This window comes from Phocoena sinus, chromosome 8 (genome assembly GCF_008692025.1).
Source record: "Phocoena sinus isolate mPhoSin1 chromosome 8, mPhoSin1.pri, whole genome shotgun sequence".
Lineage (NCBI taxonomy): Eukaryota > Metazoa > Chordata > Mammalia > Artiodactyla > Phocoenidae > Phocoena > Phocoena sinus.
Genome location: NC_045770.1, coordinates 110299336 through 110408561, shown reverse-complemented (window position 1 = coordinate 110408561; position 109226 = coordinate 110299336). Strand labels below are relative to the sequence as shown.

Genomic DNA, 109226 nt, shown 5'->3' with positions numbered 1-109226 from the left:
CAGAACAAAAAAAAATTGTAATCAAATTTGCTGCAATAAAAAATAAAAATTAAATTAAAAATATGAACAAGAAATAATGAGACATAAACTGAAAGGAATTTTTCCCGGCACATTCCATTCTAATATTCAACCTAGAACAGGACTTCCATTAAGGCTCTGTTGCCCTGGTAACCAGATTTGGTAAAGGAGAGATGCTGCCGCCTTGTGGCTGTTTCACACAACAGCAGCTTTAAACCAAGAGGTAATGGTCACTTAATATTCAGGATATGTGCAGTACTGTAAAGGACACCGGGCCTCAAAAAATGTCCGGGGGTCGTAATCGGCCAGAAAATTCAAAAGACGTCAACATTTCAAGAAGACAATGTCAAGAGGCATACTTTACGCACATTTTGTCTTTTCTCTTTTTTCTCTTGAAAATAAAAGGGAATTGAAAATGCGTAACATCAGCAATGAATAAAGCCATGCAAATCCAATGACAGAAATGCTCACCTCACAGCCGTTAGAATGTTCTTCAGCAAAAAGTCTACAAAGAATAAATGCTGAAGGGGTTTCAGGGAACTGTGTACCCTCCAGCTGCTGGGGGGATGTAAACTGGTAACAGCCAGTAGTGAGAACATAATGGAGGTGCGTTTAAGGGTAAAAATTGAGCTACCACGTGATCTGGTAGGTCATTTGATGCGCCTATCACCTGAGCAGAGCAGAATGGAAAAGACACAGGCTGGCAATCCTGCACTGCAGGAACATTTAACATAGCCAAGACTTGGAAGAAACCAAAATGTCCATGAACAGAAAAATGCACAAAGAGGAAGTGGTCCATGTACACAATGGAATATTAGCCATGGAAAACAATGAAACAGTGCAATTTGCACCACCATATAAAGACCTAGAGATAATCACCCAACTTGAAGTAAGAAAGAAAGTGAAAGACAGATATCCTATGACATCACTTCTAGGTATTACCTAAAAGCTGATACTCATGAACTTATTTCCACGAGAAGAAAAAGCATGGATTAAGAAAAAAAATTATGTTTAACCAAATGGAAAAGTGTAAGGAATGTGTGAATTAGGATATGGGTGTTAACAGACATGTACTAATACATATGAAATATATAATCACAAAATACCTATGGAATACCAAGAGAGGTCTAGGCAACACTCTGTAATAACGTATACGGTAAAGAATGCAAAGATAAATGACAGATACATTGATATAATGAACCAGATTCTGTACACCTAGGAGAAACAAAATATTTTTATCAAGTTTGCTCTGATAATTAATAAAAATTAAATTTATAAAACAAACCAGAAGTAAGGAGATATAAGCTCTTGGGGATGTGCTCTGACACATTCCACTCTAACTTGCAGCCTACTAACACGATTTCCAGGAAGGCTCTGCTGCCCAAAAACCCAGAGTTGGAAATGTAGAAATTCTGCTGCCTTGTGGCCGTTTTCCGCAAGACCGGCGTTAAGCCCACAGCTAATGGTCTCTTAACATTCACAAGGACTCAGGGTTGCAAAGGACACCTGCCCTAAACAACTGTGCTGAGGTAGGGAATGGACAATAAAATTCAAAACTGGCAAATTTTTCAAGACGATAGTATGAAGAGGTAAGTTTGACTCACTCTCTTGTTTAAAAAAAGGAAAATGGGTGAAAACTCAACCTCAGGAATTATTAGACTCATGCAAATCTAATGTACAAAAAGGTTTCAACTCACACCAATCGGCTGACCATCAGCAAAAGGTCTACAAACAATAAATTCTGAAAGGGATTTAGAGAACTGTGTCCCCTCTAGCTGCTGGTGTGATGTAAAGTGGTAACAGCCAATAATAAGAACAGAAAGGAGCTACGATTAAAAGTAAAAATTGAGGTACCATTCAATCCAGCAGTCACACCACTGGGCCTCTCACCTGAGAAGACCAGAATCGAGAAGACCCGGGCTGCAAAAGCTGCACTGCAGCCTTATTCACAATAGCCAAGACGGTGAAGCTACCAAAATGTCCATCAACAGATGTATGGATGAAGAAGAAGTGGTCCACGTTCACAATAGAATATTAGCCATGGAAAACAATGAAACACTGCTGTTTGAGGCGCCATAGATGAGCTTGGAGATAATCACAGAATATGAGGTGAGTCAGAAAGCAAAAGACCTATATCCTATGATATCACTTATAGGCGTTATCTAATAACTAACACAAATGAACATATTTCCACAGAGAAAGACAGACTTAGAAATTAAGTATGCTTATCTAAAAGGAAAGGTGGGCAGAATGGATAAATTAAGATTAGCGTTACCATACGTATACAAATACATATTATAAACATATATCAAAAAGACGGACCATATAGCAAGGGAGGTCTACGGAACACTGTAATATTTTACATGGAAAGAGGATCTGAACATGAATAGACATATATATTGTACAAATGAACTAGATTGTGTACATCTGGACAAACAATATCTAATCATTACCCCGATTAAATAAATTTTAAAAACCAAGAGGAAGTAATGAGACATAAACTTATGGGCATTCCTCCTGGCACATTCCATTCTAACTTAAAACCTAGGACCACGACTTCCAGAAAGGCTCTGCTGCCCTAGTACCCAGATTTGGGAAAGGACAAATGCTGCCTCCTGTGGCCGTTTCCCACAACAGCAGCTTTAAACCCAGTGCTAATGGTCACTAAATATTCACCAAACTTGCAGTTCTGTAATGACATCTGCCCTCCAAAAAAATCCTGGGGTCGAATATCCACCAAAAATTCAAAAGAGGGCAACCTTCCAAGAAGACAGCTTCAAGAGATATATTGTACTCACACTTTATTTTTAACAGAAAGGAAAAAGGCGTGGAAAATGATGAATTTTAGGAATTTTTAAAGTCATGCAAACCCAAAGTACAAAAACCTATCAGGTCACAGCAGTCAGATTGACCATTAGCAAAAGTGCTGCAAACTATAAATGCTGAAGGGATTGTGGAGAAGTTCGTACCCTCGGTTCTAAGGGAGACATGGTAAGAGCCACTAATGAAAACACAATGGAGGTGCTTTGAAAAGGTAAACATTGAGCTACTAGTCAATCAGTCACACCCACTGCTGGGCCTATCACCTGAGAAAATGAGAATCAAAAAGTCACAGGCTGGCAATCTTGCACTCCAGCAATATTTAATATAGCCAACACTTGGAAGCAATGAAAATGTCCATCAACAGAGGAATGCACCAAGAAGTGGTCCATATACACAATGGAATATTACTCCGATAAAAATATAAATTAAATTACAAAAACAAACAAAAGTAAGGAGACATCAGCTTTTGGGGGTTTATCCGGACACATTCCACTCTAATTTATAACCGAGGAAGACCACTGGCCGGAAGCTCTGTTTCCCTAGTACCAGCATGGGGAACAAAGAAAGGCTGCTGCAATCTGGCCGTTACCTGCAAAAGCAGCTTTAAAGCCTGTGCTAATGGTCACTTCATGTGAACAAGTACTGCAGGGCTGTAAATGAAACCTGCCCTCAAAATGTTTTGAGGGAGGTAATGGCCAATAAATTTCAAAATGTAACACATACTTTAAGAAAACATTTTGAAGAGCTAAGTTGTAATCACAGTTTGAAAAATAAAAAGGACATGCCTTAAAGCTCAATTTCAAAGGATTATGAGTCATATGCAAATTCAACCACAAAGAGGTATCAGCTCACACCAGTCAGAATATCTATCAGCAAGAAAACAAACAATAAATGCTGAAGCCATAAAAAGAAACGAAATTCAGCTATTTGTAATGAGGTGGATAGACCTACAGTCTGTCATACAGAGTGAAGTAAGTCAGGAAGAGAGACACAAATACCGTATGCTAACACATATACATGGAACTTAAGGGGGAAAATGTCATGAAGAACCTAGGGGTAAAACAGGAATAAAGACACAGACTTACTAGAGAATGGACTTGAGGATATGGGGAGAGGGAAGGGTAAGCTGTGACAAAGGGAGAGAGAGGCATGGACATATATACACTACCAAACGTAAGGTAGATAGCTAGTGGGAAGCAGCAGCATAGCACAGGGAGATCAGCTCGGTGCTTTGTGACTTCCTGGAGGCGTGAGATAGGGAGGGTGGGAGGGAGGGAGACGCAAGAGGGATGTGATATGGGAACATATGTATATGTATAACTTATTCATTTTGTTGTAAAGCACAAGCTAGCACACCATTATAAAACAATTATACTCCAATAAAGATGTTAAAAATAAATAAATAAATGCTGATGGTGTTGTGGAGAAATGCACACCCTCAACTTTAAGTGGGATGTAACCTGGAAAGAGCCAATAATGAGCACAGAATCGTGGTGCATTTAAACGGTAAACCCTGAGATACCATATGATACAGGAGGCCCACTCCTGGGCCTATAACATAAGAAGACAGAATTGGAAAGACACAGGCAGGCAAGTGTGCAGTGCAGCAGTATTACAATAGCCAAGACATGGAAGCAACCAAAAAGTCCATCAAGAGGTGAGTAGACAAAGAAGAACTGGTACATGTACAGATGGAATATTAGCTAGAGAAAAAAATGAAACAATGCCATTTGCAGCACCGTAGATGATTCTAGAGGTAATCAGGCAAATTGTACTAAGTCAGACAGCAAAAGACACATATCCTATAATATCACTTATAGGTGTTAGCTAAAAATTGATACCAATGAAGATATTTCCGCAGAGAAAGGCAATCACAGATTCATTAAACAAAGTTATGGTTCACCAAATGGAAAGGTGTGAGGACTGGATACATTAGGATATTGGGGTTAACATAGATATAGAAACACATGTGAAATATATAATCACCAAAGACCTACGGAATACCAAGAGAAGACTACTCAACATTGTGTCATAACCTACATGAGAAAACGATCTGAAGAAGTATAGATACATGTATATGTGTAAAAGAACCACATCTTACACACCTAGAACAAACAAAACATTTTAATCAAATTTGCTCTGATAAAAAATAAAAATTAAAACAAGAACAAGAAAAAAAAGAGAGAAAAAAAGGAAAAAAAAAGAACAAAAAGTAATGAGACATACACTTAAGGGGCATTTTGCTGGCACATCGCATTCTAATTTACAACCAGAACACGACTTCCATCAAAGCTCTGTCATCACTAATAAAGCAGCTTTATAAGCAATGTTGAAGGTAGTTTAAAAGAATTCTCACTAATTATTGACAGTAACAAGAAAACAAACAAAAGTAAAAATCTCACGGCAAAAAGTATACATAGAGTAAGGGTAGTAGATCAAACACTTATTAAACTTCTGTAAAGAATAAAAGACAACAGTAGTATTTTTTTTAAAGAGAGGGCCCAAATAAATCAGAACTGAAAGAGATGATGTTACAAGAGCCACCACAGAAATACAAAGTATCCTAAGATACACACAGGGTAACTCAAGGCTCAGACTGGAGAGAGCCCACTCTCCATTCCCCTGTACATGACTTACAGGAGCCTCAGGAACTGAGGAGGGGGTCCTTGAGGAGAGGCACAAGATAGAAGATGTTAGGCATTAACATGACTGCATTCATTTTAAACGTGCCTGAACTACATTCACAGGAGATGGTTTTGTCCTGTATGTACATCAGCACCTCTAGTCGGAACTGCAGATCTTTGGCTTCACCACCTCTATAACAGCATTAGCTTCACCTGCTGTGGACCGTCTCCTATAGGATTTCTAGAACCACAAAACATCGAAGCTTCACAGGACCCAGAGTCTGTGCGACTCCACTCCGAGTCTCAGAGTCTCAACTGCACTCAGAGACTCAGAGTCTCAACAGAGACTCCACTCTTGGAGGACACACACAAAGTAGTGTGCACATCAGGACCCAGGGGAAGGAGCAGTCACCCCGTAGGTGAATGATCATACCTAGCTGCTAGTTTTAGAGGGTCTCCTGCAGAGGCGGGGTGTGGCTGCGGCTCACCATGGGGACAACGACACTGGCAGCAGAAGTTCTGGGAAATACTCCTTGGCGTGAACTCTCCCAGAGTCCACCATTAGCCCCACCAAGAGCAAGGTAGGCTCCAGTGCTGGGTCGCCTCAGTCCAAACAACAAACAGGGAGGGAAACCAGCCCCATGCATCAGCAGACAAGCGGATTAAACTTTTTATTAAACTTTTATTTAATCCACAGACAAGCAGATTAAAGCTCTGCCCACCAGAGCAACACCCAGCTCTACCCACCACCAGTCCCTCGCATAAGGAAGCTTGCACAAGCCTCTCAGATAGACTCAATCACTGGAGAGCAGACAGCAGAAGCAAGAAGAACTACAATTCTGCAGCCTGTGGAGGGAAAACCACATTCACAGAAAGATAGAGAAAATGAAAAGGCAGAGGACTTTATACCAGATCAAGGAACAAGATAAATCCTCAGAAAAACAATGAAATGAGGTGGGGATAGGTAACCTTCCAGTAAAAGAATTCAGAATAATGATAGTGAAGATGATCCAAGACCTTAGAAAAATAATGGAGGCAAAGATCGAGAAGATGCAAGAAATGCTTAACAAAGACCTAGAAGAATTAAGGAACAAACACCTAGAAGAATTAAAGAACAAACAAACAGAGATGAACAATACAATAACTGAAATGAAAAATACACTAGAAGGAATCAGTAGCAGAATAACTGTGGCAGAAGAACGGATAAGTGACCTGGAAGACAGAAAGGTGGAAATCACTGCCATGGAACAGAATAAAGAAAAAGAATGAAAATAAATGAAGACACCCTAAGAGACTTCTGGGACAACATTAAATGCAACAATATTCGCATTATAGGGGTCCCAGATGGAGAACAGAGAGAGAAAGGACTTGAGAAAATATTTGAAGAGATTATAGTTGAAAACTTCCCTAGCATGGGAAAAGAAATAGCCACCGAAGTCCACGAAGTGCAGAGAGTCCCAGGCAGGATAAACCAAAGGAGAAAAATGCCGAGACACACAGTAATCAAATTGAAAAAATTAAAGACAAAGAAAAATTATTGAAAGCAACAAGGGAAAAATGACAAATAACATACAATGGAACTCCCATAAGGTTAACAGCTGATTTCTCAGCAGAAAATCTACAAGCCAGAAGGGAGCGGCATGATAAATTTAACGTGATGAAAGGGAAGAACCTGCAACCAAGAGTACTCCAACCAGCAAGGATCTCATTCAGATTTGATGGAGAAATCAAAAGCTTTACAGACAAGCAAAAGCTAAGAGAATTCAGCACCACGAAACCAGCTCTACAACAAATGCTAAAGGAACTTCTCTAAGTGGGACACACAAGAGAAGAAAAGGACCCACCAAGACAAACCCATAACAATTAAGAAAATAATAATAGGAACATACATATTGATAATTACCTTAAACGTGAATGGATTAAATGCTCCGACCAAATGACACAGGCTCACTGAATGGATACAAAAACAAGACCCATATATATGCTGTCTACAAGAGACCCATTTCAGACCTAGGGACACATACAGACTGAAAGTGAGGGGATGGAAAAATATATTCCATGCAAATGAAAATCAAAAGAAAGCTGGAGTAGCAATACTCATAGCAGATAAAATAGATTTTAAAATAAAGAATGTTACAAGAGACAAGGAAGGACACTACATAATGATCAAGGGATCAATCAAAGAAGATATAACAATTATAAATATATATGTACCCAACATAGGAACACCTCAATATATAAGGCAACTGCTAACAGCTATAAAAGAGGAAATTAACAGTAACACAATAATAGCAAGGGACTTTAACACCTCACTTACACCAATGGAGATCATCCAGACAGAAAATTAATAAGGAAACACAAGCTTTAAATGACACAATAGACCAGATAGATTTAATGGATATTTATAGGACATTCCATCCAAAAACAGCAGACTACACGTTCTTCTCAATGGCACACGGAACATTATCCGGGATAGATCACATCTTGGGTCACAAATAAAGCCTCAGTAAATTTAAGAAAACTGAAATCATATCAAGCAGCTGTTCCGACCACAATGCTATGAGATTAGAAATCAATTACAGGGAAAATAACGTAAAAAACACAAACACATGGAGGCTAAACAATACGTTTCTAAATAACCAAGAGATCACTAAAGGAATAAAAGAGGAAATCAAAAACTACCTAGAGACAAATGACAACAGAAACACGATGATCCAAACCCTATGGAATGCAACAAAACCAGTTCTAAGAGGGAAGTTTATAGCAATACAAGCCTACCTCAAGAAACCAGAAAAATCTCAAATAAACAATCTAACCTTACACCTAAAGGAACTAGAGAAAGAAGAACAAAACCCAAAGTTAATAGAAGGAAAGAAATCATAAAGATCAGAGCAGAAATAAATGAAATAAAAACAATAGCAAAGATCAATAAAACTAAAAGCTGCTTCTTTGAGAAGATAAACAAAAATGATAAACCTTTAGCCAGACTCAAGTAAAAGAGGGAGAGGACTCAAATCAATAAAATTAGAAATGAAAAAGGAAAAGTTGTAACAGACACCACAGAAATACAAAGCATCCTAAGAGACCTCTACAAGCAAACCTATGCCAATAAAATGGGCAACCTGGAAGAAATGGACAAATTCTCAGAAAGGTATAACCTTCCAAGACTGAACCGGGAAGAAATAGAAAATATGAACCAACCAATAACAAGTAACGAAATTGAAACTGTGATTAAAAATCTTCCAACAAACAAAAGTCCAGAACCAGATGGCATCAGAGGTGAATTCTATCAAACATTTAGACAAGAGCTAACACCCAATCTTCTCAAACTCTTCAGAAATTATCAGGGGAAGGAATACTCCCAAACTCATTATATGAGGCCACCATCACCCTGATACCAAAACCAGACAAAGATACTACAGAAAAAGAAAATTAGAGACCAATATCACTGATTAATATAGATGCAAAAATCCTCAACAAAATACTAGGAAACAGAATTGAACAACACATTAAAAGGATCATGCAGCATGATCAGGTGGGGTTTATCCCAGGGATGCAAGAATTCTTCAATATACACAAATCAATCAATGTGATACACCATATTAACAAATTGTAGAATAAAAATATGATCATCCCAATAGATGCAGGAGAAGCTTTTGACAAAATTCAATACCCATTTATGATTAAAAGTCTCCAAAAAGTGGGCATAGAGGGAATCTACCTCAACATAATAAAGGCACTATATGACAAACCCACAGCAAACATCATTCTCAATAGTGAAAAACTAAAAGCATTTCCTCTAAGATCAGGAACAAGACAAGGATGTCCACTCTCACCACTATTACCCAACATAGTTTTGGAAGTCCTAGACACAGTAATCAGAGAAGAAAAAGAAATAAAAGGAATACAAATTGGAAAAGAAGAAGTAAAATTCTCACTGTTTGCAAATGACATGAAACTACACATAGTGAATCCTAAAGATGCCACCAGAAAACTACTAGAGCTAATCAATGAATTTGGTAAAGTTGCAGGATACAAAATTAATGCACAGAAATCTCTTGCATTCCTATACACTAACAATGAAAGATCAGAAAGAGAAATTAAGGAAACAATCCCATTCACCATTGCAACAAAAAGAATAAAATATGTAGGAATGAACCTACATAAGGAGGTAAAAGACCTGTACTCAGAAAACTATAAGACACTGCTGAAAGAAATCAAAGATGTTATAAACAGATGGAGGTATAAAACATGTTCTTGGATTAGAAGAATCAATATTGTGAAAATGACTATAGTACCCAAAGCAAGCTACAGATTCAATGCAATCCCTATCAAATTACCAGTGGCTTTTTCTACAGAACTAGAAGAAAAAAATCTTAAAATTTGTATGGAGACACAAAAGACCCCGGATAGCCAAAGCAGTCTTGAGGGAAATTAAAAGAGCTGGAGGAATCAGACTTCCTGACTTCAGACTATACTACAAAGCTACAGTAATCAAGACTATATGGTACTGGCACAAAAACAGAAATATAGATCAATTGAACAAGATAGAAAGCCCAGAGATAAACCTACGTACCTATGGCTAACTCATCTATGACAAAGGAGGCAAAGATATACAATGGAGAAAAGACAGTCTCTTCAGTAAGTGGTGCTGGGAAAACTGGACAACTACACGTAAAAGAATGAAATTAGAACACTCCATAACACCATACACAAAAATAAACTCAAAATGGATTAGAGATCTAAATGTTAGACCAGACACTATAAAACTCTTAGAGGAAAACACAGGCAGAACACTCTATGACATAAATTACAGCAAGATCCTTTTTGACCCACCTCCTAGAGAAGTGGAAATAAAAACAAAAATAAAGAAATGGGACCTAATGAAACTTCAAAGCTTTTGCACAGCAAAGGAAAACATAAACAAGACAAAAAGACAACCCTCAGAATGGGAGAAAATGTTTGCAAATGAAGCAAATGACAAAGGATTAATCTCCAAAATTTACAAGCAGCTCGTGTAGCTCAATATCACAAAAACAAACAACCCAATCCAAAAATGGGCAGAAGACCTAAATAGACATTTCTCCAAAGAAGATATACAGATTGCCAACAAACGCATGAAAGGATGCTCAACATCACTAATCATTAGAGAAATGCAAATCAAAACTACATTGAGGTATCACCTCCCAGCAGTCAGAATGGCCATCATCCAAAAATCTACAAACAATAAATGCTGGAAAGGCATTTACTGGAGAAAAGGGAACGCTCTTGCACTGCTGCTGGGAATGTAAATTGGTATAGCCACTAGGGATAACAGTATAGAGGTTCCTTAAAAAACTAAAAATAGAAGTACCATACGACCCAGCAATCCAACTACTGGGCATTTGCCCTGAGAAAACCATAATTCAAAAAGAGTTATATACAACAATATTCATTGCAGCTCTACTTACAATAGCCAGGACATGGAAGCAACCTAAGTGTCCATCGACAGATGAATGGATAAAGAAGATCTGGCACATATATACAATGGAATATTACTCAGCCATAAAAAGAAAAAAAACTGAGTTATTTGTAGTGAGGTGGATGGACTTAGAGTCTGTCCTACGCAGTGAAGTAAGTCAGAAAGAGAAAAATAAATACCGTATGCTAACAGAGATATGTGGAATCTAAAGAAAAAAAAGTTTATGAAGAACCTAGGGGCAGGACAGGATTAAGGACACAGACGTAGAGAAAGGACTTGAGGACACGGGGAGGGGGAAGGGTAAGCTGGGACGAAGTGAGAGAGTGCCATGGACATATATACATTACCAAATGTAACATCGATAGCTACTGGGAAGCAGACACATAGCACAGGGAGATCAGCTCGGTGCTTTGTGACCACCTAAAGGGATGAGATATGGAGGGTGGGAGGGAGATGCAAGAGGGAGGGGATATGATGATATATGTGTAATTGATTCACTTTGTTATACAGCAGAAACTAACACTCCATTGTAAAGCAATTATACTCCAATAAAGGTGTAAAAGGCAAAAAAAAAAAAAAAAGAAAGAAAGCCCAGAGATAAACCTACACACCTATGGTCAACTAATCTGTGACAAAGTAGGCAAGACTATACAATGGAGAAAAGACAGTGTCTTCAATCAGTGGTGCTGGGGAAAATGGACAGCTACATGTAAAAGAATGAAATTAGAACACCCCCTAACACCATACAGAAAAATAAATTCAAAATGAACTAGAGACCTTAATTTAAGACCAGACAGTATAAAACTCTTAGAGGAAAACATAGGAAGAATACTCTAACTTAAATCACAGCAAGATCTTTTTTGATCCACCTCTTAGAGTAATGCCATAAAAAAGAAAACTAAACAAATGGGACCTAATGAAACGTAAAAGCTTTTGCAAAGCAATGGAAACTACAAACAAGACGAAAAGACAACTCTCAGAATGGGAGAAAATATTTGCAAACGAATCAATGGACAAAGGATTAATCTCCAATATATATAAACAGCTCATGCAGCTCAATATTAAAAAAACAAACAACCCAATACAAAAATGGGCAGAAGATCTAAATAGACATTTCTTCCAAGAAGACATAGAGATGGCCAAGATGCACATGAAAAGCTGCTCAACATCATTAATTATTAGAGAAATGCAAATCAAAACTGCTATGAGGTATCACCTCGCACCTGTTAGAATGGGCGTCATCAGAAAATCTACAAACAACAAATCCTGGAGAGGATGTGGAGAAAAGGAACCCTCTTGCACTACTGGTGGGAATGTAAATTGATACAGTCACTATGGAGAACAGTATGGAGGTTCCTTAAAAAACTGAAAATAGAATTACCATATGATCCAGCACTCCCACTACTGGGCATATACTCAGAGAAAACCATAAATCAAAAAGACACATGCACCCCAGTGTTCACTGCAGCACTATTTACAATAGCCAGGTAATGGAAGCAACCTAAATGCCCACAGACAGACGAATGGATAAAGATGTGGTACATATATAAAATAGACTATTACTCAGCCATAAAAAGGAATGAAATTGGGTCATTTGTAGAGACGTCGATGGATCTAGAGACTGTCATACAGAGTGAAGTAAGTCAGAAAGAGAAAAACAAATATTGTATATTAATGCATATATGTGGAACCTAGAAAAACGGTACAGATGAACCGGTTTGCAGAGCAGAAATAGAGACACAGATGTAGAGAACAAATGTATGGACACCAAGAGGGGAAAGCCGTGGGGGGAGTGGCTGTGGGAGGAGTTGGGATATTGGGATTGACGTGTATACATTTATATGTATAAAATAGATAACCAGTAAGAACTTGCTGTATAAAAAATAAATAAAATAAAATGAAAAATAAAATTTTTTAGAAAATGGAAAAAAGTTATTCCCTTCACATACATGTATTTATATGAATGAATTATTTCCAGGCTTATATCTATAAATACAAAAAAAAGGAATAAAATCTACCTTGAACCAAAAAAGAAAAAAAAAAACAGAACCCACCAGTTATACAGAGGAAAACCCTATCAGGGCACTTGCTCCAGCGGTAAACAAACCTGAAGTTGGTCAGAGGTGGGGAATCATCTCGCATGCAGCCAGCAGACCACCCGCAAGGAGCGTCCTCATTGCAAAGCTGGGGGACCATGCCGAGGCGTCTGTGAGTAATCGTGAGCTGAGCCCCAGGCCAGCTGCTGCTGAACTGTTCCCACGCTTCCCAGGTAAAACACCTGAACATGTACAAGGACGTGAAAGCCTAGAGGAAGGGCCGTGGAGCCGCGACAGCACACTGGCCGACTTGGTGCCTGCAGGCCAGCCAGGATTGTCCTGGCCCCGGGCGCTCTTCTGGAAGCTTACCATTTCCCTGCCTGAGGTACCCCTCCTGTCCCGGCCCCCACTGCTTTTTTCCTTCCTCACCTCTGCCCGGGGAGAAATCCCAGCGGCAGGTATGGGTGACACATCCTCTTCTTTAGCAGGTAGCAGCTTGGCAACTCCTGCAGAAAGTCCAGCAGAGCCCCACTCACACCGGGCCACCCACAGAGCCGTGGCCCCTCACTCCCACCCACCAGCCCAGCCCCGACACTGCTGACGGGGCAGAGAATATGGCGTCAGGCACAGCTGCAGGGGCTCTTGCTGCCTGGAGCGGTGTTTATAATGACCTCAACCCAGGCACACCTGGGGAGGGCTGGCCCGCACGATCAGGCTGCCCAGGTCAGCCAATCCTCGCCCCTCAGGGGCTCATAGCTGCAGAAAATGGGCCTTGCTGCACCGGCCAGGTCCAAGGAACAGGTGTGGGCTCCTGAGTCAGGATAGACAAGGGGCTGCAGCTCTGGCTAATCTTCTAATCCTTTTATCCGGCCCATGAGTGGGAGACAACTTCAAGAAGGCCCTCTCCTAATGAGAGGAACCCAGGAGTCAGGGAGAGGAGGGGTGGTGGGTGGAGACAGAGGCCTGGTGCCTCGGCTGCAGTGGAAGCCTCTGGAAGACCAGGCGAAAGGAAGCCACACAGAGTGAAGCCCAGGGTCACAGACGTGTCCCGGAGCTGCTGTTTGTTAGTTCAGGTCCTGTTCTGAGGTGCTCTGTGTCAGCTCTGACCGACAGGTGGGCTGGGGGTGTTCTGCCACGTGCACGGTTCCTGTGTGTCCAGCCCTGCCAGGGTACCTGCCAAGGGGAGCTCCGTATCCTGGGAGGGGCCGGACCACGAGAGCCCCGTGTGCTGGGAGGGGGGCGTGTGTATGCAGCCGGCACAGAGTTGCTTAGAAACTTCTCTGTGGGCAGTGCTGGGATGAAATGAGAACCGGGAGATGCCACAGGCCCCCTGACCCCCGTCCATCCAGAGTGATGAGGTCAGTAGGCAAGTGCTGGCCACTGTGCTGCGTGAGGGTGGCCCCACAGGTACCTCTTGCATCGTCCACCTGACACCACGGAGGCCTCCCCAGGACAGAGCAGACAGCCTGCCTCGGGCAGGTGGGAGCTCCTGGTGACCCTGCAGGGGACATGAGAGGGACGGAGCAGGCAGGAGGGGGTGGGAGCCCAGGCAGAGCCATGGGGCTCGGGGCCGAGGGGGCCTTTCTGGGTCTGAGCTGGGAGTGGACGTGCAGGTGGTGCGTGTGATCCAGGAAAGCTGCCCTGGTGACGTGAGGCTGATCCTGCTTCAGTGACAAGCTTCCGGGTGATCCCAGGACAGGATAGTGAGACGGATCCTGTTAGAAGAAGGTAAGTGAGTCCCCCCAGGAGGAGGCTCTGCGAGCTGGCCCGGGGAGGGGGTGAAGGGAACAGGCGTGGAAGCTGCGGGGAGTGGGCAGTCCCCCTGGGCGGGCGGCGGGTGCAGACCCCACTCCGTGGTCCCCCATCTGTGCTTCCAGCTGGATTACTTGGCTTCTCGGAGCCTCAGCTTCCCGGTCTGCTCATGGGGTGATGGTAGCATGGACTGGCTAGTAATTCGCTCAGAACAGGGTAGCAAGGGGTCTAGTGGGAATTCCACGGAACACCGTCAGTATGGGAATCGCAGGCCCTGTTTCCCGCAGGTCTGTCTTCAGGATCGGGAGAGCAAAGCCGAGCAGACTAGCAGCAGAGCCTGGGGACGGGCTCCGTTTGGTGGGTCCCCCTGTTTCCTGAGTCTCGGAAGGAGCAGCTCCAGTGGGCAGTGGCGGCTTCATCCCACACCTGGGAGCATCCAGACCTCAAGGCCCAGCAGCCCCCGAGCCCTGTGTCTGGGTCCCCGGGAGGCAGGCGGGACAGGCCGGCATCCTCCTCGGCCCCCTTCCTGCTCAGAACATTCGGGTCCAGGCCGTCATTAGGGAGAAGCAGGGATGGGGGTGTCCCATGTGGGAACAGGACATGGAGCGGCTTGTGCACGTGGACGTCCACACCGGGAATGTGGGTCGGAGGGACGCGGGCACCGGGAGAGGCAGGCGGTGGGCCTGAGGAAGCAGGGCGGGGCCAGGGGTCCTGGGAGGGGGTGCGAGCTTCGCCTGTGCCGGGCCTCACACTCCACGGGGCTTCCCTCCCCTGTTCACTGGGCAGGAGGGGCTGAGCAGCGTTGGTGGAGGGACCCCTCGCATCCTCAGGCCCTGGCAGCATCAGCCCTCTGGGTTCTGAGTCGGGGAGCCTGAGGGGCACAGGCCCAGCTGTGCCCGCAGGGAGGCCTGGAGGGGTCGGGCGGGAAGCACGGGTGTGGTCTCGCCTGTGCGGAAGCTCCCGAGCCAGTGTCCAGTGGGAGCCCTCACCTCGCACGTGGGTTTCAAGTCCACGGCTCAGATCACCTTCTGGCCGCTTGGTTAGTTTTCTGGACACAAAGTCCTAATATCTCCTATGTCCCCTGCCCGTGAAAAGGCACGTCTCACCTGGCACCAGGTGCTGCCTCTGGTGCCCCCTGACTGGACGCCCAGCAGCCAGTGTCACCGCGTCACGACTGTCAGGAGTGTCAGGCGTGGGGGGACAAGAGCACACGGTCCAGGCCCACGAGGGGCCGTGCCATCCACGGAGCCGGTGCTGTGGCTGTAGGTGTTCCCTCCCCACCCCACGGGCAGAGACCACCGTCCCCTTACAGACTGTTACCAAGTGAAGTCACGTGGACCCTGCTCGGGCCCCAGCCTGCGAGGCGCTCTGCCCCAGCGGGCAAGGTTTCCTTTTCCCACGTGGGTTCCAGTAGGCAAATAACAGAACCAAAGCCGAGACCAACACAGCACAGGCTCTACTCAGTGGCCAAAGAACGGAGAAGCGGGAACTGAGTTCACAGATCACCTTCTCGCCCTCCTGAAGAGAGTGGTTTGATTTTAAAGAGTAAAGGCAAAGGGAGGAGGAGGGAGGCTAGTGGTGGGATGAAGAGGCCTTCCGGGGAAGGGGCGGGGCTTCTTCCAAGGGGCTGGGGTACCACCTCCTTTTACCCGTTTCTGGTCCTTCATGTCCAGCCATGGCCGCCGGTGGGTGTGTCACTTAATATGCTGATGTAGTAAATTCAACATGTGATGAGACTCGGGGTCGGTTGGAGGTCACACTCGTTGCCATCCTGGTCCCAGCTGGTTCCATCTGTTTGTTTGTTTGCAGCGTCCTTTCTTACCTCTGGACCCCTTCACTTAAATACTTAGGGGAACTCCTGCTGAAGGTGGGGGTGCAGGACAGCCCTGTGAAAGGTGGGTGCACGGGGCTTGAGCAGAGCCTGGAGCAGCTCTGACAACAACAGGAGGCTGAGACGGGCGGGCAGTCTGACGCCCGCACTGGGGCCTGTGGTCGGCATGCGGAGGGGGTCAGCCGGGGGCACGTGTCAGGGAAGGTTCTCGGTGTTTACACAGAAGACGTGAACTTGGGCCCAGATGCACAGCTGCCTGCAGACGCTGCTACAGAAACCCTTGATTCTTTCCTGAGAAAACTGGTGGGCGGTCATTCAGGCAACAGGGCAAACAGCTTGCTCTGGAGGCTCTTGTGGGGAAGTGGGGACTTAGCAACAAGGGCTCAGCCTGCATAACCCCAGAAGCCCTCCCAGGACAGCCCCAGGACCGCTTCTGGAATGGCAAGCAGAAGTGGGTCTTCCACCTACTAGACGTGGAGGAGAGGGCTGGGGTCTGCAGGGCCGCCCTCACCTTCAGGTATTGGCTGGGAGGCTCACAGGACCCAGCACATGCTTGTGACTTGTGTCCTCACAGCTGAGATGGGTCACAGCACGCAGTAGGGATGCCCGGGAGGGAGGGGCCCTGCTCCAGTCACCTCATGACCCTTCATGCCCCCTCCTTCCCTCGAGGGTCTCTAGGGTGTCTCTTCCCCCAGCGACGAAAGGCAGAACCATGACAGTTACCAGCCCCGTCCCCCCAGGGAAGCTCATTAGAGACTTGGCACCTGGCTGGGGACTGGTCACGTGGTGTTGTCTGCCCTCACCCTCCAAAATGCCAGAGCCCAGAAGGGCAGCCGGGGTTCAGCATGAACCACATGGTTTGTGCAATCAGCACAGGCGCAGGGAGCTGCCCCTAACGGGAGGAGGGAGGGTTTAGACCAGGACAGGGAGCTGCTCACCAGCTGCATTAGCTTCCCGGGGCAGCTGTTGACAAACGACCACAAACGGAGGCTCAGAGCAACAGAAACCTGTCCTCTCTCAGTCCCGGAGACCAGACGTCTGAGGTCAAGGTGTCCCAGGCCCGCGCTCCCTCCGGAGGCTCCAGGAGAGGGTCCTTCCCGCCTCTTCCAGCTTCTGGGGGCTCCAGGCGTCCCTGGGCTTGTGGCCTCATCCCTCCCGTCTCTGCCTCCGTCTTCACATGGTGTCTCCTGTGTGTCTGTGTCTCTCTGCTTGTCTCTTAGAAGGACACTGTCACTGATTTAGGGCCACCCTGATCCAGGATGACCTCATCTTCAGATCCGTAACTAATTATACCTGCAAAGACCCTACTTCCAAATAAGGTTCCATTCTCAGATTCTGGGGGACATGACGTGGACATAACTTCTGGGGGCCCCCCATTCAACCCACTATAGCACCCAGTTCCCAGATGCCAGCCGACCTTCCTCAGGACAGCATCCGGCTGGTGATGTTCTGTGTTTCCTCACGGAGTTGTCTCTTGTTTCTTGTGGTAACAGTGAGGTTGGGTGGGGGGTGCTTCTGGCTGACCTCCCGGTCATCCAGGGACCACGCTGACGTGTCCTTCCCAGGAGGGTGCGAGCACGGCCAGGGCTCCCTGGGAATACTCCACACAGACCGCTCGGTGGTCAGACACCTGCATGGGCTGGACCGGTCCCCAGCACCTTCTACCACATCCACAGCCTGGTGGACTCTGTGCGGGCCTATGACCAGAAGGTGTGGGCCGGCAGGATCGGTGGGAGCCCTCCTGCCTGCCACGTGGCCTCCAGCCCACCACAGGCCCTCCAGTCCTGCCATGGACATCCCCATCGCATTAACCCCCAAGAGGCCTTCTGGGAGGGGTGAGAACTTGGCCATGAAGAAGACAGGGCAGGCCCTAACTGCAGCAGATGGAGGCAAGTACTGGGGGTGCTTGGCTATTTGTCCCCCAAAGACCCAGGATGTGGGCTCTGACTTGATGGGTCCACCTCCACCTGGGCTCACCTGGGGGGTCGCTGCAGGATGAGCGTGTCCTTGGGTGATTTTCCAACTCTCCCCACATCAGCCTCACTCCCTGGGCCCCCCTGGTCCCATTAATAGTCTTTAAATAGTGTCTCTCACCCATCAGGCCTGCGTGGGAGATTTTAATATTGTGTGGGAGTCCAGCGACCAGCGCCCATGTGTCCTGTGTGTCTTGGGAGGGGAGGGAGCCTCGCTCTCACATTCCTGCTCCAGTGCACCTGGGTTCGGGGGCAGCAGACCCAGGCTCTGTTCTGGCAGAAGCTCCCTTTCTGTGAACAGGTCTTCCCCCACTCCCTTTATCCTCACTGGAGGCTCAGGAGGCTACAGCATCAGGGCACCTCCAGCACCAGGACCCCACCCTAGGGAATCTCTCAAGAGCAGGGACCAGGCCTGCAGGTGGAGGGGAGGAGGGAGCCGGCCGCTTCAGGATCCCCGGGGCTAGGAAGCCTCCTACGCAGGAGGGCCTTGGACTCAGCTTAACTACCACCTAGGGTCTCCTACCCCTCCCCTGGTAGGGGGGCCCTTCAGATTCCAGGGCCCCAAGATCCTCCCCACCGACTTCTGACCCCAACTGCAAAGTCGGGGACCCAGAGACCCCCTCCCTAGCTTCTTTTTTCTTGGAGGCTCCCAGAATTCCCTGAAGCTGTTATACTCAGGGTTTATTATGGTGAAGGATGCAAGTTGAAATCAGCGAGGACAGGGGGATGAGCAGGGTCCAGCCTCCTCGGCTGTGACAGCCCAGGGGGGCCCACCTGAGTCCTGAAGTGCAGGGTTTATTGGGGTCTGTCACGTCAATGTGGGGACCGCCATGTGCCTGACCTTGGCCTCCAGCCCCCCGGGGGGGAATCGGGAAGCCCCACCGTGTATCACGCCGTCAGCACAGACCAGCCTGGAGCGAGGCCCACAGAGCACGGACACTCCCGTCAGACTCAAGGTGACCTCTGGAGCCAGGAGCAGAGGCCCGGCCTCTCTGTGGGCAGGTGAACCCACACCGCATGGGCCCTGGTGCAGTGCCCGTTCCGCGTGGTCAGCTGGGTGCACGCGGGTCAGCCAGTGTCTGTGTGTCTCAGCCTGTAACCACAGACCACACTGTCCTGCTCTGCTCACAAGAGCGAGGCCAATGGAGGGACAACAGGGGTGGGAACAATGCCAGGTCATGGTCAGGCTGGGTGAGAAAGGGTCCAAGGAGCGAGAACCCGGCTGCCCTTGCCTGGTGAGCCGAGAGCTGACGTCCACCCTGTGGGCAGCCCCTCTCCCCACGTCCCGAGGTAAGGCTGCCTTTCCTGCACCCTGGGGCAGTGTCATGCCTGTGTATAGAGCAGGACGCACAGCAGTGCACGCAGCAGGCCTGATGCCTGCCCTTGCCATGTACTTGGGGGCTTGGTGAGGGTGGAACACCCTGACAGGACATGGGCCGGCCCCGGGGAGGATGTAGGGGTGAAGCACTTGGGAGCCTCTGGAGGGGATCCTCACCTGTCTGCACAGGTGGACTGAGGACACAGACCAAGGGTGGGCAGGCGGGGAGCCCAGGAAGGGTCCTGGGTCATCCCTGAGGCTGGAGGAGGGGTGTGGAGCCGGGGGTGACGGCGGGGGGCCGAGGGGCTGATCGCCGGACAGTGTGGAGAGGGACCATCCGAGGCAGCGGGGAAGGTGAAGACTGTGCCGGATGGAAGGACAGAGAGACCAGCAGGCGGCGCTGTAGGGCGGGATCAGGGCTGCTCCCTGCAGGGCGGCGCCTAGCCCCGCGCCGCTGGAAGCCACCTGGTGTCCAAGCCAGACCCCCGCCAGGAAGAGAAAGGAAACCCTGTCTACACTGCTGAAAACACCAGTGCGGGACGTTTGCCCTCCTCTTCACCTGGCGGGGAAACAGGCAAATTGAAGTGGAGGTGGGCAATGTGGGTGCTTGGAGCCTGGAGAGGAGGGTTCCTGAGGGGGTGAGGCCACAGGGTGCAGGAGAGGGACAGGGGGTGGGCAGGGGGACGGGCAGTGAGTGTCCGGCACTGGAGCACGTGCATCCTCGCTTGGGCCGGCCCCCCTCCCCCAAAGGCTGGGTCTATTAACACAGCGACCCTGGAAGGGGGTTTTCTGTGTGGCTGGTTCACTGAAGCTGGGTGTTTGTGGGCACATGGGACAGTCTGAAGCCCCTGTGAAGACATTGTTCTCTCCGGGGAAATGAGGTGGGCACTCAGTCCCCGGTCTGTGGATGGTCTAGTCCTCTGGGTGTCTTGTCTTTTCTTGGGGGTCACTGGAGCTTTATCCTCACTCCACGGGGTACAGGAGGAGAGGGATGCACACACCCCGGGCTCACTGTGCCTGGGCTCCTGGGGAGGACCTCTCTGGCCCACATGTTGACAGGCCTCAGTCACCCCTGCTCGACACCCCCCCTCCAGAGACTCGGTAAGAGGACCTGCCCTGTGAAACAGGGCGCCTGGGTCGGGGGGCTTGTGGGTCCCTTCTCAGATGGCCACACTCAGGTCTCGGGGTGGGGTGGGATGGCCTGTGGCCACTCGCCGGGGTCACCACGCCACTGCGGCTCCTTTCTGCGGCCTGAGGTGCCCCGTGGATGGCTGGGTGAGGGGGGAAGGTCGCCATGACAGGGGTGTATGGATCAGGAGTCCTGGGCCCTGGGTCCCTCCCCGAGGAGGAGTGGGGGTCATGCCCAGAGAGGGGGGGCGGCCAGTGATGGTCCTGGGTGTCAGCAAGCACAGCGCCACACCCCGCAGGCCGGGTGTGGGATTCCTGCAGCCCCCGCACAAAACACCAGACAGGGGGTGGGGTTGGGACAGGGGACACTTCCTCTCAGGCCTGGAGCCTGAGGTCAAGGTGCTGGGGGCCCACTCCTCCACGGGTTCTGGGGTCAGTGAGTCCCAGGCCACTCCCAGCCCCGTCTCCATCTCTGCCGTCACATCGCCTTCTCCTCTGTGTGTCTGGGTCCAAATTCCCCCCATGAGGACCCCCCGCACACAGGTCAACCTGGGCAGCTCTGTGGTGGCCCATCTGCACACAAAGTCCCAATCTGAGGTCCCAGGGAGTCCATCTTCCCGGGGGAAGATGTGAGCGGCAGGGGGGCCTCCAAGGCCGGAATCCAGGAGCCTCACGGAGGAAGAGGTGTCCTGACTCAGGGAGGACAGACGGACAGGCAGAGGCGGGAGGGAGGCCAAGTGGGCGGTCACCCCTGTCCTCTGGGGGATGAGGAGTCTCTAGAGGGCCAGGCTGGAGCTGGCGTGCAGGACGCAGAGGTCAGAGGCAGGCGGCCTGGTCTGGGATGTGTGGGGTCACATAGGGCAACCATAACCCAGTCCCAGCCCTAATGCTAACCCTTCAAACCACCAACACCAAGCCAAATCTAATCAAGTCACACAAATACATCATAAAAAGAAAAGTACAGCAGTATACCTCATAAATATGAACGCTAGAATCCTCCACAAAATTAGAGCAACACGAAACCAACAGAACGTTAAATGGATGATGCCATAAGCAAGTATCTCTACACCAGAAATGTCAGGGTGTTCAACATATTAAAACTAAGCAATGGGGCTTCCCTGGTGGCGCAGTGGTTGGGAGTCCACCTGCCGATGCAGGGGACACGGGTTCGTGCCCCGGTCCGGGAGGATCCCACATGCCACAGAGCGGCTGGGCCCGTGAGCCATGGCCGCTGAGCCTGCGCGTCCGGAGCCTGTGCTCCGCAACAGGAGAGGCCACAACAGTGAGAGGCCTGCATACTGCAAACAAAAAAAAAAAACCTAAGCAATGTATTGAACAACTATAAAGATGTGAAGTAAAAACACATGATCGTATCAATTACTGCAGAAAAAGCTATAATCAAAATCCAGTGCTATTTCATGATACAAACACTCAAGAAAGTAGGAATAAAAGGAATTTTGTTCAATATGAAAAAGAGTAGCATACAAAGCCACAGCAAACACCATGCTCAATGTTAAAAACTGAAAGATTTACTCCTGAAATCAGGAACACCACCAGGAAGCTGGCCACCACCGCTGATAATAGTGTACTGGAAGTTCTACCCAGAGTTTTGAGGGAAGAAACAAAAGGCATCCATATGTGAATGGAAAAATTAAAACTGTGTCTATTCACAGAGCATAGGTCACATCATCTTATATATAAAACTACCTATAATCAGCAAAGAAATTATTTGCGCTAATCAACTAATTAAGCAAAGTTACAGAACAAAATATCAATTCATGAAAATCTGTCTTACATGTATACGCTAGCAAAAAATAATCTGAAAAAGAATTTATGAAAACAATTCCATTTTTAATAATGTCAACATCAATATTTAGGAGTATATTTAATCAAGGTACAAGACTTGTTTTATGTATGTAAATTTGTACGTTTGAAATTACTGGAAAGTAAATTACTTTTCAAAATATCATGTAGGTCAATAGCACGCCAGAAAAGCAAAGAATACATCAAGCTTCCATATAGAAGCCAAGCTTTACCCAGATCCAGTTCACCCAAAGTCCGCGTGTCATTTAAAGGCACTGGGGGAAGGTTATATTAGGAGCCACTGTCCTCCGTGTTGTGGACGACCTGGATAGGTAGAAACCGTGGGATTTTGGAATTCCAATTTTCCACTTCATTCCACAAAAAAACTATTAGAACTAATAAATGAATTCAGTAAAGTTGCAAAATCAATACACAGAAATCAGTTGCATTTCTAAACACTAATAATGAACCATCAGAAAGAGAAAGAAGGCAACCCTATTTACAACTGCATCGAAAAGAACAAAATACCTGGGAATAAAGTTAACCAAGGATGTGAAAGACCTGCACACTGAAAACTTTAAGACATTGATGGAGAAATTGAAAAACACACCAATAAATGGAAAGACATCCTGTTCTCAGGGAACGGAACAATTAATATTGTTAAAATACCCATTCTACCCAAAGCAATGGACACAGTGAATGCAATCCCTCCCAAAATTCCATGGTATTTTCCCCAAAAATAGAGCAAATCCTCCTAATATCTGTGTGGAACCACAAAGGACCCCAAATAGCCAAAGCAACCCTGAGAAAAGAGAACAGGCTGGAGGCATCTCCCTCCCTGACTTCACACTACATCACGAAGCTACAGTCACCAAAACAGCGCGGAACTGGCTCAAAACAGGCGCAGGGACCAGAGGAACAGGACGGAGAGCCCAGAAATAAACCCACAGGTATGTGGTCAGTTAACTCACAAGAAAGGAGCCAAGAACAGACGCCAGGGAAAGGACAGTCCCCTCAATAAACGGTGCTGGGAAAACCGGACGCCACACGCCAAAGAACAACTCTGCGCTCTGTCTACACCACACACACAAACTGGCCAAAACCCACAATTTTCCACATCAGCTCCTCCCCTCCTGGGTCCTCTGAAGATGGAGCCCCTCCGCGGTCAGCCACGCACAGGAACCTTCTCCCCACCTTCCCTCACCTCTTCTCCTGCTGCACTGCTTCCTGGCAGGTCCTGAGGAGACCCGACTCCTGTCAGTGTCGATGCGACCCCGCACTATCCCAGAGCTGAAGCCCTGGACAGCCCTGATGAGACCCAGATCCCATCAGCCGTGTACAAACTCAACTCTGAGTGTGGAACACGGGTCAGCAACGAGGGCTACACGCCCCCCATGAGCCATCAGGGAAGTGCAGACCACGCACGCTCACAGTTCAGCGAGACCCCACTCCCAGTGGGCAGATGGGCTACACACACTAGCCTTTGGAAATTCAAACTGAAATGCAGTCAAATATCCTGCCGTTGAAAGGGTGGAGTTACAATTTACAGCCACTGTTCTCCAGATCCCAAGGAGTACTGAGACCATGCAGGGTTGCAATGAAATGCTATTTTCTTTTATTCATGGGAGCATAGCTGAGGATTTCCCAGTTTTGCAAAATATACCTTAGGGGACTACAAGACAGAACAGAGCTCTGATCACCCATACTTAATTATTCACTGTCAGTTTGTGAAATATCAAGCAAACAGCAAACCAATGCAGAACAGTCTCTCACGGTCGCAGTTCCCTAGGCCCAGAAAAGGAGATTCCCAATCAACGGCCCATAGGTCAGAGACGAAACCAAAGGACCCAGCTTGAATCCAAAGGGGAGAAACCCAACCAATGCCCTATCAGAGATGGGGCCAAATGACCAAGCCTTAGTCCCAACCAATGCTCTGCAGTAAGCCAAGCCAAAGCAATAGGGAAGAATACCCTGGTGTCATCACATGTGAGCTCCATTACCAGAGATGTCTCAACCACCCAATGCAAGTACTGATACACACATACATACAAACAACAAATACAATCACACAGACAAGAGATCAGATGAGGCGTAGTCCAAAAATTCCATTCCCACTCCCAGATGGAGGCCTCCAGACAGATTGGCCCAGCTCCTAAAAGACAAACGGGCCCAGAATGGTTCACAACAAGCCCAGGGTGGCTCACTGCTCGCAATGGAATGAACCCAGATGGAACGGGTAGAATTCCCAGGCTGTGCAGGGTGGAGTGAATCAGCCCCACATGACACGGAGTGCGGACTGGAGAGCTCAGGACATTCCTCATCTCCAGACAGCCTTGGGCCGGGATGGTCAGTGTCTGTCAGGGAGAGTCCCTTCGAGTTCCCTGGAGCAAAATGAGCTCTGGCAGCTGCTGGGGACTCAGGGAAGGGGATGCCCCGGCTGGGGTCCACCCACCATGGATACAGACTCCTGGCTGGCTCGACAGAATTGTTGTCAAACCCAAGTTCACGAGCCCAACACACAGTGAGGACAAACAAACTGAAACGTCAGAGTTCGGAGCAGAGAAAGGTTAATTGCGAAAGCCAAGCAAGAGAACAGGTGGCTCGTGCTCAAAACACTGGAACTCCCTGATGGTTTGGGGGGAAGAGTTTTTAAAGGCAAAATTTGGGGTGAGGGCTGCAGTGTGTGATTTTCTTCTGATTGGCTGGTGGTGAGGTAACAGGGTGGTGCTCCAGGATTCTTGTGCTCAGCCAGAATTTACCATCCTCCGCTGGTTGGAGGCCTTAGTTCCTGCAGAAGAACTCAGAGACATATTGTTATGTACATCTCTCGAGGAGGAACCAGGACCCTGCCTTATGCTGCTCTATTATTAGCTGACTGCTCCTCCTTTATTTCTGTATTCCCTCCCCTCCCTAATTAGTAACTGTTTGAATCTGTCCTTTGGAACTCTGGGAATGTCCAGGAGGCTGAAGCCTTTTTCCTACAAACAAGAAACAGGGGACACGGAAAGGCTTTTGTAGCCAGGAGGGCCCTCCTGCTTGGTGGATACAGTTATTGATAAAGATATATGTAATTTGAATACAATGATGATGATGTAAAAAAAAGACTTTTTTTTTAGCTTTATTACGAACAAAAACGTTAGCTCTAAACCATATAAGGTCTAGACCATTTTCCGATATGATAGTTACCCAGGGGAGGAGTCCTGCTGAGAAAATTTGACTACCGAATGAACTCTCAGTGTTTCTATAAGAAAAGCAGCCGTGTTCAGTCCTGCCTCATTAACAAGGTGAATCAGACAGTCTGACATACTGACTTGTCTGATATCTTCAGTATTTAATAACCTTAGTATTTCTGTCCCAGAACGGAATGTCACATATTTTCATGAGGGCACCTAAGGTCATAGAGCACAAATAAATGTTCAAGAACTAGAAGAACAGAGCCTTTGCAGGTTGCGGTGATGAGTTCCATAATTTAACAAATGTGATCTTGGTATTTGCACGTCTCTGAAAATTAGAACCAAACACGTTATGAATTGATAGAACCTGGTGGGTTTGTTTTTTTTTTAAGAACATTTTGACTGTAATTTTCCATCAGAACAAGATCCATGACTAGAACGTTAATGAAGGCAGAATCTATTTGTCCCTCCCCGTTAGCCAAATGCAACCTGAAGACAGAAGGCTGGGAGCCTCCTGGGGCTCAGGGTGAGATAAAGCCGAGGGGAGCGTGGTCTAAGGACCACGGCGAAGCCTGCAGCACTAGTGCTAGGGGGTGGCTTCTGTTGTGCTGTGTTCTGCTTCCAGATGGGTGACGTTACAGCAGGAGTAGATGCTGGTGATGTTACCGAGTCCAAGCTCGCTCTGCTCGCCGCACAAGCCAGTAAATCGGAGACGAGGCAAGGAGGCAAGGAGCGCGACACCATTTGGAAAGCCGGCAGACGGAGAAGATGGCGGACTCGGTGCCCCCGACCATCTTATGAGGGATCTGGGTGCCACTTTCTTTTATAGGATCAGAGAGGGAGAGGCGGTGAGGAAGTTAAGTCAAAAGGACTATCAGTCTTGCGAAACGGGTGAGGGGATGTGTTACTTTCTTCTTTCTTGCGGCCATTCACAGGTAGGCAGGGTCAGATTGTCTCCCTGCGAGCTGAACGGAGGCACTTTAACATTCAGGCAGAGGGTTCCCTGGGGCAGGCCATTATGTATGATTATAGTAACAAAAGCAACGAAAAGCAAAAGTTAACGTCAAAGAAACAGATCCAACATGGAGTCAGAATTGGCTCTTCCCTGTTACACTGAGAATGATGCAGTAGAGATAAAAACATGACACTGCAGAAAGAGATGACAAAGCCTTCATGTGGGGAGAAGTAATAGAGGAGGGTTGCCATTGGTATGCGTGAAGACAGGTCCTCTCTTGCAACAGGAAGAAACACAAACCTGGAAACAAGGCAGGTTGATAGATTTGGTGATAAGACTATGTGTAGTTTTTTTCTGACCTATTCAGTTTCTGAGGCCCAGAGGGTAAGACAGGAGGGGCAGTGTGACAATAGCCATCTCAAAGTATGAGAGGACACCCATCCTGGGAATCTAGAAGTCGTGGGCAGCACTAAGGCCCCACCCAAGGCGAGGTCTTGACAGGAGGTCAGCACACCCTGCTGAGTGGGCGAGTGGAGAGGAAGAGGTGGAGTTATCCAGTGGGGGGGGGGGGGGGGGGGGGGGTGGGACAGGAAGGGGGTTGGACCGTGAGCGAGGGAATGTTCTTAACCATGGTGCGGTAGACCCAGGCCAGGTGGACTGGATGTGTGTAGGCCTGTGACGGCTGGCCAGAGCGGTTCCTGAGTAACTGCTACGCACCAGAGGCAGCGAGCTGAGGGAAAGGACGTGGCCAGAGGCAGGGGCACCTGAAAAAGAAATTGAGCAGGGAGTGCAGTTATTGGTATTGCAAAGACCAGGGGATAACCTTGACAGTGACTGACTGAAGCAGGTGGAGGGCAACACCACAGGAGGGGAGGAGGCCAGGTGAACGAAGGTCAAGGTGTGGGATGGGCTAGGTATGCGCATAGCAAAGTCACCAAGAAAGTACCTGGAGGAGTGAGCAGAGCAAGACAGAACTGAGAGGCTCAAATCCTCAGCAACCGCGACAGATTGTTGGGGATTCCGTAACTGACGGCGCCTGTGAAGGGCTGCGGGAGCAACGTTCAATAGCATGTGATTCCGGGGGCCTGGCGTTTGGGGAAAAAGAAAAACCGCAATCCAAACGTAGTAAAGGGGGGCACCCAGCCCACCTCCAGTCGGGGCAGCTGTTTTGTTGCGGGAGGGGGCGGCAGATCACTCTCAGAGACTGAGACCGTCTTTGCCAGTAGTTTATTCAACACAGGTTCACGGCGGGAGTTACAATAACTGCTCAAGCCAGTAGCATACAGGATAATGTCTCTTTACAATAAGCCGATAAAGAAATAACATAATCCAAACAAGCGACAGGTAAATTACACTGTTGTCCCACACAACAGTGACAGGAAGGTGACAGGAATAAAGTCCACATCTAGTCGAGGTGTACCTCTTCTGTGAGATTCTAGAGAGAGTCGGCTTAACCAGCCAGGAGCCGGCATCCAGTGCCCTGTTGCTAGGGAGTGACCCTGACACAGCTCACTTCATTCTTAAATCAAAACAACTTTTCTTCCCAAAAAAACTGATTTTGGTCTTGGTCATAAAACTACTGGTGGATTAAAACAACTTCACTCAAGTCATAAAAAAGTGCATTTGAAATCATATCAAACCAACACACAGCACTCCGGAGACTGGGAGAAAAGTGCAGAGGAAGGGGAATAAATGCTGGGCGGACGGTCTCCACTGGGGCCGGAGGGATTCAGAAGGGCAGATATCCAGGCCCTGCCCCCGGAACCCTGCTTCCATGGGTCTGGACTATGTCACAGCCCAGGGACAGCGCCTTTAAACATCTCTCCAGGTGGCCCAGCAAGCAGCCAGAGGACCACTAAGTTAAAGAAGATGATGTGGGTCCATCAAAGCATAATCAGAGCAAGGCCTGTCCCACTGACCAGAACCCCCTGGGCCTTTGGGGACGGGGAGGGGCTCAAATTTGCCGAAAGCAGTGTCTCACTCATGAAGCCACATTATTTTGTTACAGATGACCTCATTACACGTTATTTCTCCTATATTCTTGGAATTGTGAGCAGAAGTAGGTTATATCACCCATGGATTTCATTTCATGTTAGCAAAGGGGACTACAGACTATTTGTTATAAACAGACACTCAAGTGGATGAGAAGCTCTGAGTGCTCAGAGGATACAGGACAAGGGTCTGTGGTCTGTGACACACTCAGGGACAGCTAGGGGCAAGTGAGGGGCAGGGTGACAAGCAGAGGCAGGGTAACCAATCTAGACAAGGTTGGTCTGGAGGTGTCAGTACTGAATGAGGAGCCCGCGGGGGCCAGGTAGGGCCTGAAACCCTGGATCCTCACAGGGACCCTGTGGAGAGTGGGCCTGTCCTGCAGGATGCCATTGGCCACCAGGTGGCAGCATGGGACAGGAGAAGAGGGCCCACGGCATAAGGGCCAGACTGCAGCACTGCTCTAGGGGCCGTCTAGTTATGGGCCCAGGTGTTGCAGCCCCCTTTCTCCATCATAGCACTGGACTGTCTCCCCCAGATCCTAGACTTCCCCAGGCCGGATGACCACAGAAGGAAGCTGAGTCAGACTGCAGCCCCTCCTCACTTCCGGCAAGTGACTGTAATCCCACCAGGTCCCAGAGATGGCCCAGCTCCTCACCCCTCAGTCACTCTCAGGCCCACCCTCCATCCCCTGGAGGCTGCTGCCCACTTCGGGCCTCCCGTGGCCCTGGGCCCATCTCCTACCGCCCAGATCTGCAGACCCCAGGAAGTCCCCCACCCCTGCCCTAGTGGAGACCTCCAGGCTGTCTCAGGGATCAGAGCCCAGCGCTGGCCCACAAAGCATGCTGAGTGGAGGGGGGGTTCCTACCCCAAAAGAAAGGCCTGGGCCTAGCCCAAGAGCCTGCCACTCTCAGCCACAAGCCAAGCGAGGCTAGAGGCTCTCAGCATCCCCAGCCACACCACCCTTCCTTGCTGACCAGGCTCCCGTCGCCCCCTTACCTCTGTCCACTCACCCCAAACGTTTGCCAAGCACCCCTCACACAGCACCCCAGGCCCCTTGCTGCTCGGCAACCACTGCTGGGCAGGGGGAGAGGACACACCCTCGGCTGCCCCACCACTGCTCGCACTGGCTGGGTCTGATGGGCAGGTCGGACCCGCCCCCAGGACAGGTGCCTGTGAGGCGTAAAGCAGGCCCAGGCAGTCCTGAGGAGCCTGCACGTCCTCCATGAAGGGGGGTGGCGCCCTCCTGCTAGTGGCGCTCTCCTTGCTCGGCACCCGTGCTGAGTCTGTGCGCTGACAGGTGCTTCCAGCACATTCGGGGGGCTGGTGTCGGGGAAAATGGGCGGGAACGTGGGAAGCTAGAAATCCAGGCACTGGGCCCCGCAGTGATTGGTGCCCACCTTCCCAGGCACCCCAACCCACCTCCATCACAGAACACAGATGTGGACAATGACCCTGTTGCCCTTGGCGACCCCAGTCCCCAGGCAACCCTACCCCAACCCCAGCCCAGCTCAGCCTCTCTCCCAGCCCCTGTGTCACCACCAAGCCCAATGTCACCAACCCAGCCCAGCCCAGGCTGACCCTGACCCTGATCCAAGCTCCAGGTCAGCCAACCTCACACGGAGGGGAAATTCCCACTGAGTCAGAGGCTTGGCTTTCCTTCCTCAGTGACGCTAGGGAACCCAGGGCGGAAAGAGGCCGCTGCGGTTAGGGTGACGGGAGGGGTCTGCGGGCAGGTGGAGCTGAGGGATGTTTTGGAGGAAGATCTGGGGCAGGTGAGGGGGACGTTGATGGGGAAGGTCTGGAGACCGCTGAGGTTGGAGGTGGGAGGTCTGGGTGTGGAGCTGGAAGGAGTCCTGACCTGGCCTCATCTCATCCCAACACAGGACTGGCCACGGGGAAGGACAACGAGTTTTCCATCGACTTCCTGCAAACGCCGCTGGTGGGATCTGCAGAGGAGCTCCGTGAGGCGCCCCTGGGCAAGAACGACGTCAGTACAGATGCCAAGGCAGCGGTAACCAAGCTCAAGTCCTGCACACATGGCCTGCAGCCCAGGCACAAGGCGGCTGGTCAAGCTGCTGGTACCGTGGCCAGGGAGGCACCCCACTCCCTCAAGGCCTGCAGCCCTAGCAGGACCCACAGTCCTACTCCTCAGGCCCTCCACCAAATGCCATAGCACCTCGTCACCCGCCCAGTGCAGCAACCCCGTACCCCAGCACCCCACAGACACCCTGACCTGCCTCAGCCAGCAGGGGTGGACATCCCAGACCTCATTGCCTGCAGAGCAGCCCTCAGCCTCCCCTACATGCACATGCATGCATACGCACACGCTCACACCTGACACACACACAAATGCAAACACACATGTGCACACCCCGCTTCCCCAGCTGCTGGAAGGGGGCCTGCTGCCATGTCCAGAGCCCACCATCCCCCCAGAGGCTGGCCCGGGCCTGTTTGCCTGATGGAGCCGTGGCTCTCTAGTTACTCATCACCGGGCACGGGAACCCCAGGCCTCTTGGCCCACACGTGCCTGCCTTCCGGGTGCGAGTGCTGGGCAGTCAGGACGATGCCTAGTGGACCCCAGACGTGGCTCCAAGCAGCCGTAGGGCCAGCCGCACAGGCAACCATGACGACGACACCCCTTCCACTTCCCCGTGCATCAATTTATCCTCAAGCCATCCAATCGACAAAGCCTCCTGCAGCTCAGCCTCCGGCTCCTGTCTCTCCCCGCCCTCAGGCACACAACTACAGGCTCACACATAGGATCATGTGAGCGGAGCACACACGTATAAGTAACCCCACACAGAGGGCAGACCCACCAACAGAAATCCAGGCAGACGCCCTTGTAGGCAGGTGGGCAAAGCAAGACAGACAGATAGGCGAGACATGTAGATGCAGGGAGGGATCAGGACACAAGAAGGCCTGCGGAGGCAGAGGTCGGGGGCAGGGGCTCAGAGCGGGGAAGGGCAAAGAGCCCCAGAGGAAGTGGCCAGGGCTGGGGGAAGAGGCTGGGTGCTGGCGCTCTGCATCTGAAGGTTATCGTTTTGAGACAATAAATGTGCACAATATACACATGACACGGGTCCAGGGGATTGAGAAGTCACCCAAGGAAACAGACGGAGCCCCAGCCGGAGCCCCAAGAAGGACATGCTAACGAGGACACTCAGGGTCCGACGGGCGGGCACAGCCAGCATGATGCAGGAGGGAGAGCAGGGTCAGGGAAAGGGCCCTCGGCAGAGCAGCAGCTTCCGATGCCAACTCCTGCCCCCACCCCAAACCAGGGCAGCCCTACTGCACCCTGGATCCCAGCATCCCCAACAGCCAGAGCCTTCTTGTGCCTCAGTTTCCCCAGCTCAGTCCTTCCCCGGGGGCAGGACTGAGGAGGTTCAGCTCTGCCCCTGAGGACCTTACTCCTCGGCCACTCGGACTCTGGATCCCATGGCCTCACTGTCCTAGTCCAGGACCTAGTTGTCCCCTTCCTGCCCTCTGCGCCTCTGGCCTGCACCCTGCAACAGGGAGCAAAGACCCGGTCCCGAGCCAGGCATGGGCGGGGGGGCGGGTTCCACGGGCTGAGGTCATTGTCTCCATCACACGGACAGTGATCTAGAACCCACCACCCCACAGAGCCACATTCTAGAGCTCAGGGGCCGGGCCCCTTCCCCAATTCTCGAAGCCCCCAGGGGGAGAGGAGAGAGAGGGAGAGGCCTTCCTCGCCATGCTCCTTTTCTGGGACTCCCTGGCACCGAGGCCGGTGCGACGGGATTGCCTCTGAGAAGGCTCGGTCCATAGGTTGCTCTGAGCATTGCTCCTGGACTAAGGAGGTGAGGGCCCCTCCAGAGCAGACCCCTGCTCAGCCCACGGCACAGTCTCATCCCAGAAGTTCCCCACGTTTGCCCACTGCTCCTTGCCCAGTCACGTCCAGGGTCCTCTGAGCGGGAAGCACCTGCGCAGACCCCCTCAGAGCCACTGTGGGGTGGCCCGTGAGCGCTGAAAGAGACATGGGCTTATCCACGAGGCTCCGAGGCTCCTCCCCTTGCGGGGGGACGGGTTGGTGCGGCAGAATCTCCCACTGCTCTGAAGTCTGGGCCTCAACTCGAGACCCCACTGAGGAGGCTGTGGCCTGCAGTTCTGCCCCTCAGTGGGGGCAGAGGCAGTGATGGGGGTGGAGTGCCCAGGCCTCCTAGCACCTTGTCACCCTTCCATCCGTGGACAGAGCCAGGCATGGCGGAGGAGGTATGGGTGGGCACCTGGAGGCCCCATCGCCCCCGGGGACCCATCATGGCCCTCTACAGCAGCCCCGGACCCAAGTACCTGATTCCACCCACCACAGGTAAGCGCTTGGGAGCCTGGGAGGGGGCAGGAGCCAGGTCTGCGGGGAGCCCAGGGATGGCCAGGGCTCATCCCTGACTCCCAGCCCATCAACCCCTCTGGGGTCAATGGGGGGTCTGGGGGAGAAGGGCAGGGTCTGGCTCCAAGCTGCTCAGAGCCCCTGCCCCACAGGCTTTGTGAAGCACACGCCCGACAAGCGGCGTGCACCGGCCTACAGCTTCCACGGGGCCCCCACGCTCCTGGCAGAGAACTGCTCCCCGGGGCCCCGCTACAGCGTGAACCCCAAGATACTGAGGACTGGCAAGGACATCGGCCCCGCCTACTCCATCCTGGGGCGCTACTGCACTAAGACCACGCTGACCCCCGGCCCTGGTGACGGACTCTGGCCCAGCCCCAGCCCCGCTCCGCCCAACCCTGCTGGTGGCCACTGCAGGCCTGGCAGGGCCAGGGTGTGAGGGGTACAGCCATCCTCACCCTCCTGACCCACCTTTCTCCTCATGAAAGGATATCATCAGGCCTGGAGGTGGAGCTGTGACCCCACTGCAGCCTCTGAGACCCTAGTGCCCTACTCTGACCTGGGCCTTCCTTGGCCAAAGTCACCGCACCAGGCCCAAGTCAGACTCGCCCTCCTTCTCAAAGCAGCCCCTGCAGCCAGCATTTCCATCGTGGACACCCATGCACAATCCCGGTCGCCACTCACTGGGGCCCAGAGGCCCCAGGCCTGCGAGTCGCAGGTCTTCCTAGAACCGCCCGAGCAGGCCCGGGCACCTGTTTGCATCTGCTGGATGGTCCTCCCCGTCCCAGCACCCACACCATTCCTCCCCCCACCCGCAGGCCACTACTTTCCAGAGAAATCTACCAAGCATGTGTTCGACTCGGCGCCCAGCCACTCCATTTCTGCCCGAACCAAGACCTTCCGAGTGGACAGCACCCCAGGTCCGCCACAGCCCCGATGGCCCGTGGCTGACCGGGTCGAGGATCCCGGGCAGGGCGGGTGAGGGGGGCTGGCCTGATGGGGGTGGAGGCTCTGGGCACAGGATTCCGTCCAGCCTGAGACTCGGCACTTGCACCCCCGACAGGCCCCGCTGCCTACATGCTGCCCGTGGTGATGGGGCCCCACACTGTCGGCAAGGCCTCCCAGCCCGCCTTCTCCATCAAGGGCCGCAGCAAGCTGGGCAGCTTCAGCGACGACCTGTACAAGGCAAGGGTCACCCGGCTCGGGCAGAGCACTGCTTACCCCCTAGAGAGACGGCCCATCGGGCCCCTTCCCCCAGAACCCAGGACCCACCAGCCTGACCCCCATCCTCCCGAAGCCTCTCAGCTCCTTCATCCTCTTGGAGCCTGCCACACGTCTGTCCCCACCCCCACTGGTTTACATCCCAGAGGTGAGGAGGGGCAGACAGTGGAGGAGGAGGAAGAGGCCGAGGCTCAGCATGGAGACCGATGGTGCTGAGAAGAGACGAACACCTCAACACCCAGTGTGTGGGTGCTGCCTGAGTGGGGTGCTGCCTGAGGGGCGAGGAGCAGTGTGAGGCACGGTGGCATGCAGGAAGCAGCTGACAAGAGGAGAAAAATAAGCTGGGACATATTTGGGGGAGGAGGGTTCTGGCTGCAGAAACAGCCAGTGCAAAGGCCCTGAGGTGCCTGTGTACCCGGGAGCTTGGGGAGCCTGGGGAGACTGGCAAGGTGGCCTCACAGCACCGCTGACCTCACCAGCCCAAGGCCCTTGAGTCCGCAACTAGGAAGAGTCCTCTCTCACACACACTCATGGAAGGGACAAGTCTGGGGCTGGCACAGACTGGGGTGTCATTGCCACGGCAAGGCTGAAGGGAAGGTGACATCCCACACAGAGAAGGGCCCCGCAGCACTGGGGTACTGTCACATGGTGTGGCCATCGTTTGGAGACAGAAGAGTCCCCTGACACACACAGTGACTTGGGGCCTGAAACCCAGTGTCTGATGCCAGCCCCTGCCCTCTGGGGTTGCACGCCCTGGCAGGCCGAGCCTGTGTGAGCCTCTTTCACCTCCCAGACCCCAGGTCCCGCAGCCTACCGCCAGACCGATGTCCAGGTGACCAAGTTCAAGGCTCCACAGTACACCATGGCTGCCCGAGTGGAGCCCCCGGGGGACAAGACCCTCAAGCCAGGACCAGGAGCCCACAGCCCTGAGAAGGTCTGGCAAGAGCACGGCCCGGAGGGGTGGGGTGGGGACGGGCCTGTAAGCCTGCAAGGGTCACGGGGGCCAGGCACCATCAGAACACTGTGCGTTCCAGCACCAGCCTTCCCCAGTCAGCAGGCTCTGTGTCCCCAGTGTCCCCAAACACTGGTGACGGTGAGCGCTGCCGAGTGTCACCACACACCAGGCTCTGAGAGGGCTTCCTGCTGGTCACCTTGGCCGGGGGGTTAGCGGGTACAGCAGCCCCGGCCCCAGTGAGGGCAGAGCCTGCGGGGCGGGGGCGGGGGTGCCGGCCCCTCACAGCCTCTCCTCTCCCAGGTGACAGTGACCAAGCCCTGCGCCCCGATCGTCACCTTTGGCATCAAGCATTCTGACTACATGACACCCCTGGTCGTGGACGTGGAATAGCCCTGGCCCCGCCCCACCCGTCACGCTAAGCCTCTGCACATCATGTCCCCCCAACAACAGACTCCCTGAGCTGAGGGCTTTGGGCGGCTCCTCTACCAGCTGGGCTGCAGCCGGCCTGGCCCTGCAGGGCAGAGCACGCTTGCTCGGACAGTTGTGACCAGCTCTTTTTTCTATGCTTTCCCATTTGCTAATGTGTTTCCTGCTGTGCCCAGATACACAATAAATCACGGATTCCGTTAGCGATGGTTTGCCTTGAGGGAGGATTAACGTTTTCCAGAAAGGGGCCCCCACAGGCGATCATGCCAGCCCATGTCAGGTCCCACCCTAGCTTCCAGGGCCTGGGCTCTGAGCAGAGAGGAGGGCTCAGGAGCATCAGACGCTGCTATGCCTGCCCTTCTGATTCTGCCTTGAGCGCTGCCCTCCGCGCCTTGCTGTATCCTCCAAAGACGGTCACACCTGCATTCGTCCCTTCCCATGTGGTCCTCTCCCTGTGTGACTGCCTCTCCCCTGCTGAGATGGCGTCTGTGTCCCTCCCCTGGAATCTAGAGCCTGTGACCGTCCTGAATAAAGTGATGCTATGTGACTTCTGAAGCCAGGCCATGCAACATACAAAGAAAACAACTTCTGCCTGGCCGTCCCTCTTCTCTTTGCTCACCGTCACACCAGCCACCATGTTGTAAGGAAGCTCAACACATGGCAGCACAGTGAACCCAGCTGGGCCCCCAGCTCACACCAGCAATGACCTATGGACGTGTGTGAGCCTTCAGCAAGTGGCAGTGCCAGTCTCTTGTCTCCAAACGGAGACCTTAACATCGCAGAGACAACTGTCTCCACTCTGTCTCAAACTCCAGCAGTAACCGTGAGACATAAACTATTACTGCAACTTTAAGTGACTACATTTGAAGGTGATCTGTTAAACATCAAAGATAATACGGGAAGCATAAGATCTTTGCAGGGAAGGGGGTGTCTGAGCTGTGATGAAGAGGGGCATTTCCAGAGGATGCCCTGGAGTCCAAGGCCAGCCTTGAGGAATGAAGTCTAACCTTCACCCTAGCCCTGGGCAGGCAGCCCTGTCACCCCCGTGGGACCGCGGGCTGCAGCTGCACTAAGCATAGCACAGCTGCTGACCCTCCCTCAGCTGTGACAGTGTCAGGCTACTTGTCCTAAACACCTCACCTGCATCCCTTTAATCCTGAAGAGGTAATGCTATCATCTTCCCCACCTGAGTCACAGAAACTCGCGCAAAGGAAGGTCCAGCGGCAGGAAGCGGTGAGCTCACGTCCGCCCGCCTGAGGGGATGAGTGAGGAGGGGAGAAGGGACCCAGGAGAAGGAAAGCAGCAGAGTCCAGACCATTGGTGCCCACGGCCAGTTTACGGAGCAGAGTCAGTGCCAGACAAAGCTATCTGAAGCCCCCAAGGAAATGAAAACACCAAAGGCTATGGGTTTACTTCATCACGAAGCTCTTTATTCCAAATTTTTATTGCTAAATGTGTTGTCCATGAATTATGGGATAGAACCTGGCAGTTCATCCTCACCTGGCACAGAGGGAGGCTCCAAGTCCTTCTGTTTTATGGTCTCAGGGATCAACCTCGGCAAACCCCACTTACCCACAGGATTAGGTGCTCAGTGTACAGGGCTGAGCAGGGAAGGCCCCACAGGAAACCCTGCCGACACAGCGGCAGCAGGGGTGCCGTGCTTCCTTCAGGAATTCACCTAACACGATGAGAGTAGGAAGCAAGAAAGTAAACCAGAAAGAAACTAGAGCCCAGACCCCCAAATAGCTGGAAGGGCTGCAAAGAGCCGTGGAGGTGGAGAAGTGGGGAGGCACAGACGGAGACCTGAGGAGAGAACACAGCAGCCGGGGTGCCACCCTGAAGGCAAACTCTAAATTCCTGGCTGCCTTGGCAAGACAAGGGGGCACACCACATAAAAGCATCTGCGGGGGGAAGGCTGCCACGGCTGAGCCACGTTCTCAGGAAGCAAGGTTAGCAGGCCCAGACAAGGTGGGGGCCGCGGACCTCAGGTCTGGGCGCATCTGCAGGGCCTGCGGCAACCAGAGGGAGACACTGCACAGGCAGCAGCTGTTGAGCCTGGTGACCGGAGGACAAAGGCCCGCGACAAGGTTCAGTGTGAGACGAGAAGCAGGCGAAGCCAAAGCCGCAGCGCACAGGGCGCTGGGGGTCAAGGCAGGGCCAGAGACCTGCGAAGGAACGTCCAGGAGGACAGGGAAACAGCCAAGCCCCAGAGACACGGAGACAAGCAAGGCAGTCTCACCGGGGGAGACACAAGCACACACTGGACGAGACGGCGCACTCAGGTCGCAGGTACAGTGGAAGGGAGGGCACCAAGGCAAGCGTGCAAGGTGAAGCCAGCCTGCTGGGCGGAGGACGAGGGCAGGCGCAGCAGCGGCACCAGAGGCGCGGTGCCCGGGGCCAGAGACCAGCAACATGGGGCAGCAGATGCGGCTGGCGCGCGTGACCGCGCGTGGCACGAGCGTGTGGGGAGGCGGACGGTGAGCCAGTAGCCCTCAGGAGTAAGGGGGGCTGACTAGGAACCAGAAGGTTCGAACAAGGGTAGGGAAGGACACAGCCGGTGACTCGTTTCTTACAAGTGTTTCTTGTGAAGACAAGGATACTGAGGTCTCAGTGGGGTAAGAAGCCACTGGTCTGGCTCGGCCTGTGGTTCAGTTCGAGGTTCGATGTGAGCAGGGGACTGACCGAGTGGGCGCTGAGGGCCCAGGGAGAGGTGGGCAAACACCACAGTGGAAGGGCCAGGCTTGGTGGGAACTGCTCGCTGACCCTCAGAAACTGACCTACAGGTCCTATGAAGAGCCCTTACTTGGAAGCCTCCATCTATACCCACGAAAGTCCCTCCTCACACCCTGCCTGACTCTGAAATGCCAGATGGACTTGTTTCCAGAGATCTGGTCTCCTGGAAGTAGATCTCTGGTGCTCTGGGTAGATCTTGAATCGTGAGAAAGTATCACTTTCTGCACCTGGATACATGGCCGGGAGATCACCAGAATGTGAGCCCATGCTTTCAGCGAAGGCTGCAGTTCCCAACTCCATCCACAACCCCTGCCCTTCCTGAGGGTCGGGCTTCAGTTGTGGGACTGGAAGGCAGGAAGAGGCCTCTCGGCAGGACCCTTGACTCCACTGGTCCACGGATGCCCAGCGGCTCTGGGCAGGAGCAACTGCCATCTCTGGTTGAGAACACTCGGCTGAAGGTGACAGCGATGATCTGAGGTTCACCGCCACACCCCCTTCCCACGTCAGCTCCAAGCATCTCAAATACCAGACGTGGCCTTATCCAGACAAGAACAGCGTAGAAGAGCCTTGAGATGTTCAGAAACTCGAGGGCCAGGGGAAGAGCTGCTGTTCACAGGTGACCGTGTCCAGGATTCCCAGCTGCTCTGCTTGGACCTTACTCTGCTGGGGCTTCTAGCACCCAAGGTGGCAGAGAAAGTGGGCCTTGGCTACCCCATGAAGATGGGCCCCTTGCACACATGGGACCAGCTAACACAAGCTCACTGGGTCAGAGGCTCCCAGCCACACAGGAACAAGATTCCTAAGCCACAATCGTCGTTTCAAAGGAGTATTTTGTCGTTAAGTTCTCTGGCCCGGGACGCCAGGCAGAGGCGGACCATGCTTGCCCGAGGCACCCGCAGAAGCCAGCTCCCACTGGCTCACGTCCTTGGCCTCGACAGGAGGTAGGAGAGGATGAAGAAGACCACGATCAGGCCCACGGCCATACCACACAGAAGCTTCCGGTTGTCTCGCCCAGACCGTGCCATTGTGGAAAAGCGCTTCACGCTCCCTGTGAGGAGGCCCGTCACACTCGTGAAATCTGTGTCCTGAGGAAGGAATCCCATCATCGTCACACAGGGGCAGCGACCCCACAACACACACACACGTGGGGGCTGCACAGCAGGCGGTGGGGAGCAGAGGTGACCGTGACACTCGCAAAACACGGGCCTTACCATGCCGCCCAGGCTCTGGTTCTGCTCTTCCACGTCCCTATCAATGTCCAGGGCCAGCTGGTCAGAACACAGAAGAGGCAGGGTCAGGCCAGGACAAACACAGCGGACAGCACCTGACCCCCAGCAAGACCAGCAGAGGTCAGGAGATCCAAATGCCACCTGGGCCGCACACAAGTGAGTGTGCCACAGATGGGACAAGGATGATGGAACTACCTGAAACCCTTCCAGGTCTTCACCCTCCCTCCGATACCCCCTCCAGGATGCTAGGTGGAGGCAAAAGGAGAGGACTACCACTGACCGATTTGAGCCTGGTGACCTTGGAGGCCAGGCTGTCAGCCATCCGCTTGTTCTCCCGGTCTAGAATCTCCTCCACAGCGCCGGAGCTCTGAGCTGCAAGCAAAGACAGAGGTTGAGGGCATGCATCCACCCACGAGCATCCCCTGGACGCCTGCACCTCAGCCCTTTGTGGCCTCAGGGCTCTCACTCCAATCCCATCTGGCCCAGTCGGGTGTTCGGAGGTACTGGGCCCTCCTGAGTCTACTGAATAGGTCCCGCCCTAACCCAGGATCCAACACGTGGACTCCACACACAAGACAGGCTGTATAAACAAGTGTGCGTGAGCACATGTTCTGTGTACTCATCCAGGCTGGGATGCGTAGGCACCTCCAAAGGGCTCAGTCCAACCAGCACTTCCTGACATTCTGTGACAGAACCTGTACCATCCCTCCATGGATATCACCAGCGACGTACACAGAACCTGTTCTCAGAGAAAACCAGTGAACTCTGGTAAAGCCTTAGGAAAGCCTTAGTAACAAAGGTTGAGACTGATCCCAAGAGCAGGGCCTAGGTCTGCTCACTTCTGCACCCCACACAGGGCCTTGTATGACACCCAGAGCATGGTGTTTGCTGAGACCTGGCCCACGACAGGGGCTGGGCTTGGTGATTTAAAATTACCATCCTATCGGGTGGATGACAACTGCCTCCCCCAAAGTTCAGAGTGCATATTTGCCTTGGCCCAGATACATCAATGAGACTTATCTAATAGGAGCACAGCCCTAAGAACCACGAATGTGTACAGACCCCAAAATTAGAGGCGTTAGCATCCTACCAACCCCTTGTATCCATTAATTCCTTAAAGGTCACAACAGCCCAGCGAAACGAGCATCAGCATTCCACTTGGCAAATGAGAAGAGGGGCTCCCGGGGGGCAAGTGGGGCACCCTGAGCCCGAGTCCGTACGCGGCCTGCTTGGGCCCTCTCATCACGCGCAGCCCCCACTCCGAGGGGACTAGCCTCCGGGACCCGTCGACCAGGCGGCCCGGCCGAGGTCCCGGACAGAACCATCTCGCAGGGGTGGGGACTGCGGGCCTCCGGACCCCGCAGCTTCACGGAGCAGCTGGGTAGGAGCGCCCACAGGGCCCCAGGGACTCCTCCACCGCGCTGCTGCCTGCAGCCCGGCCTCCCTGCCCCGTCGCCGCCCGCCCCCAGGGTCTCCCGGACGAGGCCACTCAGCGGGACGGGGGGGCAGGCAAAGGCGGCTCCTGCGGGCAGCGGCGTCGGTTCCAGCGGGCCCCGCCGCCATCCGCCTCGGCTCTCCCGCACTCACCCCGAGCCCAGTCCGCCATCCCGTACAGCTCCGACCCGGGGATCCGTCTCCGGCTCGGCTACAACCTCCTCTGACGTGGCACACTCGCGGGAAGTGGCTTCCGGTCCCGCCCCTTCCGCCTCAGGCCCTCCGACTTCCGGCCGAGGTCCAGGCCGCGGGGGTGCGGCAGTGGGAAAGGAAGGATCTGACGTTTCTTCCACAGCTTGGCTTGGGGATGGGGCGAGCCCTTTGCTTTTGGGACCCCTGGGTGGTTAGTGTCAATTAGGGTGCCGACAAACACTCCCGCAACCATTCCCGCCTAAGGCAGCTTCAGGTCCTAACTGTGAAGAGCTCACGGGCCCTTTCCCAGGCGAGAGAGGCTCCTCGCCGCGACCCCGCCCGGGTCCTGAGGCCCGACCCGGCCCGCCCGGCTGCGGTGCGACTAAGAAGCGGACTCGGTGCGAAGGCCGGCTCCAGTTACTGCCGACGGAACGAAGTGGAGATCAGTGCCTAGAAAGTGCCTGGAACCAGCGAGCAGTGCAGAAGTCGCAGGGGTGAAGCACTCCGAAAAAAACAAGAAACCAAGAAGAGGAGTGGGAGCGTAAGGGGAGTGGGGACGGTAGGAGCCAGTGCTTCTTGACTTTGCACCTGGGCACTGACAAGGGGCCTGACACAAAGTAGATACTCAACAAAGCCTTCTTGCCCAGTGGATGGACTATAAGTTACCACCCAACGTAATGGAGCATTTGCTGTGTGTCATTTAGTCCGCCTGACAATCCACTGAAATGGGAACTTTTATCATCTCTGCTTTTCAAGTTGTAAACTGAGTCCAGGCCAGACCAACAGGTGTGCCTGCTTAAACAGCAAGGAAGTCACCGCACATGACCAGGCTTTGCCTTCATCCTGACCTCCCCTCCCCACTCTCCCCTTTCAGCCACAACAATGACGTTTCTATCTCCCACCACGGCCATTCCCACCTTTGCACTGGCCACTCCTTCTACCTTCCATGACCTTCTTTCAGATCCTTTCCTGGTTCACTTCTTACCAACCGGTCTCAGCAAAAATGGCACTTCTTCAGGTCTCCCTGCAGTCCATCAAGCCCCTTTTCTATTCGATCACAACACTATGCCTAAAGTCGTCTCGTTTGCCCGTTTTTCTTGGTCTTCACCTCTGGCACATAAGCTGCACGAAGGCAAGGACCTTTGGGTCCTGTTCACCCGCATCCCGGCTCCTCGCATGCAGTAGGCACTCAAACGCCTGGTTAGAAACCAAGTGGTCCCGGGGTTGCAAAATCCTTTCCACCTCGGCTTTCTCCTGGACATCTCATTCGTTCTGTGCATCAAGAGGAGTGTTGGTGTTCGTGTGATGGAAGGGTGGGGGGCTGAGGTCCTCTCCTACAGGGAATTCCGGCCCAAGAAGCGAGGCTCGCCGCTCGGTTCAGGGGCGATTCGGGCCCAGAGGTCGGACAATCACCGAGTCGGATCTTGAAGCCCAAGTTCACTTGGCGGCAAAGCCTTTGGGTCCTAGAGGGGGGGCTGTTCCAGGGCTCGCCACTTTAAGGCGCGCGCAGCCCAGACTACGCCGCGCACACCCTGTCCCGGCCTTCTCCGCGCGCCCCCCAGGCCCCGCCCCGCGGCGCCGCGCACACCTCGTCCCGGCCTCCCCCGCGCGCCTCCCAGGCCCCGCCCCTCGGCGTCGCGCACGCCTCCTCCCGGTCTCCCCCGCGCGCCTCCCAGGCCCCGCCCCGCGGTGCCGCGCAAGCCCGGTCGTGGCCACCCCAGTGCGCCGAGCCTGGGCGGGGCGGGCAGACGGAGGCCGGGAACCGTGAAGCGAGGTGCTTCCCGCTTTCCCGGCGCCGGGTCCCGGGCCCGCCATGGAGCCCCGGGCGGTTGCGGATGCCGTGGAGACGGGGGAGGAGGACGTAGTTATGGAGGCTCTTCGCGCATACAACCGGGAGGTGAGCGGGAGTTGTGGACGCGGGACGTTTAGGGAGGAGGTGGGGCCGGGTGGGGTCCGCACGCGTGGCCGGCGGCGGGGGCGTGAGTGGTGAGCGTGGCGAGGGGCTGAGGGTGGAAGGGAGCGCGGCAGGGAGGAGCGCCACGTCTCTGAGGAGTTGCTGTGGGGGCTGGTGTGTGGGGCTGGGGCGCCATCTGTTCCGAGCGGTGCCTGCGGCCTCAGGTCCCTATCCACGGAGCCCGGGTTCTGCCGCGGTGGGCCTGCGCCTTCTGAGCCTCTGGGTCTCTTTGCAGAACTGCCAGAGTTTCACGTTTGATGCTGCCCAACAGGAGGACAGGAAGGTGGGTGCTCAACGAAGGGTAGAGGGGCAGGGACGGGTGGCCCAGGTAGGGGAGCCTGGTGGAACCGCTCTTCTCCCTGCCCACAGAGACTGGCGGAGCTGCTGGTCTCGGTCCTGGAGCAGGGCCTGCCACCTTCCCGCCGCATCATCTGGCTGCAGAGCATCCGCATCTTGTCTAGGGACCGCAGCTGCCTGGACTCATTCACCAGCCGCCGGAGCCTGCAGGCACTTGCCTGCTATGCTGGCATCTCCGCCTCCCAGGGCTCGGTCCCCGAACCCCTGGACATGGATGTTGTGCTTGAGTCCCTTAAGTGCCTGTGCAACCTTGTGTTAAGCAGCCCCGTGGCACAGGTGCTGGCGGCAGAGGCGGGTCTAGTGGTGAGGCTCGCAGAGCGAGTGGGGCTGTACCGCCAGAGCAGCTTCCCGCACGACGTCCAGTTCTTTGACTTGCGCCTCCTCTTCTTGCTAACGGCACTTCGCGCCGATGTGCGCCAGCAGCTGTTTCAGGAGCTGCAGGGAGTGCACCTGCTGACTGAAGCGCTGGAGCTGACGCTGGGAATGACCCCTGGAGAGAGGCCCCCTGAGCTCCTGCCTCCCCAGGAGACTGAGCGAGCCATGGAGATCCTCAAAGTGCTCTTCAACATCACCTTCGACTCCATCAAGAGGGAAGTGGACGAGGTGAGGGCTGATCTTAGCCTGTGGGTGGGGTATAACAACTTGGACGTTTCTTGGACGTGCTGCTTTGCCAGGTACCTTCAAATTTCTCCACGTCAGGCCAGGAGGAACTCTGAGCCTGTCAAGAGAAGGCAGGGAGATGCCCATCCGGGACAGGGCCCTCAAGGAAGTTTTCTCAGGGCGGTGGAGAGCATAACTGGCTCTTGCAGCTCGGCAGGAGGGCTGTTTGGTGGGGGGAGGCTGTGAGAGACTCATCACCACGCCTCTGTGAGCACGGGCCTAAAGTGCAGAGCAGGTCCAAAGGGATCCGTCAACGTTCTTAGTCAGGAGGGTGCTCTTCAGGTCGCGTGGGAGAGGACAGCATCCAGGTGTACAATAGAGGTGTGTAATTAGCGCGCGTGGGCTTGCGGTGGGCCAGACGGTAGAATCTCAGCTGGCAGCGATGGGGGCGAGTGGGGCTCTCTCTCACAAGAATATTTTTCTCTTTGGTCAGGAAGATACTGCCCTTTACCGGCACCTGGGGATCCTTCTGCGGCACTGTGTGATGGTTGCTGCTGCTGGAGACCGCACAGAGGAGTTCCACGGGTGAGGGTGGTGCCTGTCGTGGGGGGGCGTTGTGCTCGCAGGTCTCCCTAGGTCTAGAGTCTTCTTTCACTTGGGTGAGACGGACGTCAGTGTATTTCCGGGGAGCTCCAGCATTTACAGTACACAGCTAGGACAAGAGCTGTGAGTCCGGGGACAGGAACGTGCCAGTGGACTTTGGGTAGTGTCACGGACAGTACGGTATCTGTAAGGCAGCGTGCTTATTCACGTCCATTGTTGCTGACCTACGCACAGGCAGGTTCTGATTTTTGACTGCGTTGCTTCGACCCAGATGTGCAGTAGGTCAGCCGTTCGCAGGGAGTGTTCCCCTCAGCTCTGGTACCTCGTGCTGTTGCTCAGGCCCCCAACGCTGGTTCATATCATGGCCCCAGCAGGTGGTGGCAAGCGTTGTACCTGGGCTCGGGGATTGGATTTACCAAATGCCCCTTTCATCTGTCCCCAGCCACACAGTGAACCTCCTGGGGAACTTGCCCCTCAAATGTCTGGACGTTCTTCTCACCCTGGAACCCCACGAAGGCTCTTTGGAGTTCCTGGGAGTGAACATGGATGTGATTCGTGTTCTCCTCAGCTTCCTGGAGAAGCGTCTGCACCAGGTGGGCAGGGGGAGCTGCTGTGGCTCTGGTCCAGGCTTTCCCGAGCAGCTGTGGTCGCTGCGTTTTTGTAGTCCACGCTGGGAGGTGGAGATCAGCCCCCCAGCGTGATTCAGGTGACGCTCCAGCTCCTCCACGGTCCGGCCACGCAGGAGGCTGGATCCTCCTCCCTGAGAAGTATACGGAAACAAGTTTTCAGAGTCTAGCAAAGGACTCATTTTCTTAGATCTCCTTGTGGGTCTTTGAGTGGCCCTGAGAAGCCCGCCCACCCGTAGTCCCTGCTTGTGACCCTAAACTCCAAGTGTCACTGAGCACAAGCAGCCCTTGGTGACGAGCATCGGCCGTGCCTTGGCGTCCCTAAGGGGACCCGCAGGGCCTTCAAGCCAGAGGCTCCCTGATTCCTGTGGCTGCACCCCAGGGCATTGGCCAGCCAGTGCTCTAACCAGCCACGCTGGCGTTCGCAGACGTATCACGCAAGCCAAAGAGATTCTGTAGGGCCCCGGGGAATCCATGTTGCCTGCGTGCCCTGGGAGCTGGTTTGTGTTCTGGCGGTGTGCTAACAGCTTGGGACACTCTGTTTTCCCCACCATTCTGGTGTAGAGGGAGGGAAGTGAGACTCAAAGCAGTTGAGTGATTTGCCTCAAGTTGCAGGGCACGCGAATGGCCCTGAGTTAGGGTCCACGCCTGTCCTTTTCGAAGCTCACACAGACACCCACTGCCCTCTCTGAGCCCCTCAGCTGGGGCCCCTGTGGCGGGGCCTCGTCCCGAACACCTCCTGCCCGGACCATCTGGTGTATGTGCCTAGCTCCCCTGGCCTCGAGTCAGATGGGCGCAGTCCAGTGACAGAGGCTCCTCTGCAGACGCACAGGCTGAAGGAGAGTGTGGCTCCCGTGCTGAGCGTGCTGACGGAGTGTGCCCGCATGCACCGCCCCGCCAGGAAGTTCCTGAAGGCCCAGGTACGGGGCAGAGGGGCCGCGGTCAGGCCCTGGTCAGAGATCCTGGTCGTTCCAGGCCTGGGCTCAGGGACAACTACATCCCCAGGTGCTGCCCCCGCTGCGGGACGTGAGGACCCGGCCCGAGGTGGGGGAGCTGTTGCGGAACAAGCTGGTTCGCCTCATGACGCACCTGGACACGGACGTGAAGAGGGTGGCAGCCGAGTTCCTGTTTGTCCTGTGCTCTGAGAGCGGTGAGTCGGGGGGCCGGCCCCTCGCCTGCCCCTCCCCAGCCACGTTTGCACACTGACCTCTGCCCTGCCCTTCAGTGCCCCGATTCATCAAGTACACAGGCTACGGGAATGCTGCCGGCCTCCTGGCTGCTAGGGGCCTCATGGCAGGGGGCCGGCCTGAGGGCCAGTACTCGGAGGATGAGGACACGGACACAGACGAGTACAAGGAAGCCAAGGCCAGGTGTGTGCCCCCCACATCCTCGGGCTGCCCTCACTCGGCCCCCATTCCTATTCCCACACCCATTTGGGCCCGTAGGGTGGGCAGGACAGGGTGACCAGCAGGTAAAACCTTACAGAATCAGGCTGCTGTTCCCAAGTGACACGTATCCTGACATCAGGGTGTTTTGTTGAGAACACCGGCTGAAGGGGGCCGAGCAGTGCCGGGGACCAGGTGGTCCCGACAGCAGGAGCTGGTTACCTGCTGCTCCAGGAGGGAGGGCTCTTCTGCAGTCGCCTCGCCTTCCCCGCACCCAGGAAAATGAGTTTCTTGCCATTGCGAGTCCAAGCAGGAAGATAAGGAACTCCACGCACCCCACACAGCCTTCTTTTGTCCTGCAAAGTCACTGATGCGCTCCCCATGCTCCCTCTCTTGTGAAACAGCATAAACCCAGTGACTGGAAGGGTGGAGGAAAAGCCTCCCAACCCCACGGAGGGCATGACGGAGGAGCAGAAAGAGCATGAGGCCATGAAGCTGGTGAACATGTTTGACAAGCTCTCCAGGTACGTGCCCTGGCAGGAGGGGCCCAGCGCTGGGACAAAGGAGAAGGACCCACGTCCTGTCTTGCGAGCCGCAGGATGTGGGATCACAGTGGGGCTTAGGTTCTGGCAGGGCTGCGTTTCTAATGTTTGAAATCACCTGTCTCGGAGGAAATTCTCTAGCCAGGGGTTAGGGCTGAGATCAGTATTAGGTCTGTCTTTACAGTTGATGAAAACTGAGGCCCAGAGAAATTAAGACACTGCCTAAGGTCTCAGAGCTTAGGTAGCAGTTAGGATTTAGGCCTGACTGAAACAGTTCCCACCCAGGCTTCCCCAGTAAACAGGAGCAGCTTTGTGGAACAGAAGGTCACAGCCAGGGGTGAGCAGGACCCCTGCCCATCCCTACCACGCCTTTTCCCCACAGGCACAGAGTCATCCAGCCCATGGGGATGAGTCCCCGGGGTCAGCTCACATCCCTGCAGGATGCCATGTGCGAGACCATGGAGGGACAGCTCTCCTCGGACCCTGACTCGGACCCTGACTGAGAACAGCTGTTCTTCTACTGCCCTTCAGAACTGGTGCTGCTTCCAGAGGAGTCCTGGGGGCCAGGAGCTGGGGAAGCCACATCCCTCCCTCCAACTCGGAGACCCTTTTCTCTTTACTCCCACACTTCTATTCGTGATTTGCCTTTGGTCCATTTTCTTCTCTTTAGGGCTGCGAGGGTCTTGTCCTACGAACTCTGGGAACTCAGCCTTGCTTTCTGCAAGTGAAGTGGTTTCTTTTATGTGTGCCTGAGGGCAGGGCTTAACTGAAGGCAGAAATGTACATGGGTTTGGGGAGGGGGGGGCTGAGTGTGGGCTGAGTGAGACACAGCACATCCACAGCTGGCATGCAGGCCCAGAGCTGGTGTTGGGCAAGCACCACATTTCACAGGGGAAAGAACCTGCTGGAACTTTATATGCTAATGCCAGAAACACACAGGGTATGATCTGCTGTTTTTGTCCCCACTGAGTGCACGGCTGGTAGCCTTTTGCATTCTCGGTCCTGGCTCAGTGCCCATGTTCTCTGGTTGTGACAGTTGGGTCTCGATCCTTCCCACTGGTTTCAACCATAAATACATGAAGGAAAATGTCTCTCCTGAAACCATAAGTCTAGATTTCTGTCATGCACCACAGAGCTTCACAGACACATTATTCTGGAATAAAGAGTTCCAGGCAGGGATGTTTGTGTGTGAATATATGTGCAAGATACCAAGTAAAGGCACGTTAAGCAGAAATGGCATCATGTTTTTCTTACAGTTCAGCACTTTCCCCAGGTGCGTATGCGTGTCTTGTTCTTTTTTTTTTTTTTTTTTTTTTCTTTTGCGGTACGCAGGCCCCTCACTGTTGCGGCCTCTCCCGTTGCGGAGCACAGGCTCCGGACGCGCAGGCTCAGCGGCCGTGGCTCACGGGCCCAGCCTCTCCGTGGCATGTGGGACCTTCCCGGACCGGGGCACGAACCCGTGTCCCCTGCATCGGCAGGCGGACTCTCAACCACTTTGCCACCAGGGAAGCCCGCGTGTCTTGTCCTTGAAGAGTGAGGCCACCAGGTCTCCTGAGGAGTCTGTCGGTGAGATCTGCTCCAGCCCAGGGGCCCAGTGGGGAAGACAAGATGCCAGGAAGGAGAGAGCACTGGGGGCAGGGTTGGGGCAACCCCAGAAGAGGCCTGTACAGAAGCAGGGAGACCACAGTATGTTCTGCCCAAACAGCAGTGTGGCCTGAGCACAGGTCAGGGAGCCAGGCGAGGTTTCCAAATGAGTACTGCCTTCTGTCTTAGAGGTTAATTCTAGCAGCATTACTGGAAGAAGGCCTGATGGAGGAGAGTAGAGACAGGGAGACAGGAAGCTGCTGGAATGGTCTGGAACAGATGAGTTTCTGGAGGTTGATGTGAAAGGCATCGGGGTCGAGTGAACAGGATGGGATGACCTTCATGAGGGGTGCTGGGTGCTCTGAAGGTACCATGGACTTGAGCTGGAAGAGGGCACTATGCCCATCTCCGAGATGAATCAGGGACAAATGTTCTCAGTCCTCAGGTTGTTTCAGTAGAGGAGAGACACCCACACACCCCCAAGCTCCCCTTTCCACGTTCATCTTCCCTTTTAGGAGACAAAAATGAAGGGATGCCCAGTTTCTCTATTACAGTTTACTTCATGCCAGAAATGAAGGACAATCTCTAAAAATAAACCTACTAAAGAGGCCACAGCGCTAGAAAACCCTAGTGCATTACCTGGGACCCAGGCCCACACTTGGGGTGTGACTGGGGCCACTCGACCCAAGTGGACAGATGCTAAACCTGCCCTTCAGATGGAGTCCAGTCTGGGGTTCCAGGTTGTCTGAGTCCAAGAGGTTGACCATCAGAAGAACGCTTGTGGCATTAAGAGCTTCAGCAAAAAGTCGGGCCAGGCAGCTCCTGCACATCTGTGGCTGGGGTGGCCCCGAGTGCACAGACTCATGACCTGGGAAGACACTCCAGGAGCAGCCTCAGGTCGCATGTTCTGGTTCAGCCAAAATTTGTAAGCGTGCCCGAGCTGTTCTTCAGGCAGAGGGCTCGTCAGAAGTGGGCAGTGACTCCCGTGTAGCCATTTCTGGCGTGAGGAGCAGCCCTCACTCTCCTAATTTGTCCCAACCATCAAGCTGGAGCACAAAGGAGAGAGGAAACTGGTTATCTGAAAACATACCTGGGCACATCTCAGGGCCTGGAATTGAATTATTTCCTAAAACGGAAGCTTTTCTGTCTGCAAATGCTGCTGTTCAACCAAGTTAAGACGATGCCAGCAGGGCTGGGCAAAACTGGGTGGCTAAGTGGAGGGCTTCGCTTAAGTAACCAGTCAAGATGTACTCAAGTAGGTTCACTGTTTGGAAAAGTAATCCATCTTAGACTTCAGCTCATCCCTTAGTGTTTATTCTTGGACAGCAACTCTTTTAAAATAAGTAAACCCCTAAAATCGTAACTTTACACAAATTTCTGTGGAACTAGAAAATAGCACAGGTCAAATCCTATAGGACTATAATTCTAAACGTCTATAGAGGCTACTTGACTTTGTCTTGCTGTTATATGGAAGTAGGAAGTCAGCCACCCAAGGCTCCTGTGTAAGCTGCCAGGCGGATCTGACCAAGATCTCTACTCCCCTGTGAGCAAGGCATCTGCTACGGTTCCTCTCGAGGTGTAAAGTGTAAGCATCCGTATTAGCCGGACTCTGCTTCCATTAAGCGACCCAGCAATGTGACTTTAACATTTGACGGTCTTTATTTCCTCCATATAATGAGATGAGAAATGGCACCATCCTACATCTTATCCCTAAGAGCCAAACTCTGGATTGAAAGGCAATGATGTCTAATGTCATGAAAACAATATAACTGCAAAGTCTTATATCTTTAAAAAGCCTCATATTCTTCTTGCTTTGGTTCAAATTGGTAAGAAATCAGGCTGTAGCCAGAGGCTGGGGGCTTTTGCCAGTGGAGGTGAGAGGAAAGGGCTGACTCATGGCCCTGAGTCCTGAAGCAGCCACAGCCAAAGGGTGAGAGGTTTCCCAAGATAGCAAGAACATAACTTACAGCATTCTAGTGAAGTTCACTTTCAGCAGTGTTATACCTGGCTGTAATAAATAATCCTCTTTGAGACAACTGGACTTAAAATGCTTAATGCTGCCCCCTGTAGAAAATAACCCCTCACGTCAAGGCTACACATGCTAACTGATTCTCATGGGAAACTGCATCTTCTGTAACTTCACTTGTTTATGGGACGTTTGACATCTAGAGAGATCAAGGCTCTCTCACTTTCTACGCTCAGCAGATGACACGTCAACTCCTCTCACTCTGATTATCTCCTAGAAGCATCATCCCACACAGGTTCAGGGAACTTCAGAATCAATCTTATCCCGGCATGCTCCTTTAGCTTGGGGTACAAAGACAGCTGAAGTGTGACGACCGCAGAACGACAGCCCTGTCTGCCTGGACCCTCATCTCCACTCTGCCACTCAGCAGGAACGAAGCATCAGTTTCTTCATCTCTAAACAGAGGTATTAAGAATCACAGCACCCGACTCATAAGCACATAGATGGCGCCAAACAGTGCCTGGTACAGGGTTAACAGCAACATTACCTATTACTGTTACTGTTTTAGCCAAAGAGGGCGCCATTCCAGGTTGACCAGACCCCAGAGTAGAAGAGATGGCCCCTCCCGTGACTCTCAGCAGTCCCTACCTTTCCAGTTTCCCGCTGGATGAGGTCCCGCATCTCCTCCGTCCAGCCCAGAAGCTCCACCAGCCTTTTCACACCGTGAACCACGTCCCCCAGCTGGACCACATCCCTGCCCCGAGGATGCCTAGCCAAGGACCCCACCAAGTCCCGGTTGACGAGCAATCGGGGCACCGAGCTCCTCACGGCCTCAGACAAGCTGGCGAAAGGTTCCACCTGAAAAATTGCCCAAATGTGAGGAGCACACTGCCCGCCCTCCCAAGCCCTCGGGACCTTTCTGCCACAGCCCCTGCAGCCTCGGAGGGACAGCACAGACTGACAGCGAGACCTTGGATATGGAGAAAACCCAGCATCCGTTTCATTTCTTCAGTAGCACTCCCACCGCTGGGTCTCGATGCCCTTGTTCCCCGACCCCAGCCTCCCTCTCATCCACGCCCCCTTTCTCTTCCGACATCTCCTGGGTCCTGTGGGTCTCCCTGCTGAAGTTCACGCACACCACCTTACCTGCCCTCCTCATCCACACTCACCAGTGACATGGCAGCTCATATATCTGGTCTCACTCCCTGAGAGCAAGGGCCCGGCCCCTCACAGAGGGGCCACCACTGAGGGGTTCCTGACACACACACTGCAACAGGGCCTGGCACACAGCAGGCAGATTCACTGAAGAAACACACAGCTCTGGGCCTCTGACTGGCTGGGGCCCCAGGCACAGGTCTTTCTGGCCCCTCTGCCCCTTGGTGCCTGCATCCAATCAGGCCCATTTCAGGGTCTCATCACGTCCTTTAGAAGTCTCCTGAGCTTCAAATCCGGATGCATCTCCCAGGCACCTCAAACACACGTGTGCAGGACACTCAGCATCCCTGATCCAGATTCCCCCTCCCCAGAAAAGGCCCTGACCCCCACGAAGAGACAGACACCTCTCTCTTCGGTCCTCAAAGTGACGCCAGGCTCCGAGTCCAGCCGTTCCCTCTCTGCCGTCTCTCATAGCCCCGCAGTCTGACTGTGCCCAGCCTCCCGGACATCTGCTCACTTCAGTCCCTGTCCCCAAGTCTCTCTGATCCCGAGGATGACCAGCTACATCCCTGGTTTAACTGCCTCTACACAAGGTCGGTCTCTGTGATACGACCTGGGAGACCTGCTCCCGCCTCACGTCTCCCACACCCCTTCCCCTTGCGCACTGTGCCCACCTGCACTCTGGATACCTCCAACGCTGAGCGTCCTCCCTGCTCCTCATTCTAGGCCTGGAACACCTCTGCCTCCTCGCATGTTGAATCCACTCATCTTCCAGAGGTGTGGCCCCAGAGCATCTGTCCCACCATCCCACCTCCTCTGCCTCGCTCCGCCAGCCTCCTCCCCACATGTCTGTGCACCGCAAGGCCTGCTGACAAACCTCCAGAGAGGTCCCAAGGATGAGCAGCAGGTCTGCCGTGGGGAAGTCAGCCAGATGCAGCAGGAACCTGTGGGGCAGCATCTCCCCAAAGAATACGATGTCGGGCTTCACAACGCCAGTGCAGACCGGGCAGCGTGGGACCGTGTCCACCATCACGTCGGCCTGGGGTGACACAGAGAGAAAGGGGGCCCAAGGAAGCTGTCACAACACACTTTAAACGGAAAAGGCAAAAACAGCTTCTTATTCAGAAACCGTCAAACGTTCCACAGCTGAGACAGCAGCACAGTGAAGCCCCCTGTATATAATGGACCCAGCTTCAGCAATTATTGACACTCTGCCAGTTTCATATAGCACCCCAGAATTGGGGGAGCTTGCAGTATTTGAAAGCAGATCCTGGACACCATACGACATCCAGCGCATTGAACGCTACGCTCTGCACCTGGGGTGCTTATCAGAGGTACGCGGGTGCTGAGGAAACACAGCTGACCTTGGAACGATACAGGGGTCAGGGACACCAACCCTCCGCACAAATGAAAATCTATACAGAACTTAGAGTTAGTTAACCCTCTGTACAGATGGTTCCTCTGTATCTGTGGTTCAACCAACCATGGATCAAGTAGTCCTGGAGTACACATTTATTGAAAAGAATCCACATATGAGTGGACCCACACAGTTCAAACCCGTGTTCAAAGGTCAACTGTACTGATTATATAGTCCTCAGAAGTACTCTGTAGGCATTTGGCCAACAACAGGCATTACTCAATTTGTCCCTGATTTTAGCTGAAGTGATCCTGACATCATCACCTTAGCCCTGAAGACATTCAGGTTGGCTTTTAGCTGAAGTGATCCTGACGTCATCACCTCAGCCCTGAAGACATTCAGGTTGGCTTTTAGCTGAAGTGATCCTGACGTCATCACCTCAGCCCTGAAGGCGTTCAGGTTGGCTTTTAGCTGAAGTGATCCTGACGTCATCACCTCAGCCCTGAAGACATTCAGGTTGGCTTTTAGCTGAAGTGATCCTGACGTCATCACCTCAGCCCTGAAGACGCTCAGGTTGGCTTTTAGCTGAAGTGATCCTGACGTCATCACCTCAGCCCTGAAGACGCTCAGGTTGGCTTCAACTCACTGACTGGAGTTATGAGTCACAACATTTTCCACAGACTTCTCCTTGCAGGCCAAGGTGAAGCAGATGTAAGCTATTATTATATCCTGCTACACCTGGATTCATGCTTGGGCTAGACATTAGAGGGGGAAACTAAGGAAAAAGACACCCGGCTTCTAAGATAAACCTTTACAGCTAATGGGATTTGTTTTTGCAGGCGGAACCCAGTAAGGAGCAGCAGAAACAACAGACAAAAGAGATGGGCTGGTCAACGACTTCAGATATTCGCAGATACAGATTAGAAACTATATTATGGGTAAATTTTTAAAAAGACAGGCTTGAAATATCTATTGGAGATAGAAAGCTATACAAAATAATGTTGTGGATTTAAAAAAGAACCAGATAGAACTTCCAGTAATAAAAAGTAGAGTATCGAAAATTAAAGCTCAGTGGAAGGGCTTTATCCTCTATGACAGAATAGAATATCGATAAACTGGAAAGTAGATCAGGAGAAGAACTCAGAATGCAGCACAAAGAGGAGCAGGATGGGTGTAGAAAAGAGCCGCCAAGGGCTGCGGACAGTGTGAACCAGTCTCAGAGGTGTTTCACCCAAGGTCCACACAGAGAGGACAGGACATGGTGGGGCAGTCACTGTCTGAAGGGATCATGACTGAAGATTTTTCAGCAAAAATGAAAGATATCAAACCTCAGATTCAGAAAGCTCTACAATTTTTAAGCATAATAAACAAAAGGAAATCCATACGGAGACAAACCATAGTAAAGTGCAAAACTCCAAAGAGAAAAGTTTTTTAAAATATGCAGAGAATAGATAGCAACAGACTGATTCTAAAGTTGATATGGAAAGCAAAAGACTCAGAATAGCCAACACAATCTGGAAGAAGATGATCGATGAAAGAAAAATATGGTAAGTCAGGCTTCATTAAAATTAAAGACTTCTCCTCTGTGAAAGACAATGTCAAGAGGATGAGACGACAAGTCACAGACGGGGAGAAAATATGCAAAAGACACATCTGATAAAGAACAATAAGAAAATGGGCAACCCAGTTAAAAACTGAGCCCAAGACCTCACCAAAGAAGATATACAGATGGTAAGTGAGCACATGAAACAAGTTCAACATCATATGTCACTAGGAAATTGCAAATTAAACAATGATATTCCACTACACACCTATTAAGAACAGCCAGAATCAGAACACTGACACCACCAAGTGCCTATGAGGATGTGGAGCAACAGGAACTTACATTCACTGCTGCTGGGAATGCAAAATGGGGCAGCCCCTTGGGAAGACACAAACTAAACACAGTCTTACCATAGCATTCAGCAATCACGCTCCTTGGTGTTTACCCAGAGGAACTTATGTCCACATAAAAACCTACACATGGATGTTTATAGCAACTTTATTCATAATTGCCAAAGCAATCAAGATGTCCTTTAGTAGGTGAATGGATAAACAAACTGTGTTACATCCAGCAAATGGAATATTAGCCTAAAAAAAAAAAAAAGTGCTTATCAGGCCATGAAAAGACATGGAGGAACCTTAAATACATAATGCTAAGTGAAAGAAGCCAGTGAGAAAAGGCTGCATATTGTATGATTCCAACTCTATGACATTCTGGAAAGGGCAAAACTATGGAGACAACAAAAAGATCCGTGATTGCCAACCTAAATGTCCATCAACAGAGGAATGGATAAAGAAGATGTAGTACATATACACAATGGAATATTACTCAGCCATAAAAAGTAACAAAATAATGCCATTTGCAGCAACATGGATGGACCTAGAGATTACCATACTAAGTGAAGGAAGTCAGACAGAGAAAGACATATATATGATATCACTCATACGTGGAATCTAATTTTTTTAAAATGATACAAATGAACTTATTTACAAAACAGAAACAGACTCACGATTTCAAAAACAAACTTATGGTTACCAAAGGGGAAACGTGGTAGGGAGGGATAAAATAGGAGCCTGGGATTAACATACACACACTACTATATACCAACAAGGACCTACTGTATAGCACAGGGAACTCTACTCAATATTCTGTAATAACCTAATGGAAAAGAATCTGAAAAAGAATGAGTATATGTATATGTATAACTGAATCACTTTGCTGTACATCTGAAACTAACACAACACTGTAAATCAACTACACTCCAATAGAATTTTTTTAAAAATCAGTGGTTGCTAGGGGTTGGGGGCAGGAAGGGAATAGGGTTGACTGATTAGTGGATACAGGGTTTTCCTTTGGGGTGATGAAAATATTTCGGAATTAGATAGAGGTGGCGGTCGCACAACACAGTGAATGTACTAAATACCAATAACTGTACACTTTAAAATGGTTAATTTTATGTTATGTGAATTTCACCTCAATAAAAAATAAAAGACAGGATCCTGTGCCACGTTGATATTTCAGAATTTCATCTTTATTTAAGATTTTCCACTCTATCTTACTCTACTTTAAAAAACCCATTCTAGGGGCTTCCCTGGTGGCGCAGTGGTTAGGAGTCCGCCTGCCAGTGCAGGGGACACGGGTTCAAGCCCTGGTCCGGGAAGATCCCACATGCCATGGAGCGGCTACGCCCGTGCGCCACAACTACTGAGCCTGTGCTCTGGAGCCCGCGAGCCACAACTGCTGAGCCCGCCTGCCACAACTACTGAAGCTCACGTGCCTAGAGCCCGTCACAATGAGAAGCCCACACACCGCAGCGAGGAGTGGCCCCCGCTCGCCGCAACTAGAGAAGGACCGCGTGCAGCAACGAAGACCCAACGCAGCCAAAAATAAATTTAAAAATAAATAAATTTATAAAAAAAAAAAACCCATTCTAGGGACTTCCCCAGTGGTCCAGTGGTTAAGAATCCACCTTCCGCAAGGACATACAACGGAGAAAAGACAGTCTCTTCAATAAGTGGTGCTGGGAAAACTGGACAGCTACATGTAAAAGAATGAAATTAGAACACTCCCTAACACCATACACAAAAATAAACTCAAGGGGCTTCCATGGTGGCGCAGTGGTTGAGAATCTGCCTGCCAATGCAGGGGACATGGGTTCGAGCCCTGGTCTGGGAGGATCCCATATGCCACGGAGCAACTAGGCCCGTGAGCCACAACTACTGAGACTGCGTGTCTGGAGCCTGTGCTCCGCAACAAGAGAGGCCGCTGTAGTGAGAGGCCCGCGCACCGTGATGAAGAGTGGCCCCCGCTTGCCACAACTAGAGAAAGTCTTCGCACAGAAACGAAGACCCAACACAGCAAAAATAAATAATTAATAAACTCCTACCCCCAACATCTAAAAAAAAAAAAAAACTATTAAAAAAAAAACTGTACATAAATAAATAAATAAATAAATAAATAAACTCAAAATGGATTAAAGACCTAAATGTAAGACCAGACACTATAATACTCTTAGAGGAAAACATAGGAAGAACACTCTTTGACATAAATCACAGCAAGATCTTTTTTGACCCACCTCCTAGAGTAATGGAAACAAAAACAAAAATAAACAAATGGGACCTAATGAAACTTAAAAGCTTTTGCACAGCAAAGGAAACCATAAACAAGATGAAAAGACAACCCTCAGAATTGAAGAGAATATTTGCAAACGAATCAACAGACAAAGGATTAATCTCCAAAATATACAAAGAGCTCATGCAACTCAATATCAAAAAAACAAACAACCCAATCCAAAAATGGGCGGAAGACCTAACCTAAATATACATTTCTCCAAAGAAGACATACAGATGGCCAAGAGGCACGTGAAAAGATGCTCAACATCACTAATTATGAGAGAAATGCAAATCAAAACTACAAGGAGGTATCACCTCACACTAGTCAGAATGGCCATCATCAAAAAATCTACAAACAGGGCTTCCCTGGTGGCGCAGTGGTTGAGAGTCCGCCTGCCGATGCAGGGGACACGGGTTCGTGGCCCGGTCCGGGAAGATCCCACATGCCGCGGAGCGGCTGGGCCCGTGAGCCACGGCCGCTGAGCCTGCGCGTCCGGAGCCTGTGCTCCGCAACGGGAGAGGCCACAACAGTGAGAGGCCCGCGTACCACAAAAAAAAAAAAAAAAAACACAAAAAAAACCCATTCTAGGATAAAGAAGATGTGGTGTATATAGATATATACAATGGAATATTACTCAGGCATTTAAAAGACTGAAATAATGCCATTTGCAGCCACATGGATGAACCTAGAGATTATCATACTAAGCAAAGTAAGTCAGAAAGAGAAAGACAAATATCACAGGATGTCACTTTTACGTGGAATCTAAAACACCACACAAATGAACATATCTACGCAACAGAAACAGACTCACAGAGAAAGAGGACAGACTTGTGGTTGCCAAGGGGTAGGGAGGTGTGGGAGGGATGGATTGGGAGTGTGGGATTAGCAAACGCAAAGTATTATATATAGGATGGATAAACTACAAGGGCCTACAGTACAGCACAGGGAACTATATTGATGAAGGAAAGTCGTAACTGTGGGGAGCAGCCAGAAGTGTGCGTGTGTTTGTATACACATATCTTCCCTTTTTCAAGGCCTGGAACATTATACACCAAACTGTTAAAAGTGGGCTACAGAAACTGGATGAAGGCAGATTCATTTCTCCCTATATATTTCTCTATTGCCTTATTTTTTTTTTAATCTGAAAAGATCCTATGGCCCAATAAGTTTATATTTACAGGTACTGGGAGTTGGGACTTGCACATTTTTAAAAATTGAAGTACAGATGGTTTACAATATTGTGTTAGTTTCAGGTGTACAGCAAAGGGGTTCGGTTATACATGTATATATATATGTATGTATACATATTCTTTTTTCATTCTTTTCCCTTATAGGTTATTAAAGCTATTGAATGTATAGTTCCCTATGCTATACCGTAAATCCTTGCTGTTTGTATTGCCTTAATTTTTTACAAGTACATATTAAAAACATTTTCCTAGTATTACTGTTCTGTTGTCCTTCCGACATAATGCTTATGCAACACCGCTTCTCCAGCTTACTCCCAGTGAGAAAGGCAGAAGGGAGAGAACTGTCGGTGTGACAACTCACCCAAAAGTCCTCCCCTGGGAAGGGTCTTCGGCAGACGGTGCAGGTGGCAGAGGCAAAGGATCCATGAGCTTCAACGAGCTTTGAGGCAGGGATGCCAGACGCTGAAATTCAAACCAAAGCTAAGTGCTGCTGCCCCCAGCTTGGGCGGAAGCCCCTTAGTGTAACCTCTGGGCTGAGCAGGCCCTTCAGGAGTCACCGCCCTTGGTGGAAGCCCGACGGCCCCGCCTCTGTCACCTACAAACGACACCCCGCTGATCAGAATAACCTCAGGGGTGAGGCTCCAACATGGAGCCGAATCACAGTTAAAACAAAGCCTGTGAAAACACAGTAGAAAAAACATTTAAGTCCAGATAAAAGTACACCCAATACTAAGAAAAACATTTTCTATGCTACAGACACCTAGTAAAAGTGAGAAAATATTATAAATACATTTCCAAAAACCTGTAGAAAAACAGACAAAAGGTAACTTATCATGAAGTTTTTGTTATCACCATGAGCTCTGGAAGACTGTAGGTACACAGACTTGGTCCTAGCTGCAGTGGTTTCCCACTGTCCTCACTGTACACACGCCGAAGCTCACAGCCACACACTCCCGCCTTCCCACAAGGCCTGCCCTGCTGCAACTCCAGGAGAGAGACTGTCCCCATGGGGTATTCACTGCTGCCTATGTGGTTCCAAGCTGTAGAGCCCTTCTAGCAAAGAAACATTTTCCTGGAGTCGAGATAACTCCATTTTTCAAATCACAACACACCCACAGCCTGGCTGAGCTGCCGCTGGCTTGCTGACAGTTGCCTGTCAGCACCTGTCAGCGTCACTGCACGTAAGAAGAGGCCCCGCCAACTGCTTCTCTAGGGTGCACGGCCAGGGGTCCGTATGACAGTATGACCCATGAATCACTGGTTGTGGCCGCCACCTAGACAGTCAGGAAATCACCACACACTGAGTTTGATGAACTTAAGGAATTATGAGTGATTTTTCTGTGTGACAATGATATCATGGTTGTGTTTTAAAAGTCTTTATCTTCTAAAGATATCCATTGCTGGATTTATGTATTAAATTTATGATGAGAGGGATCTGCTTCAAAACAGCTGGGGGTGAGAGAGAGGTGGGGGTAGGACACAGATTAAACAGGACGAGCCATGATGAGGTGATGAGGACATGAGGATTCATTACATTCTTCTCTTCATTTTTGTGTGCTCGGAAAATCCCATAATGAAAACTTTAAAAAAGAAATCATCAGGGGACTTCACTTGTGGTCCAGTGGTTAAGAATCCGCCTTCCAATGCAGAGGACATGGGTTTGATCCCTGGTCGGGGACCGAATATCCCACATGCCACGGGGCAACTAAGCCCACGTGCCAAGACTAGAGAGCCTGTGTACTGCAACTACTGAGGCCACGTGCTCTGGAGCCCGTGCACCACAACTAGAGAGAAGCCCACACACCGCAACAAAGATCCTGTGTGCCGCAACTAAGACCTGATGCAGCCAAATAAATAAATAATATTTTAAAATATATACATATAAAAAGAAAAGAAAAGAAATCAACGGATCAGAAGCTCCCAATGTCAACTTTAGTTCTATCCCAAACTCACAGCCCGGAAATGGGTCCACCAATGAGGTCCCAACAGTGATACTTAAACACACAGAGGACATTTTGGCGGGCGGGGGGGGGGACAAAGGCAAAACTTTTTGGCTCAAAATCAGTCACAAGGATGGGGAATAAGCACTGGGCCTCAGCCCTACCCAGAAACAGGCACCTAAGCCTTCCCTGCAGGAGTGAGATGTGAGACAGGACGGAGGTCTCACCTCTCTCAAGCCCATCGATGTTCTGTGTGTAGAGCCGCAGAAGCAGCCCCTTGTCATGGAGCAGTCGCAGGAAGTAGTGAGTGGCATTAGGCCTATAGTTCCCAGGGTACAGCTCCTTGGCAAAAGTGAAAAACGGCGTGGGATCGCGAAAGAAAAATGAGAGCTCAAAAATGGCCTCGGGGTAGGGGATCTTGTACTGCTGGAGGTTGCTGTAGTATCCGGTCCCTGGAGATCTGCAGAGAGAAGCAAGAGGCTCTGAGCCCTTCAGGAGAGAGCCCCAGGCAGCCAGGGAGGAGCACGGGGACCGCACAGGCACCTGAAGTCTGGGACGCCGCTGGGTGTGCTGATGCCGGCCCCCACCATGACCACCACCCTCTGGCAGGCTCTGGTTTTAATCAGCTCAGCAATGTCCTGCAGGAGAAACTTCTGACCGTGGCCTCCACTTCCAGAGACACTTGAGGCACCGGCAGAAAAAGATATGGGCCTTCCTCCACCTGCAATACTGACAGGAAAAGGAGAGCAGTCACGTAACCGATGATAATCCAGTTCATGCTAGCAAGAATGAGCCATGTCTCCCCTCCCCAACCCCACCACTGAGAATGACCACACACTTCCCTCCTGCCCCCCAAACGACCACCTTTCTCACCATGGATAAAATACAAGCTCAGAAATCAAGACATATTTCCGGTTAATGGCAACTGTGCAAATAAGGAAAGTATCATTTCACAGTTCCTGTTATCAAAGGCTAGTGCTGAAGGCTCAAGCCGGAGCCAAGGGCATCCCTTTGTGGGGTCTCTGGGGATACTCTCTGCAGAGCCATACACCCTAACATACATACCTGGGACGTGACAAATACTCAGTGACATTGAAAGAAAGTTAAACATCTCAGACTTTACACCAAATATTACCAGGATGATAAGTGGGTTCAAGAGACCATTCCAAAAACAAACATTCATATCCTAACAGTGAGCGATTCAAACCGCTGCAGAGACTTCAACGTCCGCAACTACTCAGGAGGCTGCTCATGTTGCATGGCAGCCAAACAAGTCGCGGAACCCAGGCAATGCAGTGGGCAGACTGGACCTCGGGGTCTCCCCGCAAAACTCCAGAGACCAGGAGCTGAGACGCTCTCAACAAGTTTAACTGTCAGGGGTATGAGGTGCTCTTCCACACACAAAAAGAGCAAGACACACAATAAACAAGTCACAGGCTTCGGAGAGGCATCGGGACTCGATAAGTGACTCCAAACCCAGGAAAGCACCAGGAAGGAGACGAGGGCAACACAGACAGCACAGAGCCTGGAGCGACACCTGAAAAACGTCCCACTGAAGCAAGTCTGCAGCCACTGGGGGCGCGCAGGCTAGAGACGAGTGCGGGCCTGAAGGCCTTCTGGGTTTACTGATCCGCTCTCGGGGCCCTCATCTGGCAGCTGCCGGAGCTGCAGAACTTCATCACCGCCTGGCATCACTGGCAGCTCGCCCAGAGTTCAAGACAGCCAGCCCCACCACACAGGGCACCTTCCTCACACCCCAAGGGCTGGCAGCTACCACACCCATCCTCCAGGAGAAGGGCCTGGTGACCCGCCTCCAGGACATCGCCCTCCACCCTGACAGGAAAAGAGATCAAACCAACTGAAACGACAGCCCTCCCCAAATGATCGATAAATCTAAAGTGAATACAGACATAAAAACAGGAAACAGAGTATTTATTTTACTCATTTGTGATACAAGCAAGAAATACGCACCCTAAAAGCACATCTTTAGATACAAGTCAGGACAACCCAGAGCTTATCTTCCAGGAGTGCGACCCTAACTCACTCCCTTGTTTGCTCTGTCTTTGGTTTTTCTCTTGTTCCTGAAAAATCTGCACAGACCCACCTGCTTACACACGGCTGGTGAGGTCTGCCCAGACGCCCTCTGTCCGCCAGAGCACCCTAACATCTTAGCACGACACACCGCGCCCCAGTGATGGCTTCAACCCCGCTACTCCCTCTCACAGACCCCTCCTTTCCTGGTTCTTGTATACACCCTACACCCAGCTCCTTTGCCTGAAAAGACTTTTTTCCACCTCAGCATGTCCAAAGTCTCCCAGAGTCAAGGCCACCTCCTTCGTGAAGCCACTGCTGAACCCAGTGAGAAGTCACTTCGCCTCCTCTGAGAGGTGACAGTACTGGCTCCCCCTCCCCCCTTAGGGTGCCCATCACCCCTTCCCTTCCTGCACTCTCACACCCCACTCTGGGTAAATGACAGTGCAGCTCAGGGGCTTGCTGGCCACTCAGTCCATCTGTGATGCCTCTCCTGACACACAAAGCATCATCCTGGTTTTCCAAAGAACAGACCTCAGAAAGGCGTGTAATGAGAAAGAGGAACGTGGCAAGGGAAGGCAGGGCCGAGGGCACCAAAAGGAGAGGCAGAGCCCTAGCTCACTGCCTGTCTCACCAAGCCGCTCAAGCAGCCTGAGCCTCGGCTGCCGAAGCTAAAAGCAAGGGAGCCAGAGACGATTCCTACAGTCTTTTGAAAAAATCCACAGCTGTAAAGCTCCCAGCAGAAAGTACAGGAAATAGATGCAGCAGGGATAACGACGCTTCCCCACTCCTCCCCAGGCTCTCGCAGAGAGGCCCCTAGACTCTGAAGAAAGTTCTGCTGCATCAAAGACTTGCATAAAATCACCTGTCAAGGCAGCTCTTCTGAGTGCAAAAGTCAACGAAATCTCCTAAGAGGGTTTTCCAATGAAAACCAGTCAGATGGTTAGGAAGGAAAGAGAAGGTTCTGGTTCCAACCACAGCTATTAAATGCCCCCCTGCACACAGCATCAACAACATCTATTCACCTAAGGTCCGCACCCAAACATTTACTGAGCTCCTCCTAAATGCAAAGTATTATGAGAAATGCAAAAGGAGTGAGAGGGAAGTTGTGATACTGTGATTTATAATAAATATATATTTTGGTCTCTGTCCCTGAACCCTCTGAATTTCCTAAGAGCAACGGGAGCGTCTTTCGTTACAATATTTGGTCTTTTGGCCTCAGTTCCTAAAATCACTTCAGAGCCGTGAAGGTGAAATGCGTGTCTTGTTATTCATAACAAGCCTCTTACAACTACACTGAGTTTATGTTAATGAGGTGACTATTGGAAATCCCCTAAGGATGGGGATATAGTTGCCAGGGGGACCGACCACAATTAGAGGGTTGGAGCCTCCATGGAAACCCAAAAGGAGGGGGGTTCAGAGAGCTGCCAGGTTGGTGAACCAGAAAGCTTCCACGTGTCAGGCCCTAAACTCTGCAGGGACAGAAGCTCCTGTATTGGGAACCCTTCCAAATCTCGCCTTATATACATCTCTCTCCATCTGGCTGTTCATTCATATCCTTTAATATCCCTTATAATAAACCCGCGATCTAGTAAGTAAACTGGTTTCCTGAATTCTGTGAGCCGCTCTAGCAAGTGAATCCAACCAGAGGAGGGGTTCGTGGGAACCTCCGATTTGCAGTCAGTTCATCAGAAGCACAGGAGAACCTGGACTGGCAGCTGAAGTGGTGTCAGTCTTGTGGGACTGAGCCCTTAACCTGTGGAAGCTGGTGCTATCTCCAGGCTGACAGAGTCAGAATTCAGTTAAATTTGACACCCGGTCGGTGTCTGTGGAAAAGTGGAGAGTTGCTTGCTGGTGTTGAAAAAATACCCATGTTGTAGAAGTCATTACCATTGTTGAGTGCCTACTTGCGTGCAAGGTATTACTCAGGGTACTTGATGTGTAGTTCTCATCTACATAAGTAAAACGTCTGTCGCTGAAAAACACCCAGCAGAATTTTACCGAATGTCTAGAACATACTGAATGACTTAAAGTATATGCTACATGGAATGAGAGTTACTGGGAGTAGGGGTGCTCTGAGGGGCAAGCATGGGTGCTGCCTGGGAAAGGGCAACAAAGGGCAATTTCTTAAAAGAGCCCTAAAAAGGCACAACTTCCAACTTGCAGACAGCCTGTGCAAACGGACTGCTCCTCGCAGGCACCCTCCAGCCTTCTGCTTGCTGGTGGGGGCAGCGGGGTGGGGAGAGCGGGAGCAGGGTTTACTGAATGATGGCGGTCTCCTGATCGGCACCTGGTGGCCCGGGGCACTATTTTAGCCATGCCCCACCCACACAACTGCCTGCAGATTCTGAAACTGGAATAAGCTCCATGGAGGCAACAGTTTGTCTGACCCCTGCTCCATCCTAGCATCTAGAACAGTCTGGTAGATAATGAGTCCAATTAAAAGTTTCTTGGATGAAAGAAAGACTTCTCCTTGGTATTTCTTTATGAAACTCTTCGATATTTTTGGTAGTTGTGTAAGAAGGCATTAAATGAACGTACCATTATTTACGTAAACACTTGACCATTAGTGGGCATTTAAGTTAGTTTCCTAACTACTCTGATTAGCAACTATGGGCCTTAAGATTTTTCCACTTGTAGGTTCAGTTCCTAGACAAGAACTCAAAATGTGCAATTATTGTGTATGAACCTGTGAAGGGGTATAAACATACGCTGGTGGGAGTATTAACTGCACCACCTTTATGTGGGGCCAATAAAATGCAGACGCATAAGTTCCACTACCAGAAACTTATCCAAAAAGTGAGGTACAAACAAGGTTATTCAACACAGCATTATCTGTAATAACTAAAGATTAGAACCCATTTCAACAAGAGACTCGTTGAAGTATGAAACATCCATATAATGGAATTCTACAGATTAGTATAAAAGGCTCAGAAAACATTTATGTTTAGAATGGAAGTAACTCGAAGACATGTTAAGTAAAAAAGGACAGGTACAGAATAGATTCTAACTAAAATGGGGGCGGGATGTCAAGAATAAACAAGTAATGTTGCTTATACACGCCCAAAATACCCCGGGAAGAAACGAGAAACCAATGCCATGGGTGTCTCCGGAACACCCTTCAGGGCTGCGTGAGCAGGGACTTGCCATTTTCAGGTCCTCCGATCGTCCCGCCGACCACGCAGGGGGAAGCCTGACTCCCCCGCTCGCCTGAGCGGGTCAGTCTCCGCCCTGGGTCCCGCCCGCCACCCCCGCCGCCGCAGTCACCCGGAACAAACCGAGGCCGGCGGGTCCAGGGCCGCGCACCTCCCAGGCCCCAAAGCCTGAGGGCGGGAACAACTGAACAAACCCACAGCGCCATGTTCCTCCAGAGCCCGCAGCGTCAGGTGCCCAGGGGTCACGTGCGCGCTCCGCCCCCGAGCGCGCCCCACCCCCGAAAGTCCCTCCCCTGAAAGTCCGTATCACACCCTCGCGCTCTCTTTCCCCGTCCCCCAGCGCGCCCCGCCCCTCTCGGTGCACCCTCGCCCCGCTCCCGCAAGCCCTTACCACAGCCTCGCGCTCTCTTTCCCGGCCCCGGCAGCCCAGGTGGAGGTGGACGGAAGGTGGGGCCGGTTTCCTAGTCTGATGATCTCCCTCCTCTGGTACCCGAGACCAAACCAGGAACCTGCATTTCTCTACCCTCGCTCCCACCTTTTTTCAATTGAGATGGCGATGATAACTAACACTTTGGGAGTGCTTTCAATGGACAGGCATGATATTTATACTTAGTCCTCGCAAGCCACTACTAGGAAGGTAGTATTGTTATCATCCCACTTGAATCGGGAACACTGGGTCACAAAGGCCGAGGCCACACAGCCAGTCAATGGCTGGTTCGACCCAGGCGCCCGTACTCTTCAATGCCAGAGTAGCACGGCCAGCTGCCAGGGGATTCCGGAACAAACCTTGAGGAGAACTCTGCCCGAAGGAAATAGGCACGGTTACCATGACAACCAGGAGCGCCCCACGTCGCGTATGGCGTTCCCGGCCTGCCCCGCGCGACGCGGCGCCGGAAGTGAGTGAGCACTTCTGGCAGCCCTACCCCGCGGCCTGGCCATCCCCGCGGTACCGCTGTCCCGGCGTCTTCTCCCGTCATGAAGGACGTACCCGGCTTCTTACAGCAGAGCCAGAGCTCCGGGCCCGGCCAGGCCGCCGTGTGGCACCGTCTGGAGGAGCTCTACACGAAGAAGTGAGCGCCGAGCCAAGGGGACCCGGGCGTTCTGGGATGGGAGAGCGACACGGAGTGGGTACGGGGGAGGTCTGGGACCTTGATGGACTGAGGGCGCTCAGACCCGTGTGGAGAGAGTGGGCACAGGCTAGACCGAGGAGGTGCGCTGAGGAACGCGGAAGGCAGGGCCGACGAGGGAGAGGGGTGACATCCCACAAGGACCGAGCAGGAGAGCCATAGGCTGGGTTTTGGGATCTAGGGTTCACTGCCTTCCAGACGGAGGGGCTGTGACTGAGGCTTCGAAACTCCCCTTCCTTCTGGTCTTACGAAAACGGTTCAGGGCTATGATTTTACCTCTTGATTCCAGTCAAACAAGCAAAACACCCTTTCGGGGTCGGGCTGCCATACATTTTGTATAACAGATACCGGTGTCTTGTGCTTAGCTTTGTCATAGTGGCACTGTAGCTACAGTTATCCTTCTCGGCAGTCTGGAGCAGATAAACCAGAGGCCAGTGCAGTTTATTTTTTTTTTCCCCTGTTGATTCTGCCTCAGGTTACACGGTGGGGTGCAACCACTTCTCCCCTCTCCCATGGCCCATACTTTTTATTGCATTTCATGTTGGTCTTTGTGCCCCTAGAGAGGTCTCAGTTTTGCTTAGAAACAGGGTGAATTTCAGAACAATTAAATTGTCAGTTGATGAGCAATAACCTCTTTTTAAATGAATCGAATGAGTTGCTGGCATTGGTTTAGTGATGTTCCATAGAAAAATACACCTCTTGTAATACCTCCCTGTTAACAACCCTAGCTTTTAGCATAGTGCCTTTCACATGGATATGCAGTATGTGTTGGTTTTTTTGTTTTTGTTTTTGTTTTTGTTTTGCGGTACGCGGGCCTCTCACTGTTGTGGCCCCTCCCGCTGCGGAGCACAGGCTCTGGACGCGCAGGCTCAGCGGCCATGGCTCACGGGCCCAGCCTCTCCGCGGCATGTGGGATCTTCCCAGACCGGGGCACGAACCCGTGTCCCCTGCATTGTCAGGCGGACTCCCAACCACTGCGCCACCAGGGAAGCCCTCAGTATGTGTTTTGATGATGTTCAGCAGCCTTCTGCTATTAGCAATTTTTCAGAGAAAATTCTTAGTTTTTGGCAAATAATTGCATGTGTAGCACTTTGTATTTTTCAGAGCATTTTATTTGCACTCTTAGAAATTAGCCTTTGGTTTCAAGTGTGCTATGTCATTGTTCTAGAGGCTTTCTGTATTAGCTCATTCAGTCCTTCATCCTGTTTAAAGATGAGGAAGCTGAAGCTCAGTTTAAGCTCCTTCCCTGAGATACTCAGCTAATAGGTAGAAGAGCCAGGAGTTCAAATTAGGTATGTATGATTCCAGAGTTCTTGTTTCCAGTCAAGCCTCTCAATAACGCTTTGAGGTAGTCTGGAAAGGTGTTCTCCATTCATAGCTGAGGAAACTGAGTCTTAGAGAGGTTAAGTGATCTCAGGGTGACATAACCACTGAGTAGCAGAGCCAGGGAAAGAACTCAGCTTTAAAACACATCTGCTTTAGCATTCTTGTATTACACCATAGAGACTGGTTAGTATTTGTTATTTGATAGGACCATCAAGGGTGAATATGTCTGTGACTGACGCTAGGTTATAGGTCTTAAGAGCCTTGTGTTTTTCAGGTTGTGGCATCAGCTGACACTTCAGGTGCTTGACTTTGTGCAGGACCCATGCTTTGCCCAAGGAGATGGTCTCATTAAGGTAAATGATTTGCCATGCTAGGTCAGAGTATATAACTGTGTTCAAGTACTTTTTAAAATAATAGGTGGGCTTTACGGTAATAATATATATAACAATAAGCCTGTTTCAGCCACCACTTCTTGCCAGGTGCCGTTTGTTCTGAGCGCTTTACACATGTGCTCATTCACTTGTAACCGCATTGGGAGATAACTACTACTGCTGTCCTATTTCTGTCCTTTTTTTTTTTTTATGTAGAGGCAGACACCAAGAGATTAAGTGACTTGCCATAGATCACAGCTAATAAGTGACAGAAGAGGATTCAAACACAGACATTCTGGCTTCTTCTAAAATCCCAACCTAAAATGCTCTCTCTTAGCATGCCCCTGTATCTTATTGTTTATAGATTTTTTTTTTTTAATTATTTGGCTGTGCTGGGTTTTAGTTGGGGCATGAGGGATCTTCGTTGCCACGTGCGAGATCTAGTTGCAGCATGCAGGCTCTTAGTTGTGGCATTCGGGATCTAGTTCCCTGACCAGTGTTCAAACCCGGGCCCCCTGCACTGGGAACGCGGAGTCTCAGCCACTGGACCACCGGGGAAGGTGGACAACTGTTATAACTGCCGTCACTCCTCTTCCCTCTCCCCCACTGGCGCTGCTTGTTTGCCCAAACACTTTGTCCTGGGCAGTGTGGAAGACGTGCTTCACTGGGGGACGGCAGGCTTGGAGGGGGAATGCCGCTTAGTATCATGCTGCCTCTGTAATAGAGCACTTCTAGAATTTTGTCAACAGAAAAATACACTCTCTGCCCCAGCCTTTCCCAGATCCCCTGACAAACCCACCCCCACCCCAGATTTGTTCACTGGTAGCCTACTCTTTGAAGTCTTTCCTGACATCTCTCCTTGTTGTCTTTCTCTTGGATTCTGGATGAATCAGAGGAACTGATTCATGCATTGGAACTGCAAGCTAGTTCATAATGGTAGTTTGAATTATTTGCCCTGAATACATTACTTTATATATGCTCACAGTGAAGCTTACCACTTTGTTATTCCACCGTCTGGGCTTCTAAGATTTTCTTGTGGTTTATATCTACCAGTTTGACATTTTACTACTCAAAGGAACTTGTAATCGTCTGTAAGTCTGGAGATTTTGCTGGGCATGCTGTCTTCTGGAGTATGTGGGAAAATGATAAATTAGAGCTGCCTTAATATTTGTTCCCTAAGGTTCTGTATCATTGTTATGGATAATTCATAATTGTTCGTCTCTCTTCTTTGGCTTCTTGTCTTTAAATCACTTTCTACTCATAGCAGAATATTTGCAACCTCTCTCATTGGCTGCTCCAGCTATGTGCTTTTTTCTTTGCTTTTTAACTCACAGTGTTGTCACTTATTTGTTTGCAAGTCTCTCTTCTCTACTAGGCCAGAAGCTCCTTAAAAGCTCAGCTTTTGTCTTATACATTCTCTGTCTGTAGTGCCTAGCAAAGGGTCTGAGTAAGTGCTCAAATGTTTGCTGAATGGCCAAGCTATTTGATAATGAGACGTAATTAGCCTGCCACCTTCTGACCTCTGTCAGGTTAGTGAACCTTTCAGACTGATAGTCTGTTTACTCAGCATACTTTGGAGGACGAATAGAGAAGTTGGTCTTCGGGAGATTCTCACAGGGCAGGGTTCTAATTCCCAAAGCCAGAAAAAAAAAAAAAAAACATAGCTTTCTTCAGTAATTGATTGGTGATCATTTATGTGAATTTAATAAGCCCCAATATGGGTCTTCTGTCATTCAGCAAACATCTACGCAATGCCTGCTGCGTGGTGGGCATCACGGTAGTGTCTGAAGTTTTGCTTCTGCCGAGTGAAAGACGTCCTGTAATTACTCTCCATGTTTTGGTTCTACAGCTTTATGAAAACTTCATCAGTGAATTTGAACACAGGTAAAACTCTTTTGTCAGTTTTTGTTTTTGAAAATGGATGCATTGATATTTGTTGACACTCAAAGATGTGGTTTTTATTTCAGGGTGAATCCTTTGTCCCTGGTAGAAATCATTCTTCATGTAGTTAGACAGATGACTGGTGAGTCTCACTTTGTTTCATAAAGGAATAGATCCTAATGGTAATTTAAATGATCTTGAAGTATAGGTTATTTGAACTTTTGCATTTCAGTAGAAAATGTAAAATTCTAAGTTTTGTATTTTATGGTCTAAACCTAAAGATTATCCCACCTAAAAATGTCCTGGTTGGTCGAAACTAATCTGTAAAGATACTCTGTCGGTGGTTCTTCTGACTTTGTTCTCTCTTTTCTAGATCCTAATGTGGCTCTTACTTTTCTGGAAAAGACTCGTGAGAAGGTAAATGTGAAGTTTGAGCCAGATCTTTTAAAATATGTTTGACTTCTAGTTTGTGTCTGTGCTTACTGTTCACAACTCTAGAGACCAGTGTGTCTCTAGTCCTGCAGGTTACATCAGTGTACAGATACCTTCCTTGTTAGTCTGCTGCCCACAGTTCTGAGGCTCCCTTGTTTCTGATTCTTTAGGTGAAAAGTAGCGATGAGGCAGTGATCCTGTGTAAAACCGCAATTGGAGCTCTAAAATTAAATATCGGGGACCTACAAGTTACAAAGGTGAGATTGCCGCAGTACAGATTTATCGTTGTTTAAAGTTGTAGTGGGCAAAAATCCTATTTTTCTTCTTTATTTATTTTTAAATAATTTTAAATTACAAGAAAGTTGCAAAAATAGCAAAAGAACTCTCCTTTACCCTTACCTCAGACTCCCATTGTTGACATTTCACCACTTTGCCTTGTCGTTCTGTGTGTATGTGGTTTGTTTTTTTTTCTTTTCAAAAACACTTAAGAGGGGCTTCCCTGGTGGCGCAGTGGTTGAGAGTCCGCCTGCCAATGCAGGGGACGCGGGTTCGTGCCCCGGTCCGGGAAGATCCCACATGCCGCGGAGCGGCTGGGCCCGTGAGCCATGGCCGCTGGGCCTGCGCGTCCGGAGCCTGTGCTCCGCGGCGGGAGAGGCCGCAGCATTGAGAGGCCCGCGTAACGCAAAAAAAAAAAAAAAAAAAAAAAAAAAAAAAACACTTAAGAATAAGTTGTTGACACGATGCCTGTTGCCCTTAAACAGAGTCCTCCCCTGTGTGACCACAGCCCGCCCATCCAGCAGGAGCCCACACAGCCTCCCGTGGTCCACAGCACGTGGGTTCTCGCCATTCACCATTGACCCAGCTCTTTCTGCTTCCTAATTATCATTGTTGAAGATTCATGTCTGTGTTTATGCCTTTCTTACTTTCATTTTAGTGTAATTTGGGGGATAGGTGTGAATATGGATAGCAGACCAACTTCTGTGGTCAGTGCATCATACAGGCACTCCCGACGCTCCATACCTTCAACACTTGGTATTTTCAGGCTGCTCAGTTCTTACTGATCTGTTGAGATGAGATGGTATCTCACTGAAAGTTTACTTTACATTTCTTGATTACTGATTACCACTCTGCTCATGTCTCCACTTCTGTAAATTGCCCGTTTTATCTTTTCTTTTGCCCATTTTTCTGTGTTGCTTATCTTCTCTTGATTTTTAAGAGTTTTTTACTTAGCCTTGGTCATATTCCCCTATGGGTTGCATGTGCCTTAAATATCTTTTCATAGTCTATAGCTTGTCTTTGTTCTTTTTTCTGTGTTTTGGATGAACTGAAGTTTTCCATTTTAACGTAGTCAAATTAGTCATTTGTGGCTTTTGCTTTCCATCTTGTCATATGTTACTTGAAAAATGTTTCAAGTTACAAAGAAAGGCAATTTCACTTCCTGTGTGTAGGAAACAATTGAAGATGTTGAAGAAATGCTCAATAACCTCCCTGGGGTGACATCCGTTCACAGTCGTTTCTACGACCTCTCCAGTAAATACTACCAAACAATCGGAAACCACGCATCCTACTACAAAGATGCGCTGCGGTTTCTGGGCTGTGTTGACATCAAGGATCTGCCAGGTAACTTGGCCAGAAAGTCCATGTCACGCTAGGAGCTCACTCACACGACATAGCAGCTGTGACATGCCTGAGGCAGCCAATCTCAGGAATTATTCAGATGTGTTCATTCCTTTTAGAAGAAAGTCCATGTGGCAGGAAGAGTTGTTTAAGCTTCGTTTCTGCATTGTATTTGTCTTCAGCGTTTAATTCAGGTGAAAATGAGGCTCGCCTCGTAGCCCTTTTGCTGCCCCTCCTCCAGGTCTCTGTGTTCTCTGAGTCAGAGGCCTCTGTGAGAAGGACAGTGATGCGGGCGCCTTAACCCCTCGCAGGATGGAGGGCACGGTGAGATCCCTGAACCTGGGACTCTTGTCGTAAAAACTGAAATGCTGGACCCAGGAGAATAAATTATGGAATTTTCAAGGGTTTGAGGGTGGAAAGAACAGTGGCCAGTGACTTTTGGGAAAAGTGCAAAAGGAATATGTGTTTAGAAAAGAAATGTAGCCTATTTCAGCATGTTTTAGATGTTTTCCACGATATACTGTTGAAGTAAGGGACCAGCCACTCCTAGAATTGTTAGCACAGTTTCAATTGCTGCATCTCAAGAAAGATGTATTGGAAAAAGCAGCTAATGCGTCAAGAGAATAAGGGAACAGAGTTCTAGTCAAAAGAAGCTAAATGTGGTGGCTTGAAGGTAAATAAGAAGTGGTGCTGCTTCCCACGCAGGCGAGGGGATGAGGGGCACACCCGCCAGGCAGCAGACAGGCTGAAAACGTATAGTTCGGTGAAGATAAGCAACGAGTGCCTTTCCCACAAAAGCCATTTATGTGGTTCCAGGTATGATCTAAGTCAATCCAGTACTTTAAAAGAGATGGCTAATCGTAGGGCTTTGTAATATAACCATTACACAGAACAGTTTCTTTACATTTTATGAGACTTCTAAAGCCAAACGGGACTGGCTCCCGTGCCTGGCGTGTGACTGGAGCTGTGTTGTTCCCGTAGTGTCTGAGCAGCAGGAGAGAGCTTTCACGCTGGGACTAGCGGGGCTTCTCGGCGAGGGAGTCTTCAACTTTGGGGAGCTGGTAAGTGGGCCTGGGGTGCAGATTCCTTAACACAGGGGACACTGTGACTTCTTGTCAGCTGACCGTCTCCGTCCTCACAGCTCATGCACCCCGTGCTAGAGTCACTGAGGAACACTGACCGGCAGTGGCTGATTGACACCCTCTATGCCTTTAACAGCGGCAATGTAGAGCGATTCCAGACTCTGAAGACCGCCTGGGGCCAGCAGGTCAGTCACAGGCGGGGCTGGCGGAGTTCATCCGTGTGTCCGCTGTCTGTTGAGTGCCTTCCCTCTACACGCCACTGTGCTCTCATTGAGCAGGGGGTTCGGTCGCTGATTGGTTGCTGTGGTACCTCAGTTACTGTGGCAGTGCTCAGGGCCACAAGCAGAGAGAGCTTCCCCTGTGTTGGGTGGAGGGGGTGTGACTGAAAGCTCCCCCAAAGAAGGACTGCTCTGTGTGTGACCTTAGGAATGAGTAGGAATTAGCTAGTGACGAGTATGGAAGAGCATATGCTCAGCAGAGGGAGAGGAAGCTTTCCGCATGTTGGCAAAGTGAGATAGGGCGCGTGGGACTAGAGCGCGTGAGTGACAAGAGAGTGGGGAGATCATGGGGTGGGGAGGGGACAGGAGCAGAGGTGCGGGGAGTTGGGGGAGAGGGGTCTGCATGGGGGAGGGGCCGGGGAGAGGGAAGGAGCCTGTGTTGAGTGGGAGTCAGTGAGGAGAGCACTTAACAAGGATTTGAAGTTTAACAGTAAGGTTATTCTTTTTAAATGAAATTATTAGAAGCAAATAATTACTAAAATGTTAATGGTGATAGGAATTATGGTTGTGTTATAGTCTTTGTACTTTTCTGGAACTTTCCATCTTCTCAAAGTTCAAGGTGAACTTGTAGGACTCACACATAAGGGCACAGAGTAGATAACAATGGGCTGTGAAGAAAGCAGATGCAGCCAGCCTAACGAGGCCTGTGTGTTGGCGTCTCAGGAAGGTGTGCCACTCAGAAAGAAAGACGGCTGGCACGGAGATGTCAGGAAGAGTGAGAACTTGAGAGGTGCTTGCCAGCAGTATCTGTCCAGGCAGCAAGAGCTCGTTCAGGGGGAGGGGCCCTTTCTGAAGAGCTTGACTTGTCCACAGCTGTAGCAGAAGTGTCGCTGCCAGGGCTGCCCGTGTCGGGGTATGAGCTACTAAACGTCTGAATCAAGGAAGCCGCTCTCCACGGTTTGGCTCTGTGCTCAGCAAATAGCCTTTAGACACAACTGCAAGGAGGTTGTACAGGTCGTGCAGAAGGTGCATTCTGGTTCTCATGACAGTGCCACTTTTCGTGACAAATTAGTAACTTACTCTTTCAGTTCAGAACAAGTCTCCGGAACTCCAGCGGTGTGTCCCTCAGAGGCCCCATTGACACCCAGCTGACTGAGCAGGCAGTGCACCCAGACCCGCTCAGGCGTTGGCTGGGCCCTCCCCGCCTTTCCTCGCGAGGAGCCCTTCTGCAGCACCTGCATACACCCTGTGGCCCTGCTCCCTGGTGTTGGTGACAGCAGCACAAATCCTACCTTGTAAACTCCTTGTCTTGGAAAATCCTTAGGCCTTCAACTAAGCACTCTTCTAATGATTTCCTGAGAAAAGTGAAGTTCAGATCCCTTGAAGCAAATAATGAGCCTCAGTGATCTAAAGTGTTTGGACCTGACCAGTTTCTTTTTGTTCAGTTGACGGCTGTAGAAAGAATTTCAAAGCCAGGTCAGGTAACTGGTACCGTTTCGCTTTGCAGCCTGATTTAGCAGCCAGCGAGGCCCAGCTTCTGAGGAAAATCCAGTTGCTGTGTCTCATGGAGGTAAGCGAGGCCCCGCCCACTTCCAGGCCCTCGGCGCAGCCTGAGCTGGGCTGCTAGCTCTCCTGTCCCGCACCCTCTCCAGCACCTTTCCTCTTCCTCTGCCACCACTTGCTTTTTTAGTTTGTGTTTGGCTCTCAGCTTAGATGACGCCGCCTCCGAGAGGTATTCCCCAACCACCTGCGCTACGGGAGCTGCCACCTCATTGCACTTGCCGTTCTTTGCATGCTCATCCGGTTTCCCACAGTAGAATTTAAGCTTCTTGAGAAAAGGGACTTTGTGTTTCTAGTTCCCCACGGAATCCCCAGCTCCAGGTACAACCCTGGCACATGGCAGCCTCAGCCTCACGAATAGTGACTCTTGTAGAAAACTACCATAAAGCGTACTTCACCTTCTTATCTAGGATTTGAAAGCTTAGTGAGATAAGATATATGATTAATATTAAGAAAGTTTTAGTATGTGTGGTACTGATAAGATCTGTATTTTCAGAGCAAGTATTGACAGACATATCCCTTATCAATCAGTTCTCTGACAATCTTTTTTTGGAAAAATAGTTAATAAACAAAAATTTTTTTCAGATGACTTTCACACGACCTGCCAATCACAGACAACTCACTTTTGAAGAAATTGCCAAAAGTGCTAAAATCACCGTGAACGAGGTAAAAAGTTCTTAGACTCGGGTTGGTGCAGCAGCAAAGCTGCTCCTCGGGGGCGGTCAGGACTCCTGTGTGAGATCACAGAAAGAAACTGCTCCTCGTTCCCCTCGTGTTTCACAGCCGGCGGGGTCTGCAGGTACGTGCCTGTGGGCACCAGGGTGTCTTACACGACCCCCTCTCTGCACAGGTGGAGTTGCTGGTGATGAAGGCCCTCTCGGTGGGGCTGGTGAAAGGCAGTATTGACGAGGTGGATAAGAGGGTTCACATGACCTGGGTGCAGCCCCGCGTGTTGGATTTGCAACAGGTGATGTGCTTGAAATACATAGTTCAGCTTTGTGGGTGTTTTGGGTTGTATCTGTGCTGCCTTAGTTTCATTTGGATGGAAGCCACTTAGGAAGAAAGCATTATTAGACAGGAGATTTCGGAGAATGAATTACTGCTCTAGGGACTAAGGGCTTTTCAAAGAACCCAATTGAATGCAAGCTTGAGATTTGAGCCCTGCATTTAAAGCGTATCGTGAGAACAGTGCTGGTTGTGCTGATGTCTTTTAATCTTTAATTTGGTGCTCCGATCAAATACTTTCCTGGTTCCGTGATTTGAGCTCATATCCATCTTATTTATATTTGCTGGAAATTTAATCCTGTGGATTTCCTCTATTCTTGCCTGTTTTGTTTCACGCAAGTTTTTCCTCATGTCCTTCTGATAAGAATTGGCTGGGATAATCCCATCTCACACACCCTGCTTTCCCAGCTCTGATGTCCTTTTTATTAATGCTGCCTGAAAGGATTAGCTGGAAATTTAGGACTGCCCCATCAGGTGCTGTGATTCCCAAGGGCCTTAACACACGTGTGTCCTGGTTTGCCCTCAGATCAAGGGGATGAAGGACCGCCTGGAGTTCTGGTGCACCGACGTGAAGAGCATGGAGATGCTGGTGGAACACCAGGCCCACGACATCCTCACCTAGTCTCCCCTGCCCTGACCTGTATGGAGAGGTGTTTCACGGCTGATAAAACTGGCAGCTGAGAAGACCTGCCTTTAATTGGGGGTGGGGGTGGGATTCAGTTTGGAGTAGGGACTGTTGTTCTTGCTGTGAAGACTGTCACAGAGCACTGTCATCGATGGGGGTGCCCAGCCACAGGCAGACGCCTCCTTTGTGGCTGTCCCTGCAGTGGGGAGGAGCCGCCAGGCTCAGTGATGAGGTAGCAGGAGTGTGGGCCCCCCGCCTCCGGAGTCACAAGGGGTAGCCCTAGTGTGCAGGGGGCCACTCCAGGGTTGGCCTCCATTACATCACCTGTGTGAACATGTTTTCCAGCGTGGTTTGAGAATGTTTCTATAACTAATGCCTTGCTCTGTCCTTTTCGTGGTTCTGTTTCCTTAGGCTTAGCGTCCAGGTCAAGCCTATGCCTAAAGTGATTAAAAAGCAGGAGATGGAACCTAGGGAGGGCTTGGTGGGGATTTGGCCTTGGTTTTCCTCACCCTCTGCTCTGAGGAAAGGGCGTCCCTGCCCACACAGGGCAGAGGGCGGTGGGCAGAGCAGCCAAGGAAGCGAGTCCTGCCTTTATTGTTGCTCAGAGAGACGTGGTTCCTATTCCTTCTGACAGGTGTCTACCCCATTGCCACCTAGTTGGCAGCTTCTGTGGCCTGAGTGCCCGGGTGCTGACAGGAACCAGCCCGCAGACAGCCGGGTGCTGGGCGTCGGGGCGGGCGGTGCGGGGTGGAGATGCACATACACAAAGAATCACCAAGGAAACGTTAGGAGGAAGGATGGTTTAATCCGATCTTCCCGTCTGTGCCCGGGGCAGTGACCGTGAAGCCTTCATTCTATGGAGCTCTTCTTGTAGCTCTCCAGGTGGTACATGACCCAGCCCGCGGGGATCAGGAAGCTGAGGAACATCACAGAGAGCCCGATGGCCTGCTCCTGGGTTGAGAAAACGCATGAGTCCACTAGGCCCAGGCTGACTGCCTCTGAACCTGGGGCCTAACCAGAGCAGGGTGGAGAGCTAGACAGGCTGCCCTGGACCCTCGGCCCAGCCGTGTTCATGCCGTCTGCCCCAGACAGACTACCGGGTGTCAGGTGGAGAGACCTGCGAGGTGTGAGCAGTGACCCCTGCGGTCATGAGGGAGGACAGCCTACTGGGCTCCAGTCTGTAGGCGGGGCCTCTCATCACAGTCCCACCCCCTGCCCAAGAGCCTGGCCTGTGCCTGTGCCTTGAACTCCTTCCCACCAGGCATTACGTGCACCCTCCCTTCCGGTCACCTGCGGACTGCGTGTCAGGCATGTATTAAGTTGCTGAGTGGCGGTCCTGTTTGAAAGCCTGGGTGGGATTCCCTGTGTGTGTGTGTGTCTGTGTGTGTGCGTGCGTACACATGCATGCATGTGTTCAGAGGCCGTCCCACCCGGCACCCTGTGTTCTTTCTCAGTGACTGCACCCTCAGAGCCAGGCTCTGAAGCGCCAGCTATATTTCACCTTCATTGTTTCTTCCTGAAACAGCCTGGACCAGTCGCCCCACCCCTCCCCCGAGTGAATCAGACACCAGGTTGGAGACCAATCCTTCCTTTTGACTTTCACTCCCAGAGGTTTCAGAGCGACGTTTCCAGAACCGGGACAGTTAGGCTGTGTTCAGTCCTAGTCCTATGACCTTGGGCAGATGACCTTCTAGACCTTGGTTTGTTTATGCTTAAAATAGAGATAGTTGTTGACTCTCCTGGAGCTCCAGGGTCACAGGTTTGCATTTTCACCTGTACTCTCACAGACCCTCAAACCAGCCCACTCTTCCCTTTAACGGGTTGTAAACGAGATGCACTGAGCGCCCTCCAAGCCCAGCCGTCAGCACCACTGTTTGCCAGATGGCAAGTAGGGGCCTGAGAACAGAGAGCCTCCCACCCCCCAGCTGACTCTGCAGGCTGCCTTGGGAGTCTGGCCTGCAGGTGATGGCTGCAGGGACCCCTTTCTTGGACTTGGGACACTGTTGCTGCCAAGGGACTGAGACCTAGCACCAGGATCCCCTCTACAAGCAGGCCTGAGAGGACACCCCTCTCCCCTCTGTGTCCTGCCCCAAACCCACCTCATCCTGAGAACATCTCAGGACTGCCCACTCCCCCTGCCCAGGTCAGGCCACCCCCCCACCCCCACCTCCCATGCCCCACTGCCTTGGCGGGACCTACCGTTGGAGAAGTGGGTGTTCTGGCCGGCTTGTCAGAGATGTGTGCCTTGGGGACCACCCAGCCCCCCAGGGGTGCTTTCAGCAGCCTGACGGCGGGGGCCACCCTCAGCATGCTTGCGGGGCCGAGCTCCTCCCTAGCCCAGTGAAGTCCCGATGTGCGCTTGGCGTGGCCTCTGCTCACTTGCTTGTTAGGGCTTTTTATAGCTCAAGGAGGCAGCCGCAGCTGTCCACTCCTGTCACAGGGCTTGGCAGGAGACCTGCTTGGAACTGGGAGAGAAGGGGCCTCAGACCAGCAGCCTCCAGGCCCAATCCCTGCTGTGGCCCCTCTCCACCCGATGCTGGTGCCTTAGCCTGGGAGCCCTTCCCTCATGTTTTCATGTCATGCAGGCCCTGATCAAACGATGTCTCCTCAGACATGCCTTGTTTTAGCTGGCGTGTGAGCCCCACGAGGTCAGGGACTGGTGTGTTCACCATGGAGTCTTTGGGGCCTAGATCAGCTTTTCAATGTTGGATGGATGGATGGATGGATGGGTGGACAGGTGGGCAGCTAGGAGGCTGAGTGGAGCCGGGGCTCTGTGCCAGGCATTGGGTTAGACTGGAGGAATGCAGAGTCGAATCAGACATGACAGGAGACTGCGGGACCGCACTCCACCGTCAGAATGACTAAGAGGTTATCGGTGAAAGTGATAAAGGCCACATCCCAGAGCGTGCTCCTCAGCTGTCTCCAGACCAGATCAGCGTCGGGGCGAGCCCAGGAGCCAAGCAGCAGCAGGACATAATGACCACGTCAGTCCTAAGCCCGCAGACTCAGCCACAGTCTCCATCCTCACGAAGGATGATCACACCCGAGTCAGCCTGCTGGCAAATCGGTGATGTGACTACATTCCACAAGGAACATCACCTTACCTTGCCCTTCCCTAGAAACCACGCTTGTTCTAAATGCGGGACTCGCTTCTGGGCTCCCAGCCCCGCCTTCCAGGGCCCCAGCCTGACTGTCTTCCTGTGACTTGGTTTCCCAGGAAGGAGCCAAGTCCTGGGAGGCCGGAGGTGGGAGTGTGTCCTGAATGTTAATTCAGCCACGCTGGGCCTCGGTGCCAGCCTCAGGCTGTGGGGGGCTCTCCCCCTCCTCTCGAATAATCCCTTCCGCCTGAACCTTTAATTATAGCTTTGGGGTCCAGTTGGGGATAAGGCTGTGGATCAGAGGGTCAGTCACCCGGCCTGCGGTATTTCTTCTCTCACAGATAAGACCTCCCGCCCCCCTCACGCAGGCCTGGCTCTGAGGCAGGCCTCCTTCTCCACCCATCCCGGCTTGAGTGGGGTGGGCGTGTAGGCGGGGGTTGGGCAGCAGAGTGCCCGCTGTGCTCCGGGGCGTCGGCCCCAGTCTAGCAAGCAAGGCCCTGGCCAGCCCAGCGCTGACGGGTGAGGCCTGGGTGAGCACCAGGACCGGGGAGCGGGGGGCCGCCCTCCAGGGGAGAGAGACTTCGCAGGCCTGTGCTCAACCTAGCCACGCCAGCTCCAGCCCCTTCACGTCCACCTCCCTCTCACCAACCTTTCCAAGCGCAAACCTGCCCTGCTCGCCTCCCATTCATGCAGCTTCTGGGGCTCCTACCACCCATGGCAGTCCTCTTCAGGCCACATCCGAACCGGGTTTTTAGTCCCCAGAACCAAACTCTCTGCAGATCCCTGCTGCCCGCACCCACACCCAGGCTGCCAGGGGTGGGAAGCCTGGCCCAGCCTCTCCCTCATGCCCACGGCCGTGCTGACCGCCCCCCCCCCCCCCGAGTGCAGCCCTGTGTACTGGACCAGCCTTCTCCACTGGGGTCTGCCTTTTCCTGGAAAGAAAACGACGTGCCCCATGGAGAAAGCAGTGGTGGCCAAGTGGCGGTCACATTGAATAAGGTAGTGAAAGGCCCTGGGGGTGCAGGGTGGGGACGAGGGCCCCCTGTAACAGCTGGACAAACTGAGCCATGGAGAGGGAACAGGGCTTGGGGCCAGCCAGGCCTATTCTGGCCTGTCCTGGACAGGTTAGGGTTAGCAAGAGCTCTCCAGGGCTCTGGTGGACAGAAGTGTCCCTCCTTCATCCTCAGCACGTATCTATGGATCCAGCTCTGATCTAGATCTAGACCCTAGACCTGTCCCTGCTGCCCATGGGTGGGGAGAGGCGGGGATGGGGGGTAGACCAGCCACCGTGCACACCCTCCCCTGCAAATCTGCGAGGCCACCTGGAAGGTCTGGAGTGGACACTGTGGACACATGGCACCACCCTGTGTCCACACTCGGAACCACAGAAGCTCTTGAAGAAAGGCACTGACCGTGTGGCACCGCCCTCTGCAGCAAGCATTTTTAGCATCAAGGACCCAGAAAAAATGCACACAAATGCAAACATTCGCATCTTACTTTTATCGCATTGGAAATCTATTTTCACCACATAAAACGCAGGTTCTCAAAGTGTGGTCTGTAGACCAGCAGCAGCAGCATCACCTGGGAACTTGTTAGAAATCAGTTAGAAACTCCAGGGTGGTCCCAGTCATCTGTTATAAGAAGTTCCCCCACCCAGGGAATTCTGATTCACAGTCAAGTTTGAGAACAATTTTCATGTCGTATAAAAACTTTATGCTTCATAACTTCATTCAAAACTAAATGAGCACTTTCTGAAAAATTAAAATCTCATCCAGGTTGCAAAACTCAGCCCTCTCCTTTAATCTACAAAAACACACTTCCGCTAAGTACTTCTTAGGTTTTGCAGAATTTACCGAAACTGAAGCTCATGGGTAGAGACTCTGTGAGAGGTGGGCTGCCCCCTTCCTCCCCCCTCCCTGCTTTGCATGCCCCTCCTCTGAAACTCAGCCTCTACCCTCTTCGTTCGGGACGTGCCCACAGAGAAACACTGGTGCCAGTCAGTAGGGCATTTTCACAGTTCTCTCGGTGTGATGGTTAATTTTATGTGTCAGCTTGGCTACGCCATGATGCCCAATATTTGATCAAACATTGTTCTGGGTGTATCTGTGATGGTGTTTCTGGGGGAGATTAACATTTGGTGGACTGGGTAAAGCAGGTTGCCCTCCAAAATGAGGGTGAGCCTTGCCCAATCGGAGGACTGAATAGAACAAAAAGTTGACCCTCCCATGAGTGAGAGGGACTGCTGCCCAACTGCTTAGTCTGGGACATTGGTCTTTTCTTAGCTTCGGACTCAATGGAAACATCAGCTCATGTAGGGTTTCAAGCCTGCCGGCTCTCAGGACGGAGCTAATGGTTGGGTGTCCTGAGTCCAGCTCTCCAGCTGCAGCTCTCAGGACTTCTCAGCCTCCATAACCATGTGAGCCGATCCCTTATAATCAATCTCTACCCATATCTATATCCTGTTAGTTCTGTTTCTCTGGAGAACCCTGACTAATACAGCTGTATGCTACACTTGTCACGATCAATGAACCAATATTGATACATCATTATTAAGTAAATAAAGTCCGTACTTTATTCATATTTCCTCAGTTTCCCGCTGATGTCCTTTTCCTACTCCAGGACCCTATCCAGGGCCCCACGTGACAGTCAGTCGTCACATCTCCTTAGGCTCCTCTGGGCTATGATAGTTTCACAGGCTTTCCTTGTCTTTGGTGACCTGGACGGTTTTGAAGAGAACTGTTCAGGTATGTCCCAGGGTACCCCTCTATTGGAACTTGTCTCCTGTTTTTCTCAGGATTCTCTGGGGGTATGGGGTTTGGGAGGACGACCACAGAGGTAAAGCACCCTTCTCGTCACATCATGTCAAGGGCACAGACTATCAAGGGCACAGACACATCAGTATGGACTCACGGGTGTTTGTCTTATGCCTTGGATTATAATCAATACTACTTCATTTTGTTGCTCAAATGTTTCCAGATTTGGTGTTGGGAGTTCTTTCTTTTGACTTCTGTGTCCCTTTGGCATACCCTTTTCATTATGGAGTTTTTTTGGTTTTTTTTTTTTTAATTTGTTTTGAACACTTACTTACTGGCACTGTAAAATGCTCCAGACTCTCCTTGTGTATTTTCTGCCCCAGTGCTAGAATAAGCCAAGGAACCCTGGTCCCTTTTATTGGTGAATGGCACTAGAAACCAGGATCTGGGCACCAGGTAGATATACAACATTATGCACCTGTCAAAATTCATAGAACTTTACAGCACAAAGCGTGAACATTAATGTCTGCAAACTAAAAATACCACTTGGGATGTCAGGGGATCCAAGGACTAACACAGTGTGTGTCATGAAAGAATCTAACCGTATTACATATGTACGAATGAATCTCAGGGAAGGGAGTGGGGGAAAGATGGTGACTTAAGTAACTTCAGAAATGAGTGGAGTCTGGGACTTCCCTCGTGGTCCAGTGGTTAAGAATCCACCTTCCAATGCAGGTGATGTGGATTCGATCCCTGGTTGGGGAACTAAGATCCCACATGGTGCGTGGCAACTAAGCCCACGTGCCGTAATTGCTGAGCCTGGGTGCCACAACTAGAGAGAAGCTGCCGCGCCGCAGTGAGGAGCCCTCACGCCACAACCAAGACCAGACACAGCAAACAATAAATAAATACATAATATTTTTAAAACATGAGTGGAGTCTGTAAGAATAAAGGCAAAAGAAACTGCAGATGAGCGCTGCACTCTCGGTTATAAAGTACTTTCCCGTGGGGCGTGTGTGTGTGTGTGTTTACATATGTTTATATACATACGTTTATATACAGTGTGTGTGTGTTTACATATGTTTATATACATACGTTTACATACAGTGTGTGTGTTTACATATGTTTATATACATACGTTTATATACAATTTTATATAAAATAAACATACAGGGCTTCCCTGGTGGCGCCGTGGTTGAGAGTCCGCCTGCCGATGCAGGGGACGCGGGTTCGTGCCCCGGTCCGGGAAGATCCCACGTGCCGCGGAGCGGCCGGGCCCGTGAGCCGTGGCTGCTGAGCCTGCGCGTCCGGAGCCTGTGCTCCGCAAAGGGAGAGGCCACGGCAGTGAGAGGCCCGCGCACCGCAAAAAAAAAAAAAAAAAAAGAATTCATACTGTGGAGAGAGAAAAGTGAATGTGCATTTAGGAGAAACAGAGCCGTGGCCTGTGTGCGAAATCTGTCTGTGTAGCATCTCAGGGCTCAATGAGGGGATCAGTGAGGGCCGCCCTGGGTCTTCAGGATGGGGCTGTGGCCAGGGGCCCCGTGATGGCCCAGCGCTGTGCAGGGCCAGATTCTGTCCACAGCTGAGTTCTAAAACATCTGCTTTTGCGGTCCAGGCTGCTGCTTTCCCTGGCAAAGCCCCCTCTGCTTTGCTGGGCGCTGCCCACACTGTGGTCTGGAGGGAGGGTCTCGTCCCTGCTCTGGGCCTAGCCCAGGTGGGGCTGCTCCAACACACCAGGCAGGCACACGGCTCTGTCCTCTCAGGCCTCTGTGGGAACAAGAGAGACTTGTTCACGTTCTTTAAAAAGCACAGCGTGCCCCTCCCACCAGGAAGTGTGCTGGTAGTGTGTCCTCCAGGCTCTCCTGTCACCCATCCTGCTCTGTGCCCGGGAGGCTGCCCATGTGCAGGGCAGCAGCAGGAGTTTAGGAGCAGGAAAGAGTGAAGAGGGCGCCCTGGGGGAGGTGTGAGTGCGGATAAACAGAGCCTTCCCCTTCTCCCTGCGCCTTCCTCGGGGAGAGGTGGGGACTGTCTGTCTTAAATAGAAACAAAACTCGTAGGTAGAATGGGAACCTCTGTGGACACTTTCCTCCTGGGGAAGGGGCAGCAGAACAGAGGCTCCCAGGACTCTGGGTTCCCTCCCCAAGGACAGCTCTCAAGGCTCCTGAAGGAAGCAGGACTGAACACAGGGATGACCTGTGGAGCCTGAAAGGCAGTGATGATGCCGCAGCCCCGTTCTTGCAGACACACTCTCACAGAAATGCACACTGAGACATGCTGTGTTCGTTTCCTGTGGCTGCTTAGCCATTACTACAAACGCGGCGGCTGAAAACAACATACATATATTCTTACAGTCGTGGAGGGCAGAAGTCCAAAGTCAGCTTCACTGGGCTGAGGCCCAGGTGATGGCTCAGCCACTCTCCCTCTGGAGGCCCCAGGGGAGAATGTCTTCCTTCTCCAGCTGAATCTCCAGCTTCTAGGGCTGTGTTCCTTGTGCTCCTTGCCTCGTGGCCCCTTCCTCTATCCTCAAAGCCAGCAGCCTGGCCTCTTGCCTCAGCGTCACACTGCCTTCTGCCTGTGTGCCAAAGCGCCCTCTGTCTCCATCCTATGACACTTGTGATGACATTCAATAATAACTATGCAGGATAATCTCCCCATCTCAAGATCCTGAATTTAACCACACCTGCAAAGCCCCTTTTGACATTTCAGGGAACATTCACAAGTTCCAGGAACTAGGAGCTGATATCTTTGGGGACTATTATATAGCCTACCATAGATACATTTACACAAACACAGTATTAGGGTGGCCACACCAACAGACACAGACATACACACACACCCACATTACACACAGGCAGACACTGTCAGTAGAAACCCGCATTCCTGGGGTCCCATGTGGTCACCCATCAGTCATACACATGCCTCATGTCCAAAGCTCTTCTCATCAGCCTGCTTAAGCCAGGTTTGGGAGGCCGCAGAGCACTTCCCTGTCCCATTTTCTCCTGGCTCCTGGGTGACAGCCTTCCTTTCCCGTGACACTGTGCATGTCCCTCCTTTGCCCCCTCTACCTAGGAAGCCCTCGCTCACCTCTGCCTTCAGAATTTCACCAATCTTGAGGCCTTAAAGTTTAAGGTCTTGTTCCGAGCCAGCCACCTCCTCCATACAGCCCACCTTGCTCTGCAGTTACCTCTCACAACCATGCCTCGCTGCCACACCCCATGGGTTCTTAGAGAACGTGAACTGAATAAAGGAACAGTAGAAAACCAAAGGTCACTGAGCAGAGCTCTTAAACACCGGTCGTGCGAAGGCGCCACAGTGCCTGAGTTTGGGAGCTTGGTGACTGTGGGACAGACATCCCAGCGCTGGCCGAGCTGAGCACCTGGGTCTGCGGCACGGACGGGGCCGGACAATGCCCCCAGGCTATGGCTCCAGCCAGGCTAGGGAGGGGTCGCCTCTCTGATCCCCACCTCTGCCCCTCAGTGCTAGACCTCGGGGCCAGACTCTGGAGACCAGCCAGAGGCTCCCGCTCTGGGTGAGTGCGGCTGGCCTCAGCCCTCTGGGTCCTCCACCTCCCCCTGCTGCCTTCCTGGGGCTTCACGCCCCGTGTCCTTCACACGTCCTTCCCCGGCTGTCCCCCAGCCTCAGTATTCTAGGGACTCCATCCCCCCAGAGGGCATCTGTGGAGTCTGTCCCCCACCAGGGGCTCAGTCTCTGCCTCTGGTGCAAGGCCCTCAGGCTGGGCCTCACCAAAGGGTCCAGTGAGCACGGATGCCCTGGGCAATTCCGGAACACAGCCTGGACCAGGTGGTGAGTCCAGCTCCCTGCTGAGGCCAACTGCTCCGGGCTCCTGGGGAAGAGAACGGAGGGAAAGGAGGGAAAAGGAGGAAAGGGGAGAGCACAGGCCCTGGTAGACATCTTATCTTGGACGTTTGACCTGGATGCGTGGAAAAGAATGAGCAGAAAGGTAGGTGCGGAGCAGGAAGGCACCCCCTGACTCTGGGGTCAGCGGCGGCCAGTGCCCGCCCAAAGCTTTGGAACGCCTTGGAGCGAAGTCCTCGGTAGGGGTGCTGGGAGGAGAGGACGACCCTCCCGGTAGAGCGCTATCGAGCGTTGGCCTGGAGCCACCTGGATAGATGGGGGCCGCGTCTAAGCCCCTGCCGCTCGTGGGCGCCCGGGGCTGGGGTCCGGAGCGGCGGGGAGGGGCCGGGGTCACCGGGGCACGGCATGCGTGCCAACCCCGTGCGCCCGCCCTCAGCACGGAGGCCCGCGCTGCCGCCGCCCGGGAGGTGCTCCTGGCTGCGCTCGAAGACCTAAGCCAGGAGCGGTTGAAGCGCTTCCGCCACAAGCTGCGGGACGCGCCGCTGCACGGCCTCCGCAAACCGTGGGGGCGGCTGGAGGGCGCGGACGCCGTGGACCTCGCGGAGCACCTGATCCATTTCGACGGGCCGGAGCGCAGGCTGGACGCGGCGCGAAAGACCCTGAAGAGGGCGGGCGTGCGCGATGTGGCGGCGCTGCTCAAGGAGCAGCGGCTGCGGAGCGAGCGCGGGGTGGGGCTCGCCAGGGTCCCCGCCCTCCGTTCCCTCCCGCCTGGGCAGATCCTGGCCACAGGCCTCCATCCTTCCACTTCCCCAGAAAAGCCCCGGGGCGCTCCCGGCCTGGGCGCGCTTCGTCCACAAATTCGCGGGCCCCAGGGCTCCGATCCTGCGGGTGGCCCCGACCCCTGATTGCGCCCCGCCGCGCACCGCACAGTCGGCGGGGCCTCACCGCATTCCTCCCTTCCAGGCCTCGGCCTCAGCTCCTAGGCGCTGCTCTCCGTGTCCGGTAGGTCTCTCTCGGCGGGAGGCGCAGGCCCCGAGCTGTCCGGGCCTTGAGCCCTGGGTTTGGAGTACGAGTGTCCTCGAAGTCACTCGGAGGTTCCTGACAGCTGGTCCCAGGGAGGAGCGCGGATGGGAGGGGGACTGTGGTGCAACAGGGGAAACTGAGGTCTGAGCCCGGCGGAGAGGGCAACAGGCCCCTGAGAGTCGGCTGACACAGCCCGCCTCCTCCTCGACCCCCTGTTCCCCTCTCCTCTGTCCGGCCCTTCCCTGCCCCCAAGAGTACAAGAAGAAATACCGAGAGCACGTGCTGCGGCAGCACGCCAAGGTGAAGGAGAGGGACGCTCGCTCCGTGAAGATGAGCGAGCGCTTCAGCAAACTGCCTATCGCGCCCGATAGCGCTGCCCTGGAGCACGTGGCTGTGGGGCCCGCGGAAGAGCCGGAGCCGGAGCGCGCTCGGCGATCTGACACCCACACCTTCAACCGCCTGCTCGGCCGCGACGGGGAGGGCCAGAGACCGCCGACCGTGGTGCTGCAGGGCCCGGCGGGCATCGGCAAGACCATGGCGGCCAGGAAAATCCTGTACGACTGGGCGGCGGGCAAGGGTGCTGGAGCGACCGCGCACGTGCAGCCTGGCCGACCTGACCCCGGACCAGTACCCCGACCGCAACGCGCCGGTGCGGCAGATGCTAGCGCAGTCCACGCGGCTGCTGTCCATTCTGGACGGCGTGGACGAATTGCCGGCGCCAGGGCCCGCCGAGGCCGCGCCCTGCACAGACCCCCTTGAGGCCGCGAGCGGCGCGCGGATGCTGGGCGGCCTGCCGAGCAAGGCGCTGCTGCCCACGGCCCGCGTGCTGGTGACCGCGCGCGCCGCCGCCCCCGGGAGTCTGCAGAGCCGCCTGTGCTCCCCGCAGCGCGCCGAGGTGCGCGGCCCCTACGACAAGGACAAGAAGTACTTCTACAGGTTCTTCCAGGACGAGTGGAGGGCGGAGCGTGCCTACCGCTGCGCGAAGGAGAATGAGACGCTGTTCTCGCTGTGCTTCGCCGTGTGCTGGACCGTTCTGCGCCAGCTGCTCCAGGTCCTGACCTGTCGCGCACCTCCAAGACCACCACGTCCGTGTACCTGCTTTTCATCGGCAGCGTCCTGAGCTCGGCGCCCGCGGCCGACCGACCTCGCCTGCAGGAAGAGCTGCACAAGCTGTGTCGCCTGGCCTGCGAAGGCGTCCTCGGGGGCAGGGCGCAGGTCTCTGAGAAGGACCTGGAACGACTGGAGCTTTGCGGCTCCAAAGTCCAGGCGCAGTTTCTCAGCAAGAAGATGTGACAGGCGTGCTGGAAACCGAGGTCACCTACCGGTTCATCGACCAGACCTTCCAGGAATTCTTAGCCGTGCTGTCCTACCTGCTGGAGGACGAAGGGCTCCCCAGACACCTGCTGGCGGCGTAGGAGCACTTCTGCGGGGGCACCCGGAGCCGCGTGGCCACCTCGCGCTCACTACGCGCTTCCTTTTCGGGCTACTGAACACAGAGAGGATGCGCGACATCGAGCACCACTTCGGCTGCGCGGTTTCAGAGCGCGGGAAGCAGGAAGTCCTGAGGTGGGTGCAGGATCAGGGCCAGGGCTGCCCTAGGGCGGCGCCAGAGGGGACCGAGGGGACCCAAGCGCTCCGGGGCGCTGGGGAGTCAGAGGAGGAGGAGGGCGAAGAGCTCCGCGACCTGCTGGAGCTGCTGTACTGCCGGTACGAGACGCAGGAGGGCGCCCTTGTGCACCAGGCCCTGCGCGGCCTCCGTGAGCTGGCACTGGAGTGAGTGCACTTCAGCAGAATGGACCTGGCCGTCCTGAGCTACTGCGTGCCGTGCTGCCCGGCGGGGCAGGCCCTGCAGCTGGTTAGCTGCAGACTGGCCACTGCCCAGGAGAAGAAAAAGAAGGGCCTGATGAAGCGGCTACAGGGCAGCCTGGGAGGCAGCTCGTGAGTCCCCAGAGCAGGACGGCCCTCTTCTGCAGGCCCTCTGTGTGCGGCGTGTGTGCATCTTATGCACTGAAGTGTCCACCTGGGCCTGGGGAGTGTGTCCAGACCTGACGCCTGCTCCCCAAAGGAGAGGCACGACTTCAGGCTGGTTTTCCCACCTCCTTGCAAGGCAGCGCCCAGGGTGTCCTCACCATGCCCCGCACCTCAGCACCCACATCCGAGGCAACCCTCCCAGCACTCCCCCCACCCACCACGATGCCTTCTCATAAGTCCTGGCCTATACCACGCCCTCTGTGCCCTGAGCCTTTGCTTCTACTGTTCCCTCCACCCAGAATACTGTTCACTGCCTATCCTCAAAGCCTCTCCAAACCATCCCAGCTGGCCTGAGACCATTTTGGCCTCAGAAATGCCCCACTGACCACCGTGTGCCACGACATCTGCCCGTACCCAGCTCCTCCACCAGACCCTCTGCTCCTCCAGGGGCAAAGCTCGTGCCGTTGTTTCTGTACAGTTAATTCCAACCCAGCACCTGACTCAGGTGCTCAGCATCTGTTGGGAGAACGAACGGCAGGACGCTGACGGGGCTGGGGCTGGGGATGCCCACTGCAGGTGCGAGGACAGGCCCACCTGGTGTGTGCAGGTGACGTGTCTCCACGGGACTCGCATAGACAGCTTCAGTGGGAGGCGCTTGTGGCCACAGTTGAGTGGTTTCACTCTGGGCTTGGGCTGAAGAGGGAGGAGGGTCCTGGCCCAGCTTGTGGGTGAGGCAGAAGCAGCTCCGATACCTCAGGACCGTAGGAAGGAGTCCTTTGCGGGAGTGAGGGATTGGAAGGGGCTGGGGCCTTCACCTTCCTTTCTCTCTTAGTAGCTCTCGAACCACCATGAGAAACCCCCGGGCTCCCCACTGCAATCCACTCTGTGAGTGGACCGACCGACAGTGTGGTCTGAAACAACCCTGATGTGAGTGAACATGCCCCCAGCCCTTCCCCTGGAAGGGATGCAGAACAGGACAAAGCCCTGGGCAGGGACAGAGGTGTGGCCCTTTCTGGGGATGGCTGAGAGGACAGGCTGAGAACCTGTGGCCTCTGGTGTCCCTTGCTGGGGTCGACAGGCTCTGCCCACACAGGACAGAGGAGGGAAGAGGGGATGGGGGCAGGGCTCCAGCACCAGCTTAGGTGCTAGTTAGGACAGTGGGCTTGGCCCCAGTCTGAGTGGGAAGCAGAGTACAGCTGAGCATCCTGGGGGAGGGATAAAGAAGGCCAGACTGTATTTTTCTCCCCAAGGAAGGCTGCTCAGTGCTATTGTGAAATGCTGGGCGGTCCCTCTGGATTCTTACAAGCAGATGTGGAAGGCGTTCAGGGCGCGAGCTCTGAGGCCAGTCTGCCGTCTGAGCTTCAGTTTCCTCCCCTGGGAAGTGGAGCCGGTAGCTTCCACCTCAGAAGGTTGATGTGAGAATTAATGAGGCAGTACTTAGTACATAATCGTTCCAATGACTGTTCACCACCACCAAGTAAGCAGAAAGTAAGAAAGGCTGTAGGAACTAGTACCGAAGGGGCATGTGGTGAAACAGGCAACAGTCCTGTTGTCAATGGTGACCCAGGGTAACTTGGCATAAACATCAGGAGCCGAAACAGTGATCAGCGCACTTGGCCCATTAGTTCTGCTGCCCGGCTAAGTGCATGAAGATGTCCCTCGCAGCATTGTTTATGATGCCCAGCTAACTAAATAAGCTCAGCCCACCTGCACTTGGCGGGTGATTATATGGAGTTAGACGTATTAAGAACGAGGTCTCTTATTGGCTCATCCAGAAGCTGGTGGAAAATACCCTGAGGGAAGAGGGGAGTGCAGTCCAGCAGGGACACACATGGTGACAAAGGGCAGGAGAAGCTCTGTGGGGCCCAGGGAGGCAGGTGTGCAGCCAGCACGTCTGCAGACTGAACCTCAGCCCCCAGGGAGTGGGCAGCTTGCACAGCTGGGGACCCATGTACCTCCTGACCATAGGCTGTCCCGCTGCAAACTGCCCGACTTGGTCTGCAGAGACCTCTCTGAGGCCCTGACGGAGCTGGGCCTCTTCCACAGCTGGCTCAGCGAGGCCGGCCTGCATGTGCTGAGTGAGGGCCTGGCCTGACCCCAGTGCAGGCTGCAGACACTCAGGTGAGGGCCGGCCTGGAAGGGACCAAGGGGGAGACAGGGGCTCCCATAGCAGCTCCTGCGGTCAGCACCGCCCGCTAGGGTGCAGCAGCTGGGCCTCCAGGAGTCTCCCAGTACGTGTTTGGCCTGCTCCAGCAGAGCCCAGCGCTGACTACCCTTGACCTCAGTGGCTGCCAGCTGTCGGGGACTATGACGACCCACTTGTGTGCCATCCTGCAGCTCCCAGGGTGCCGCCTGCAAAGCCTCAGGTGGGGGCAGCGCCGGGAAAGGTGCGGGAACACAGCCTCTCCACCCTGGCTTGGGGTGGGCGCCAGGGGCTTCCCCCAGACCTCACAGAGGAGTCCCGCCCAGGGCCCTCCCGAGGGACCCTGCTGAGACTCAGCCCCTGGAGACCCACCCCCTAAATCCCTGGCCCCAGCCCTGGGCTTCAACCACTCCGCCAGACCAAATGTCCATCTAGTGTCTGGTGCACATGGCCACAGTCTGGACCGGCACGCTTTTACTCCCCCGAAGGCTCTGGCCCCTAGTCCCTACCCACTCCCCCAGCCTCTGACAGCCCCCTTAGTGGCCGCCTCCCGTCCCTGTGTGCCTTTGGCATAACCCAGGTCAACAGCTCCCCGTCGCTGCCTCCCCGAGCCTGGCCTCCTTCCCCCACCAGCTCCACTTCTGTCCTCTGCAGACGGCTACAGTCTAACCTCCGTGGAGCTGAGCGAGCGGTCACTGCAGGAGCTGCGGGCCGTGGGGACAGCAAAGGTGGGACTGGCCGTCACCCACCCAGCGTTGGACAGCGACCCCCAGCCTCACAAAGGGCTCAGCAGTGACCCCTGAGGCCCTGGGGGAGGGCTCTAGTCAGCCCTACGGAGTAGCCCTCCCCACTCCAAGGGCGAGAGGTTGGTGCTCTCTGCTGTGGGCAACTCTTTTGAGCCTGAGGGGCCCTGGACAGGCAGATGGGAGACCCAGACAGACACAGCCCCTTACCTGCTCCTGGACAGCCCCCGAGACCTCCCCACACCCTGGGGACAGGTATGTCTCTGTCCTCCCCACCAGGAGGAGGGGGTCCCCTCCCCTAACCCCACTGCTGCCCCACCCACGCTCCTCTCCTGGGACCCTCCAGCCCTCCCGTTGCAGGCGCCCCTCAGCAACAAGGGTGACGCTGAGCGCCCCCGGGAATTGAGGACCTACAGTGTGTTGGCCTTTACCTGGTGCAGGATGACCCGTTTGCTGATCCCGTGCCCATGCACAGTATGGGCACCCAGAGCCCACTACTCGGCTCCAGCCATAGGGCATCAAGCAGGGGCTGGCCCTTGGCTGAAGGCAGGTGGATCACCCTCCCTCCTCAGGAGTTTGGGTCTCAGCATTAGGAGTGAAGCCATCCCCGAGGCTGTGTGGTGAGCCCAGAGGTGTCCGCTCGCTGTCTGAACACTTCAGGAACAGGCCAGAGGGAGTGGGCAGGAGCAGTAGTCCCTGCTCCGGACGGGAGCTGTGACGGCGCACGTGGTGGGCAGCGCCCCGTGCACTGGTGATAAATTCTCCGTGGCATTTGTTTTCGTCGGTTTCTGTTGCACTTAGCCAGGCATCCTAACAGGTGTTCATACTCTTTCCTTTGGTCCCCAGCCCATCTCAGTGGGACAGGGTTGCAGCCCCTGTTTCCTGGGTGAGCTCAGGGGAACACCCTGATGCAGGAAGCTCTGACGTGAGGCTTGGCCTCCATGGGCAGGGCCAGCGACTGACAGCCCCCGAATCCTGAAGTCTTCTCTGCCCAACCCTGCTGGACTTGGCCAGCTTCTGGGACCCCAGTCAGCCCCTCCACTTCCCCCAATTCCCTTCCATAATCCAGTTATTCATTCCACAGAACAGACCAAAAATCCCTGCCCTCCTGGAGCTGGCCTTCGAGGAAGAAGGGAAAGCAGGGGGGCTGGGGGGATGGAGCCAGCAGTTTCCTCTTACATGTAAGTAGTCTGGGAACATCTGGTTGTGGACGAGGCATTTGAAAACGGAAGGAAGGGAGGGACCAACCCTAAGGATGTCCTGAAGAAAAGGCAGTGGGATGGCAAGTGTAAAGGCCGCAAAGGGGCCTGTCTTGGTTGGCTGCTGCTATAACAAAATACCATACACCGGGTGGCTTGTCAACAAGATAAGTTTATTTCTCGTAGTTCTGGAGGCTGGGATGTCCAAGGTTAAGATGCCAGTCAACTTGGTGTCTGGTGAGGAGCCTCTCCCTGCAGATGGCTGTCTTCTGGCTGTGTTCTCACAGGGTAGAGAGAGGGCGAGCTCTCCCGCCTCTTATTAAGGGCAGAAATCCCGTTCTTGACAGCTCGTGACCTAATTATGTCCCAAATGCCCCACCTCCAAATACCATCACACTGGGGATTAGAATTCAACGGATGGGTTTGGGGGGTCACATTCCACCCATAACAGGGAGCGCACTTGGAATGGTGCAGAAGCAGCCAGGAAGCCAGGGTGGCAGCAGCGGGATGGGGGAGGGGCTGAGGGTGGGGAGGGGGCCCTGGGTGGCTTGTCCTGACAGTGAGGTGGGCACCACTGCAGGCTGTGAGAACTTGACCACTCCTGGGGTAGATGTGGCTCTGAGTCTGCTGACAAGGGCTGTGGGGCCAGAGCAAGGACTGCACTAACCCAGGAGCACGGCCTGGACTGAGGGTGGACGGTGAGAGCGGGCACGCCCTGGAAGGGGGACGCGCCGGTGGATGTAGGTGTGGGACAGCGGGCCTGAGCAGCGGGATGGGCGAAGTCACCATGGCCTGTGCTGGGCAGGCCACGGCAAGGGCAGGTTTCAGGGACACGTTGAATCCGAGTATCTCTGGCTGGGCGAGTGGTCAGAGCACAGTCATTCGCGTCAGACCAGGGCCAGAGAGACGAGGTCCAGACAGCCCCAGGGCCTGGAGCCTCCAGCGGGGCAGGGGGCAAGTGGGTAGACAGGCTGAGAGAGGAGGCTGGGGAGAGCCAGAAAGTGGGGCGGGGACAAAGGAAGGCGGGGCTCCAGGAGGGGGACCTGCCTCACCTCTCGGGGCAGACGGGGGTTCAGGGAGAGAGGCAGGACCCGGCGGCAAGAGAAGGGACACCTAAGCCGAAACCCCGTCCCTCTCAGTTCCACCCTTGGAGAAGACTCAAGGCAGAGTTGGAGCTGGCCTCCTCGCGGCCTCGCACGCACGACTGGTCGAGGCGGCGCGCCCCGCCCGCCCCGGGGGTGGGGACGTTCCATCCGGCCCGCGCTGCGCGCCCTGGGGCGGGGACCGCGGGGCCTTCCGGTGACAAGGCTACTTCTCCCTCCGGGCCGGCGCCCACCCGCTGGAGCCGAGGGACGCTTCTGGGCTGCGGCGAGCCCCAGGGACGCGGCCGACGGCCCGCCTGCCACCCAACCCCCAGCTGCTGCCAGCACCCCACCCCGTACCCAGCCGGCCTCCTGGAGGGTGAGGCCCGCCGGCTCAGGCCTCCTCTCTTCCCGCCAGCCGGACGGCTTCGAGGCGGTGCGCCCGGAGAGAGCTGGAAGGGACTGAGGCCCTAAGGTGGGAGTCCGGGGCCTCTGCTGTGTCCCTGGAGATCAGTATTGGGGGCGAGGGTCTCTGAGGGTTGAGGGTGTTTCCTGGGGTGGCTTGGGAGTGGGGTTCTGGACAGTCGGGGCTGCCCAGGTGGGTCACACACGTCCCTCCACCCGTGGGGGCATTAACCAGGTTCCAAGGCAAGCTTCGGGGTTTACAGAAAAGGGAGGCCCAACCAATGGTGGGGGCCTCTGACTCCCCCTTTTGCAGGCCCCTCCGCTGAGCCAACCTTTCCATGGAGGATGCTGGCAAGGACGCCACCAGATTCACTGCCCATTCTCTGCCCAGTGACCCCCGGCTCTTGGCCACCGTGACCAATGCCTACTTGGGCACACGCGTGTATCACGAGACACTGCATGTGAGCGGAGTGTACAATGGGGCTTGGGGGGATACGCACCGGGCCATTCTGCCCAGTCCCCTCAACGTCCAGCTGGAGGCCCCTGCAGGATCAGGAGAGCAGCTGACCAAGACCTTTGTCCTGGACACTAACACAGGTAGCCACTGCCTGACCTCCCCCTCCCCTCCGCCATTGTTCCAAGTGAGTGGGAGACCCGACAGAGGTCCCATCGAGAGGATGCCGACTCCCAAAGAAAAGGAAGCCCTGAGAGGCCACTTTGTGAGGCCTTCAGCTGGACGGGCCTCCTGGGCTGGCAGGAGCTGGCGGCGCCTGTGCAGCTGTCGCTTCCCAGACAGGGCACCTGGGGCTTAGAGGTGACTCCACTCCCCGCCGGCAGCTTTGGAACTGTCCTCGGCGGCCCTGAGTGGGGTGTGCAAGTTGCCCTGTCTTCCCCTCCCCACCCCTGCCCCGCCAGGCTCCTTTCTGCACACCCTGGAGGGCCCCAGCTTCCGGGCCTCCCAGCGCATCTATGCCCACCGCACGCTGCCTCACGTCCTGGCCTTCAGTGTGTCCATCACCCGCTTGGCCACAGGGAGCTGGCCCATCACTGTGCTGCTGCAGTCAACCTTCTCCCCAGAAAGCCCGGACCTGGACCTGCATCTGGGTCCTGACTTCCAGGGAGCCCGGTGAGGAGGGGGCGGGGGGCCAGCTGGGTAGCCCGAGGAGGGAGCCCGTCCCTGAGACACAGCCATCCTGTTGCAGGTACCTGTACGGCCACACACTCACCCCCGAGCAGCCTGGGGGGGCACAGCAGGAGGTGCACATGCTGTGGACGCCGGTGCCCCCAGCCTTGACCCTTGGGGAAGGGGAGGAGGACGGGACGTGGGAGTTCCTGACGGTGGTGGGTGGCAGCCAGGCCGAAGCCCAGGCCTGCCTCGCCGATGCCCTGCAGCTGCAGGCCAGGCGCACTCTCTACATGGCCCATGCACAGGCCTGGGCCCAGCTCTGGGCAGGCTGTGGCCTGGATGTGGAGGGGCCCCTGCGTCTGCGCCAGGCCCTGCGTGGAGCTCTCTACTACCTGCTCAGTGCCCTGCCCCAGCCCGGGGCCCCAGGATACGTCTGCCACGGCCTCAGCCCAGGGGGCCTCTCCAATGGGAGCCGTGAGGAATGCTACTGGGGCCACGTCTTCTGGGACCAGGTGCGCACCATCCGTCCTTAACGCACACCTGCTGCAGAGCCGGCTGTACACAGAGCTGCTGCCTCTATCCTGCATGGGATGGGGCTGTGGTTGGGGAGGCCCAGGGACTGTGGCAGACGGAAGGCTTCCTGGAGGAAGTAGTGTCTCGGCTGAAGGCTGTGTAGGCATTTGGTGAAAACGAGTGATGTGATTCAGGCAAGGGGACCAGAAGGTTCAGAGGCCCAGAACTGAGCAGGTGCAGGGCATCTGTCCAGGGCATCTGTGCAGGGTGCCCTCACCGCTGCAGGAAGAGCGGTTGTAGAGGGGGCTGAGGAGGCTGTGGAGACTTTTAACTGGGGAAGGACATGGGCAGCCGTGGGCTCTGGGAAGACCCCTGTGGCTGTTGAGTGGAGCGAGGGTGGAGCAAGGTGAGGCAGCCAGGACCGGCTGACGGCTGGGCTCGGGAGGGTCCAGGATGCTGCTGCACATTTCCTGATGCCAGAGAAGCTGCTGCTCTGCTCCCTCTACAGGTGAGGCTCAGGGAGGCTGAGCTGCTCACTCTGGGTCGGGCAGCTGGTGAGCAACAGAGCAGGCACCCCCCCACCCCCACCAGGCTGCCCACGCCCGGACTCTGGCCTGAGCCCTGGGCAGACGCAGATGCCCGCTGGGGACCAGGCCTGAGGAGCGTCTGGGCTGGGGATGGGACTGTGGGGTTGGCAGGCAGAGGGCAGACCCAGGACAGACCCAGATGGGGCAGGAGAGGAGGGAGCTGGATGTGGCCCATGGGGAGAGAGGAGTGAGAGCGCCAGGACGAGGGGGCCCCTCGGCTGTGCTCGCAGGACCTCTGGATGTTCCCCAGTATCCTGATGTTGCACCCGGAGGCCGCCAGGGCTCTCCTGCAGTACCGCATCCGGACGCTCGGTGGAGCCCTGTACAATGCCCGGAACCTAGGCTACCAGGTGAGGGGGACTGAGCACGTACCCTACGGGGCCCCCCAGAGGGCTGACCACCCTTCATCCCTCACCCCAGCTCCTTCTGTGGGTGTGGCTGGAATGTCCTGGATTCTTATAGAGGCTCTGTGGCATCCCCCAGCCTGTACTGTACGTGTGGGAACAACAGCCTGACCGGGACCCCACAGGACGTCCCCTCACTGCCCTGCCCCAGGGCAAGTACACAGTGGAAACGGGGCAGAAGCCACCTGGCCCACGATGGGGCCACACAGAGGGCACTCAGAGCCCCCAGGCCCCCACGAGGTCACGCGGGACAACTGGTGCCCCCGCCTCTGTCTGCCCTCCATGGCTGAAGGCTGAGAGCGTCGAGAACCGGGGTGGGCTACCCCCGGCCCCCCGAGAGCAGAGTCAAGTCTACTCCAACCCCGCAGGGAGCCAAGTTTGCCTGGGAGAGCGCGGGCTCCGGCCTAGAGGTCTGCCCTGAGGCCATTTATGGGACCCAGGAGATCCACATCAACGGGGCCGTGGTGCTGGCCTTCCGGCTGTACTACCACACCACCCAGGTGAGGTGTCACTGTGCCACCACGTGTGACCCCCTACCTAGCGAGGCTACGCCCTCCACGCTGCCATGACTTCCTGTCCGGGCCGGTCCGGCGTAGCATCTCAGAGCCAGGCCTTCACTTCTGGGCACTCAGAAGGGTAGGCGTTGACAAGAAATACAGTGACCAGTGGGAACTAGAATCGCAGGTGCCACGGCCTCTGACGCACCACCTCCTGCTCTCCAGGACCTGCAGCTGTTCCGAGAGGCTGGGGGCTGGGACGTGGTCAGTGCCGTGGCTGAGTTTTGGTGCAGCCGCGTAGAGTGGAGCCCCGGGGAGGAGAAGTTCCACCTGAAGGGTGAGAGTGTGGCCATGTGGGAGGCGTGTGGATGACGGGGCAGGGGCGGGGGAGTGGATGGTCACAAGTGGGGGAGCAGGTGGGTGCTCCTCAGTTCAGCGTGTGGTCACCACCTGATGCCGACAGGCCCACACTGGCGACTGGCATCGGGCAGGTCCCTAAGTCCCTGCACTGAATACCACCTTGTACTTTTGTGCCCAGGAGTCATGCCCCCTGACGAATACCATTCAGGGGTCGACAACTCCGTGTACACCAACGTTCTGGTCCAGAACAGGTCAGACCCAAGAACCCGCCCCACCTCTACCATGCAGGGGGCCAACCAGGAGTGCAGGGCTGCAGCCCACCTCTCCCCATCTCTACTCCTAGCCTGCGCTTTGCTGCTGCCCTGGCCCAGGACCTGGGTCAGCCCGTCCCTAACCAGTGGCTGGTGGTGGCTGATAAGATCAAGGTGCCCTTTGACCCGAAACTGAACTTCCACCCTGAGTTTGATGGGTACCAGCCTGGTGAGTGGACTTGGAGCTCCTTCAGGGCCCTTCTCTCCTCCCACAGGACCTCGTGTCTGCCCTGGATGCCCCCTTTCCAACAGAGCAGCCCCCGCCCTCCCCACCTCACCCCATCAGCAGCATCTCCCCCCTCCCCCCCAGGAGAGGAGGTGAAGCAGGCAGACGTTGTGCTCCTGGGGTACCCCGTCCCCTTCCCCCTGAGTCCTCAAGTTCGCAGGCAAAACCTGGAGATGTATGAGGCTGTGACGTCTCCCCAGGGCCCTGCCATGACCTGGGTAAGGAAACTGCAGGGTGTGAGGTGGTGGTGGACCCCAGGGCAGCCCTGGCCCTGCCCCACTGGCCTCAGTCTTCCTTCCCCCCGCAGTGGGCCTCACCCCAGCGTGACCTCTGACCTCTGTCCCCAGAGCATGTTTGCAGTGGGCTGGATGGAGCTGAAGGACCCCGGGCGGGCGTGGGACCTCCTGCAGAGGAGCTTCGCCAACGTCACGGAGCCCTTCAAGGTCAGCCTGGCCAGAGCCTCGACCTACACGCCGACCACGCCCACCTCCTGCACTGACTGCTTTGCCCCCTGCAGGTGTGGACGGAGAATGCAGACAGGTCGGGTGCCGTGAACTTCCTGACAGGCATGGGGGGCTTCCTGCAGGCGGTGCTCTTTGGGGTCACGGGATTCAGGTGAGTGCAGTGGCAGGCAGAGGGTAACCACCTGCCGCCACCCCCCTCCTCACAGACCTTCCCCTCGCCGCAGGATCACTGAGGCCGGTTTGACCTTCGACCCCATGTGTCCAGCGGGGATCTCCGGAGTGTGCGTCTCTGGCATCTCCTACCAGGGGAGCAAGCTTGACTTTTCCTTCTCCGAGGGCTCTGTGACAGTTGAGGTCACTGCCCGAGCAGGGCCCTGGGCCCCGCCGCTGGAGGCTGAGCTGTGGCCGTCACAGAATCGGCTCCCCCTGTCCCCAGGTAGGCCGCCACTCCCAGACCCACCCAGGGGTCCAGGGCACGTGACCCCCAAGGTAGCCCCCAGTGTGTGCCCTCACCCCACAATGCCTCCTCTCCCTGCAGGACACAAGGTCTCCTTTCCCTGCTCAGCTGGCCGGATACAGAGGTCACACCTGTAGGAAGCAGGGGCAGCAAGTTCTGCTCCAAGAGTTTCCTGGAAAGATTTTTTGAAGACATTAAACATCTGCGCAGAGCCCACAGGACCCCCTCTGGGACACCCTTGGGCCCTCCAGCCCCACCGAGTCCCCCCCGCCCCCCGCCCAGTCCTGCCCCCTCCCCCAAAACGACCAGGGCTGTTGGCTTCAGAGATGTCTCTCAGGTCCTCCCCGCTGGCCACTCCCTCTGCGGGTGCCCCTGCTGGCTGCACCCACCCCTCCTCAACGCCCTCCCGGCCTGCCGCCCCCTCCCACCCTCCTCCACACGGCAGCCAGGCTCACGGGTTCCAAGGAAAGTCTGGATTCTTTGGCCCAAGTTCAAGACTCTGCCTCTAGCCTGAGCCCCTCCCCAGCCCAACCCCCCATAGATGGTCAGCTTTCTTGCAGCCTCACACAGCATGTCTGTTCCTGCCCTCCCTCAGTGCCCCTTCCCTAGGACCCCACAGGGTGAGGTGGGAGAAGGGCCAGCGGTTCTGCGAAGACAGAGGCAGATGCCGGCCTTGATGGGGAGCACGGCAGGATGAGGGGCGTGGGGGAGACTCAGTCTCCTGTGGGATTACTTGGGACACCGCATCGCAGCTTCACAAAGGACCCTTCTGTGTCACACGAGGGAGCATCAGGTATGGCTGGGTCCAGGCGCTCCTGGGCTGTTGTGAGCGCTCGGCATCCTCAGTCCTTGGGTCCTCTTGCCTCTGGGCCACGTGAGTCAAGTCGGATGGTCTCTGTCACATGCCTTTCCTCAGCCAGGAAGGCAGGGGAGTGGGGTGTGGAGCAAGACCCTGCATTTCCTCTGACCAGCCAGAAGGACTGGGGCCAGGTGTGCGTGAGTTCCAGGCCACGGCCCTGGGCCCACCTGTCCTGGGCAGGCTGCCCTCAGCCAAGGCTCTGCCCACTGTCTCCTCCTGGGCTTCAGCCCCTCAGTTGGCACAGCAGACTTGGGTTTCCCCAGGGTGAGGCGAGATGGTGTCTGCCATGGCGAGGGCCGAGCCTGCTGCAGCAGATCTGCCTGAGGAGTGGGCAAGCTTTGTCTGCTGTGAGGAGCTGACAAGCTCCCTGCTGAACGTGAGGATTTCGTAAAGGATCAAGTTTCCCTTCCACGCCGCTGGGAAGCACAGTCACTTGCTCGCGTAGAGCAAGTAAGCGAGTCCTGTCAACGTCTGCACCCCTCCTTAATCTGCAAACCGTGCTCTCTGTTCTCAGTGGAGAGTTAGCCCAAGTTCTCCAAGAAGCAGACACCAGGCAGACAAACTGTGATGGACTGAAGCCCCACGAGGGAGAGAGGGAAGGGGGTGGCTGCAGGGAGTGTGGCCGAGCTGCAGACCAGCTCCCTGAGGGCCTGTGGCCTCAGAATGGATCCCGCGACTTGGTGGGGCTCCCCCAGGGGCCCACAGGCTCTTGCTCAACCGGTGGCAGTGCCGCAAAGGCCCAGGCATGTCTGCTGAAGCACAGCATGGTGGCCAGGGACTGTCCCCATGAAGCAGACACTTGCCTTTGCAGCCCTGGAGCCAGCTGTGGGCACAGGCATCAGGTGGGGCTGGTAGGTGGCCCTTCACCCACAGGACTGACGTAGCTTGATACGTGCCGCGTGTGTGCCATTTGTGTGTGCCTGTGGAGGAGCAACCCTCCAAGGGGCCGTGACAGGGTGGCAGCATGTGTGTGCTGGCCTGGCTGGTCTGGCCCATGACAGCCAATTGCCTGAACCTGACCAGGGTCCTTCAACCTGCCCAGGACAGGCTGGAAGGGTTGCTGGTGACCTTCTGTGCCTGGCTTGACCGCGTATTCTCTGTCCTCAGCAGCTGGGCAAGGGCTGGACAATGTCTGCTCCCCTCACCAAATGTGGAGACCAGAAGACTATCCCCTGCTTGGAGACATGTACCCGGCTACACACAGGCTGACCCCAGCTCCCAGCCTCTGTGTCCAGCATGGGTTGGTCCCTTCCTGGGCCAAACCTGGAGCTCAGTGTTGGAACACCGTCTCCATCCTAGTCCGAGCGCTGGCCTTGTCCTTAGTCCAATGTAGGGCCAGCGCCCAGGAAGGGGCACTGCTCCATCTCCACCCCAGGCCCCGGCCAGCACAACCTCTGCCTCAGGGGCTGGCTCGGAGCAGCACACACTCAGCAGGGGGCTGGGGTACCGCCGGCCTGCGGCCGGGATTCATCTCTGCTGGCACGCTTTGGAGACAGCTGGACCAACTGTTGGCTGTCACAAGAGGGGGGCTACTCTGGGGGCTCCAAGTACAGGAGCTAGACAGAGACCCACGCCCCCAGCCCAGGCAGGGTGGGCAAGCAAAGGGAGGGAAGGGACCATGGGTGGGGTATTCAGAGCCCTGAGCCACCCTGTGGTTAAGGCCCCTGCAATTTGCCTGCCCTGTCATTAGCCCGGCCACAGCAAGGCCCAGGGGCCTCGCCCCCAGCCACACAGGGTGTGCGTGTGTCTTTGGCAGCCCCCACTCTGCCAGGCTCTGCTGGGGCTGCCGGGGGGTTACATAAGGGAGGTAACTGATGCGAGAACGTGCACCCGCACAGAGGCACTGGGAAAACGCCCTCGCAGAAGGTGGTCCTGTGCGTGGGGGACGTGTGCACGGGTGACGGCGTGACCATGTCTGTGTGCCTGTGTGTCCGTGTCCAGCCCCACTGACCCAGGAAGGAGGGACCCCACTGCCGGGACAGGTCAGAATTAAAGGGACGCAGGGTCACAAGAACAGAGTGACCCAAAGAAGGAGGTCAACACAGGCCCAGCCATGGACAGGAACGTGCGGGACAAGGACAAGTCTCACTGGTCAGGGAGTCCCCTTAGCACGTGTGCACACACGCTGACTCAGGGATGGGTAGGTGCGTGGACGCGGAGACACAGCACACACATTCTGAAAGACAGGCCACTAAACCACAGAGCGGCAGAGATCAAAGTCCGACTTCCCAGACTTCATTCCAAAGCACTCAGGCGCCTCCACCCAGAAGCTGCAGGCCGCCCAGTGCCTGAGCAAAGGGGACAGGCGGGGCGCCAAGCCGACAGGGTGGGGCGTCCACCACGGACGCTGGGGGCGGTCCAGGGGGATGTGGCTGCAGTGGTCCCTAGGGTAGCTCCCCTCAGGAAGATACCCTCCCCCGCCCCAGCCAGGAACAGTCCGGGAAAGCACTTCCTGGAGCCAGACAGCTTTTAATTGTGAAACTGAGGCTGAGCCTGGCAGCTGGGGAGGGAGGAGCTGGCCTGGGGGCGGGGGTGGGGGGGCGTTAGGGGACTGGGGGCATCGATCGAGGTGAGGGGGAGGCCCTGGGGTCCCTGTGGAGGATCTTCAGGGTCAGTGTTAGTTGCCCCTGCTGGGGCTGGAGGGTGAGCCTCAGGCCCGTAGGCAAGTCAGGGTTCCAGGCGATTAGGGTGGAGCCCTGGGGTTGGGGTCCCTGGGTCAGGGCGGGGACAGGGCCCAGCCTGTCAGTCATAGTCTGAGTCGTCGAACTTGGTGCTGAAGAAGGCGGCGGAGCCCTGGGCCAGCCGGGACAGGTGCAGGGCGCCGGTCACCGCCAGCACCAGCAGCAGCAGAGGCGGCACCAGAGCCCACACCGTGGCCAGGATGTTGTAGCACTTGGCTTTGGAGCCGAGCCGCCGGGCTGCTTCCAGATCTCCAGTCACCTTCTGGTCTCGTGCCTGCGGGCCAGCAGCAGGGCCAGCTCTCTACACCTGCCTGGGGCCTGGGTGGGGCCTGCCACCCAGTCCCAGGCAGCTGCTGGGTCCACACCTTGGAGGACCCGAGATGGACCCAAAATCTAGATAGAGGGGTGTCGTCTGAGGGGATATTGCCCGGGCTCCACCCACTCCCTTCACTGTCCCCAGCTGGGCACGTGGGCTTGGCCCGCCCAGGGGGCCTTGGGTCATCAGGGGCTCAGCCTAAAGTGGGGCCGAAAGGAGACCCTGCATCCTCCCACTCCAGCTATAGACCCAGTGGCCCTCCCAGGCCAGCATCAGCCTCCAAGGACCTCCGAGGTTAGGGAGTCCTCAGAGGTGCTGAGAGCGTTTGATGGAAGAGACCCCCTTGGGTGAGGCCCCGTTGACCCTGGGCTCTTTGGGACAAACTAGACCCCCCTTTCGTTTTTATGAACAGCACCCCAGCCTCAGTGGAGAAGCCCTCATGAGGGAGGGGCTCCCACCACCGTCAGGCTGACGGATGGCCCCGTGGATACTCCTGCACCCCAACTCGATAAGCAGCCCCCGTGAAACGCTCTTGGGCCCCCCGAAGCGCCCCAAGGCCCACCTTGATGGAGTAGGCCAGCGCCAGGAAGCCGAGGCAGCACAGGTTCAGGTAGAGGGTGCTGAACACCGACCAGATCAAATGGTCTCGAGGTGGGGGTAGCGGCGTCCCCAGCGTGAGGGCCGTGTGGGCGGTGCCGTCGTCCTTGGGCGTCGGGGCCCGGGGGTCCTCGCGGGGGTACGACGTGTCCATGGGTTCCAGCGCCGTTTCCTCGCTCGGACTTCTGCTTCGAGGGTGGGCGCCCCAGCCGCTTATAGTCCCCTCCGTCGCCCGGCTGACCGGCCCGCCGCTAAATTTAACGACAAATGACAGCCCGGGCTTGAGCGGTCGCCCCGCCCGCCCCGCCATCCCGCCTGCGCGAGCCCACCCCCCAACCCCCAACCCCCGCAGAGTCCCCTCCCCCCCAGAAAGCCCCGCTCCCCGCGGAGAAACACTGACCCCGTAGAGGCTGGGGGCCGGTGCGGGGCCACCAGAGCCCCTCCTGTCCGGGTAGTCCAGCCTAGGGAGCCCCCTCCAAGGCTGCTGGCGGGGCCATGCGGTGGCTGCGGTCTGCCCCCCAGAGCCCCCGCCCCCGCGGACGAAAGGAGGCGGACGCACCAGCTGAGGGCCATGGTGGGTGGGCCGCTGCCTCGGCTTGAGGGCAGGGCTAGGCGGGGCTCCTCGGGACCAGGGCTGCTGAAACCACAGCCCCTCTGTCCCCAGAGCTGACCGCATCACCTGGTCATCAGTGCCCACCCTGCCGGGTGGAAAAGAACAGTGCTCAGGAGAGAACAGCAGGGAAGAGAGAGAGCGGGGGGTGGGGGTGGGGGGTGGCCTGTTGGGGGACCAGCTGTGACCTGGACTGTTACTGTGCGGTGCTACAGTGAGCTCATCAGGGCCTGCTTTGGGGACTGCCCTCCTCCCTCACAAGCTGTCAGCTGCTTCTCAGACTCCTTGGCTGGTTGCTTCTCTTCCTGAATCCAGAGCTAGGGGGCTGGGAGGGCGGGGCTGAGCTTGTGTCTGCACCCCGGTCTCATCTCCCTCCAGAGGGTCCAGCAGCCTGTTGGCTAAAAATGCCATTTATGTGCCCGTCAATCACATTTATGTCAAAGGGCCAGATTGCCGTGCTCCGCGGAGGAGGGCTCCCAGGATCTCCAGCCTAACTCCTCAACGGGAAACCTCAGGCTCTCCCAAACCTTCTGTCTGAGCTGGGACTCCCATAGCAAAGTACCTAGACTAGTGGCTCACAAATAATAGAAATTTATGTCTCACATTTCTGGAGCCTGAAGGTCTGAGATCAGGGTGCCAGCGTGGATGGGTGCTGGTGAGACCCGCTTCCTGGTTGCAGAGGGCCGACTTCTCAGGGCTCCTCACTGGTGGAAGGAGCTGCGAAGCTCTGTGGGGTCCCTTTTATAAGAGCACTGACCCTACCATGAGGGGTCCACCCTCATGACCTAACCACCTCCTAATACCGTCACTTTAGAATTTCAGTGGGGGAGAGGGACACAAGTATTCAGTCCACTGCACCCTCTGCCCGGTCTCTGCGGGCACAGGTGGTGGCCGCTCCACCCGTCCAACTGCTCAGGCCAAAAGCCTTGGCTTACGCCTGCACCTTCTGCCACTCACACCGGATCCATTTGGCCCCACCTTCCAGAATGTGCAGAATCTCACCCCCACTGTGACCCCTGAGACCAAGCCACTCTCACCTTCTCCTGGGTTAGCGGGGCCCCCTCCTCGGCGTTCTCACTACTCCAGCCAGAGTGATCCTGTTACAACAGAAAACAAGTTGTGCCCCCTGCGCCCCCCAAGGGCCCTCACCTCACTCCAGATCCAGAGTCACTGCAGTGGCTCACAGGCCCTGCAGGGTTACTCCAGGCCACGCTCCTAGACTCTGAGAAGGACATTGAATAGGGAGGTTCTTTGTGTCCAATCCTGAAGAAGGGAGGAAAAGGAACAGGATGGGGTGGCAGTAGAAGCTGAGCTGCAGTAAGGCCCAGCAAAGGCCTGAGCTGAGCCCGCAGGAGCTCTGGAGCTTGGAGGACATTTGAGAGGTGTCCAAAGCAGGGCGACATTCTGTGCACCATCAGCTACCAGCTCTGCTAGGCCCAATGGGTCACGGTGTGATGTGGCCCCTTCTCCGAGAGACCTAGGCCTTGGTCACCGTGATTGTCTTGGGGCAAGAGTGCTGCGCTTGGCCATTTACCATAACACTGGGCAAGAGGGGGCCCAGTGTGGCACATCCCTCCCTCTTGCGGACCAGAGTCAAGTGGCCCTGCCTGTGACCCAGGCATGGGAAACAAAGGGGCATCCAGAGATCGTAGGTCAACGGCACCTTTTTGTGTCGCCTGAAGGAAGCTTTGGGAGACAGAACTTCTGAACCCACAAAGCCCAGAGCAGCAGGGCTGGAGAACGTGAAGGCACCAGTGGTCCAGGAAGTGAAGAGGCAGAGCTGCCCAGTCCTGCCCTGGGGTCCTGGGCCCATGTACTCTACCCACAGCCACACAGCACCTCCTAACGGCCTTTGACCTGAGGGCTGACTGGAGCCAGGAGAGGTGCCCACCCTCTGCTTGGTGCAGGGGGGTGGTAAGGTGTGGGACGTGACTGGCAGACCTGAGCCTGTGTTCCCATCCCTGAGGATGACATATGACGTGGACTCCTGTGCAGGGTCGGTGCTCCGAGTTCCTGAGGGGTACACGCTGCCCCTCTGGGGACAAGGGTCCAATGAAAGTAACTCGCTTGCAGCTCTGCCCCTCACCCCGGTGTTCAGGCCACTCCTGAGTGGGCTGGAGTCCAGGACCCATCCTGTGGCCAGCCGTCTCCCTCACACTAAGCTGACCAATGGAGAACCGGGCTGGGAATTCTTCCTTACCCATCATCTGGTCCCAGAGGGATCCCCCTGCAGCCCCAGGTGTGAGCAGAGAGACAGGCCTTGGGAAGCAGTGGTGGATGACACAGGGTCAGGACAACCTGCTTGTTTGACCTGGAATGTTGCACATCCAGCCTTGAATGCATTGCTGCTGGACTAAACTGTCAACTGAAAGACAAACACACAATGCAAGAACTGTGAGGTAAGTTTTATTAACGGTGTTACTGAGGACTATAGCCTGGGAAGCAGCCTCTTGGTGCCTCTGAGAAACCGTAACAGGAAGAACAGACCTGGCACCACCTCCCCCCCCCATTCTTCGGCCCATGTAGTCCATCACTTCCGTCCCCACACACCAGGAGTTAAACAGTAGAGAAATGTTGTTTGTTCCCGAATAGCCCATTAAGTTCCCTGAAGAGCGTTCCCATCCCACGGTCCTGGGTTACTTATGGCCATTACTTGTTGTAGATAAGTTTGCTTTCAGCCTGGAAACCTTGCAAATACGCAGAGATAAGACTGTAAAGTAAAAATAACTGCTAAGGACTTGAGGATTCGCAGGCGCCTCGTGACCCAGCCTGCGTGAGCAAGCAGAAGAACGAAGCAATGCTACGCTTCCTTGAAGGCCAGGTGGCTCCGAGAAGTCTGCAATCTGCCTTCACCCTCTAATCTCAGATCCTCCTGCTTCCCCTTTCCCCTTCGCACAAAAGAAGCCCGAATTCTACCCCGAATTAGGATGGTTCTTTAGGAACCATCTTCTTGGTGTGCTGGCCTCTGATTAAAGTCACTGCTTCTTCCCCATCACCTTGTCTCTTGACTCAACGGCCTGTCGTGCGGGAGCAGTGCGAACTTGGACTCTGCACTCGGTAACAGAACTGCTCTGAAGAGGTAGGGGAGAAGCCAGTGCACGTATGGTTTTAGCTAGGAAATGCGTGCAGTGAAGCACACAGCTCGGTGAAAGGTTCCTGATAGCCACGAGGATCAGACATCTCAGTTAATGATTTTAGTGCTTTTCTATATGAGAAAATGCAAGAAATTGGGTTCATTAAAATTTCTTCTTGGGACTTCCCTGGCAGTCCAGTGGTTAAGACTTCATCTTCCAATGCAGGCGGTGCGGGTTTGATCCCTGGTCGGGGAGCTGAGATCCCACATGCCTCGGGGCCAAAAACCAAAACATAAAACAGAAGCAATATTATAACAAATTCAATAAAGACTTTAAAAATGGTCCACATCATGGGGCTTCCCTGGTGGCGCAGTGGTTGAGAGTCCGCCTGCCGATGCAGGGGACACGGGTTCGTGCCCCGGTCCGGGAGGATCCCACATGCCGCGGAGCGGCTGCGCCCGTGAGCCGTGGCCGCTGAGCCTGCGCGTCCGGAGCCTGTGCTCCGCAACGGGAGAGGCCACAACAGTGAGAGGCCACAACAGTGAGAGGCCCGTGTACCGCAAAAAAAAAAAAAAAAAAAAAAAAAAAAATGGTCCACATCAAAAAAAAGTCTTAAAAAAAAAAAATTGGGGCTTCCTTGGTGGCACAGT

General features: G+C 53.7%; 10 protein-coding genes and 1 long non-coding RNA gene across 26 annotated transcripts; 7 read left to right on the top strand and 4 right to left on the bottom strand.

Moving 5' to 3' along the window:
* Positions 1-30109: 30109 nt before the first annotated feature.
* Positions 30110-31225, top strand: SCGB1C1 (secretoglobin family 1C member 1). The gene is made up of 3 exons (XM_032641244.1): positions 30110-30161; positions 30771-30965; positions 31080-31225. Exons 1-3 carry the CDS (start codon positions 30110-30112, stop codon positions 31223-31225), a joined length of 393 nt encoding a protein of 130 aa, XP_032497135.1.
* Positions 31226-33105: 1880 nt separating this feature from the next.
* Positions 33106-35795, top strand: ODF3 (outer dense fiber of sperm tails 3). 2 transcript variants are annotated; one of them, XM_032641378.1, is made up of 6 exons: positions 33106-33214; positions 33385-33585; positions 34048-34149; positions 34293-34414; positions 35244-35384; positions 35706-35795. In XM_032641378.1, the coding sequence occupies exons 1-6, from the start codon at positions 33106-33108 to the stop codon at positions 35793-35795; spliced, it is 765 nt and encodes a 254-aa protein (XP_032497269.1). The 2 variants fall into 2 exon arrangements, with proteins under 2 accessions (XP_032497269.1, XP_032497271.1); XM_032641380.1 differs by lacking the exon at positions 35244-35384.
* A 1444-nt stretch (positions 35796-37239) lies between these two features.
* BET1L (Bet1 golgi vesicular membrane trafficking protein like) lies at positions 37240-42980 on the bottom strand. 4 transcript variants are annotated; one of them, XM_032639263.1, is made up of 4 exons: positions 42337-42972; positions 40074-40165; positions 39776-39832; positions 37240-39649 (listed from the first exon to the last, which is right to left on the bottom strand). In XM_032639263.1, exons 1-4 carry the CDS (start codon positions 42365-42367, stop codon positions 39482-39484), a joined length of 348 nt encoding a protein of 115 aa, XP_032495154.1. In that variant the 5' UTR covers positions 42368-42972; the 3' UTR covers positions 37240-39481. The 4 variants fall into 4 exon arrangements, with proteins under 4 accessions (XP_032495154.1, XP_032495155.1, XP_032495153.1 ...); XM_032639264.1 differs by having other exon boundaries at positions 41381-42969; XM_032639262.1 differs by having other exon boundaries at positions 37240-39832; positions 41381-42980.
* A 120-nt stretch (positions 42981-43100) lies between these two features.
* Positions 43101-48720, top strand: RIC8A (RIC8 guanine nucleotide exchange factor A). 4 transcript variants are annotated; one of them, XM_032639250.1, is made up of 10 exons: positions 43103-43316; positions 43609-43656; positions 43743-44333; positions 44824-44915; positions 45376-45526; positions 46384-46479; positions 46565-46709; positions 46785-46929; positions 47349-47468; positions 47869-48720. In XM_032639250.1, exons 1-10 carry the CDS (start codon positions 43233-43235, stop codon positions 47987-47989), a joined length of 1593 nt encoding a protein of 530 aa, XP_032495141.1. In that variant the 5' UTR covers positions 43103-43232; the 3' UTR covers positions 47990-48720. The 4 variants fall into 4 exon arrangements, with proteins under 4 accessions (XP_032495142.1, XP_032495141.1, XP_032495143.1 ...); XM_032639252.1 differs by having other exon boundaries at positions 43106-43316; positions 44151-44333; XM_032639253.1 differs by having other exon boundaries at positions 43107-43316; positions 44154-44333.
* An 890-nt stretch (positions 48721-49610) lies between these two features.
* Positions 49611-66787, bottom strand: SIRT3 (sirtuin 3). Of its 7 annotated transcripts, XM_032639257.1 has the most exons (8): positions 66141-66271; positions 61375-61560; positions 61059-61291; positions 59253-59353; positions 53069-53230; positions 51685-51894; positions 51038-51078; positions 49611-50116 (listed from the first exon to the last, which is right to left on the bottom strand). In XM_032639257.1, the coding sequence occupies exons 1-8, from the start codon at positions 66221-66223 to the stop codon at positions 50095-50097; spliced, it is 1038 nt and encodes a 345-aa protein (XP_032495148.1). In that variant the 5' UTR covers positions 66224-66271; the 3' UTR covers positions 49611-50094. The 7 variants fall into 7 exon arrangements, with proteins under 7 accessions (XP_032495148.1, XP_032495149.1, XP_032495150.1 ...); XM_032639258.1 differs by lacking the exon at positions 51038-51078; XM_032639259.1 differs by lacking the exon at positions 66141-66271 and adding an exon at positions 66409-66787 and having other exon boundaries at positions 49611-51894.
* A 119-nt stretch (positions 66788-66906) lies between these two features.
* On the top strand, positions 66907-77648 carry PSMD13 (proteasome 26S subunit, non-ATPase 13). 2 transcript variants are annotated; one of them, XM_032640693.1, is made up of 13 exons: positions 66907-67087; positions 68745-68823; positions 70691-70725; positions 70809-70864; positions 71096-71139; positions 71325-71411; positions 72603-72774; positions 73753-73832; positions 73913-74038; positions 75579-75641; positions 76217-76297; positions 76482-76598; positions 77163-77648. In XM_032640693.1, exons 1-13 carry the CDS (start codon positions 66993-66995, stop codon positions 77256-77258), a joined length of 1131 nt encoding a protein of 376 aa, XP_032496584.1. In that variant the 5' UTR covers positions 66907-66992; the 3' UTR covers positions 77259-77648. The 2 variants fall into 2 exon arrangements, with proteins under 2 accessions (XP_032496584.1, XP_032496585.1); XM_032640694.1 differs by having other exon boundaries at positions 66924-67087; positions 70579-70725; positions 77163-77599.
* Positions 77649-77769: 121 nt separating this feature from the next.
* LOC116758066 (cytochrome c oxidase subunit 8B, mitochondrial-like) lies at positions 77770-80795 on the bottom strand. Its single transcript, XM_032640695.1, has 2 exons — positions 79461-80795; positions 77770-78212 (listed from the first exon to the last, which is right to left on the bottom strand). The coding sequence occupies exons 1-2, from the start codon at positions 79569-79571 to the stop codon at positions 78111-78113; spliced, it is 213 nt and encodes a 70-aa protein (XP_032496586.1). The 5' UTR covers positions 79572-80795; the 3' UTR covers positions 77770-78110.
* A 4673-nt stretch (positions 80796-85468) lies between these two features.
* NLRP6 (NLR family pyrin domain containing 6) lies at positions 85469-93129 on the top strand. Its single transcript, XM_032641243.1, is given in 11 exon segments — positions 85469-87645; positions 87892-87930; positions 88205-88526; positions 88528-88997; positions 89000-89236; positions 89239-89337; positions 89340-89889; positions 90370-90529; positions 91823-92085; positions 92151-92288; positions 92730-93129. Coding segments are annotated over 11 exon segments (2820 nt in total). The 5' UTR covers positions 85469-87242; the 3' UTR covers positions 92869-93129.
* A 1958-nt stretch (positions 93130-95087) lies between these two features.
* Positions 95088-103819, top strand: PGGHG (protein-glucosylgalactosylhydroxylysine glucosidase). 2 transcript variants are annotated; one of them, XM_032640058.1, is made up of 14 exons: positions 95088-95564; positions 95808-96091; positions 96410-96620; positions 96697-97132; positions 97951-98070; positions 98493-98624; positions 98847-98958; positions 99160-99232; positions 99325-99461; positions 99603-99736; positions 99866-99961; positions 100036-100133; positions 100189-100418; positions 100521-103819. In XM_032640058.1, the coding sequence occupies exons 2-14, from the start codon at positions 95833-95835 to the stop codon at positions 100574-100576; spliced, it is 2094 nt and encodes a 697-aa protein (XP_032495949.1). In that variant the 5' UTR covers positions 95088-95564; positions 95808-95832; the 3' UTR covers positions 100577-103819. The 2 variants fall into 2 exon arrangements, with proteins under 2 accessions (XP_032495949.1, XP_032495950.1); XM_032640059.1 differs by having other exon boundaries at positions 95090-95564; positions 100207-100418; positions 100521-103816.
* Positions 103820-103852: 33 nt separating this feature from the next.
* On the bottom strand, positions 103853-105502 carry IFITM5 (interferon induced transmembrane protein 5). Its single transcript, XM_032640060.1, has 3 exons — positions 105293-105502; positions 104858-105143; positions 103853-104253 (listed from the first exon to the last, which is right to left on the bottom strand). The coding sequence occupies exons 1-3, from the start codon at positions 105463-105465 to the stop codon at positions 104041-104043; spliced, it is 672 nt and encodes a 223-aa protein (XP_032495951.1). The 5' UTR covers positions 105466-105502; the 3' UTR covers positions 103853-104040.
* Positions 105503-105918: 416 nt separating this feature from the next.
* LOC116757785 lies at positions 105919-108494 on the top strand. Its single transcript, XR_004351079.1, has 2 exons — positions 105919-107901; positions 108165-108494. It is a non-coding gene; the product is annotated as an uncharacterized LOC116757785 (long non-coding RNA).
* The last annotated feature ends 732 nt before the right edge of the window (positions 108495-109226 follow it).

Bases quoted from the DNA above. Each gene is read 5' to 3' on its own strand.
- SCGB1C1 (XM_032641244.1), top strand. From the start codon at position 30,110: ATGAAGGGGGGTGGCGCCCTCCTGCTAGTGGCGCTCTCCTTGCTCGGC. The intron at 30,162-30,770 runs GTGCTGAGTCTG...ATCCCAACACAG, and splicing joins GCTCTCCTTGCTCGGCACCC to GACTGGCCACGGGGAAGGAC. The intron at 30,966-31,079 runs GTACCGTGGCCA...TCACCCGCCCAG, and splicing joins GGCGGCTGGTCAAGCTGCTG to TGCAGCAACCCCGTACCCCA.
- ODF3 (XM_032641378.1), top strand. From the start codon at position 33,106: ATGGCGGAGGAGGTATGGGTGGGCACCTGGAGGCCCCATCGCCCCCGG. The intron at 34,150-34,292 runs GTCCGCCACAGC...CACCCCCGACAG, and splicing joins CCGAGTGGACAGCACCCCAG to GCCCCGCTGCCTACATGCTG. The intron at 34,415-35,243 runs GCAAGGGTCACC...TTCACCTCCCAG, and splicing joins TCAGCGACGACCTGTACAAG to ACCCCAGGTCCCGCAGCCTA.
- BET1L (XM_032639262.1), bottom strand. The intron at 39,833-40,073 runs GTCAGTGGTAGT...TGTTCTGACCAG, and splicing joins AGGTCACCAGGCTCAAATCG to CTGGCCCTGGACATTGATAG.
- RIC8A (XM_032639250.1), top strand. From the start codon at position 43,233: ATGGAGCCCCGGGCGGTTGCGGATGCCGTGGAGACGGGGGAGGAGGAC. The intron at 44,916-45,375 runs GTGAGGGTGGTG...ATCTGTCCCCAG, and splicing joins CGCACAGAGGAGTTCCACGG to CCACACAGTGAACCTCCTGG. The intron at 45,527-46,383 runs GTGGGCAGGGGG...GCTCCTCTGCAG, and splicing joins TGGAGAAGCGTCTGCACCAG to ACGCACAGGCTGAAGGAGAG.
- SIRT3 (XM_032639254.1), bottom strand. From the start codon at position 66,223: ATGGCGCTGTGGGTTTGTTCAGTTGTTCCCGCCCTCAGGCTTTGGGGC. The intron at 61,292-61,374 runs GTGCCTGTGCGG...TTCTCTCTGCAG, and splicing joins AGCGGCGTCCCAGACTTCAG to ATCTCCAGGGACCGGATACT. The intron at 53,231-59,252 runs GTGAGTTGTCAC...GTGTCACCCCAG, and splicing joins TCCCAGGGGAGGACTTTTGG to GCCGACGTGATGGTGGACAC.
- PSMD13 (XM_032640693.1), top strand. From the start codon at position 66,993: ATGAAGGACGTACCCGGCTTCTTACAGCAGAGCCAGAGCTCCGGGCCC. The intron at 67,088-68,744 runs GTGAGCGCCGAG...TGTGTTTTTCAG, and splicing joins GAGGAGCTCTACACGAAGAA to GTTGTGGCATCAGCTGACAC. The intron at 72,775-73,752 runs GTAACTTGGCCA...TTGTTCCCGTAG, and splicing joins TGACATCAAGGATCTGCCAG to TGTCTGAGCAGCAGGAGAGA.
- LOC116758066 (XM_032640695.1), bottom strand. From the start codon at position 79,571: ATGCTGAGGGTGGCCCCCGCCGTCAGGCTGCTGAAAGCACCCCTGGGG. The intron at 78,213-79,460 runs GTAGGTCCCGCC...TTCTCAACCCAG, and splicing joins GAACACCCACTTCTCCAACG to GAGCAGGCCATCGGGCTCTC.
- PGGHG (XM_032640058.1), top strand. From the start codon at position 95,833: ATGGAGGATGCTGGCAAGGACGCCACCAGATTCACTGCCCATTCTCTG. The intron at 99,962-100,035 runs GTCAGCCTGGCC...TGCCCCCTGCAG, and splicing joins ACGTCACGGAGCCCTTCAAG to GTGTGGACGGAGAATGCAGA. The intron at 100,134-100,188 runs GTGAGTGCAGTG...CCCTCCTCACAG, and splicing joins TTTGGGGTCACGGGATTCAG to ACCTTCCCCTCGCCGCAGGA.
- IFITM5 (XM_032640060.1), bottom strand. From the start codon at position 105,465: ATGGCCCTCAGCTGGTGCGTCCGCCTCCTTTCGTCCGCGGGGGCGGGG. The intron at 105,144-105,292 runs GTCAGTGTTTCT...CGTTAAATTTAG, and splicing joins CGGCCCCCAGCCTCTACGGG to CGGCGGGCCGGTCAGCCGGG. The intron at 104,254-104,857 runs GTGGGCCTTGGG...GCTGGCCCGCAG, and splicing joins CGCTGGCCTACTCCATCAAG to GCACGAGACCAGAAGGTGAC.